Here is a 124,216-nt window from a genome sequence, read left to right as displayed (position 1 = left end):
GACTTCACTTTCACTTTTCACTTTCATGCATTGGAGGAGGAAATGGCAACCCACTCCAGTGTTCTTGCCTGGAGAATCCCAGGGACGGGGGAGCCTGGTGGGCTTCCGTCTATGGGGTCACACAGAGTTGGACACAACTGAAGTGACTTAGCAGCAGCAGCAGTGGCGTTTATTGAGCGCTTGTTGCTTGCCAGGCACCGTGCTAAGCTCTCCACGTGCATGAACTCACTTCATCCTGGAGGCAATGATGTAAGTCCTATTAGCCTACTTGTTCATAGATGTGGGAGTACCAAGACAGAGAGGTTAAGTAACTTATTCTAGATCACACAGTAAGAGGTTCTAACCTAGACGGCCTAGCTCCCTAGCTCAGGCTCTTAGCCATTATGCTAGACTGCTGAGCAGGGTATTTTACCCCATCTGTGCTGCCTCCTCTCCTGTCCTTCCCTCCCAGTCCTCCAGGGACTGGGAGCTTCTCTCTGGGCCTTGCAGGGTCTTGATGCCCAGGGTGCTCCTAGGCTTGGAGGAAAGAAGAGACTAACAGAGCTCTACTGCATGCACCCCCCACCATGCAGGACTCCACAGTTTACAGAGCCCACCCAGCTGCCCCAGGCCAGGAGAGAGGCATCTTAAGCACCTCAGCAGGAAAACAGACCAGAAAGGTGCCAGGCCTTGCCCACAATAGGTGGGGCCCAGAGTAGAACCATGGAGACTCCCTCTTTGGGAGGGCCCCAGACCCAGATGGCCAGTGCCCACTCTGCAGGCTCGGTCCTCCTCCTGCTAATGTCTGTTAGGCACTGCCGCCTGCAGGAACCCAGTTCGATTGCTGGGTCGATGCAAACTTCTGAAAGCCCTGGAGTTTTCTGTCAGAGGCTCTTGATCCATCTGCCTGACCCCAGGCCCTGCCTTCAGCTCTGTGCTCAGGCTGGATGGCAGTGGGGGTGGAGGTGTCTTTGTGTGTCTTTGGGGAGGACTAGGTTGTCTGGCCCTTTTACCAGGGCAAGCGCTCCAGCCCTGGGATGACGCTTTCTTTTCTGGAAGCGCCCCCCACACCTTCCTTCTTCTGGTTTCTTCATATGTTTTCATCTCAAAGCTGAGCCCGCAGTGCCCTGACAGAACAGTGTCCACCTCCTGGAACGAGAGGGCCCTCTCGGGGAGCTATTAGTATCCCCCTTGAATGGGGGAAGGGTCAGAGGGCCCACCCCCAAACCCCTAGGCTATTGTTCCTGGGGGGAAGAGGCTCCTTTGAGAGGCCTGCTTGAGGAGCTCAGACCTGCCAGGGACACAGCCTGGCCCAGGTGTAATAAGACTTCCCTTACACCCCTTCTACCCCCTGCCAGAGATCACATGTGGGGATACTACGGATAGGTTCTGTTTCTTGCTGGGCCTTATTTTCCTCATTTTTCAAATGGGGCTAAGCGTCTCAGCATGACCTTCCACCTAAGGTTACTGTGAAGGTTAGACAAAATGAGTGTGGTAGACTCTTACTCTGCCCCAGGACCTCTTCACAGAGAGGGATGTGCCAGGCCATTTGTGTGTGTGTGTGTGTGTGTGTGTGTGTGTGTGTGCAACAGCTGTAACCCAGGTGCTGACCTCATTCCCAGGGCAGGCAAGAGACTGAGGTCTGTGAGGGAACTGGTGTGTAGCTCTTTGAGGCTGTGTGATGTGGGTACGACAGGGCCCCAGGTGTAAGGTTGCCAGACTTAGCAAATACTTGAAACATGCTAACAGTGATTTTCCTTATCTGAAAATCAAATTTCAAGATGTGTCCTGTGATTTATCTGGCAAGCCTACTTGGGCGACCTGGCGTGCTCAAGCCAGCGTGCCCCTGTTGGACTCCCACGCATGAGACTGAGATGGTATGTGGCTGTGTGGACTGAGGCAGGAGATGGGTGTGATCAACTGGGATCATTTCAGCGGGGCTCCGAAAAGTCTTCGATACCATAGTCCTTCATGTCAATGTGGAGAAGAATCCAGCGAGAGCAAAGTAGTAGATAAGAAATGATTTATGAGAATAAAACTCTTGTGAGGCTTACAAGCAGATGGGTGGGAAGTGCCCCCAGAACTTAGTGGGCTGCAGTTTTATAATCCAAGGAAAAGTGGGGAGGGGGAGAAGACCTTCTTTGTTTCTCTTGAGTAGACGTGACGTTTCCATCAGCAGCTCCTCCCCAGACAGGGCAGGGAGTTTACTTGTCCCTCCCTGTATGGTTAGGCCAGGACTGTCATGGACTTTCGAAAAATATTTTCAGGTCTCAGTACAGTGAGGGTCTTTCATTTTGAAAAGTCACCGTCCCATAAGTGATGGGCTTTTTTTATGTGCGCACAGAGCCTGCTTTGGGGGTCATTAACTTACTGAGCTCACTGGTCTGGATGTGGGTCTCATGTCACCACTGTTTTATTGTTTGGGGGCATGTCCTGTGCTCTGTTGCATGGTTTTATTGCTAAGCAAGCCTGCTTAGTTTTGTGGTTAAGCAAACCTGCTTTTTCGAGTTATCATTAATTTACAGGAGTTTCCCATATTTTTCTACTTATAATCCCCTAGTGGGATTAACTATTTAATCACTTATTTTTGTCCCTCTATTCTGTCACCCAGGAGATCAGCCCTGGGATTTCTTTGGAAGGAATGATGCTGAAGCTGAAACTCCAGTACTTTGGCCACCTCATGCGAAGAGTTGACTCATTGGAAAAGACTCTGATGCTGGGAGGGATCAGGGGCAAGAGGAGAAGGGGACGACAGAGGATGAGATGGCTGGATGGCGTCACTGACTCAATGGACGTGAGTCTGGGTGAACTCCGGGAGTTGGTGATGGACAGGGAGGCCTGGCGTGCTGTAGTTCATGGGGTCGCGAAGAGTCGGACACGACTGAGCGACTGAACTGAACTGACTGATTCTGTCCCTGTCACAGCGCTTGGCTGTGTCAGCGTCACCAGCAGGAGAGGGGCTGTGGGTGACTCTGACTGTGCGTTCTGTGTCTCCCTGAGGCTCTAGCAGTCACTCAGGGCAGCGTTTGAGCTGTTTGCTCAGTGAGGCCCAGCAGGGGTAGGAGACCCACCCTGGGCAAACACTCAGATCCGGCTCCAGGTGGGACTAGGGTGCTGAACCTGCTGCTGCCTGCCATCAAACTGTAAAGGACACATCCCTCAAGGCCATGCCAGCCCTGGGGGCCTCAGAGTGCTCTGTCCTCAGCCGTTCCAGGAGGGGCCTCTGGAATCACCTCTCTGCTGCTTCCTGGTGACATCACACAGGTCATTGCTCAGTCTTCTAGAACGGTGCCCCCAGGATACAGCCACGTTCCCCTAGGCAACCTGGGAATTTTCTTACCCAAACTGGCAAGGCCGGTTACCCCAGAGGAGAGGAGCTGGGGGAAGAAGGGGTCAGGGGGGCCTTCTCCTCATCTCCCAGAGGGGAGATCGAGGCAGCCCTCTGTCTGTCTGACTAGATGGTGAGTAGGAGGGAGCACCAGAAGCAAGTCAGGATGTGGTAGCCCCTCATTGTCTAGGACACTTGGGCAGGGGAGGAATCTTGAAGCAAAGAGGGTGGTGACTGCCCCCAAGGTCACCTCTAGGGTAGTGAAAGGGGTGGCATATAGTGGGGAGCACGGACAGAGCCTTGGGTTAGGAACTGGGAGACCTAAGATCTTATCTGTGCTCTGACCCTGCTGCTTGGGCCTTTGTTTCGCCATCTGTACAGTTAGGGGCTGTGGTCAGGTGATGTTAGTCTGCAGGTCTTTAGTCTTGATGGGAGCTCAGTGAGGGGAGTTGAGAAAGGAGTGTTATGGACCAGGTCATGGATGGCTCCAGGCAGGTGTCCTGACTCTGTTTCAACAGCTGGCAGGGGTCAGTGAGCAAGAACTGGTGTGAATATCTCCAAACAACCCCCCACCCCATTCCGGGAGTCCTACTGGGTACTTGTGGTCCCCAGATAGCTTCTGTCTTACTTTGATTTAGGGGCGTCCCTATGCCTCCCACACCTCAGCTTCTCTCTGTGAGGGGCACTTGTAAAACCCGCACTTGCTCAGCGCCCTGGGCCATGATTCCTCGCATTCTTATGATGCTTCTCAGCTTGCTAAGCACCTTCTCTTTCTCGTACATGCTCCGCCTTCCACCCGACTCTGAGTCCTGCTTGGTGTTGTCCCCATCCTGGGGCTGGGGCCGGGAAGGGCACCTCCACCCAATCCACTTTCTGTTGACCCCTGTGACTGGGACAGGGGCTGCAGGGGCAGACAGGGTCGTGCTTCGCCAACCTTTTCCACTGTTTACTCTTTCATGAGAACCTTAACAACCATTCTATCAAGGTATTTCCTTAACACTTTTTGTAGGAAATATGCTGTTTTTGAACAGTGTATTTATTCCTCCCTACCTTTCCCCTTCCAATTTATATTTTTAGTAATTTGGGCATGCACTTTTCACTTTCATGCATTGGAGAAGGAAATGGCAACCCACTCCAGTGTTCTTGCCTGGAGAATCCCAGGGACGGGGGAGCCTGGTGGGCTGCCGTCTATGGGGTCGCACAGAGTCGGACACGACTGAAGCGACTTAGCAGTAGCAGCCACTTAACACTTCCAGGCTGTGGGAAGCTGCTGCTGCTAAGTTCCAGGCTGTGGGAAGCTGCTGCTGCTCTTAGCGACCCCATGGACTGCAGCCTACCAGGCTCCTCCCGCCATGGGATTTTCCCAGCAAGAGTACTGGAGTGGGGTGCCATTATCACCAAATCCTAGGACTCCTTTCCAGGCTCCTCCCCCAGGTCACACATCCCAGCCCTCCTAGCCTTCTCTCTGCTGCTCAGGGGTGTTTGAGATGGGATATGAATCTGCTTTGATCCAGGCATGTTTGGGCGGTTGTTATGAACCCTTGAGCCAGAGATACCTAAATTCCTGGGGGACTGGGAGGGCCTGCAAGGGCAAATTGTTGATGAAGGAGGATTTATGCTCCAGCCAGCCTGGCCTAAACCACCTGGCAGGGCATGACCACCTGAGCCCAGGGGTACCAGGTCACCCACCTTTTCTGACCCAAGACCCAAAAGATTCATTCTTGGTTAATCTATATTTGGATTTGAGTGCTGATTTGATTTCTGCCATCACTACCTCCCTCAATTTGTGTGTCTCAGACTGGCAGTGCTCTCGGGGGTGGAGAAATCCTGTGAGCCTGTCCTCGCTGCTATCTCCTGCTGTCACTTCAGCCTTATCTCTTCCTCCCAGTACTAGGCGATGGGGATGAGAGGTGTACAGTCCTGGTGCCTGCTGTCATCTGATGTGTGTCACTGGGGCCCTAAAAAGGCAGAAGCCACCAGGCTAGTGCTCCTCTCCCTTTTCCTCATGGCAGATCCCAGAGGCTACAGTTCACAAAGCAGGCTCTGTACACCCCTCTTTTGAGTCTCTCATCAGCCTGGGTATGAGGCTGTCAGATAAAACTACTGAAGCCAGGGGAGGGGCAGTGAACTGCCTACGGCTGGGGTGAAGGCAGAGGATGTGTATAGCAGAGAGCCAGAGCCCTGGCCTCTTGAACCCAGAGCCCACCCCCACCCACCCCACCCCCAGGCCACCCAGTACCACACACTTAAAGAATGTGGGTTAGAAGAGCCAAGGATGATTATCTGACTGTGCTGCTCACACTGGAGATCCAGGGTCACATGGGGACCTGCAACTCATTTTACAAGACTTACTTTGCAGAATGCCCCTTGGGGTGACTTGCCATCACAGTTCCCTCCTCACCCCCTCGACTTTTAAAATTGGGCCTGATTCACAAACGTCTCAGAGCCCTAAGCACTTGAGGAAGAAACACCTCTATTTGTGAATCCACCGTGACAACTCCTCATCTTTCTCTAGCACCTTTAAGAAAAGCTGTTCCATCCTAGAGCTCGAGGATGGTGAGGCTAGGAGGTTATACATCCTGACGCTCACATTCTACAGATGGGAAACTCAGGCCCAGAGAGATAGGGCAGCCAGAGCCAAGGAAGGAACCCTGGGGTGGGAGGAGGCTGAGATCTGGGATCTTGGCAGGATGGCCATGTACTCACTGATGACACTGGGCAAGTGATGGGGCACTTGTGCCCTATTAGCTGCCCATCCAAGAGAGCTCACCACGAGCCCTCCCTAGTCACTAGGGTAGTGAATGCTCAGCCTTGGGCCTGTTGCCACACTCATACTGGCCTGGCCTCAGAAAAATTGAGCTATTGGCCTCAGTTAACACAGAGCAGCTGGAGACAGAGCTAGCACTAGGACCCAGGGGGCAGGTAGCAGTCTCTCTGGCTGGAAGGGGTGGCTGGAGTGCTGGTGGACATATCTCCCCTGTGGCTGTGGAGCTCTGGCCAGCTCTGCCTGGGGAGGGCCAGGGAGCCCCAGAGCTCTGGAGCCAGATGCTCTGGAAAGCCTAGTCTAATCCATGGGAGATGTGTACAGGGGTCCGCAGGAGGACTAGGGGTGGACAAGGACCAGAGTCCAGGACTGGAGGAGGATTAAAGCTCCCAGCTGGGAGTGCGATGGGAGTGGAGATTTTGCCCAAGTCTAGCCACCTTGAGAACCTTGAGGCCAGTGGTTGGTAGGGGAGGCAAGCTGTGGGCTCTTTATTGTGGTGGGAGTGTGCCCATCTTTGGGTCTGAGGGGTGTGGTATGGGGATGTCTCTGGGTGGTTCTAGGGACAGCTGCTTGTGTGTCTTAAGTAGGCTGTAGCAGAGGTGTGTACCTGTGAGTGTGGGAAGGTGTTGGAGATAAAGGGTTCACAATTAACTTCCAGAATCCCTCTTCTAGCACCTCCTCGCTCTTCCTCTCAGAGCCCTATCATCTTGGACCCCTCCTCAACCCCTGCCTGAGGACTGGTCCGGCCAGGTCCTCTTCGGGGGCGATGGGGGCGGGCGCTAGGACCCGGCTGGGCGGGGTGGGGCGGGGCTCCAAGCCCCGTCAGCTGTACCTCCGCAGCCTGGAAAATACCAAGCGCAGGAGAGCGGAGCCCCCCCGAAGCCCCCAGCCTAGCCCCTGGGGAGGGAGGAAGGTGGAGGGGGGGCGGCACGCGGGGCAGGGGGACGCGGGGCGGGGCCGGGCGGCGGGACCCACTGCTCCTCCCCCCAGAACCCCCGCGCGGCCCCGGTCGCCCGGGTAGCGGCGGCGGCGGCGGCAGAGGCGCTCGCACCCCCGGCCCCGGCTGGCCCCGGCGAGTAGCGGGCACAGGTGAGCCTGCCGGCCCCGCGGGCGCTCCACCCCGCCCCCACCACCGGCCCCGCGCGCTTCCCGCGCCGGCGCCGCTGCCGAGTTAGTTGAACCAGTCCGGCCAGCGCTGCGCGGACCCCACCGGACCGTCCGTCACCTCGGGTCCCGGCCTCCCCTGGGTCCCGACGGGCTTCCCCCGCACCCCGATACGCAGCCCCCACTCCGGCTCCCACCACCGGCGGTCTGAGGTCGCGCTTTTGCGGAGAGAGAGAGGGGCGTACTGCCCAGTGGCGGCGGTACGCTCTGGCCAGGGGGCCAGCCCCTGCCTCTCTCGAACTCGCTACCTGCCAGGACCCCGGACAGCCGCACGCGCGCCCGCAGCGTTCTGACTCCGGTTCCCAAACCGGTCTTGCAGGTCCCTGGAAGGTGGCGTCAGCATCTGCAGCCGCGTCGACGTTGGCGGAGCCTCCGCGGAGGACCCAGGACAGCCGGACCAGGACCAGGGCCCTGGGCCTCCCCATGGAGCAGTCAGCTGCCTCCCCAGAGCCCCCGGGGCCTCGGCCAGTCCTGGGCCGCGACAGCGTCCAGGTGCCCGACGACCAGGACTTCCGCAGCTTCCGGTCAGAGTGTGAGGCCGAGGCGGGCTGGAACCTGACCTACAGCAAAGCTGGTGTGTCTGTGTGGGTGCAGGCTGTGGAGATGGATCGTACCCTGCACAAGATCAAGGTAGGGTGGCCCCGCAGCAGGTGCAGCCGGCACTGCGCCCTGACTCCCTCTGACTGGGAGTCTCCCGGTCCTCCAGCAGGGGTACAGACACCTGGCTGTGCACCTCAGAGTCTCCTGTGAGAACCTAGGAGGCACAGTTTGCTGGCCAAGCCCCCAGCTCACAGATGGGCCAGCTGAGGCCTGGAGACAGGGGGTGTGACTCACTCAGCCCCTGCCTGCTCAGGGAGGTGGACCGCTGCTAAGCCCACCTAGGAGAACGGTCTTCCTCAAGGAGCCCTCTGCCCTTGAAGCCTTTATCAGGTCCTGACTTGAGTCATCGCAGGTGGGAGACTGAGCCCTTCAGTCCCGAATTCCTGATTCTCTCAGCCTGAACTGGGTCTCATTCCACACTCTCTGCACTTCTTCCTGCCTGATGCCCTGCTCTTCCCTCTTCCCTCCTGGCTGTCCCCTGAGTCTGTCCTGCAGGGACTCAGGATCCTGGATGGCAGATCCTGAAAGCAGGGCTTAGATGTCCCTGCCTCACACAGGGCCAGGCTGGGCCAGCAGGCTGGGGGAGGAGGGACCAGGGTGTAGGCCAGCAGAGGCAGGGAAGATGCAGGCATAGCTGGCCTCTCTCACAGCCATCCACTCCACTCCTCACAACCCCATGATTTTCTTCTCTTTGTCAAAGGAGGGTCGGCTTGGGGCTTGGGACCCTGTGAGCCCACCTCCCCTGGGGGAATAGATGGGGAATAGGCTAGTGAAGACTCTGATGAGAGGCCTCAGTGACTGCCTCCAACACAACACACCTGGCATTGCTGTGAGTACCACTTTTCAAGGCGGCAGATCTCCCTTCCGCGGCTCCTGGCAGTAGACTGTGCCCTCCCCTCTCTCTTGCCTCAGCCTTCCCGCTCTCCTCAGACACATGGAGAAGTGTATTCCTGTGGTGGGAGCCAGCAGAGGTGGGAGCAGAGCAGTGGACTTGGAGAGCACGCCTGCCCTCCCCCTCTCCAGCCCCTCCTGCCTGGGACCTGCTCTTGGATTCAGATTTAGCTCTGGCATCAGGGCCTCATAACAGGGCCAGAGATGTCTGACCTTCCCTGCCTGACCCTGTGCCTTTCTGTCTCACTTTGTCTTAGTCATTTAGAGCTTTGTCCATCTGTCCCCACGTAGGCACCTGGCTCACCCTTTCTGCCTTCCCTGCTCCCTTCTTGACTCTCTGTCTGCACCCTGGCTATCTGTGTTTTTCTCTCCCAGTTCCCATGTCTGTCTCCTTTTCTCCCTTTCCGGGACTCTCTACCCGGGCCGGAGGACCCTGGGCTGGGGGCTTTCCCAGAGCTGGACCTATGTCTAAGCCTGAGGAGCGGGGAAGGGCAGGGCCACTGGCATGTTCCAGCTTAGTGCTCTCCAGGGACAGGGACACATCCTATCCTTTGAGTCCTCAGCCTCCAACACAGGCCCAGCAGGGATGTTGGTTGAATGAAAGATGGAAGGAAGGAACAAATGAAGGAACAAATTGAATATAAAGTGAGCAAAGTTGTTGTGAGAAAAAGGTTGTTTTCCTGCCTGTAACCTGGGAAAGACTCAGGCTGGCCTGTGCCATGGGGTAGGGAAGCATAATCTCCCCATCAAGCTGGCTCTCCAGAAGGAAGGGTAGGGGAAAGTCTGAACTGAGCCTGGGACTCCCACCCTCTGTGTCAACAGAATGGAGCTGCCTCCTCCATCTGGCTTGGTTAATGAATAAACCCAGCCCAGTCCAGGACTGGAATTGGTGAGTCTGGGAGCCAGACCTCCACAATAGACCCCTTGTGGCCATATCAGATTTGTCAGGTGTTCTTCCTTGAGAGTAGAGGGGATTGGGAAAACTGTGGTATTGTTGGCTTATAGTTAGGGCGTACACCTGACCTTCCCTATCAGACTGAGCAGAGGTTGGAGGTGCCTTTGCAATCCCCCTTTCAAATTCACTCCTTACTGGAGTGCAAGTCCAGAGAGGAGCAGGGGCTAGCCCAGGCTCACACAGCCAAGCCCCAGCCAAGCCAGGCTTGGAACCCAGATCTCTAGCCTCCTTGCCTAGTTCTCTCTTTTGTGCTCCCCACAGTGAAGGGGGCTGGGGCCAGGAGGTGAGCAGAGCTGGGGCCTAAGGAGGGTGCTGGGCCTTGGCTCAGGGAAGGGAGGTGATCTCGAGATCTCGGATCCCCTCAGCACAGCCACATGGAGCTTTGGGGGACAGGCAGAGGTCTCCAAGCTCCCCCATCCCCAAGACTCCAGGAATCTTGTTTCCGATAAGAACCTCTGCTCTGAGTCGAGCATTTGTCTCCATTGCCTGATTGACCTTCAGCCCAGTCCGGGGCAGTAGTAAGCTTATCTCCAAGCTACAAAGAAACTGAGGCTGAGAGAGGTGAGGTCACTTGCCTGAGGTCACACAGTAGCTGAGGCAGGAGTGGAACCCAGGTCAGCCTGGCTCCAGAGCCGCTGCCTCTCTCCACTTGGGCTCACATCTTGTCAACATTTTGGCATTTGACCCCATTGGTAACTCTCTGAAGGACACGGTGTTCTCATCATCCCATTCCTGTTGATAAATGAAAAAGCTGAGTCCCAGAAAGAGGAGTGGCTTGCCAAGGTCACACAGCAGGTCTGAAGCCAGAGTTCCCAGGGTCACTCCAGGAGAATGGGACTCAACCACAGGTATTTGTTGAGCTCCCTGCTCCCCGCAGCCAGTTCTTGGTCTGCCCCCTGAGCTGGGAAAGCCAGCTGCCCGCTGGACATGCCCTGTGCACGTGAATCTAGCATGGGGGAGGAGCCACCTAGCTGCCTACCTGATTGATTTCCTCTACCTCACCCTGCTTCCCCCAGACTTATCTTCTCCCTATCCCTGTGTCCAGAGGTTCCTGGAAGTCACTGTTGCTCTGGCCCAGCATTTGGAGCCAGAAGAAAGGGACAGAGCTGCTGGAGGCCACCTCTGCCCTTTCCCTCCCTCTGGTCTGGCCTGATCCCATGCCTGCATAGTGCTCTGAGCACCAAAGAGGAGGCAGATACCGCCTCCTGTGAGGTCAGGCCGTGTCCCAAAGGCTGATGCTGAACATGGATCCTGGGCCCAGGGCAGAGGGCTGCTGGGCACCTGAATGCAGGTCTCTCAGTGCCCGGGCCAGGCTTCCTCAGAGCTGCTGTAGAGGAGAGAATTGGGAAACCAGAGGGCTGTCATTTATTCAAGCAGGGCCAGCTGGAGAAGGGGCTGAGGTCCAGTCCTGGTTATGGTGTTCTTTTGCTCTGTGTGTGACTGTGGGCACATACCTGCCCTCTCTGGGCTCTTTCTCCATCTGTGCCATGGGGCTCTCCTGGCTCCAAGAGCCTCTAGACTCAGTACCTGTGCTGGGTCCCATGGAGAGGGATGAGGCACAGGGGACAGAAAGCCGGGGATGGCATGGCATGGCTGGCCCGGTCCTGCCCTGATGCTCACGTACTCTCTGATCCTGCTGTGCACCTAGCCACCTGAGAGGCAGAGGGTGGCCAGACCTCCAGAGGGTGGAGAGAGACTGACAATTCCAGATGGCTCCCTGCCCACTGCGTGAGGCAGATATTCACAGGCAAGTGACTGAGGCAGGAGTGGGTCCCAGTGAGTAGGGGCCTTGAGGGCCTTGGCTGGAGCAGGGGTATGAGGTCTCCTGGGGGAACATGGCTGAGAACCTGAGGTTCCTCTTGCCACAGGAAGCTGAGCAGTGGGGACCTATCTCTTCTGACTTCCTGTCCTACGACTGCTCCTCTTCCCCTTTGGAGAAAGCTTGGTGACCCCTCTCTGACCTGTCTCACTGTCCACCTGCTTCCATACCACAGCCTCCTGGGTTCCAAGCTCTTAGGCTAGTGCTCAGCCCTGTCCTCTCTCAGCACCTCATTTTCTTCCCCTGTGAAATTTGGGATCATCTCAGGGATCTCCAAGGACCCTTCTTACTCTTAATGGTCTATGGGACTCAAAAGGGTCATGGGGATGGTGGAGACAGTCACAGGGCCAGGGATTTTCTTCATGTCTTTCCATTGAATCTTCACAAGTGTCTTACGAACTCCATTGAACAGATGTGGAAGCTGAGGTTCAGGGCAGGAATTCACTTGTGCAGTCAAACAGCTTGAAGGCGGCTGAGGCAGGATCAGAACCCAGGTCCTTGAGACTCCAAGGCCAGGATAACTTCAGTGTCTCGCGGCCTGCTTACTAGCACCACTGGGCCCTTCGATCTCCTGGACCCTGTCGCTCAGAACCCACCCCTCTCTCCTGCCTTAGTTCTCCCTGTGCTGTGTCATTGTGGAGGGCACCCTGGAGGGGTCCCAGCCAAGCAAGAGCCCGGTCCTTACTGTGTAACCTCGGGGTTCACTTTACCTTTCTGGGTCAGTCTTCTTATCTGTGGTGGCAGAGGCAGGTTTTAGGGGTTTGGATTGGTGAGCTCAGGTTTAGGCTGGGCTTCTGCCCCCTCGGGAGCTCAGTTTCCCTATTGCTCTAGAAAGGTGCTGGGCAGGTGGTTTGTAGAGCCTGGCCTTAGGCCATGGTAAGGGTGTCTGCAGTACTGGACACAGGGTAAGGATGGAGAGCTACAACCTTGCTCTCAAGATGGGGCTTCTGAGTCCAGGTTGAGGTCCTGATAACCCCTGGCCTGGATTCCTGGATGGTTCTAGCTCTGACTTGGTGTGGGGGGCAGCTGGAGGAAGTTGTCCAGACCTGTCCTTAAGAAACAGGGCTCCCAGAGAGCTGCCCCCCAAAGTCAGGGTCTGGATCTTCAGGTGGAAGAAATCAGAGACAGGAAAGGTCAGAGCTGGCTGGAGGCGTTAGGGAGGTATTCCTGGAGGTCCTTCCTACAGAGGGAGAGAACAGGGTTCAGGGTCCTGGCCATGTGGCCTTGGGCAGATTGCTGCCCCTGCCCCAGCTTTAGCTTCCTCATCTGTCACATGTGAGCAGCTGTGCTGGCCTGCCTATCTTTGGGCCCTTCATTCAGGTTGGAGACAAAGAGGGAAATCAGGATGCTGGAACAGACACTTGTCACAGGAGCTGCAGAGACCTGGAGGGGGCCTCTGAGCCATCCCTGGAGACCAGGGAAGGCTTCTCAAAGGAGGAATGCTCAGGTGATCGGTTTGGAATTGGGTTGAGAATGAGGAGTACAGGTTTGACAGCACTGGGAACATTTCATACAAAGGAAGAGCTATGTAAAGGCCCCCGAGGAAGGAAACAGAGCAATGTTAGAACTGCAGGTGGTATATTGTGGGTTTTGGAACTCAGAGGGGTGGAGGTGATTAGACAACTAGATCAAGGCTCTTGAATTTGGGTCCCGGAGGTTCTAGGCTACTGGGGAGGGTTTTAGACAAGGTGGGTGGTAGGAGGAAGATGCCGCTCTATTTGTCTGCACAGACATGCCAAGGCCTGCACTAAAGTAGGGCCTGTGGGGAGTGGAGCACGGGATTGCCTCCAGAAAGATTTAGGAGGGATAAGGGACAACATGGTGGTTATGGGATGTGAGATAGGATAAGTAGTGCAGCCCCCAGGAGCAAGGAACTGGTGTCGGGGGGTGCCTTCAGTCAGTCCACACTGGGCGCAGAAGAGCCCTCAGGCCCACAGGCTGGCTCTGTGCCTCCACGACCAGCTCCCCAGCCTCTGGCTTTTAAACTTTAACGAACCCCAGCTCAGTTTCCAGCCGAGAGTCTTTAAAGTTTCAGGAGATGAGAGAAAGGAGGCAGTCTTGGAGACAGATGGGTTTTCTTTCTTCCCCTGTGTCTCTGTGCCTGGTAGAGGCACCTGGAGCCAGGGCTGTGGGTGCCATGACCCCGGAGGCCTGGCACTCTTTAGGGATCTTGGACCTCAGCTGGACCTCTCCAGTCTGTTAATGAGGGGCCAGCAACCACCAATGGAGTTAGAAACTCTATTCCCTCCCTGCTCTCTTACCTTTACCCCTTACCTGGGCAGGTGAGCACCACCCCCACCCACCCCCTCAACAGGTGAGAGGAAAGGTGCTCAGACCAGGCACTGGGCTTGAGGTGCCTGGGCCCCCGTGCGTCACTTTGTCTCCTCAAGCATATTTGGTCTGGCCTCAATGCTCCAGGACCCCTGGAGCTGCAGAAACACAGGCCGTGGAGGAAAGTATCAGGCCCAGAACTTAGTGGTGGGTCCCACACCAAATACAGACCCCTCTCACTTGTCATTAAAGAGAGGCTGGGCAGGTGGCACTGGGCAGCTGGAGCTGTTCTCTGGGGCTTTAGTATAACAACTGCCTCCCTATCTCTCAGCCTGGCTCCCCGAAGGCAGCTGCTTGTTGCTTCCGACTTGTGTCTAGAATCCTTCTGTCTTAGGGCAGTTGAACAATGCCTGCAAGTTTTCCTCCTCCATGGGAAGTAGGGGTATATCCCACCTTTGGTGTCCTCTGCATCGCCTGGGCCATTTAATCTCATTCTTTGAGTTTCCTGTCATCTAACCCTGGCTTTCTGAGAATCCCCTTCAGCCTCTCCTTGATGCCCCCTTCCTAGTTTTGGACTCTTCTAGATTGCCTCGGGCCTGGTACTGGACCAGAGAAGTGTTAAGTCTGAAGGCAGAGGCCTGACAACCAGAGTGGATGGAGTTCCCTTGTGTGTCTCCAGTCTTCATTCATTCAACATACTATATGGTGAACATACTAAACACCAAGTATATCCAGGAATTCAGTGGCAAACCAAACAGATCAGACCCTGTTGTCATGAGTTTACATCCTGAGGGGGAGACAAGCATAAGATACCAGATGGTGTTTGTGTGTTATGAAGACAGGATGATGTGATGGGAGTTGTCTGGCCTTCTATATTTGGGCCTTGTGTGTGTGGAGCTGGACTGCGGGTGCCTGTGTGTATGATCTGGTCCTTGGTTGGGTAGACTGTGAGCCCCTCAGGGGCAGGGCTCCTGACAAGGGTCATTAAATCCATATTGAATGTGTGTGTGTGTGTCTGTACGTGCACCTGAGGTTATGTGTGTCTGTGCCTTTGAGTGTGAGACTGTGTGTGTTTCTGTGTCTGGCATTACTCTGTGTGTGTGAGTCACACCCCCTCACTGCAGCAGAGTTGTCTCTGATCCAATTATGTCTCCTCAGCTGTCTCCCAGTGGCTTCCGCCCCCCCAGCTCAGCTCTGGCTCTGCCTCGGTCTTCCCCTGCCTGCTTCCCTGCAGCCTCCTGTCTTTGCCTCTGGGCCTGGCTCTGGGTCTCAGAGTCTCCCCTTAGGGTGACTCTATCCCTGTCTGTGATGGTTACTACCTCTGCCTGTATGTCTCTACTTGCCCTTTTCTAACTCCCACCTTTTTTTTTCCTGTCTCAGTCATTTATTCGTTCAGCAAACCTCTTCTCATGCCTCCACCCACTCTACCAGCCTCTGTGCTGGTGCTTGGGGCCTGGGGATGGGTCACACCTGAGTCCTGCTCTGAAGTCCTAGTAGGGAGACTGATGGAGATGGTGACAGCCTTCCGTGACTCCTCAGGCCAAGGGAGACGTGGGTGACAGCATGGTGGGGGGCAGTAGTATCTGGGTAAGACCTGGGGGGCCCAACAGGAATTAGGTGGCAGGCTGAGCAGGTCTTGGTGGGTGCGGACCCAGGGTGAGGAAGGAGAGGAGGCTGAGCCAGAGTGGGGAGGACGTTTTAGGGTTTGATCTTGAAGTCGGGGAGAAGCAGCAGAGGCTTTCAGGCTGGGCAGTGCCATCATCACTGGGTTTTATTTTTTATTTTATTTGGCTGCGCCACATGGCTTGTGGGATCTTAGTTCCCTGACCAGGGATCGAGCCTAGGGCCTTAGCAGTGAAAGCACAGAGTCCTAACCCAATGGACCACCAGGGAATTCCCATCACTGGGTTTTAGAAGCTCCTGGCCGCAGGTGACAGCTTGACCTGGAAGTCAGGAAACCAGTGTTGAAGGCGCGGCTGCAGTGGTCCAAGGAGGATGGTCAGGCCTCCCTGAGTCTGGCAAAGGGAAGCTGTTGGGAAGGTCATGGCCAAGCAGAATCCCAGGTTCCAGGCACAGGAGGGGAGCAGAGGCGGGTGGGCATTGGGGTTGGGTAATACAGCAATAGTGGACATGGTCAGGGTGAGCTTTGTGGGCTGTGCAGGGGGCGGTGCCCAGGAAGCTGTTGAAGATGCAGTCCAGAGCTTCCTAGAGAGCTCTGGGCGCGTGAGGCCACTGGCGGCCCCTGAAGCCCTGGGAAGTGTTTATCCAGTTTGTCTCTGTCTGCTTGTCTGTGTGTAGGCCCTGGCCCCTGTCTTGTCTCACTGATCTCCCCAACTGTCTTTATTTTCTTGCAGGCCCACCCACTCTGTTCTTTCCCAGGTCTCCCTCCTCTGTCAGGCTCCCCCACCTCCCCCAGGGCTGGAACAAAGTGGCGGGAGCTCCAGACCAGGAGGTCAGCTTCTCAGAGGTCAGAGCAGGGTGTGCCTCAGAGGAGGCCTGGGGGGCGGGGGCGGGGGTCCAGGGAGGCTGCTGGAGACTAGGGGGAGGGCAGGAGGATGGAGGCACAGTAGGGCTGAGTCACTCAGTCCTGGTGGAGAGCAGCAGAGGGGCCTAGCTTGGCCTGCCTGAGCAGCCTCTGGGAGCTGTGTTTCGGGTAGACATGCAGTACCACCTCCCACCAGTCTCAGGAGGGCCACACTTTCGTAGAGAAGATGGGTTGAGGTTGTCTGGTGCCAGATGCTCTTCCCTTCAGAAGAGGCTTGTCTAGTCATTTTGCAGATGAGAACTCTGGGCCAGAAGCTGGGGAAAGGAGACCCTGTGAGGGGCCCACACCAAACCTGCTGCATGCTTCCAGCTCCCCTCACTGTAGGCTGCCTCCATAGCCCAGTCCCTAGCAGGGATCCCCCGGGACAGGCCTTATCTGGCCAAGTGCTGGCCCACCTGGGATTCCTTGAGTCCTTGACAGAGCAGAGCCTAAATCTTAAAGAACAACTTTAGCAGTCGACTTTGGGTCACACTGGGTTCCTGAATGGTTCTTCACTTTTCTCAGCCACCATTTACAAGTGGGCCTAATCTTCCCTCCTCCTGGGTAGTTGAAAGGATGGAATTAGGAGAATTTGCAAGGCCCCAGCACAGCACCGGGCATAGAGCTAGCACGCTGTTAACGTTTGCTGAATGGATGAATGAATGAACAGTCTGAGGTGCCCAAGGGACAGCTCCATTTCCTCCCGCTTCCATCCTTCTTCACTCGGGTTACCTTGTGGAACCACATGAGCTCTGTCCTTCCCCCAGCCAGTCCAGGCCCTTTCCAGTCCAGCACCTCTACCAGGAGCCTCTTCCCTATCCTTACACGAGGGTGCCATCTGCTATACATCCTATAAGATCCTGCTTCAGGGTGCCCCTCCCTGTACCTGCGTCCCCCTACTTTTCTCTGTCCCTGCCCTGAGCCCCCAGGTTTCATGCCTGTGTCCTGGCTGAGAATGGAAGGACTCTGAGTCCCCTCTGGCTCCACTCTCAGCATGGCTGTACTACACAGAGCATTTCCAAGGCAGCTCAGCATCAGCCTGGGCAGCGTCAGGCCCATCTCAGCTGAGTCCAGGCTCCCAGGTCCAGGGAACAAGGCCCTTGGGATTCTGGACCAACGCTGTTAACCTAGAGAAAAAATATATAGTTTCTTTATCTTGTATAAACTCTATTGTACCGACAGTAACAAGAACCCCAAAATGAGGCACAGCCAGCCTCAATTCCTGAGTAAAACTTTTCCGTGTTTCCTTCCAGCTCTCATTCGAGGGTGTAGATAATTTATATACAATCGAGCCTGTGGCACAGATACAAGTTTGTGTCCTCTTTTGTTCATTTAACACTGCATCTGTGGAAATTTCTTGCATTGCTACAGAATTATTAATTCAGGAACATTGCCGGCAGCTGCGGCTTGCCAGGCCTCTTCTGGGTTTGGAGGGGCCCTTGCCCCTGCCCCGGCCCAGAGGGACCCCACTGTCCTTCCTCAGCAGTGGGGCAATAATCTTCAAGGTAATGAATCATTCTTAACTCAACCAGGCCCTGCTGTTGGTGGTGTTCCAGGTTGTCCTCCAATATATTCTGCTAATTACAAATGCAATATTATTGTCATGAATATTGTAACAGAACTTTTTTCTTATTTTGTATTACCCCACCCCCACCCCCAAGTAAAATTTTCAGTTCCTAGAAGTTCAGAAACTGAGTTAAAAGATACATTTTTATGATTTTAAAAATATTTGCCAAATTGATTTTTAGAATAGCGGAACCAGCTTTTGCTGTCACCAACTGGGTAACAGTTTTACCATATCCTCATGGGCAGTGGGTATTTTGTATATTTTTGCTAATTTACTGAGTGTAAATTGATGTTTCAGTACAGAATTAATTTACCCTTTTTTAAAATCAGAGTTATTAAAGGTCTTACAGAAAGTCCCAGAATCTCCCTTAACTAGTCTCTGCCCCCTCTCCCCACTTACACTCCATTTTATAAGAGGATGAGAGTAGAAATAGAAATCAGCCTCACGTGCCACAGAGAGTTTGATGAGCATCCAGGAGGTCTTCACAATGACCCTTCCTTCTTTCTCCACAGAGCACTGAGGGCCACCAGTCATGGCCCAGAGCTCTAAAAGTTGAGAAGCTCACATGGGCTTGGCATCTTTGGTGGCTCACCTGTCCCTCTTTCCATTCAGGCAACGTTTCTTTACTAAACTACACCAGGCACTGGGGACACTGAGATGAACAAGGGGCCAAGATTAATCAATGTATCACAGCATTGCTGATGAAGGGAGCCAGTGGGGCAGAGGAGCAGGCCCCAAGACCAACCTGCAGAGTGTAGGGACAGGGTAGGCTGTGTGGGCAGGGCACAGCCAGGCTCAAGTGTGAGGACAACATAACGAAGAACCAGCAAGTGGCCGTCTTGGGAAAGCAGGCCTCAGCGGACCTCTCTCCTCCTGCACACCTCCACCTCTGCTTCCCTGGTTCCTTGTGTCAGTGCCCTGGAGCTGCTCTTGAGATTTGGGGCGGCCATGAGAAGGCCTCGCGGTCTCCATTCTGGGGCCCCAGAAACCCAGAGGCAAGGGCAGGTGCTCTAGCAGCTGGGCTTCATGTTGGCCCTGTGGGGCCTCTGGGAGGGGCAGTGGAAGGCCCCGAAGCCAGCGAGTAGGCGGTGAGTGGCCCCGGGGAGGAGGACTGGGAGCAGAAACAGTCAAGGCAGAGGGGCTGCTAGCACGGAGCCTCTCGTGTGCCGTGTGCCCTGGGCCAGTCTCTGAGTCCTTCAGCACCTGGACTGACACGGTGAGGGCAGTGCCTGGTGGTGGGCTGTGAGGGTGGAACCTGTGGGCTTGGGCAGGGTCCTCCCACCCCCTCCCTGTCCATCCAGCCTGTGGAGGGATCTGGGGTATTCTTGTTGTTTTCAGCTTTCTTCCTATTCCTTTATCCTGCATTTTGGTGTTAGCAAGCAGGGCCTGTGAAGTCAGGGAAAACTGTGCGGGCCTAAGGCTGGAGGCAGGGCAGCTGCCACCGGGGGCTTGGTGTGTAAGTCTCCTTTAATCCTCACAGCTTTACTCTGAGGGGAGGATTATCCCTGTTTGACAGATGAAGATACTGGGACTCAGAACTGAAGTCCTTTGCCCAGGCCAAGGCCACACAGGCAGGCAATGGCAGGGCAGAGGCCTGTCTGACCAGACAGCCTGGAATTGCTGTGAGTGTGAGCCTGGGAGGAAAATGCAATGCTCCAGTCTTCTCAGAGGAGACTTCCAAGTGCAGAGCTCCAGGGCTGGGCTTCAGAAAAAGCATGGCTCTGCCTTTCAGCCCAGTAAGAGCCGAGGATGGAGTCAGGAATTTGGTTCAGAGGAAGAATCGCTGAGCTTTGCCTCCTTGGTCAGCAAGTCCTTCTGAATACAGTGAGCACTTCATAATAACCACCAATTAACTAAGGCAGTCTCCGGTTGCCAGCATGTTTGCTTTTGCTGGCTCAGTCCTGCCTCTCGAGGAGGGGAGCATAAAGTCCTGATGCTTTCGGGTCGGGCTCCCCAGGCTCTGGTTTGCTCCACCACTGTTAGCTTTGTGGCTGTGGTCGGTCACTGTACCTCTCGGAGCCTCACTTTCTCCATCTGTAAAATGGGGTTTGATGATATCCATCAGAGTGTTGGGAGGGTAAGAGACAGTGTCTGCACAGGATGCACCTTGGCACCCTTGACAGCTGGCAGGGGTGGTCTGACCTAAATTTCAGCCCCTGTGGGGTCCACGGTCTGGTGCTGCCATCTCCTTTGTGGGATAATGAACTGGTGATTTGGAGCACTCGATAGTGGTTGTTGAGCTCTATTACTTGGGGCTGTGATTGATTTGATAGCTAGTGCTCCACCCTGGTCAGGAGTGCTGCTTCTGTGTTTAATATGGTTCTTTTGGGAGAGGCTGATGTGCTTAATAGTTGTTCTTCAACAAAACTGCTCAAATGCAACACGGTGGGAAGTCAGCACAGCCTGAGGGAGGTTTTGGAGCCCAAAGGACTGCTTCCCCTTCTCTGGGCCTCAGCTCCCCTGGTGGTAACCTGAAGAGGAATAGTGGAAGAGGTTATCTCTGGAGTCCCCAGGACTCTGGGATAATCTGTATGCCCCATCTATTCCACAGGCAAGCATATTGGAGACCCACTGTGTGAGGTCTCAGTGTCTGAGCCAGACTGGGATCCATCTGCCCACATCTCAGTTTCCTTGTTACTGCCCTGGCCATTGACCCTCAAGGTCACACCACAGCCCCGTGGACATGACCTGACTTCTTTTCTTCTGTCTTTGGTCAGCCATCTCCCTGGGTCCTGGGAGATACTGCAGTCCCTCCCCCCTACACTTCCCTCCTCTACTGGACCATCTGCCAGAGAAGCACAGGGCAAGGGGTGGGAGAAAGGAGGAGAGGAGAGTGAGACACCGGGATGGCCCTGGATCTTGCTCTGTACTGATTTATTCAAGTCTCCAGTCTCACTGCTGGAAATGCCCTCTCTCCCCTTTCAGCAATTCAGCTCTGTTTAGGTTCAGTTGCCCTCTGATCCCACAGTTCCCATGCCCCCTGCCAAGTTCACTCTCCACTGGGGTTTTATGTCCCCTTCTCTCCCACTTGCCACTTGATGGGCCCTCTTTGGGGCAGGGCCCAGGTGTGGTTTACTTACCCGTCCCTGCTGCCCAGTTGCAGGCCTGGCATGCTGCAGAATACTCCAGAAGGTAGTGAATGGATGGATGGAAGGGCAGGGCCAGGTGAGGCAAGAGAGCACCTGGGGCCCAGAATATAAAGATGCATGCACGTGTCTGTGGTCCTGGCCTTATGGAAGGGTGCCTGGCTGCTTGTGGAAGCCTGCTTAAGTAATAACAGCTACTGGTTTGGGGGATACCTGCCACGTGCCAGGCATATTGCCTACATTGAAGTGAAAGTGTCAGTTGCTCAGTTGTGTCCGACTCTGCAACCCCATGGACTGTAGCCTGCTGGTCTCCTTTGTCCATGGAATTCTGTGGGAAAGAATACTGGAGTGGGTTGCCATTTGCTTCTCCAGGGGATCTTCCCAACCCAGGGCTTGAACCCTGGTCTCCTGCATCGCAGATAGATTCTCTACTGTTTGAGCTACCAGGGAGCTCATTTTTGTCTCATATATTATCTCATTTGACCACAACATCCCCATGAGGTAGGTATTTTTATTATCCCCATTTTTCATACAAGGAGACAAAGACTCAAACTAACTAAATCTCATGCCTAAGGAGAGGAGTAGAAATTGGAACCTGGGATTGCCAGACTCAAAGCGTGCAGGCGTCACCCTGATGGCCTTCCTTGCTTGTCCATTCCCTCTGACCGTGGTTCTGTGGGGGTTCTGGGCAGTCTCAATTTTCTACATCAAGGAGTCTGGTGGAGTGTAGCGGGTACAGAGTCTAAAAATTTCTCTGGTGTCACCTGCTCCATCTGGGCCTCAGTTTTCTCAGCTGTAAAATGACTGCATGTGAGACTTCCTGCAGTAAACCAGGCCGTAAGAGCTTTGCAGCCAAGCATGGCTTGCTCCCTGGCTGAGCAGCTCTGGCACTGCCTCCGGTTCAGTTATGGTTTCCAGGAGAAGCTCCCAGGTGTCCAGCCAAAGTGACTGACTTGCCCAGGGCCCACTGGCTATGGATTCTGGTCACAGCCCTGCCCACCAGGTGCTCTCTGATGACTCACCTCTGCCCCCACCCAGCCCTCCAGAAGCCTCTTAGAATTACTTTGCCCATGTGGCGGCTGCAGCTGCACACAGGAACGACGCTGGATGTAACTGACCTCTCTTGGCTCAGCCTCCCCTGGGGGCTGTGGAAAGAGGCAGGCCCAGAGCCAGGCTGGTCGCCTGGACGCCTCAGTCTCCTTAGCTGCAGTGCCACCACCGCGGCCTGGGTTCTCACCTTCCCAGCAGGCCCCGCAGCCGACCTTCCTCCCGAGGAACATACCATGAGCATGGGAAACTTTTGAAGTTTCCTTCTTTATCTTAAAGATAAAATATCACACAGACTTTATGCTCAGCTTGGTGCCTGTTCTGTCTCGTGCTCCGCGTGCTCCTCCCGCTGCCTGCTGTCTCAGAGCGAGGCCTCAGGTCCTGAACGACAGCAGTCCAGAGGGACAAGAGGGCCTCTCTCAGTGTGCACCCAGCCGTGGGCGCAGCGGGCCCTGGGGGCACTGAGGCTGGCCTGAGGGAGGAGGACTTCCCGGGTGGATGCTAACCTACAAAGCACAATTCTGTTGTCACTCCCTCTTCATACGTATACTCACGGCCTGAGACTACACGTTTGAGGACTTGCAAAGCCAAACCAGCTTCCAAACTTGGTTTAGAGAAGTTCTGGTTTCCTGAGAAGTCACACGTGAGTGCTCCTTGAGGGTTAAGAGTATCGGAAGATCCGGTTTTTAAGTTTTGGTGCTTTCTTGCTCTATGATTTGGGCAGGTTGCTTCCTCTCCTGAGCCTCGGCTTTCTGTTTCGCAGCACAGCAGAGAAGTTGGGGGTGAAGGGTGGGTGTGTGTGTTGACCGTCCAGTGCAGTACCTGGACCTGTGTGTCGCCACACAGCGGACACTTGCCTGGGTGCTCCTGAGGATGCAGATGCAGCCTCTGCCATCTTCTCCATCGCATCCCTCTCATCGCTCTGTTTACTCACTCATTTATTCACTCACTTGTGTTCCATTCGTCTCTCCTAGTCTGATATAGTTCCTGAGTCTTTCCTTGACTTTCGTGACCCTTAGAGACCAGATATTTTGTAAAAGCCCCTCATGTAGGGTTTGTCCCATCCTCCTCATGATGAGATTTAGATCATGCATCTTTCATTGCACTCTGCCAGGAAGCATCTGAGTCGCAACTTGCCCTGTCACTAATGATGTTCCCTTTGATCACTTGATTAAGGTGGTATCTGCCAGGCAAAGTGAAGTTACTGATTTGATGGGAAGGTACTTTGAAACTCTGCAAATACCCTATTCCTCATTAAACATTCAATGTATTTATTTATTCATACCTATATATACTTTGGTTTCCTATTTTAATCAGTGGAATATAATCTGTTACTATCATTATTTACCTTAATACGTGAGTTGGCCCAGCTTTTGCCCATGGTAGGGGACCAACTGTCTTAGTTTGCCTGGGACTGAGCAGTTTCCTGGAATAAGAACTTTCAGTGCTAAACTGGCAAACCCTGATGAGTTGGTTATGGAACCAGTGGGGAGCCCTTCACTCCTGCTCCTGTGTCTGCTAGGCAAGGTCCCTATCATTTTGTGAATACACTGTCTTTACTCTCTGGCACAGTAAGACGTTCCAGGCTCCTCCTATATGTACTCCCACCCAGTCCCAGGATCACACATTTCTCCAACAAGACCTGGAAGCAGGACCTTTTGAGTATTAGGCTGCAGCACACCCTGGGCACTGGAGCAGATGGAGCTCATTCAGTTGGCCTACAGGCCACTCTGTCCTCTCTGCCACGGCCTCTTGCTGGACGCCTACTTTACACACTGAGCTTCTCTGGAAGCCTGATGCCCCGCGTCTCACCCCACACAGCTGACCACCTCCTCTATGTCCCCTTGGACGGTCTGGGCAGCTCCCCATTTCCACACTAGTCTCCTCTCTCAACTGGAAGCCTCTGAAGGATAGGCCTCAGATTCATCTCTGACTCTCCTGTGCTCTGCACAGAGCTGAAGCTGGTGAAGTGACTGAATCTAGTCATACCTTCTTGTGGAGTAGAAAAGCAGACAGAGGGTGGGGAAGGAGTGAGTCTTTTCAGTCTGAAGCTGTTCTTCAATTTCAGTTTTCTTTTTTTTCCCTTATTTATTTATTTGGCTGTGCTGGGTCTTAGTCGTGGCATGCAGGCTCTTCCGTCTTCATTTTGGCATGTGGGATCTAGTTCCTTGACCAGGGATCAAACAGAGGCCCCTCTGCATTGGGAGCACAGATTCTTAACCCCTGGACCACCAGGGAAGTCCAAAACTTCGGTTTTCATGACTAAAATGAGGCTAATACCTCAAAGTGATAGTGTGTAGAAAGCACTTAGGATAGTACCTGGCAGGTGGTGAGCACACCTCTCAGGATCTCTGGGGAACCTTTTTATTTAAATTTTTTTTCATTATTGAAGAGGCAGTGCTATATATTTTAGAAAATTAGAAATATAGACAGCAAAAAGAAAATAAAGCTATCATATGCTCATCATTTAGAGATTGCTGCTGTTAATACCTTAGCTTCCCAGGCCTTTTCTGTGCATAGATTTCCATGCCCGCCCTTGACCCCCAAAGTGAGATTATATCATGCATCCATTCTGTAACTTGCTTTTTCTTCAGGCAGCAGTATCCACAATTTTGTTTCAGTAAATTTTCAGCACATCTAATTAATACTCAGATCATGTTCACATTTCTCCAGTTGTCCCAAATGTGTCCTTTCTGCTGTTGTGTCCAAGCCAGTATGCAATCCAGGACCACACTTTCTATCTGGTTATTTGTCCTATAAATCTCAGTCCCTTCTTTATGACATCGACGTGTAGAAAGACTAGACCAGCAGCCCTGCAGAATGTCTCATCATCTGGCTTTGTCTTGTATTCTTGTGGTGACACTTAACTTGTCCCTCTGTCCATTGTATTTTTGTTAAGTGAGGCATATCCAGGGCTTGATGAGCTTACTGGTGCCTAGAATACTCAATGGGTAGTGTCCTTCCTTGTCCTTTCATCACCATCAGTGGGGCCAAGGCCTAACAAGATTAGGGGGAAGGCGATGTGACCCTTCCCTCATGGTTGCATGTATTTACTTTTTAGTAGAAAGTAGTATGTCTAACGGAGAAGGCAATGGCACCCCACTCCAGTACTCTTGCCTGGAAAATCCCATGGACAGAGGAGCCTGGTAGGCTGCAGTCCATGAGGTCGTTGAGTTGGACACGACTGAGCGACTTCACTTTCACTTTTCACTTTCATGCATTGGAGAAGGAAATGGCAACCCACTCCAGTGTTCTTGTCTGGAGAATCCCAGGGACGGGGGAGCCTGGTAGGAGGCCGTCTATGGGGTTGCACAGAGTCGGACATGACTGAAGCAACTCAGCAGCAGCAGCAGTATGTCTAAACACCCAGTTCTTGGAAACCTTTTTAAGCTACACAATAGAACTTGTCCATTTGCCGAGGGGAACTTGATCCTGGGGTTTGGGCTTTAGGGTGAAAAAAAAATCACAGAACAGGATATAGACTGAGTTTCATCTTGCCGAGTGTAAATCTAATGAAACCTGGTTCTGTTTTTATTTGCTTTCTAGACGTGTGATCTAGGTGAAGTCCCAGCATTTTTTTTTTTACTTTTTGGCCACACCCTGTAGCATGTGGGATCTTAGTTCCCCACCAGGGATAGAACTCGTGCCCCTTGCATTGGAAGGTGGAGTCTTAACCACTGGACCACCAGGGAAGTCCCAACCCCAGCTTTGCTGCTTGTTAACTGGGTGACTGTGAGCAAGTTCCTTAACCTCTCTGAGCCTTAAGTTCCTCTTTGGATTTCTTATCTGGCAGAGTTATTGTGTGGGTTAAATTTTTTTTTTTTAAAGTTTCCTCTGCTCTTTTCTCTAGCTTGAAAGCTCTTTGAGAACAAGGCTAATAAGTAATAAGAATTCAAAGATGTTTGTTGGGGGAATTCCTTGGTGGTCCAGTGGTTAGGACTCTGTGTTCCACTGAAGTGGGGGCATGGATTTGATCTGTGGTGAGGGAACTAAGATCCCACATGCCGCATGATGGGGTCAAAAACAAAACAAAAAGATGGTGTAAAAAAAGAAAGGAGGGCAAATGGTATGGCCAGGTGATAAGTACCATGGGGGAAAGACATCCATTTAGGCATTCGTTCATTCATGCTTTCATTTAACATGTACTCATGCCAGGCCGTGTACTGAATCGACTGAGCCTCTGCCCATGAAATTCAGGGGCCTGGAGAGCACAGATAAAGAGGAGGAGAGCACAGTGTATAGGAGTCCAGAAGGTTGGCTGGGTAATTCAGGAAGACTTCCTGGAGGAGGAGACCAGGACGAATGGGGAGGTTTGGTGGGGGCTGAGATGGGGGAGATAGTGTCTAGATGCAGAGGCTAACTTTGTCTGGCACACGTGGCTTCTGGGAGGGCTGGATGGGGCTCATGGCAAGAGGTGAGTCCATGTTGGCTTCAGAGGTCGCTGTTCCTCCCTGTTCTCCTTCTCCTCCTACCCCCGCCCCCTTTGCCTGCATGCCTTCCTATCCTGATTAGCGCTTTGAGCCCTGTGTGACCCTGACAACCCATGTGTCTATCTGCAGTGTCGGATGGAGTGCCGCGATGTGCCAGCAGAGACACTCTACGATGTCCTACATGACATTGAATACCGAAAAAAGTGGGACAGCAACGTCATTGAAACTTTCGACATTGCTCGCTTGACAGTCAACGCTGATGTGGGCTATTATTCTTGTGAGCAGATACAAGCACGCCAATCCCAGCCCCCTCCACCTCTACCCAGGCCTCCAGCCCAGCCTCTTCCTACCCGCTTCCCTCCTCACCGTCACTCCCGGGGCCAGGCTGCCCAGAGACCTGAGTGTAGAGATGTAGGGCTGCCTTCCCTGAATCCTTGTCCACTCCCATATACTTGAGCATATAGAAACGAGTACTTACAAACACACATGCACTCCCATGTTCATGCATGCACATTCCAGACAGACACACTTGCACGGAGTCATGTATAAAACCCACAGCCACATGCCACCTACTCACCCACCTACCCACACTTGAGGGAGACACAATAATACCACTGTTTTCTCCTACACTCACATTCACATACACAAACTGATCAGGCCAGCAAGGTAAGGGCTCTGTGAGGTGGTGAGGAGCAGGGGAAGCTGGATGCAGGAGGGGAGAGGGGCTGTTCTGTCTCCTTCCTAGCTCCAGAAATTAGGTCTGGTGGGTGGGGTCCCTGTTTAGATCAGGGGGAGTTGGCAGTTAACCAAGCATCCCTGTGTCTCTGGGCTTTGCCACCCCCTTTCAGGCAGGCAGGCCAGTGGTCTGGCTGAACTGTCCCTTGCCCTCCACAGGGAGGTGTCCAAAGCCCCTGAAGAATCGTGATGTCATCACCCTCCGTTCCTGGCTGCCCATGGGCACTGATTACATCATTATGAACTACTCAGTCAAACATCCTGTGAGTCAACCTGCCTTCCCTGCTGGGTGGGCAGGGGAAGGTACCAGGTAGGGCTAGGCCAGTAGGCCTAGCCCAGGGAGAGGCCCCTGGCTGCCACCAAGACTTCCCTGTGACTTCAGTCCAGACACAAAGCCTCCTATCCCTGTTTCCTACCTACACAGTGAGAATAATGGCTCATCTCCCTGCTGGGGCTTTTAAGCAGACGAGTGTGGACCATCACTCTGGACAAGTGGATGGGAGGGGCTGGCTGGGAAAAAGGGAACAGGAGTGAGAGGTAGGGTCCCCTGGCCCTTCCTGAGGCTGTGTTTTGATCTCCATGGCAGGCAGGACAGGCAAGTGCAGGTGGCCTGGGAAAGGATGAGAGAGAGTGTGTGTGTGTGTGTGTGTGTGTGTGTGTGTGTATACACACACCCATGTGTGTACTTATAAACCCTCACCCCAGACTGGGGTCTTTCTGGAGGGGAACGGAGGAAATTTAGAGGGATAATGATGACCTAGTCCGACTCCTCTCTTTCTTCTTACCCTGATATCAGGTCTGGTCTGGAGTGGATGCCAGGGCATGTGAACCAATTCTGTGTGTGTGTTTAGTACTCACAAAGACACCACCTTTTCCCACACCTTGAGTCTCACCTCCCTGTGCCTTCCATCCCCAGAAATACCCGCCTCGGAAAGACTTGGTCCGAGCTGTGTCCATCCAGACGGGCTACCTCATCCAGAGCACGGGGCCCAAGAGCTGCGTCATCACCTACCTGGCCCAGGTGGACCCCAAAGGTGAGGGCTTGGCCCTGGAATCCCATCATGGGATCCTTCCCTATACCACGGCGATGGGACTTGATCTAGTTGATCTACTGGGATCCAGAAGGGCCTCTGTTAAGAGGGGTTTTGTATTTTGGGGCGTCTGTACCCAAAACATTCTTTGAGCCAAAGTTTGAGACTTTATAGTGTTTTGAAAAGCAAGGATCAAGGTGGTAGTCACTGCCCCAAGACGAAGCTTATAGCTCTCTTCCTGGGCTCCTATGCCCCCATGCTCTGACTTGCTCCCCTCTCACTGGCTACTCCCCCTCTGTCTTGTTGGCTTCTATCCTGGAGGTCTGGGTTTCCCAGGCCCCAGTCCTTTTTCCCTTGGGAGGGCTCAGCCATTCCCCAGGCTTCTGTGGCTAGGTGACCACATGTCTTTCTGCTTAGATCCAGGTCCTGGTGGCCATTGGCCTCCTCAATGTGTCCCTCAGGATGTCTCTTAGGACCCGAGGCTCGATGTGTCCAATGCTGAACTGTCTCCCTCCCTAACTTGTCCCTTCTCCTGAGTCTCTTCCCTCTAGTCACTCATGCCCAAAACATGGTGGTTGTGGGGGGTCCCCTCTTGTCAGCTCCCAAATCGTTAATTAGTATTGATTCTACCTCCTAAATAGCTCCTGAATCTGTCATTTCTTTCCACACTCAGCCACCCTGTCTGTCCATACAGATTTTTTCCAAAGGACTTATTTCCTTGTGACTCTCTTCTGCTTAAAATCCTTTTGTGATTTTTCCATTGCCCTCACAGTGAAGTCTAAGCCCCCCTCCCCAGGTTTCCCAGTCCCTTCTCAGAGCTATACCTTCCTACTTGTCTAAGCAACCCTTTCCCTCAGCCTAAAACACCTCTCTGCCCTTACTCATCCCTCCAGGGCTGCTTCACCTCCTCTATCCCTGATACCCAGAGGAGCTGCTGGCTCCCTGCCCTGTGGGCCCATCCCCCTCTAGCAGAGCACTTGGCACACTGTCGGGCTCCCCCAGCAGTGAGTTCCTCTCTGGGTCCCCAGGGCTGGTCCAGGGTGGGTGTCACTGAGTGACTGTGGAATGAGTGAGGGAATGAATGAATGACTAGAGGCGGGGTAGGCTCTTGAGCATCTTTGCCTGGGTATCCCCCCAGCACCACTGAGGGTCCACTGGCCCAGGCCCAGAGCTCCCCAGCACCTCACTGAGTGAGTTTTTTGGGTGTCAGAGGCAGAGCAGACACTTGGGGATGAGGCGGGTGGAGAATTGGGCCACGGATTCCAGGTCAGGCCAGGCTGAAGAGGTCATGCAGCAGCTAGGCTTCCTGCACCAGGGGGCTTAGAAGGACAGGCAGAGCAGGGGATGAGCATCAGGGCCATTCAAGATAGTGGGACTGGGTATGAGAAAAGGGAGGTAAGTGTGAGTTGAGGGGAGGCAGCAGGCAGAAGCTTGATTGGCCAGGATTTTAACTCATGTGTGGCCTGTGATCACCGTGGACCCTGTGGTCTTCTTTCATGCAGCCCTTGGACTCAGCAGAGGGCAGAGGCAGTCGGGTGGTAGAGGTGGAGGGTGTAACAGAGTTGAGCCTGAGGACCTTGGTCTAAGATGGAAAGAGGGAGTGAAGTCGATGACGTCTTACAGGACTTGCCTCACTCTGCCCCCTCCCTATGGAGAAGAGTGTGTTCTCCCTGGAAACCCCAGGTTGGAGTAAGGGAGCTGGTGTGTGTGTTTGTAGGGGGGCTGGATCCTTGGATCCCTAGGGCTGCTGCTTCCTTTTTCTTCTCACTACCCTTTCCTGCCCTCATAGGCTCCTTACCCAAATGGGTGGTGAATAAATCTTCTCAGTTCCTGGCTCCCAAGGTGAGTGACCATGGGACTTGGCGGGTGTGGAGGTTGCGGGGAGAGCGTTCTGGGATGCAGGGATGGAGTCCGGGAATGGGAGTCAGGGGGCGGGGCCAGGGCTGAGGGGCGGGGTTACGAAACCCGAGCAGGAGTCAGGATCCTGGGAACTGCAGTCTGAGCCGCTGGAGGGCGTGGGAGCGGGCGCGGTGAAGGCCTAGTCCCGCTCCCAGCTCACCCCTTATCCGGCGGTACAACCGGTCCGCAGGCCATGAAGAAGATGTACAAGGCGTGCGTCAAATACCCTGAGTGGAAGCAGAAGCATCAACCACACTTCAAACCGTGGCTACACCCGGAGCAGAGCTCGTTGCCCAGCCTGGCGCTGTCGGAGCTGTCGGTGCAACATGCGGACTCGCTGGAGAACATCGACGAGAGCGCGGTGGCAGAGAGCCGGGAGGATCGCACAGGCAGCGCGGGCGGCGAGGGCAGCGATGACGACACTTCGCTCACCTGAGCGCTGCACCATGGCAGGGACGGCGATACGACGGGGTGGAGCCCAGAGGCGGTGGATCCTCCCCCCGCTTTCTCCCCTCCCCCACCTCCTGCGTCTCCTGGGGACGCTGGGCTCGGGCCCAGGCTGGCGCTGCGGCCTGGCTGGACACAGCCCCAATAAATGATCCCACAGCCTCATCTGGCTCATCACTGTGCCTCCTTCCCACTTGCTCGGGGCACGGGCACCGCCCTCGGTCCCTTTGTTCTACAGTTCATTTTGTTAATTTTATTACTGATCATGGGCTTTTGCTCCTTTAGACATCCCCTCGTTTCCCCATGTGAAGCGGGGGTGGTTGTCAACCCTCCTATCCGTGGTGTGTTCATTCATTAGTTTACTCTTCATTCATCCACCTGTCCTTGTTGTGTGTTTATCCTGCCATTCACTCAGGCTCTTAGGCTAACTTTCACTGCTCTAAGAGAAGAAGCAGGTCTGGTCAGGGTCAGAGAATGGGGTTCTATTGTAAGACCTGCAGCCTAAGACTCCCTGGGTCCAGCCTATGGCCTGGGGGTCTGACACGTGCCTGTTGTGACAGAAGGAGGGGCAGAGGTCCTTGGCTCTCAGACCACAGGGCTGTAGGCCCAGAGCTTAGGTTGGGGCAGCATTCTCTGGAGGAAGTTTGGGGGTTGAGGGGAATGTCATCAGACTCCAGTGTAGTGAAGGGACCAGGCCCTGTGAATTGAGTCCTTTCTACTTCAGGCCTGTGCTAACAGAAAAGGTGGGGCCTCCAACCCCTTGCCAAGATGCCAGTCCCCTGGTCCTGTGTTCCCCACAGCAGCTTTGAAGTCTAGAGGGATGCCTGGGCCTCTCCTTTTCTCTGTAGCCCACCGGTGCCCTCTGCTGCTTGAGGGTCACCTCTGCTCTCAGGTCGGGAGGAGGGCCCTGTGCTCCACCCCTCTCCAGTGTTTAAGTTCTCCCCAAGGTCTGGCCCTCCACGCTCCCGGGAAACGACCTACCTTTGCCTTGTCAGGAAGACACTTGGAGTCCACTTTTTCCTGGAAGGGCAGGGTGAATATCCAGTAGGGGTAGGCAGGAGATTCTGTAACTCACTAAGACTTGGCTGGTTTACCCAATACTGGCTTTTTAACTTTGGGCAAGCCCTGGAGCTTCTTTGGAGTCTCGTTTCCTAATCTATAACTTGGGGTAATAGTTTTTACCTTGAGGCAGATTGAGACAGAAGAAATAAGTTGCCCAGCCCTGGGCTTGGCATGTAGTAGGTGCTCAAATTAATGACACCCAATCTCAGCCCTGGACACAGGACCTGGGAATGCCTGTCAAACCCCAGACCCTCATCTGCTGTGTATCCGGGTAGGATGAGTGGAAATCTCCCATTCTCTAGGCCAGGGAAGCTGCATGGCCGCCGGGATCTCAGGCTGCAGCCTTTAAGGGATCCTTGGACACTCTGACTTGCATCTTCCCCACCACCTTGCTCCTGAGAGATGTGGGCCCAGGGACAGAAGTAGGATATTCTCGAAGAATGAAGTGGGTAAGGACTTCTGGAGGAAGGGGTCGGGAACTTGGGTTTTCCAGCTTCCTACTGCCCCTTACCGCTCTGGGGGTGGGGCGGTTTGTGACTTGTCCCTCCCAGGGAGAGGGGTGGCAGGAGGCGGAGAGGCTCAGGAGGAGATGGGAGACTCAGAGGGCGGGGATGGGGGAGGCAGACCTCAGCTTCAGGAGACGTAGACGGATCTGTGAACAGCGAGATGGACAGGGGAGACGCACAGATCAATGTGTCCGCAAGGCCGGCGAACTCCAGGACCGTGACTGGGCGTGGCCGGGAAGGAGGCGGGTCCTTGCCCCGTTCCCCGCCCTCTCCTCCCCGGGGCGTCACGTGGGGCGGGCGGAAGCGCCCGGCGGGGTGGGCGCGCCCGGCCTGCGGCCGCGAGTTGGCTACGACGGTGTCGTTGGTGGCGCCGGGGCTCCGGCAACGCGCGTGGAATCTTGGATCAGAACAGGTCAGTACGGCAGGCGGGGCTTCCCCGTCCGCCGCCCCTTGGCCAGGTGTGGCCCGGAGTTTCCCCATTCCGCGGAAGGGCACGCCGAGGCTGCGCGGCAACTCTGCGCCCGGCACCTACTTCCGCGGGAGTTTCTCTAGGTCACGTCTTCTGACTGGCGGCGGGGATGCAGTCGCCTCCTGAGGATATGCGGTCGGACCAGAGACGGTAGGGAGGAGGGCGAACCGGCGGGAAAGGGGGCTTCCAGCCCTTAGCCCTTTGGCGTGAAGCCTCCCAGGTTCCAGAGCTAACCCGCTTTCGGGTGCCTTGATTTTTTCGTCTGTGAAATGAAGGCTCCCACTTCGTTGACTGCGGAGACCCTTACAGGTCTGCTGGTTCATATGACCTTATGCACTGGACCTGGGGTTCTAGTGATCTTGGGCAGACGACTTCCGGTCTTTGCGCCCCAATTCCCCATCAGTAAATGGGGGCATGGCCTCCCAAGAGCCCCTACTTGGCCCAGTTGCTGGAAAAAGGAGGTGTGTGTGTTCACTGAACGGGGTCAAGCCGGGAGTGGTTATTGGGACTGGAGGAAGCAAACTCAGAATGCGGCCTGAGGGTGTGTGGTGGGTGTCTGGTCCCAGATCTCCAGGGCTGATTTTTAGTGCTGGGGAGCTCTGGTCGGCATCTGGTATATGCACCCCACTGCCCCAAGGCTCCTGTCCCGGGGAGCCTGCTTTGATCCCCAGGCTTGGTGGCGGGAGCGCTATAGGGTTGGACAGATGTATGGAGGTACTCAGGGAAGGATTTGACTGTGCGGCAAGATCCAGACAGAGACACCCAGAATACCTGTGCTCAGAGAGCAGTGTGTCTAGGTTGGGAGAGACCTCCCAGCAAGCTCATTACAGGGTAGAAGGAGCCCAGCAGCGTCCGAATACAGGTGCAGACAGGTACTGGGGTGGAATCAGACACTGAGACTCTTGGAGGCTCAGAGAGGAGATGATTGGAAATGGCCTTGGCAGTTAAGTGGTAATTCACAAGGATAAGGACTCTCAGAGGAAGGCAAAGCTTGTGCAAAGGCAGGAACTTTCATGGTGTGTTTGAGGAATGACAAAGAGATGGAAGTGGCTGGAATGAGTGGCAGAGGTAGGGTGTGGAGAGAACCAGTCCCCCAGACTCATGGTTGGCTGAGGATGGTCCAGACCTTGCCTTGGGGATCCCCTCTCCCCGTTTGCTGCTTGCTCACTGGAGTAGGGCAGGAGGGGATGTTCCCAGGCAAGAGTCCTAACAACTGTGAAGTGGAAGTGGACAGATTTCTCCCAGGCTTTGTTGGGGCATTCAGACCTCCCCAGTCAACCCTAGCCTCACCCCCACCATCTCTCAGACTCCAGTCATGCCTTTCCATGTGTCAAGCCTCAGCTGTTTGTGCAGGTTGCTTGTCTTCCCCACTACCCGTCTGCCCCCGCCCCCTCCCGCCTGGGGAAGTTTTCTCCCCATCAAACCTCCTGGATCTCCTTGGAACTCTGTGATAAAGGGGACTGCAGAGCCCAGGACTGACTGGGACCTGGGACAGTCTCTGTGCAGCCACCAAACTCTGTGTGACTCTGCACATTCCCAAACTTCTCCATTTCCCCGTCTGCAGGGTTGAGTAATAAGACCTGGTTCCAAGCTCCAAAGAGAGAGACTGCTGGAGCAAGAATTGAGCCTGTCTGAGTCTAAATCCAGCCCCCAACCTCCACCAAGGGTGTTTGGGAGAACACTCACTGACCCACAAGGAGAACACTCACCCCCAGGGAGAACCTGGGGGGAAGGAGTCACTTCAGAGGGGTATGGGGCCTCTGAGAGTCCAAGGGGCTAGGTGTGGACTAGCTTAGTACAAAGCCCTAGGAGAGAAGGGAGTCCCCTCCACTCTCCAGGGGCCCTTTCCCTTCCCCACCCCACTCTTCCTTTGGCTGAGCTCAAAGCCAGCCAGCTGATGCTCAAACAAGTGGCCTCTGTTCCTAGGATAGGGGGAGGGGAGGCAGGCCCTGGGCTGCAGGCCCGTCTGTCCAGCACTGACCCTGGCCCCCGCCCTTCACTCTGGATCTTAACCCTTGGGGACCTGGGGTGGGTACTGGGCTGTTTGCAGGCGGGTACCTCTTGCCCACCAGCTGTCCCCTCCACCCCACTTTAGGGTTCCCAGGGTTCTGTTGCTGAAGGAGTGGGTGCAGTAGGACATGAATTGGAAATGGAGAAGCAAGGACGGAATGGAGGTGGGAAGGAGGCCATGGACAGTTAGGAATCACTTGGCCCAGAAGCTTTTTTCATAGATAAGGAGACTGAGGTCAGGGGCCAGAGATCAGACCAGGATCACACAGCAAGCCCTGGGCTGAGGCGGGGCAGGAGGGGGGGTCCAAAGTGACCCAACTTCTTGTCTGGGCCCTCTTGGGGAGAGGAAAGGGAAATGGAGAGAGCTCTACTTGATTTGAATACCTACCGTGTGCCTGACACCGCAAATTTGTTACTTTATTTAACTTGACATCATTCCGTGAGACAAGGGTCATCTTCTAGTAACATAGAGGAAGAAACAGCCTCAGAGAGAGCTGAGTAATAGCTCCAGTGAGAATGACCTCGGCAAAGCACACAGCACCTCTGTGGGCACTATTACATATGTTAACTGGTTTCGTCCTCCCAACAAGCTAAGAAGTCAAGTACCGTTCTACAGATAAAGAAACTGAGGCACAGAGAGGTTAGATAACTTGCCCAAGATCACAGCAAATAAGTGGTAGAGGCAGGGTCAGGACCCAGGCGTTGGTTTGCCTCTTGTGATCTGATTTCCCCTCCCCCAGCCTGACATCACTCCTTGAGCTCACTCCTTGAGCTCCATCCAGGGTTCCTCTCAGTGAGGGGCTTTCTCCTGGGTAGTGGCCAACGCAGCCTCTAGCACAGAGTGTGACCCCAGCCAAGCAGACCTGGCCCTACCTTAGGAGCAGAATCCAGTCCCTTGGGCCACCCCTGTCCCGCGTCTCAGTCAGGCTGGACTCTTTTCCCCCTCCACAGCCCCGTGTGGCGGGGCATTTATTGTTTCCGGAAGAGATTCTGCACCAAGGATTTGAACAGCTGGAGGATATGGGGAGGCCGTCAGAGATTCCCTACAAGTATACTCCCAACAAAGTTCGGGGACTCAACACCAATACCCAGCCCTGATCAGAGAGGACATCTTGTCCATTTAGACTCTCCCCCTCGACCCCACTGTCAGGTCCCCGGACCTGTAGATTCTAACCAGAGTTCTGGAGAGGACAGTCCCAGCCCCTGAAGGCAGATGACCCCAGGTTCAGGGAAGGCCAGAGGTGGAGGGAGGGAGGGCAGTGCATAGCTGGTCTTCCACGTGACCTTTGTGTGGAATTTCTCGCTGTCTCATCCTTTAGAACATAGTTCAGAAGGGGAAGAAAGATTCTGTCCCATAAACAGGACGTCTGTCCCAGACCATTGGGACAGTCAGAGTCGCTGGGAGGAGGTGTGGAGTTAAGTGACCAATTCAGTAACAAAATTATTTTTTGATAGTAATACTAGTAGCAGTAGCTACTGTTTCTTGGAAGCTTATTATGTTTCAATCACCATGCTAAACATTTTATGTAGTGATTTCATTTAATCCTCAGCAACAGTTTTATAGATTAGGCACTGTTCCCATTTTACAGATGAAGAAACTGAGGCCTTGAGAAGTTATGTAATTTTCCTGAGATCATTTATTATATGGAAGAGCTGGGAGTCTGAATTTCTGAAACTTCACAGTGAGAACCCTGAGCACTAGGAGATACTGCAGGCAGACAAGAGCCAAACCCCATCCTTCCCTGGAAACTCCTGGTTGGGGAGGTAGGCAGGGACTAGAGGGCCGCCCGGGCAGGTGACTTTCCTGGCGATGTGCTGTGGGAATGGGATGCCAGCTTGCAGGCTGTACTGGGTGCCGTCAAGTTCTAACCCTCAGACGCCCAGCCCTAGGATGAGGAACTCCTGCTCACTGCCCTTGTCCTGTTCAGTTTGGACAGTGGTTCTCCCGTATAAACTGGACAGGAAAGGGCAGTGGTTGAGTACAGTGGTTCTCCTTTTTACTGATGAGAAAACTGAGGTCAGTAGATGTTAAGTGACGTGCCTAGAATCTTTCAGCTGAGGAAAGGGAGAACTGGGACTCGGAGGCACTCCACCTCCCCGCCTGGTCAGGGCTCTGGGCCTCTGAAGCTCTGAGCTTCCTTCAAGTACTGCTCACCTGCCTTGTCACAGAGTCCAAGTCATCTTCTCTGACCAAACCAGTGTCAACTGAAAAAATAGTCACAACCTAGCAGTTGAGGGTTCTGTTTTATTTCGTGGGAATTTTTAGGACTTCAGGCCTCAGAAATAGCATCTCCAGTGACCCCGAGAGAACTATTCCCAGGAGGCTGGGGGAGGAGTCACAGAAGCTTGCTGCAAGGGGCAGGTAGTTTGAACATCAAAAGATTATTGTTAATTAAGGAAAATCAGATATCTCAAATTAAGGAATTTAGCGCTTTTCTGTGTATGGGAACATGCAAGGAAATACTTCATTTCACACCGGAATGGATTCCTATCAAGGTATCTGGGGCCTGGTACCTGTGGGGTGTCTGAGACTGAATGAACAAACCTGGGGAACGTGGTTCCAGAGCTAAGAGGCCGAGAAGCAGAGACCAGCTGTGGTCAAGAGTGTGATGCCCATGGCCAGTGGGGTCTAGAGGAGGATTCAGGGACCAGAGAGTATACCTACCCCACCCTGGGAGGAGGATGTGGCAAAATCTTCCTCCTCCTCATTGTTGTGAGGGCAAGCAGGACCCTGACCTCTCACAGCCACCCCTCTGTCCCCATTTTCAGGGCAGGGAATCTGAGGTCACACCTGGAATCTCAGCTGCCCAGGGCCTTTGGCAGAGCCTAGTCCTGCCTTCCCAGCCCTGCCCTCCCTCCTTCTGGCCAGGCCAGTGCTGGGGTGGGTCAGACTGAAGGACAGGGGAACAGGAACCGGGCTGACTACGTACAAGTACAGATTGTCCCCTCTCCCAGGTGCCTGGGTCTCCTCTGTGGCCTTCCCTCCCCCCGCTCGGGGCACTACCCTACCTTTGGGCATCCCCTTCTCTCCTTCCCTCCCCTCCTTCTTTTTCCCACCATAATGCTGGGCCAGGGCTCTGCCTATAATCAGGCCTAGAGTCAGGTCCTTGGCCGGTCTATCCCTGGCCTCTGGTTCAGTGAGAGACCTTTGGCTGGTCATGGACTCAACTTTCCTGGAACTTCAGGGAAGGAGCAAGAAGCAACAGCACCGTTTTTAAAATATCTGTATTTATAGAAATACGCTAAGATATGGCAACCCAAATATCTCCTGTTGATTTATGAATATGATCAATAGGAACTGCTATAGAACAGAAGAAAAGGTAAATCCTTAAAATACTCAATTCTAAAAAAAAAAAAAGGCAGTACCTGGGACTTCCCAGGCTCCCAGGTTCAGACAGCTCAGGACAGAAACCAAACAGCACAGGTAGAGGGTGGGGGTGGGCTTCTCCATTCCTGCACTCCCTCTCCCCACATTGGGCAGCTGGGATTTTAGGAGTCTGAGATTGTGGGTACTGGGATTCAAGGGTTTTATGTGTTGGTGATCCCCAGCTTTCAGTTTTCTTAGATTGGAGAGTCCAAGAGTCTGCAGAGCCTCGAGATGGGCTGAGTGGATCCTGAGTTGAGGCTAAGCCCTGTGCCACACTTTGGCCACCTGGTGCCAGATGGACAAGGCCTGGAAAGTTTCTCAGGGCTGCCTGAAGTGGGGGTGGGGCAGGGGGTAGACAGAGGCCCAGCCACCTCCAGGCACTGTGTGCCCTTTGTACCCACTGCTCCCAGCAGACACACCCAGGAGGCACACACCTCTCAAAAAATCTGAAAACCAGGCCCTGGAATGGACTAGGTGGTAGCTGAAGAGATAGCCATCTTAATGGGGGTGGGAGAGAAGACAGACAGCAGCCAGGGCTCCTCTTCACTCCCTGGGGGTGGGTGGGGCTGTGCTCCTGGAGAACCGGGCTAGGATTGAGAGGGGCCCAGCTTGGGTCCCAGAGCAATGCCTGGTCACACTGCTGGCGCACCAGGCCCTCTCAGCACATGTGGAATGTGGCTTAGCAGGCCCAGGTCCAGCTCTGAAGTGTCAGAGCCAGGCTCAAGGGCTCTGATGGGATGGTGGACAGAGGCCCGGGCCCGGGAGGCCCTGAGCCTCCTCAGGAGACAGGGAGACTGGGCCTTGGCTGAGAGCCTTCAGGTAGTTCACAGTGCCTCCCCCATCTCCTCCCAGTGCCCATGTGGGTCTGTGGGCACCGCAGTTGCCCTCAAAGAGACCTGGGCATGGAGGCAGGAGCTGCCCCATTGGGTGGAGAGCTGTTCCCTCCCCATGAGGGAAGCGCAAGACTTCCTGCCTGGGTGAGCCCCTTTCTGCTGTGTTCCTGTGTGCGCATGGGTGTGTTCTCAAACCCAGGTTCTTCCTTGGAGGACCGTGCTTTTGCCTTTGCGTGGGTGCCATCAGCATTCCATGTCCCTGGCTCTGCACCCCTTGATGTGTGAGCTGGGTGAGCCTTTTGCCCATTTGAATGGGGACCTTCACCCAGTCAGGCCCTGTGTGGTTCTGTGTTTCCAGAGGCTCTAGCATGTTAGGGAGACAGGGCCTCCCCAAGGGGCAGGCTGGGGACTGAGCTTTGCCAGAGGACAGTAAGACAGCTTTGGGCTGGAATCTCTTGCTTGGTAAAGGGGTCCTGGAGGCCCAACTCAGGTCCTGCCTTCTCCCTCAGTTCAGTTCAGTTCAGTTGCTCAGTCATGTCCAACTCTTTGTGACCCCATGGACTGCAGCACACCAGGCCTCCTTGTCCATCACCAACTCCCGGAGTTGACTCAAACTCATGTCCATTAAGTCAGTGATGCCTTTTCCTCAGACTGGGGCCGTTCCTCCTGGTGTCTCCTTGCTGTAAAGACGGATAGCTGAGTCTAGGGAGGCCAGAGATGCAGGGAGTGTCTAATGGTTCTAAGGGCTCTGTTCCAGGACGTGAACCCAAACAGTCATCTGCCTCTACTGCCTGTGACTTGAAAATCCACATTTCTTAGTGTGGGACTGGCCCAGCCACTTGGAGATGGGGGGTTAGTCCAGTGTCTTTGAGGTCACCTCCCCCTGATGCTTCTTTTCTTGGGAATAGTTCTTTCCAGTTCAGGCTGGGTGGTCTGGGTCCTGTCCTGACTTGTGTGGCCCTGGTTAGGTTCTTGTTCCTTTCTGGGGCTGACTTTCCCCTTCTGGAGGTGGGGAGGATTGGGTTAGGAGGTTCCTAAATGGCTCAGGAGCAGGTGCTTGGGGATGTGGGGCCAGGAACAGACAGGGCTGGGATCTGACAGGCAGGAGCTGGAGCTGCAGCTGGTGGGTGTGAGCAGAATGGGAGGCACCTAGTCTGGCGGCCTGAGGGCCAGGTTCTAGCCACTGATAGCAGTGTGACCTTGGGCACGTCATCACTTGCCTGGGATCCTAGCTCTCCACTTGTAAAATCAGGAGATTTCATTCAAGCAGTAGATATTCCCTGTCTGCCAACCTTAGGCTGGTAACTGAGGATGCAGGGAAATCAGACCCTGGTCCTGCCTTCAGGGGGCACCCAGCCAAAGCTGGGGCGAGATGTGACACAATGATAGTGACATCTCGGTGTGACCCAGGCTGTGACCATGGGCGTCGGAAACTGCTGCCTGGAGAAGGTGACACTTGAAGGGCGAGGTAGAGGGAACGTGCTGAGCAAAGTCCTGGAGATCTAGTGTCCAGCGGTGAGAGTGGAGGGAATGGACTGGAAGGGAGGAGTGAGGGGTGGGAGCTAGAGGGTGGGGGAAATGGGGAGCCATGGAAGGAGCAGGCAGGCAGGCAGGAGAGGCAGGTGTTGAGCTCAGAGACTTCTGGAAGTTTAGGGCTGTTCAGACCTGCTCCAGGGAACTGTCAGTGGTGTCTGAGAGTCAGGACTTCCCCTGTGTGGGTGAGGGCCCCTCAGCAGTGTTTTTCTAGCCGGCCCAGTAGGAAGTGGCTAGAGCAACCTCAGAGGTGGAGAGAAAGGGCAGGCCCAGCCACGGAGGGTGCCAAGGCATCTCAGAGTTAAATCTTTCACTCCTTGAGCTCTGGACTCGAACCTTGAACCTTGACACCTGCCTCCTCCAGCCATCCCTTACCCTACCCATGTCATGGGCTCCTGCCCCGAGTTTGTGACCAGGGTAAGTCAGGCCTCTGTAGATGTCCGTTCATCCACCACCCCTCTCCACCCCCACCCCAGGCCAGACACTTGTAACCACTGGGGATAGAGCCATGAAGGAGACAGTGCTTCATCCTCCAGCTGAGGAGACTAACAAATGAACAAATAAATATGTAATCCAGTGTCTGCTGGAAGAAGCCTAAGAGTGAGTTGCACTGGTGTCTGGAAGAGTATTTCAGGCAGAGGGAGCTCCAGAGCCCAGCCCTGAGGCGAGAGCACTTGGAGTAGGTTGGGATGATATCGAGGCAGGGACAGACCATGCAGGCCTGGTGGACTTTGGCTTTTACTCTGAGGGAGGTGGGAAGTCACTGGGGAGGGAGAACGGGTAAGCTGGGCTCTGTTTTGAAGGCTTATATTTATTCCTACAAGCCCAGTGTACAGATGGTGAAACCAAGACTCAGAGAAGTTAAGTGAATTCCCAAGTCTCACAGCAGAAGGACCCGCGGCCACCCGCCTGCCCGTGGCCCGTGCACCCTGCAGCCCTTCATGGCTCCCTGTTGTCTGGACAGTCAGGCTGAGTGTCTTAGAGTGGTCTTCAAGGCCCTTCTCAGACTGCACTCATGCTGCCTTCCCTCTCCCACCTGACCTCCTTGCTCCTGATCTCCACACTCTCCCCTCGGAGGACGTGGAGTGGAAGGAGGGGCTCCAGTGTGATGTTGAGCAAGTTGCTTAACCTCTCTGAGACTCAGTTTTCTTCCTCGTCTGTAAAGTTGGGCTAAAACCATCCACTTGTTAGATTGTCATGAAAATTATATGAAGCTATCCACGTAGCAGGGTTGGCCTAGCGCCTGGAGGTGGGAAGCACTCCATAACTGTGGCCTTTTGTCTTTTTAGGCAGGGATGGCTGGGTCAGATAAATGGGTTAGAATGTCCCCTGTGAGTGAGAGAGGAGAGTTTTTCCTGCCTCTTATCTGACTATAGAGCGGGGGGCAGCTGAGGTCCCACAACAGACTGGAGACCAGAGCCCGTGGGGCTGGTCCCCCTGCCCCCGCCCCCCATCTCCCTCTCTCCCTTCCAGCCCCTGCCCTGCCCATCTGGTCACCTCCATGCACCGAAACAGGGGCTTCCTCTTTCAGGTGCCAGCAGCAAGGGCCCTGCTGATCATCTGGCTTGTCACTTCCAGGGACCCACCTAGGGAGAGGACAGGGTCAGGTCCTGTTCTGGGAGGTTGCTTCTGGGTGCAGAGGAGCCCCAGGCTCTCCTCCCAGGTGGCAGGCGTGTTAGGTACCTGGTCGCCTCAGAGGGGGTGGAGTCAAGCTGCCTTCCCCCCTGCCCCTACACCCCCTGTCAAGCCAGGGCTGTCCTCCGTCCCTCTGGCGTGAAGTGAGGGTCTGAAGCACCTGCCTGCTTCTGTCCACTCCTGCTGCTTGGGAGCCCCTCGTCAGCTGTGTGCACTCTCATCCTCCATGTGGTTAGCCCTGTTTCTTCCTGTTTCTGCCTCGTTTGCAGTGTTAAGAGCCCCCCCAACTCCCTCCTGGGGGGCAGTGGTCACAGAAGAGGATCGTCCTGGAGTCATGCTGTGGTATACCTCAACACCTTTGGTGGGGGTGGGCTTCCTGTCCTGCCTAGGGCGTTCCCAGCCTAGGAGGGTGTGTCTGTGACTGAGGCTCCAGGGGGCCAGGCCAGAGCCCGTGCTTTCCTGATGAGCGGGCCCCGGGTCTCTCCGGGTGCAGGGTGGCTGGCTGGGCCACCCTTCAAAGCAAGAAGGGTGGGACCTGAAGAGTGAAGGGTTGGGGGTCTAGGGATGTGGATGGATGTGGCTCAGGGCTGTGGGGTTTGGAGGAGCTCTGTCTTGAAGGAGGGTGGTTAGAGGAGCAGGTGGAGGATGCTCTGATTAAAGGTAGCAGAAGGGCAGGAGGCAGGGAGGAGGGCCCAGGGATCAGGCCGGCTGGGGAGGGGCAGATGGAGAAGAGGGGCGAGTTAGAAACATGGCAGTGGGGAGATGGGGCAACGGGAGGGAGTGGTCCAGGGTGATCCGCTTAGGGGGCGGGTACTGGTAGGGCCAAGAAGGCTAGTATGTCATAGACTTTTTTTTTTAATTGAATCATAGTTGATGTATAATGAATGTTGGATTAATTTCTGCTGTACAGCAAAGTGATTCAGTTATACAGTACATATATGTTCCTTTTTATATTCGTTTTCATTATGGTTTATCACAAGATATTAAATACAGTGCCCTGTGCTGTACAGTAGAATCTTGTTGTTTGTCTGTCATGGGCTTATGACAAGGCCTGAAAACCAAGCCTTTTAACTTTCCACTTCATTTACTGTGAGTGAGGTACTTCAGACATTCACACTTCGTCCTCTCCAGAGTAGAGAGGGGCTTGGGCGTAAGAATGGGAAGGTTTGGGGGAATGGGGGTGAGGGGCAGTGATAGGGTGGCGTCAGATGCTGTCTAGAGGCAAACCACAGGAACCCTGGAGTCTCCTGTTCATAATGGACTCAGTCCACTTCACATTTGAAAGTCCGTGGGCTTTAGTCTGTGATTGGCCTCTGGACCTCTGGTTGGTGGCTGGCAGTGGAGGGGGGAGGTTGTTATTTGGTAAACTATGTCTGAGAACTTTGGGTGGACAAAGACAAAGACAGTGAGGGAGGAGGTAAGCTTTGCAGCTAAGTTTTGCATCTTCCAGTCCAGATGGCCCAGAAAATCGGTTCCGTTTACTATAGTTCTCTTGGAATTCTATGCATATTATATTTAAAATAAAAAAGCTACTTTATAATGATGGTTTTAGGGGAGAAACTGGGACAAACTCAATTCTAATAGACTGAAAATACTTTTATCATTTTTTATTCTAATTATGAAAGTGATAATGCAACTATGAAAACTTTAAACAGTCCAGATGTGGAGGTTGTAGAAAGTGATTAATCTTTCGATTGGGGTAGGAGTTAGGAGTAGGTCTGAAATTTAGGTCGGGAAAGTTCACTGTCCCTTAAATGTCCATCGATCATTAATAAGACTAGTTTTATATTTATTAGGGTGATGCTCAAGGGACTGCTCTAAGGAGGTTGTTAAAATATCCTGCCTCTCACCTGGTCCACTGGGTTCAGATGTGCACTGCCCAAGGGTACCTGGCTGGGGGAGGGTTGGGAGAGGGGGATTGAAACTCAGCCTGTTTTCTTTGCTGAGCTGTATGCCCTGCTATGGGGCTCTTTTAGCAAGAGCTATTTTGTCTAATTTGCTCAACAGCCTTACCTGCTTTCCCCAGGAGAGGGGAGTGGGTGGGTTCACTGTGGGGTGGAGAATGCACTGTATCTGGGGTTCCTCTAGAAGGAGATCCAGGAGACAGTGGGATATCCAGTCTGGAGCCCTATAGGGGGACATGGCTGGAGGCAGGGTGCAGGAGTCATTGGTATCTGGGAAACTGAGAATTCCAGGGTGCTGGTGTCTAGACTAGAGTCTGGCTCCAGGGCCAGCACCAAGGACCCTTCTGGACAGGCCCAGCCAAGGCCTTGGGGCTCAGAACAGGAAGTGTCTATCTCAGCAGCGGAGGAGTAAGCAGATGCCGAGTGAGTGTGGCCTCTAGTACACACATGGTCATGTGTCACGGTCATCTGGGTGACAGCTCCATTCTGTGGAAGGGGAAACTGAGGCTCAGAATGTGACGTGACTTGCCCAGGGTTTCAGGTGAAAAGTGATGGAGCCAGAACTGGAACCTGATCTTGCCTGGCATCCTTGGGGGGATGGGTTCTGGGCTAGAGCTGGTGGCCCCCAGCTCCCCACCAGATAGATGGCCGAGGCAAGCCCTGGGGCCTGGACTCAGTCAGTCCTCACTGCTCTATGGGCTGTACCTTTTCAGCCGCCATCATTCCTGGGACCCGGGAGGACAGGCTACATCAAAGACAGGGTGGGAACAGAAATACAGTGGGCCAGTGAAGGGCCAGAGATCTGGGGCTGGGGTTGGGGCAGGAGACCCCAGTGTGCCTCCTCGGAGCCCGTGTGGCCATCAGTCCCTGAGAAACAGAAAACAGGCTTCTTGGTTCAGGGGTTCGTCAGCTGCCTGCCTGAGCGCTGCACCTGCTGCCTTGCCTGGCAGGGCCTGAGAGAGCTGGCAGAGATCTGCAGAGGGCGGGGGCCACTTCTGCATGCTTTGGGCTGGGAACCCAGCCCCCACCTAGTTCCTCATATCTGAGGGAAGTGTCTCCAAGTCCTCTTGTCTATGTCAACGGAACCCTGAGAACGCCAGGAGGGGGGAGCCGCTGAGGGTGACCCTGCCCACAGGTATGACCAGGTGCTTGGACGGGGGGTGTGGGCAGCGTGGGGGTCTGGCAGTTGGCCACAGTCAGACTGTTGGTAGTGAGTATGGGGACTGAAGGCTGTGTGTGGTGGGGTCAGGTCGGCCGTGTGGGTGCTAGGTGGGGAGGAAGGTGTGTGTCCCTGGAGGCTGTGTGAGGTGTGCAGTTTGTGGTATGGGTGGGCTGTGGTTAGTAGACCGGGGCCTAGCTGGATGTGTACTGCTGTTAGTTCCTGTGTGGAGGGCCTGAGGGCTTTCCTGAGGTCTGGGCGCTGGGGTCCCTGCCCAGCCTGCCTTGGGTGGGGTGCTGTGAAGGGGAGGAGGGGCTGGGGGGTGGAGAGATACAGGCCCCAGGTCTGAAGCTCTAGGCCTGCCTTCGTCCCCTTCCACTCCGTCCACCATTGGGCCTGCTCTTGAATCTGGAGCACAGCTCTGTGTGGGGAGCCGGGGGCGGGCTTTGAAAATACAGTTGGGAAGGGTCCTCGATGAGAGGACTCCAGAACTGAGTGGGGAAGGAGTTAGGATCAGCAAGGCCTCCAGATCCAGGCCTGACTCGTTCATACAAATCAGAATGCAAAGTAGGCTCACACCCACATGGGCCGCCAAGGGCAGATCCCGCGGCCTCCCCGGGTGTCCTTTGCGTCCCCTGTTCCTGCCCCACTGAGCTCTCCCCATCTCTGCACCTGCCACATCCTTTCCCATCCCCGGGCCCTGCACACTGAGTTCCCTTGGCTTAGAAGTGCAGTCTCCTGCTTATCCTTCAAGGCCCAGCTCATGAGTACCCCCTGGAAGCTTCTCTGCCTCCGCCAGACAGACAGTCACATCCTCTGAAGGCCGCCTCTTGGCTCTACAAGTGACCCAGCACCTCACACAGCCTCCATTGAAATGGGATAAAAAACCCAGGCTTGGGCCTTTTTTATGGGGATGATTCAGGTGAAGGTGGAAATTTTATGGGGGCTGGACATGCGGCAGGTATTTAGGAAACCAAGGAAGTGGGAGTGTGCTTGTCCTTAGCTGAGGCTCAGGGCTGCCTTCCTACTGGACTGGCAGTGTTGGGGTCCTCAGTCAGGAGTGAGCAGGGATGCTTGAGAGAGATGCTGGGCTGGGGCAGAGAAGGGGGCGATGAGATTTAAACTCTGCCCTTGGGGTTGGAATGGTAGTTAAAAGACAGAAGTGTAACAGCTTTGGCTCCAGCAAGAGGGACTCAGACTAGACCTAAAGAAGGACTAGTTGCCACGGGTAGAGACTCCAAACGACCCTTACTTACTCTTGGACTAAGTAAGTGTCCTTGTGAGCCCAGTCAGGTCCTGGGCTCTATTGTGGAGGGCAGGGGGAACAAAAAGGTGCAGGCTCTCAGGCCAGGATGGAGGTTGGGTAGAGGTTGGGTAGACCCCCCCTCACAAATGGGACAGCCAGGAACCGAGCAGGAGCAGCACTGAGCTGCATGACTCAGCGTCTGAGGCCTAGGAGCCCAGGGGGCTGTCAGGGAGGACTTTCTGGAGGAGGCAGCCGAGTCAGCACCCGAAGGTGGGAGGATGTGGTTCATTTGCTCATTGTCAGCAGACCATCTGGGGGGCTTCCATGTGTTAAGCTGGTGCCAAAAATGAAACGGAGGGAGTAGTGGGCCAACTGAGCTTGGTTGGGGCTTGGGGCACGTCTCGACAACTTGAGCAAGTCACTTCCTCCCTGTGGGTGTTTGTTTCTTCATCTGTAAACGGCAGGGCTGGAGCCGGTCAAACGATGGTCCAAGAAGGTGTACTTGAGGACACTGAGAATCGTGGGACGGGTTTTGAGCCAGAGTGGGACCCAGGTTGGCCCTGCAGAGTTGCTGGAGGGAGCCAGGGTAACAGCAGGAGCAGGGTGGGCTGGTGAGATGCTGAAGCCTGAGCTGGGCCCTTGGGGTGTTGGGGAGGGGAACCCCCAAACTTGTGGCCAGGCTGTCGCAACGGGATGACACTCTCCTCTGCTGGTCCCTGCTTCCCTGCAGTGGAGATTCAGTGATGTGTCATAGCAGGGGAAGGGCTTAAACCTCCAGACTCCAGACCAGAATTAGTGTGGAGCAAGTGAGGCAGAATAAGTGAGTGCAAAATAAGGGGGAGCGGGAGACCAAAAAGCTCAAGGTAATCCAGGTAAATATTTTTCAGCAATTTTTTTTTTTAATGAAAAAAATCCAGGATAAGCAAAATATCCAAAATTTAAATAAAGAGGTTTAGTATTGCAGATTTTTTTCTTTGTCTTTTTAGGCCCTAGCATGGTTCAGCAGCGCACTGCTCCAAACTTCTTTTTTCAAAGGACTGCTTCCTTCAGGAAGCCTTCCCCGACCCCCAGCCTGGTGAGGGCCCTGTGGGCTGTTTTTCACTGGCTGGGTGGTATCTGATGCCGTCAAGCCTGAGATTCCTGAAGGGTGGGTTGAGGTTGGTCTGGCTCATGCTTTCAATGCCTTGAATGAGGCTGTCCTAGAGGAGTGTCAGTGCGGAGTCCCTGAGTCTGACCTTGGCCTGAAGCCCTTAGTGCAGGAATAGGAACTAGAGAGAGGCCCTGGAGAGGGCTGGGCCCTTCTCAGGGACGGAGAGGTGGTTTCCTGTTTCCCAGCCCTGGTCATTCCAGTAGCCTGGTTGGGTTGTCATGCATCAATCCATGTTGAATCCTGAGAACAGTGCCTGACCTGCAGCAGCTGCTCAGTTAGAGCTTGTCGTTTTTGAAAGGCAGTGTGTAGAGTGGTTAAGAGTCTGGAGCTGCACTGTCCAGTAGCAATGTGATGCAAGCCGCAAATGCAATTTAAAGTTTTCTAGTAGCCACATTAAAAATGGACAGGTGAAATTAATTTTAATACCATAGTTAATCCAAATATCCAAAATGCTATAATTTCATTACGTAATAAAAAGTTATTGAGATATTTCATGTTCTTATTTTTTTTACTAAGTCTTCAGAATCCAGTGTGTGTTGTATAGAGCACACTTCACTATATGGTCGCATCTGGAGTTTCAGTACCTGTATGTGGCTTCTAGAAGTTATTGTATTGCAGGTCTAGACTATATTTAAATTACCCCTTCCCAGCTGTGTGACTTTGGGCAAGTTACTTAACCTCTCTGTGCCTCAGTTGCTTCATCTTAAATTGTGAAGTATGTACCTCATAGGGTTGCTCTGAGAATTAAACAAGTTAATAAAAAGTGCTTTAGGTGTCTGGTGTATATTGATAGTAAACACTATTTGCTGCTGCTATTTAGTTGCTCAGTCGTGTCCAACTCTTTGCAACTCCATGGACTGTAGCCTGCCAGGCTCCTCTTCCATGAGATTATCCAGGCAAGAATACTGGAGCAGGTTGCTGTTTGCTTCTCCAGAGAATCTTTCTGACCCAGGGATCAAACCTGCATTTCCTGCTTGGCAGGTAGATTCTTTACCACCGAGCCACCTGAGAAACCCAAAGACTACATTGTCTTGTTAAATTCTTTTTTTAAAAAAACATCATTTGAGTAGTACTGCCGTTTTGTTTTGTTTTGTTTTCCAACCCTTTATGAAGTACTAATTACTTAAGATTTATTTTAAAATACTCACTTTTAAAACCTGTACCCCCTAAAGCCACCCTGCAGAGACCAGCAGTTTGCGGTTGACCCTGTGCTAGTGGCAGGAAGCGTGGCTCTGCCCAAGACCTGCCCCTTGCACCCACCCTCCTGAGCAGAGCCCCGGCCTCCTGGCCTTGCTGGTGGCCTGCCCTTTGGGATGGCCACTTCTTTCTCCTGCCTGGAAACACCTTCTTTTGGTCCCCATGCACATTTAGGAGCAGGGCCCCTGGGGTCTCGTGGCCCTGCCTCACCCCTCCACCCCGCCGGCTCCCTTGCTTAGAGCCTTGTCTCCTTGGATCTCCCCAGGTTCCCCTTCTCTTTCTGGCAGACTCTGCATTGTGGGGACCCTGCCTCCGTCGTGGAGCTGCATCTACCACTTTCCCGTGTCTTCCTGGGGGGCAGTCCAGCCTCCTGGCCAGACCACTGGTCCTGGGGGAGGGCCAGAGAACAGGGGGTCCTGGCCCCCCTCTTCCATGGTGTGGTCTCCACCTCCAGGCAGGCCTGTTGGGTCTGCTTCTCACCCCCTTGTCAGTCAGCCCCGCGGGAAGGCCCTCCTCCCTTTAACCATCTCCTGCTTTCTTTTGGCTCCCTGAGCCCTCCCTTCTCTTCCTTGGTCCTCTTCCCTTTCTCGCTTTCTTACTTCTCTTTCCTTTTCCCCGTCTTTCCCCCAACCCCTTCCCCTTTCCTCCTCTTCTTCCTGGCATCCAGCCACTCACAGTGACCTTGCCTCTTAGACTTTCTCGTTTACCCTTGTCCTTGCAGCTTCCACCTCAGGCCAAGATGAGGAGCCATTCAGAGTAGCTGCCGCCTCTGGGGGACCCCGGCATCCTGGGCAGCCCCACCGGTGAGTCAGGGGGAAGTGGGGAGCTGGGCTGGGTGTTGTAGGCTAAGCCTCCACCGAGGCCTCATGAAGGTGAGACCCAACGTCCTGTTTTCCATTTATTTATGTATTTTTGGCTGCATGGGGTCTTCGTTGCTGCACATGGGCTTTCTCTACTTTGGAGAGCGGGCACTACTCTCCAGCTGCCTTGTGTGGGCTTCTTGTTGTGGCTTCTCTCTCGTTGCAGAGCACGGGCTCTGTGGTGTGTGGGCTTCGGTAGTTGCGGGCCGTGGGCTCTTGAGCACAGGCTCAGTAGTTGTGCTGCATGGCCTTAGTTGCCCCATGGCACGGAGGATCTTCCTGGACCAGGGATCAAACTGGTGTCCCCTGCGTGGCAAGGTGGAGTCCTAACCATTGGACCACTGGGGAAGCCCCTGTTTTCCATTTTGAAAAACTGAGGTTAAGAGGTAGAGAGAAAGGGTGAAGCCAGAGATCTTGCGAAGAACTTCCCAGGAGGGTTTTGAAGGATGGAGTCAGGCAGGGATCAGTGAGGCAGGTGGGGTGTGTACCTGATTACTTGATTTCCTTCCATGCCTGGTGCATTATGGTCTTATTCTTAATTCCAGATGATCCTGTTATCATCTAAATTGTAATTTGTTGGAAAATGGTATAAAATTAAAAAGATAAAGAGGATACAGTGAAAGGTAACTCTCCCTTTCTTGTCCTCCAGTTGGGAGTCTCCTCCTCAACAGCAGTGTCTTGTATACGTATCCAAGTGTTTTATGTGTATGTGTGCGTGTATGTACACGTATATATTTTCTTTTTCTTTACCCTAGATTTTTATATAATAAAACACTGTTCTGCACCTTGCTTTCCCATCCAACAATAGATCTTTAATATCCATGAATATGAACTTTATTTTTTGGCCATACCTCGTGTTTTGGCCGTGCCTTGTGGCATAGGGGATCCTTAGTTCCCTGACCAGGGATTGAACCTGCATCCCTTGCATTGAAAGCACAGAGTCTTAACCACTGAACTGCCAGGGAATTCCCTGAATATGAACTTCAGAATCTGCCTGTGGGTAATTTTAATTGGGATTGTGTTAGCTTTAGCTTAACCTGGGAAGAACTGCTGTCTTTGTAATGTCGGGAGCCCCTTATCAAAGAACATCACATGTATTTCTGTTTGTTTGTGTCTTCCTTTGGGACCCTCAGGAGCCTTTTAGAAAAATTCACATAGTTCAAAATTTGGGCAATAGAAAAAGATGTAAAGTGAAAAGTTTACCTCCACTTGGAGCTGGGTTTCCAGGGAAGCTGATGGGGCCCAGCGAGAGCCTGGGCAGTGTGTGCATGTTGTCGTTTTTTGGTAAATTTTTAACAAACCCTCCCATCCCCCTCAGCTCTCAGCATTCCTCCTTAGAGGCAACCAGCATCGCCTGTATCCTCTGTATCATTTCAGAGATCTGCATTTAGCCATGGACACACGCTGATCTATCCTTTCCTTTTGTTTATTGTGTTTTTTTCACGCGAAAGGCAGCATGTTCTGTATGGTGTTTTGAACCTTTCTTTAGTCAGTTGATACATATCGGAGGTCATCCTCATGAGCACGTAGAGTTCCTTCCTACTTTATGGAGTTTCTTCATTTTTCTTTAGTCATTTAGCAACTCCTTTAGGAGGTCACCCCACACTACTGTGTAAGGAGTTTCCTCATTTTCTATGGCTCAGTGTTCTCCTGTGTGATTACACTGTAATTCAGCTAACCATTCTCCAGTCTATGTGTATTTTGATTACTTCATACCTTTTGTCATTGTACACAATGCGGTAGCCAGTACCCTCCATCCGTCCTTTTGGACGCGCACCAGGAAGACTGCAAGGGAACTAGCCACGGGCGGCTGGGTCAGAAGGCCCAGAGCACTGAGGTTTTCGCAGCTCTGGTGGTGCTGCCCCATCCTGGGAGGGGAATGCCTCACCTTGTCAGCACTCAGTGTAAGGAGGGTGAGTTCCATGTTCCATGTCCTGTGTTAGAACCATTTATACTTCTCTTTCTGTCAGTTCATCTGCTTTGCCCATTTATCTGTCAGATTATTGGTCTGTTTCTTATTTCTAGGTGTTTTTAACTGCCTAGGAAAATTAGCCTACGCTTGGAGTAGGAGTGATGCCCCCTAGTTTGTCATTTATCCCCCTTGGCCTTGCTTATGGTGTCTTTTTTTTTTTTAATTGTGCAGGAATGTTTTGTCTACAGTTGAATATTTTAGTCTTTTCTTTATCCTTCTGGATTTGTATCATTTCCAAAAGGCCTTTGCCTCTCTGAGACAAAGATTTTTCATATCCTTTCATGATCTATTGTAACTTATCCTGTTGTAAGATATAGGGGTCCAGCTTTGTAGCTCACTACACAGTTGTACTAACAATTTAATAATCCATCTTTTCCCTACTAGTTTGAGATGTTACTTTTGTTGTATTACTGAATTCTTAAATGTATTTGGGTCTTTTTTAAAAAATTTTTATTAGTTATTTATTTGACTGCCTAAGGGATCTTTGGGAGAAGGCAATGGCACCCCACTCCAGTACTGTTGCCCGGAAATTCCCATGGATGGAGGAGCCTGGTAGGCTGCAGTCCATAGGGTCATGAAGAGTTGGACATGACTGAGCGACTTCACTTTCACTTTTCACTTTCATGCATTGGAGAAGGAAATGGCAACCCACTTCATTGTTCTTGCCTGGAGAATCCCATGGACAGAGAAGCCTGGTAGGCTGCAGTCCATGGGGTTGTACAGAGTCGGACACGACTGAAGCGACTTAGCAGCAGCAGCAGCAAGGGATCTTTAATTGTGGTATCTAGGATCTAGTTCCCTGACCAAGCATTGAACCACACCCCCTGCTTTGGAAGGTGAAATCTTAACCCCTGGACCACCAGGGAAGTCCCTAACCTGTGCTGTTTTAATTATTAATTAATTTATATGTTTTAATATGTGGTGAGGCTGATTCTCACTCTACCCTTCCTTTGCCCACTCCTTCACTTCCAGAATTTTCCTGCTTTTCTTGCTTGTTTGTTTTTTCCACATGAACTTTCAAATCAGTTTGTCTAGCCACCACCACCCATCCTTCCAAAAAGTTCTATGTGTATGTTTAGGAGGATAGTACATATTTATAAATTAACTTAGGGTTAATATCTGTATGATGCTCTCTATCCAGGAACATACGATGTCTTTCTGTGTATCCAGAACTTCTTTTTGCCCCTTAATATCAGTCCACATTTTTCTCCCTATAGATTCTATGCATTTCTTTTTAAGTTTATTCTTGGTGGTTTTTATTTTGTGATGCTGTTGTAAATGAGGTCTTTCATCCTGGTTTCTACTTTGTTATTGCTTATAAATATTGATTCTATTAATTTTGAACCTGGCTATCTTACTAAATTCTTTTACTGTTTGTAATACTTTCTCAGCTGAACTTTTCGGGTTTTCCAATTCAGAACTCATATTAAAATAATGGATTAACTCTTCTTTCCCAGTTTTTATACCAATGGTGTATATTTGTTGAACTTTTAGAGTAGTATTAGGAATAGTGATGGAAGTTTTTCTCTTGTTTTTCTGTTAAGCAAAGTGCTGGTTTTAGTTTAAGAAAGTGTCGATCAGTTTCTGTTCTACTAAAATTTTTGTTTAAGTGTACTGGATATTGAGTTTTATCATATGCCTCTTTAGTATCTGTGGAGATGAGCAGATAAGCATTTTCTTTTGATCTGTTAATCACTGCTTGGCATCATCTGTTCCTTGACTCTCGCCAGGTCAGGAGTTCTTGAGTATCAGTAGGGGACCTCAGTACCCATTGCCCAGTACAAGGCTGTTTTGAAAGAACAAATGAATGGCTTATCCTATCCATTCCCACCTTTCCCTCCTCAGTGGTGGGAAGGGGTTACTCACCCACAGGCCCAGGACATCAGACTGTGTGGTGCTGTGTTGACGCACCTCCTGGAGTAATCTGCTCCCTTCAGGAGCATGGAGGTAGGGGTAAGGCTCACTCCACAGATTGGGCCTATAAAGGACCAGCAGTGGTATCCCTCAATCCCACCTATACTTGCTAATATCCCTGGGGCCTGGGCCTCTGCTGAAAACTGGTGCCTGAGAAGGAATTGTGTCCTTGCCTGGGTCTTGCAGAGCGTGGGAGGGGCATGGGTGCAGACACAGCCACAGCAGTGGCCAAGGCCGTGGATGGGGATTAAGACAGCACCAACTCTGAAGGTCCTGGAGGACTTCCTGGAGGAGCTGGATGCTAGGAGGCCACAGAGGTGGGCTGGGGGAGGAGGTGGCAGGTTTCAGGCATTAGGAGAAACCTGTGTGTTCAGAGTCCAGGCAGTACCTCACCTGGCCTGGCACATGGGATGCAGGGGAGAAAGCTCAAACACCGAGCTTAGCCCATGGCATGGAAAAGTCACAGAGAATTGTTGATTGGAGACCTGTACCTGGACAGCTTGCCTCTGACCTGTGCCCGTGTGTCTATTCTAGGTCTGGACAGAGCCCTGCTGGCTGGCCTCTGCTGGCAGGAACCATGGCAGAGGCCGGGGATGGGGCGCTCTCGGTGGCCGAGTGGCTGCGAGCACTGCACCTGGAGCAGTACACGAGGCTCTTCGAGCAGCACGGCCTGGTGTGGGCCACAGACTGCCAAGGCCTCAGCGACACCCGCCTGGTAGACATGGGCATGGTGCTCCCTGGCCACCGCCGCCGCATCCTGGCTGGCCTGCTCCGTGCCCACACACCCCCAGCCCCTGCACCCCGCCTGGCCCCACGGCCCGTGCCCATGAAGCGCCATGTCTTCCGCTCACCACCCACGCCCACCACTCTCCCGGAGCCACTGCCCGCGGCTAGAGAGGACGAGGGGGTGCCCACCGCCCCACCCATCCCGCCCCGGAAGAGCTGCCTTCCACCCACCTGCTTCTCCGCCCCATCCACAGCGGCCCAGGACCCTGTGGTGCCCCCGCTGCCCGCCAAGCGGCATTTGACAGAGCTCAGCCTTCCGCCCGTGCCCCCGCGCACTGGGCCCCCCCGCCCACTGGTGAGGTGAGTGGATGCGTTCAGGGTGGGAGGGACATGGGCAGAGGATCTAGAGGGTCAGTATGGGGAGGGGGCAGGAGGGAGGGTTGTGGCCTTTGACACTGGGGTAAGAAAGGCACCTTGGTGGCGGGAACAACATGTGCAAAGCTCAGAGGTGGGAAGTGCAATCCTCGCGGCTCTGAACAGACAATGCAGTGTGAGTGACGGTGAGACTTGTGGATGGCACTGGTGGAACACGCCGTGAAGGCCAGGTGGGGAGCTGGGAGACTTTTCAGCAGAGCAATCAATTGAAAACTGAGTACGAAAGAATGACCCTGGCTGCTGGTAACGTTGGTGAACGAGGAGGCTGGGAGACCAGTGAGAGGCACAGGGCCACCTGTGAGGCCCCCACTAAGGCTGTGCGCATGAGACTGGAGAGGAGTGGGCAGATTGGAGTGAGAGCTTGGCCCCAGAGTAGACAGGGCTTGGGGCTGGGCCGGGCATGAGCAGAGAGGGCACGAGGAAGCACATGGCATCCAGGTTTCCATCTTGATGGTCAGTCCTTGATCTGTGATCTGAGCACAGAGGGGAGTTTGGGAGGAGGTTGGGTTCATTTTGGGACTTGGCGAGTATCAGATACTGGGAAACTGGCACCTATATCTGCAGTCAGGAGGTAACATGTGGAGGAAATGGGGAGTCTGGAATGAAGAACTTGTCCTGGAGGTCGCAGCAACAGCCCAGGGCTTGGTGCTGGGGCTCCTGTCTTCCCCTTTCACATGGCTCCTGCCAAATGTCAGTTCTCAGGCCACATCCTGCTCACCCACCCTCTCTCTTCCCCAGAACCATTTTCCCCCCTCCTAGCTCCTGGTACTCCTATTTCCTTTCTTTCTTTTTCAGTATGTTTTTATTTTGGGGGGTGGGGGCACCGCTCCATGTGGCATGTGAGATCTTAGTTCCCTGACCAGGGACTGAACCCATGCTTTCTGCATTGGGAGCATGGAGTCTAAATCACTGTGCCACCAGGGAAGTCCCCTTCTTGTTTTCCTGAGTTTCTGCCTACTTCTGTGGACATTGCATTTAACTTCCTTTACAAATGCCCTCCCTTCCTGCAACTTGCTGGGGTGCCCAGCTTAGGGGAGATCCTTAGGTGTGGCTGTGTATGTAATGAAGGGTATAATGGGGCTTTATTGTAGCACTTGGGCCAAGTCAGCCTAATCTGGGAAGGCTTCTTGGAGGAGGAACGGATGTGCAGAGAGCGATCCCCTGGTCTCTGTTATTGTTGGGCACTGTGCTGGGTGCTTAACTTACATAACCTTGTTCAATTCCTGCTCAGGTCCTCTGGGGCATTTGTGTCCTATTTCAAGTAGAGAAACTAAGGGTCAGAGAAGAGAGGGGAGCACTGGCTGGATCCATGCCTAGTACATGCCGAGGGAACCCCTGTGGGGAGGACCTGGGAGGTTTCCCCCTTAGAGAGGGGCATTAAAGGGCCTTCTGAGGCCAAGCCAGGGCTGTGGTGTTTTGAGGTTTGATTGGTAAGAGCACAAAAAGAGTTTATTGTGCCTTTCATAGGTTCACACACTGGGAGCAGTAATGGGATCCCCCTAGGAGTTTGGCTTGGAGAAGACAATGGCACCCCACTCCAGTACTCTTGCCTGGAAAATCCCATGGACGGAGGAGCCTGGTAGGCTGCAGTCCATGGGGTCGCTAAGAGTCGGATACGACTGAGCGACTTCACTTTCACTTTTCATTTTCATGCATTGGAGAAGGAAATGGCAACCCACTCCAGTGTTCTTGCCTGGAGAATCCCAGGGACGGGGGAGCCTGGTGGGCTGCCGTCTATGGGGTCGCACAGAGTCTGACACGACTGAAGTGACTTAGCAGCAGCAGCAGCAGCAGGAGCTTGGCTTAGAGACCAGATTGGAGTTTGCTGGCGCCACTGCACCCTCTAGTGGCCACCCTCCTGCATGCAGAAGTAATTTTTATTTCCTTTAACTCCATCTTTAGAATGGGATGTGTGTGCATGCACACCTGTCTCTGAGGCTTGGGAATAGGTGAACAAGGGCAGGAGGCAGGGCCTTGTCCATAGAACATTCATGAGGGCTGAGGAGGCAAAAACCCTAGCCAAGAAGTGTACGCCTGGGTTCCTGCTTAGAAGGCGAGGTACCTGAGCAGGTCCAGCTGGCTGTGTGATTCTGACTAGGAAAAGCTGCTCCTCTGGGCCTGTTTCCCCATCAGGTATCCTCCTTGGCTCTCCATGGCCCTCCTGAATTCAGAAGACTTTCTGGGTAGAGCAAGGGTCCTGTCTTTGCCCTAGGGTGCCAGACTGTGCTCTCAGATCCTCGTTCTGAACTTAGCCAACTCTGTGGGAAGCCAGATTCCCATGGTCAGGAATCTGGCCCCTTGTAGCTGCTGCTACTGCTGCTAAGTTACTTCAGTCGTGTCCGACTCTGTGCGACCCCATAGACGGCAGCCCACCAGGCTCCCCGTCCCTGGGATTCTCCAGGCAAGAACACTGGAGTGGGTTGCCATTTCCTTCTCCAATGCATGAAAGTGAAAAGTGAAAAGGAAGTCGCTCAGTCATATCCGACTCTTAGCGACCCCATGGACTACAGCCTACCAGGCTCCTCCATCCATGGGATTTTCCAGGCAAGAGTACTGGAGTGGGTTGCCATTGCCTTCTCCGCCCTTGTAGCTAGAGAACCCAAAATTCATTCCAGGCCGAGAGACTTCGTAGGCAATTTTTCCTTGCAATGTGGGGCTATTCCTTGCAGTAGAGTGGCAGGTGAGCTGCCAAGCCTGGCTTCTGTATCCTGGGGTCTTTGACACTTGGAATTGTGGGCATCTGCAGTCCTAGCCTCCTGGGCTTCCAGGGTGTGCAAAGTCTTTACAGTCCAGAGATAGAAAAACTCTAAGGGCAGAGAGAGCCTCACATGTGGGTAACAGACAAAGGCTGGGCTACGTGTGGGTAACAGGTAAAGGCTGGGCAGGTTTTGGACCCTGACTGGCTTCCCTGTCCCCTCACAACCCCTTTCTGTGACCCCAGGCTCTGTGCTACACAGTGGAAGACGGCCCAGCCTGGCCGGCCCCTGCCTCCGTTGCAGGAGTCCCCACTTCCTGATCTGGCCTTCCTGTCCTTGCTTGTACCCGCTAGTGACGTAGGTCTTACTCTCTCAATCTTAGGGCCTCTTACACCAGATCATGTGGTGACTGAGGGAGTGTTTTTCCCAGGCTCCGGTCCATCACTGGGCTCCCCAGTGGAATTTGTGATTGATTACTGTGTGTGCATGTGTGTACTTAGGAGGGAGTAACTCCACGTGAGGGCATGGCGGGCCAGTTTGTGTGCGCCTGTAGGTGTGCATCTAGCAGGGTAGTAGCATGTCTGTGTATTTCTGCATCCGCACATGTTCTAAGGGAGGAAATGTGTAATAATTATACGTATACACAGGTGGGGATTTATACGATTTCAATGGTTACGTGCTATAGTGTGTGTACAAATTTATCAAGGTCTGTGTGCACACATACGTGTGCCCAAGTGTTGTGTACTGTGGGGGCTCCAAGAACATGAGTGCATTTGTGAGTGTGTGTGTTGTGGGTGGTGAGTTGTTTTTTGTGTACTGTCAGGTGTGAGCCAGTGTGTACTTGTGCTGTGTTTGCATGTGCTTCCAAGAGGCCGAGCCCCCTAGAATGTCAGCTCCATTAGGGCTCAGGTCCTTGTCAGTTTCGTTTACTGCCACATCCCCAACATTGAAACAATGCCAGCTGCCTGACAGGCACTCAGAAAGTGTTTGTTGTGTGAGTAAATAGATGAGACCTGCATGAGCTTCTGTACCACCAGGCCCTGAGATTGTGTGCTACCCATGCTGACTCAGCACCCTGTGAGTGCCCTCCGCACACACTGGACCCTGGACAGTAGGGTTAGGGTTAGGGTTAGACAGTAGGGTTACAGAATACCCCAAATCCCTTCCCACTACCTGACCTCTGTCACCCCAGGCATCTTGGAAAGAGAGAGATCTTTAGGGGAGGCAGGCAGAAAATGAGTGAGGATGGGGTCTCTTCCCCTCTGCCCCAGCTGGGTCAGAACTCTTAGAAGCAGGTTCGCTGTTTGCCTGACCTAGGAGGACGCTATTTCACCCCCAAAGGGTCTGCACCCCCACCATCACTTAAGCCTGTAATAGGTAACTGACAAGTCCAGAGACACTGAGAAACTTGTTCAAAGTCACACAGCCCAGCACAGGAGAAGGCAGTGTTCAAACCCTGCCCGTTGGCCTGGGACTGTCTACTCAGCTTCAAGTGTCATAGATGTGAACTCTCTGAGCCCGCTTCCCTGAGCATGGCAGAGAGGTCATTTCTGACCCAGGGTCACTCTGCAGAGCCTCCCCTAGCCTGCTCTGGGCCTCCGTGTCCTACTCCGATACCTGGATGTCTGGAGAAACCAGGAGAAGACTGAGGGAGAAGAGCCAGCTGGAATCACATCGCAAGGCCTCCCACCTGTGCCCTCGACCCTCTGCAGCGCAGCCAATCCCTGGGCTTCCTGAAGACTGATCACTTGTTGCTAGGGCAGAACTTGCTCTCTTCTGAGAGCCTCTTTCCTAGCTTCTCTGGGCTTTCTTGTGTGAGTGGGGATGGGCCAGCCAGAGTATCCACTCTGGAAGGCCCTGCTCCATGTCACTGGGGTAGTTTGTCCACCCACTTCAGCCTAGAGGGGAGAGCCAGCCTGGGGGCGGAAAGGAAGTGTCTGCCCCAGGGGATTCTGGGTGACTTTTCTCTGTCTCAGTCGTGTTTTCAGGAAGTGTGTGCGTTGGCCAGGGCTGCAGGGGGCGGGGGGAGGCGGAGAGCAGGAAGCTAGAGGAGACCAAAGCTGGATTCAGACACAGACACGCACATACACGTACACACACTCACTCTTCCAGACAGACTCACAGTTACACACAGAAACACACACTCAGACAAGTGATCACAAACACTCCGACACAAATCACAGGAGTGCAGAGCCATACCTGGAATCAGACGTGGCCTCAGGCACACCCGGGGAGCGGGGCCAGGCTGTCTGCGAGACCAGCCCGGGTCGGACACAGGCTGAACAGTCAGGTACACGGCGCACACTGGGCCCAGCTGGCCGGAACCACGGGAGCTCTTGGGCCCTGGATCCAGAGGGCGTCTGAGGGTGAGCAAGGGGCCGCCGTGGGCTGGGCTGTCGGCTGAGGGAAGGGGGCAGTCTCCTCCTATGGGCCCGGGAGGGCAGGAATCCCAGGCTGTCTGTCTGTCTGTCACCTCTCCACAGGTTAGGTTTTCTGTGCTGCTCTCCTCCCCCTCACTTTTTTACTCTCAGACTTCCCTCTCTTCTTTCACTTTCTCTATATTTTCTGTTTTTCTCCTGCCCTTTCCTTTTCTCCCCTCTCTCTTCCCCGCTTCTGCCCTGGGCTTTCCACATCTCCATCTCCCCCTAAGTGTCTCTCCTGGGTTTGTTGGGAGCCTCCGGGGCCTGTCTTCTGGGCTGCATGGACTGCTTCTCTGTGGGGTCTCTGCCCTAAAGCGATCCGGTACTGATCTCACTTCTGGCTCCTTGCACCCCGCTGAGGATTCCCTTTGGAGACTTAGGTGACTTATCTCAGGGTTAAGTTCAAGGGTGCTGTAGCTCTGGAAGCTCGCCTATCCAAGCCCTCTTGCCCTCTCCCCTTCTAGGCGATAGGGAGCCCTGCCAAGGGCTGACCCTTATTGATGTCTTCCTACCCCTTCTTCCAGGCCTGCTGGTGTGGTGGTTGTGCCTTTGTTATTGGGGGGATCTACCCAATTGCTGTAACCCCTAATGAACTCAGTAACCCTGTACTTGGGCCACTAGAGGCAAAGAGATTCCTCTAAGCAAATTGTGTCTGTGTGCCTGGCCCACCCCTGCACCCTTGGCTCATCTTTCCACAGGGCCCAGCAAACACCTGCACCTTCTCCTCTGGCCAGGCCAGCCCAGGGATGGGGGAGAGGGGCAAGTACAGTCGTGCACTCTCTGAAGGGTGAACTTCCTCCCCCCACTGCCTTCACAAGCCAGCACTGGGTCAGGCCTGGGAGGTGTGAAGAGCTGCTATGGGAGACCTAGGCCTCAGCCCTTTGCTGCCCACGACAGCAGGGCGCCCAACTGTGAGCTTAGAGGAGGGAGCAGTTGGGTGGACTTCCTGAAGGAGGAGGCGTGTCTTGAGCACAGAGTTGATGATTTGGGTCATCATGAGGATTAAATGAAAAAAAAAAAGACTTCCAGGAGAATGCCTGGCACAAAGGGGATACTTAGCCAGTGGTAGTTATATTGTTCCAAGGGGATGTGCAAAGAGCTGGGTGAAACCTTGGTTTTAAAGGTGGGTGCCAGGTCAGTTGGGCACTGCTCTATGGAGGGATGGAGAGCTGCTGACCTCCAGTATTCAGTCTGTGAGTGGGGTGATGGTCATTCATTCACTCAAAACGCAGTCACCAAAACCTCCTCTGTGTTGGGTGGTGCTGTGGCATGGAGAGGGCTTGGCCTGAGAGGACTCACAGCTTATGCAGAAGCTGAGAGGCGTCCAGCAAACATCATGTCTAAGGAGTGAGACCCTGGGAAGGACTTTCTCTGCTGTGGCTTGGGCAGAAGTAAATAGAACAGAACCCGGAAAGTGCTAGAGGAGCTGAGCTTTGGGCCTCATGATGGAGAAGGAAGGACAAGGGCAGCCTTGGAGGAAGAAAAAAGCATAGGGCTAAGGCCTGGACCCCGAGGAGGACGAGGAAGTGGGCAATTGGGAAAGTCTGCCCTCGTGGGTAGAGGAGGTCAGGAGAGGAGGCTGACGTGTCCAAACCGTGGTCTGACCCCACCTCTTAGCGCTGCTGGTACAAGTCCAGGGGCTGGTTTGGGCTGGGTCCCTCCAAGGCCTGTGTGACCCTTTAGGGAGAAGGTCCTGACTCAGGACTGGGTGTAGACCTGGGTCCTTGGTCCTCCGAGGTCAGCACAGTGAAGCAGACAATGACAGATAAAACTATATGAGTGCTCAGAAGTCTGAAGGCTAGAGAAGCCTCAAGGAGACCCCAACCCAGCCAGGGGTACGAAGGGAGGCACAAAGAGGAGGGGAAGGATGTATGACTTGCACCTTTGGAAGGAAAAGTAGGAGGTGGCCGGGCAGGGAGCTGTGTTCCTGGTGGAAGGAACAGTATGGACAAAAGCCTGCAAGTCCGCATTTATGGAAAGCAGCTCAGCTCAGGATGGCTGGAGTGTGAGTGAGGGATGAGTTCCAGGCCAGCCTGAGATATTCAAACTGCCCCGTCCTGCATGCCGGCCCATCTGCCTGTGGGGTGACTGAGATCCAGGGCCACCCTGGAGGAGGGGCCATGAAGCAGGTTCCTGGTTCAGCCTGTGCACCTGGGGCCTCCTGCAGGGTGGCCCTGTGGCCTCACCCAGCCACAGCCAGGGTGAGAAAATTGTGTTAATGACTTGTGACCATGGCTCTCTACTGGTTGTCAGCAAGCCAGGAAGCAGATCAGAGGGGAACCTGAGGCTTAGAGGTGAAGTCATATGCTTTGTAAGGACACAGACCAATGAGTGGTTTAGCTGGATTGGAGGCCTAGGGCTGCCTGGCTGCCAAGCTCTGTCTCTTACCTACCACATGTGACCACACGTCTTGTTTCGTCCAGGATAGGCCCACTTGCACCTGTGCCCTGACATAGTTATTAATAGTGCCTATTTGGGGACTTCCTGGTGGTCAAGTGGGTGAGATTCTACACTTGTCCACAATGCAGGGGGCACAGGTTTGATCTCTGGTCCGGGAACTAAGATCCCACATGCTGCAAAAAAAAAAAAAAAGTGCCTCTTTTAACTCTTGGAAATGTTATCATTTATATGATTAATTACATGGTCACCCTACTCTGTTCTTACCCATTCTGGCTTGGGAGCCTCACATGTACCCTAACCCATAGATATGTAAGGTTGGCTTTGTGTATTTGCTGTAACCCAGTAAAACAAATCTCCTTAGGCTAAGGGCCCAGGCTGGGGTGGCCCCTGCCCTAGAGTGCCTAGCCTTGCTCTGGGCATAATGTGGAGAGCAGATAGGTCCTTATGCCACTTGGATAGAGAAGAAAGGGGCTGAAGGAACAGAGGGGGCAGGAATGAGGGGCAGGAGGAGAGCAGCTCTGCGTGGGAGTCTCGGAGGCTGCCCAGAGGAGGCCTATTGAGCCATGTTCGGAGGTACAGACAGGTTTTCCACAAGCTGAGATGTAGGGAGAGGGCCGGGAGATGTAGGCAGGAAGAAGTGGTGTGAGCAGAGGCTTGGAGGCAGGGCTGCTGAGTCCATGCCCAGGCCTGGGACTGATCTTCTGGTCTTGTAGGGTCAGAGGTCAGTGGCAGCATCCCAGCTGGGCTTCAGCTACAGATTGGAGCTGGGGCTGCTCTAAGCTGTACAGGCACTGAGTGGTCAGGACTCGCTGGTTTTCGGTCACTCTGTGGGCACTGCCCCGTCCCCCGGAATTTCCCACATCTGTGCCTTCCGGATGCCACTTCTCCTTTCCTGGACTTGGCCCTGACTCAGCATGCCCCTGGTCCCCCGTGGCAGGCAGGGAGGGGGATCAGCTAGGAGGCTTCCTGGAAGAGATGTCTAGAATGAGATTGGGAGGCCCATGGGGTCCCCTTGCTCCGCTTTCTTGGCATACAACCCTATTCCTACAAACACTTTGCTGGGAAAGGAGCCCTTAGCATCTGTTCCTGTCTCCCTTATCACTATGGTAACAGGGCCATCAGAAATGTGATCACATTTCCTTTTGGATGGAACATCAACTCAGAGCTGTCTGGATCCTGAGTTGTAGCCAGTGTGAGGAGGCAGATCTCAGAGAAGCCCTGGGATCCCAGCTATGGCCTCGTTTGCTCCTGGTGGTTGAGTTTGCCGCTGTGGTGCTGTACTTCCTGGGTGAATATCCTAGCTGTGGGACCAAGAACAAATTACTTCCTGTCTCTGTGTCTCAGTTTCCTCACCTGTAAAGTGGGGATAGCAAGAGGCCCTGCCTTAGGGAACCCTTGTGATGAGTAAATGAATCCACTTAAAGCTCCTGGGAAAATATACATACACACACATACTTAATAAGAATTAAGTAATCCAGGTCTTCATTTATTAATCTGCTGAGTGCTGGGCACACAGTAGTGAAGAAGGAGGGTCTGGCACTTCTCTTAAGGAACCCACATGCTGGGGAGCCGGCCTCAGGAAGGGCAGGTCCCTCACAGGGGATCAGGATGGTGGTGGGGAAGGACTGGGGGCCAGAGATGAGAGGGCTGATGCTGCCTAGGTTCTGAGGATGCTCTGTTGCCGTCAGCTTTGCCTCAGTGCTGGCTCTCAGTCCTGGGGGACACAGGGAACCAGGCCGACATAGCCCTGCTTGGCATTGGCAGGGCAGAGGCTGTCCCCCCTGCTCTGAGCACATCTGATTGATCCTGACCCAACATCTAAGAGCTCTGCTCTCAGCTGATCACAGGCCGGGCCTCCAAGGGCCCCTTCCTATTAGAGTCTGGGAGACTGTGTGATCGTCTGCTCATGCCCTCGGGCCTGCCTTTTATTTGCTTCCCTCTTGACCCTATTGGCCAACCTGTCCACCTGCCTATCCACCCACCCACCCATCCAACATGCTCTTGTTGCTATCTCAGCCAGGCTCTGTCCTAGGTGGGCTGTGGGAATAAAGAGTCAAGATCAAGGCTGCCCTTGCCCTAAAGAGATTCACGGTCACATTGGGGAGACAGCCTAGTACAGTGCTCATTGTAGGGGGAGTCTTCACAGGTCCAGCTAAACTCCTAGCCTAGGCCCACTTGGCATCAGATTCTCTGAGAAGCATAGAGAGGGAAGACCTGGCCACCAGGACAGCAGTGGGTCTTCCTCTGCTGGAGGGTCTTCCTGGCAGTCACTGCCGCCGTCCACACAGCTGTCTGGGAGCCATTCTCTGTGGTCCTCCAGGGGGCAGCCTGGGGGTGGGGGATGAGACTCACAGCGGACAAGTGTGGGAACCACCCTGGCTTGGAGACCTCTTGCTCCAAGGAGCCAATATGTCTTATAACGACCTAGCAGGTGTGGCTTCAGGTCCTTTGCACAGGCTGTGTCCAGTAACAAGCCACCACACTCTGGGAAGCCCAGAGCTCCAGCTTCTCCGCCAGGTCAAGAGATCACTTACAGTTTCTCCCAGTCCAGGTGCAGTTTGGCACTCAAGCCACTCTTGCCAAAGGTAGTGTCGCCTGGGAGCGTGGCTGACTTACCACCTTTACCAGGTTTCTAGGGAGAAAGAGTTTTGTCCATTCTTTACCTACGGAGAAGAAGACGATAGGGTTCAGGGTGATGTAGAAGTAGCCACTGTGTGTCCTAAGAAGCACCCAGGCTCTGGCGTCAGAGTTCAGGGCTGGCTTAGATGCTAGCACAGGACCTGGCACAAAGGAAGGCGTTACTAGAAATCGGGTTACGTGGAATAATTCACCTAAAAGCTCATCACAGAGGATAACATGCGCAGGGCCTAGGGGAGCAGGAAGGAGGGGTCAGGAAAGACTTTGAGAGAAGGGGCATTGAGTGAGAAATTAAAGGATGAGTAGATCTCAGTGCAAAGAAATAGAGGAAAACAATACAATGGAAAAGACTAGAGATCTCTTCAAGAAATTAGAGATACCAAGGGAACATTTCATGCAAAGATGGGCACAATAAAGGACAGAAATGATATGGACCTGACAGAAGAAGAAGATATTAAGAAGAGGTGGCAAGAATACACAGAAGAACTATACAAAAAAGGTTTTCACAACCCAGATAATCACGATGGTATGATCACTTACCTTGAGCCATACATCCTGGAATGCAAAGTCAAATTGGCCTTAGGAATCATCACTACGAACAAAGCTAGTGGAGGTTATGGGATTCCAGTTGAGCTACTTCATATCTTAAAAGATGATGCTGTGAAACTGCTGCACTCAATATGCCAGCAAATTTGGAAAAGTTAGCAATGGCCACAGGACTGGAAAAGGTCAGCTTTCATTCCAATCCCAAAGAAAGGCAATGCCAAAGAATGTTCAAACTACCGCACAATTGCACTCATCTCAATTGTTAGTAAAATAATGCTCAAAATTCTCCAGGCCAGGCTTCAACAGTACGTGAACTGTGAACTTCCAGATGTTCAAGCTGGTTTTAGAAAAGGCAGAGGAACCAGAGATCAAATTGCCAACATCTGTTGGATCATCGAAAAAGCAACAGAGGTCCAGAAAAACATCTATTTCTGCTTTGTTGACTATGACAAAGCCTTTGACTGTGTGGATCACAACAAACTGTGGAAGATTCTTCAAGAGATGGGAATACCAGACCACCTGACCTGCCTCCTGAGAAATCTGTATGCAGGTCAGGAAGCAACAGTTAGAACTAGACATGGAAGAACAGCCTGGTTCCAAATTGGGAAAGGAGTACATCAAGCTGTATATTGTCACCCTGCTTATTTAACTTATATGTAGAGTACATCATGAGAAACACTGGGCTGGATAAAGTACAAGCTGGAATCAAGATTGCCAGGAGAAATATCAATAACCTCATGTGCAGATGACACCACCCTTATAGCAGAAAGCAGAGAAGAACTAAAGAGCCTCTTGATGAAAGTGAAAGAGGAGAGTGAAAAAGTTGGCTTAAAACTCAACATTCAGGAAACAAAGATCATGGCATCTGGTCCCATCACTTCATGGCAAATAGATGGGGAAACAGTGATAGCCTTTATTTTGGGGGGCTACAAAATCACTGCAGATGGTGACTGCAGCCATGAAATTAAAAAGACACTCCTTGGAAGAAAAGTTACGACCAACCTAGACAGCATGTTAAAAAGCAGAGACGTTACTTTGCCAACAAAGGTCCATCTAGTCAAAGCTGTGGTTTTTCCAGTAGTCATGTATGGATGTGAGAGTTGAACTATAAAGAAAGCTGAGCGCCGAAGAATTGATGCTTTTGAACTGTGGTGTTGAATAAGACTCTTGAGATCCCCTTGGACTGCCCCTTGGACTGAAAGGAGATCAAACCAGTCCATCCTAAAGGAAATTAGTCCTGAATATTCATTGGAAGAACTGATGCTAAAGCTGAAACTCCAGTACTTTGTCCACCTGATGGGAAGAACTGACTCATTTGAAAAGACCCTGATGCTAGGAAAGATTGAAGGCAGGAGGAGAAGGGGATGACAGAGGATGAGATGGTTGGATGGCATCACTGACTCAATGGACATGAGTTTGAATAAACTCTGGGAGTTGGTGATGGATAGGGAGGCCTGACATGCTGCAGTCCATGGGGTCTCAAAGAGTTGGACATGACTGAGCAACTGAACTGAACTGAGATCTCTGATCAGAGACCAGGGAGCAAGGTATTCCTGGAGGAAGCAAGAGCAGGAGCCAAGGCCTGGCATTGTGTTCATGCCCAGCCCTTCCTTGCTTTCTTGGTGGTCACACACTCTCAGCCACTGCCAGGGACACCGGGCAGTAGAGAGGCTGAGGTCAGCCGTGGGGAAAGTGGCCCACTGCTCGGGTGCTCCTTCTCAGCCCCTGCTGGACGCTGGCAGAGATGGCAATTGGTGCCAGGCTTCCAGGGTGTCTGCCTCCAGTGTGTTGGCCCGTGACACGCCACGTCTTGTTTAATCCTCCAGCCACCCTGCCACAATGGTTTGGTAGTCCTCAGTTCACCAAAGAAGAAACTGAGGCTCAGAAAGGCTAGGTGCTTGCCTCAGGGCACACAGGAACTGAGACTGAGGCAAGGCTCAAACCCATGTCTCTGATGCTAAAGCCCTTTGGAGACACTCAGCCTGCAGGGAGCAGTGTGGTCTGTGCTGACACAGACAGACAGACAGGAGCCTAGTGGCTGTGGGAGCCCAGGCCTTGGAGTCTGGAGGGCTTCCTGGGGCAGGGGTAGCAGAGATGAGAAGCAGGGAGTGTGGTGGGTTCAGATGAGTTTGAGGGATCTGAGGGACCTAGAGGACGGTGAATATCCAAGGCAAGAAAGAAGGTGGTCGTGAGCCAGAGATCCACGACTTGTTGCCTCAGGACTTGGTTTCTGAGGCTCTGGTCTGTGCCCTTGGCCTCGATGCCCATTTCAGTCTTGTCTCGTCCATTCTCAGACAAACTCCTTCTTCTTAAAAGCTCAGGTCCAACCTTCCCTGATTCCCTAGGCTGGGAAGCAAACTGCCTCCCACCCACTTCTGGTCTTCAGCCCTCTTTTAGAGTGGAGACCCAGTGGGTACGTGTGGCTAAAGGTTAGCACTTCGGGGCCAGTTGACCCTGCCCAGCAGTGCAGGGCTAGCTCATGAAGCCAAGGAAGGCACCTGCTTTGGGGAGCCTGGAGGGTTTGGGCAGGGGAGTGAGGCAAGGCGGGCTTATCTCTGAGTGTGTGGAATGAATGAGTTGTGCCGCAGCTCAGGGGAGCTTGGGGCTCGATGAGTTTCAGTCCTGGCCCTGTTGAGGTGCTGACTCAGTGACTCGGCCACCCTGAGGTTGATGCCCAGCTTTTGGTCTGTTCCCAGCCTTCCCTCCAAGGAAGAGGAGTTACTATCACCGCCATCACCGCCCCCTCCCCAACTGGAGCCTGCGGAGCCCCCGGCCACTTTCCCCAGGGGGCCTCCTCAGCCCCCGTCTGCACCTTGCAGCCCCCCAGAGGTCCCTCCGAAGCCCCCCCGCCTGCCCCCGGAGTTTGGTGAGTGCTGTAATGCAGCATGGGACTTGGGGCGGGTAGCCTGGGTTCAGGGCTGAAGAATCTATAAGGATGCAAGGATCACACTCCCCTTTGTCCTGGGCCCTGCCATTGACCCGCTGTGTGGCCCTGGACAGGTAAGCATCCTTCCCTTCAGCCTCTGAATGGAGACAGCACCCAGCTGTCTAACCGACTGGCTGTTAGGTGGGGACAGATGGCAGACTTCTTGAGTTACTCATGGTTTAAAGTCTAGGACTATTTTCTATGGTCATGGGCAGTTTGCTTTTCCTTGGCTTGTCCACTTTTATTGAGTCTCGATTCTTGGTTTTGTGGTTTTTTTTTTTTTTTTTTTTAGCCTTTTTAGGAGAGTCCCTGCCCTGACCCCCGAGCTTACTGCCTAGTTAGACCTCCCTGTGGCGGCCTGGCCTCTCCTTCGGCTACCCCCTAATTCTGTCCTGTGAAGCCTCGAGAGTAGAAATAGCACTTCCTGTCCCTTGTGTCTTGTTTTGAAAGCCAAGCCAGAGTCGGGGCAGGGGTCACTCATGGGCTGGGGGAGGCCTGGTTTCCTTGCCTCTGAGTCTCTCCCACCTGTCTACCTCCCCAGATGACTCTGACTACGATGAGGTCCCAGAGGAGGGGCCGAGGGCCCCAGCTGCCGTGATGACCAAGAAGGTAGGGCAGGCGGTGGTTAGGGTTTAGGCTGTCTGCCTGTCAGCATGGAGGGTGGGCCACCTGCTGCCTTTCAGACCCTGGGGACCACCTGATAGAGAGTGGGCAGACGACTCCCTGGAGAGTTCCCTTCCTCTTCTCTGTCCAGCTGTGCAAGGGTCTGGGGACTCTGGTTTGTGGCTCCTGATCTAGTCTTAAGCTGCATCTTGGATGGCTGTGTGACCCCCTCTTTCCCTCTCTTTTGGGGTATCTGTCTCTGTGTCTGTCTGTTTCACTCTCTGTGTCCCTGTCTCTCTTGAGTGTCTTAACTTTCCATCCATGTCTTTATCTCTTTATCTTTTTGTCTTTGTCTCTGACCTGGGCCCCTGCCTGCACTGGTTTTCTCTGTCTTTGTGACCCCATCTCCTTGGGTCCCTGGGTAGTCTGCCGGGGGTTGGGGAGGAGAGGTGGGTGAGGAAACAGAAGTGCCGAGTTGTGTTGGCACTGGGCCTGGACAGAGGGAGGTGTGGCAGCCCTTGGTGGTGTGATCTCGGGCTTGAAGGAGAGCGTGACACTGAGTGGGTCTGGGGGGCAGGAGGAGCCCCCAGCGAGTCAAGTCCCACGGGCTGTGCGTGTGGCCAGTCTGCTGAGCGAGGGGGAGGACCTGTCTGGAGATGACCAAGGGGATGAAGATGAGGATGACTATGCCTACGAGCATGTCCCCAAGTAAGTGTCCACTCCTCTCGGGTTGTTCTCCCAACTTGCCACTCTCCTTCCCCACGCCCAGCCCGTTCTCTCCATCTCTGCCCCAGCCCTGTGGGAGTCCCCACTCTGGCCCCCTCATCCCTTCTCTTCTCCCCCCAGTGGTGACTGGCACACCAGCAGCCTGAGCTCATCTTTGCCCAGCAGCCTCCTGACCCCTGAGCTTCCCCCGCACCCCATGGACGGGCTGCCCGTGGGCCCCACACCCACCCCACTGGTCATCAAGGCTGGCTGGCTGGACAAGAACCCCCCGCAGGGGTGAGTGAGGCCTGTTGGGTCGTGCTGGTGCTCTGCATGGGATGGGCTCAGTCTAGTATATTTAGTATCATGGATCGGAAAACCAGAAGGGACAAGGTTATTTGAGCAGGTCTCCCTCTAGGTAGACTGTAACTGCCTATCATCCCCACCAGATTTATGTGTTATTACCCTTAAAACTGGGAAGTCCTTTTCCTGGTGGTCCAGTGGGCAAAACTCTGTGCTCCTAAAGCAGTGGGGACAGGTTCAATCCATGGTCAGGGAACTAAAGAATCCCCCAGGCTGCATGGCATGGCCAAAAACAAAACAAGAAAAACCCCGGGAAGTCCTACTTTGAGTCTGATTTCATTCACTCTTGCTATAGGTAAATTCCATTTTCTTCTCCATGATCATTTGGGATCCTTCCTGCCTTCGATCTGACTGTTTCTAACTTTGTATGTGACTGCCACAGGGGGCTAGGGTGATTTTGGAACTGCTCCCTAATTCCGAGTCCTTTGCTCTGTTGTTATTCTGCGTCTCCCTCTCTAGATCTTACATCTATCAGAAGCGATGGGTGAGACTGGATGCCAATCACCTGCGATACTTTGATAGTAACAAGGTGAGGCCTGTTAGTCCCTGACATGACCCTGCTCCAGCCTGAACCATGATACTGGACCCAGGCAGAATCCCTGCCTAGATGAGTCCTCACCAGAGCTCTACTCCTACTCCATGGACTGTGTCCTCCTGGCCCACTGACCAGCCATGGCCTTGGCCTGGGTTGGTATAGCGACTGTCACTGGCCACCTGTGGGAGATGGGGCTGCCACCTTCATTTCAGCAGATGTTGAAGGGGTCACAGAGGGGCTGGGCCTCTGTGGTCCTCACCCCCCCAGTCTGGCTCCTCTCTCTCCCCTAGGATGCCTACTCAAAGCGCTTTGTCCCCGTGGCCTGCATCTCCCGAGTGGCTGCCATTGGGGACCAAAAGTTCGAAGTGATCACGAACAACCGGACCTTTGCCTTCCGGGCAGAGAGTGATGGTAGGGAGTGGGGTGGAGAGAAGACTGGCAGTTTGGCCTGAGAAGTTGGGGAGGAGAACCAGGGAACATCTGCTCCCCCCATATCAGACCCAGAGAGGAGTCAACCCTCGGTGAAGTAGAGGAGGGGAGGGCCCTCTCTGACCAGCTTTGTGCTTGAGACACCACTGAGTCCTCAGCACCACACATCCCCATTTCAGGGGATACAGGCTCGGAGAGGCCAAGGGCCTTGCCCACCCTAAGTGGCACAGCTGGGATCGGAGCCTGAGCTGGTCCACATCAGAGAACTTGGAGATGAACAGAGACAGGAGGGCTGGTCTGGGTGGGCTTTCTGGCAGTTGTGTTGCCTAAGGAGCTTGGAGTGGGGAACCCCAAGGAAACCCCTGCCTGTGTGAGCTCAGGCTTCCTTTTGCCCACAGCGGAGCGGAAGGAGTGGATGCAGGCCCTGCAGCAGGCGGTGGCTGAGCAGCGTGCCCGGGCCCGCGTGTCTAGTGCTTACCCATTGGGTGTTCAAGGCTCAGAGCCCCATGACCATGCTGGCAGCCTGGAGCTACGTGGCTTCAAGAATAAACTCTATGTGGCCGTGGTCGGGGACAAAGTTGAGCTTTACAAGAATCTGGAGGTGTGACTGGTCTGCCAGGCTGCTGAACCTTTCCCTTGTCCCCTGCCCACCAAGTCCCTTAGTCCCGCCTTTCACCCACCTGGTCCTTCAGCTCCAGCCCTCCGCCCTGGTCCCTCAGGCCCACCTACTTGGTCCTCAGCCCTCCCCTTGCCCTTTCCCTCTTCTCCTGACTCAGCCCTTTGCCTGCCGCCTCGTTCTGCCGCTTGTTCTGACCCCTTCTCCCACCTGGTCCCTGAGTGTTACCCTCCCATCACCACCCTGGCTCTTGTACCCCCTGTTTATTGCAACATGGCCTCTGATCAAGGTCTGTTTACCCATGCCCAGATTCCTGAGCCCCCCCTTACCTCCTTCCTGGGCACTTTCTAGTCCCTAAAGTCCCACTTCCCCTTCCTCTCTCCCCTGTCCCTGGGTCTTGCGCCCCACCCCCCAGCCTTGCCCTCACCCCTTCCCACCTACTACCAGGAGTACCGCCTGGGCATTGGCATCACCTTCATTGACATGAGCGTGGGCAACGTGAAGGAAGCGGCCGACCGGCGCAGCTTCGACCTCACCACCCCCTACCGCATCTTCAGGTGAGCCTCCCACCCCTTGCTTACCTGCATCCTCACTCCCTGATCGTATTTTCTTCTTGCATGTGGAGGAAGCTGCCCCTGCTTCTGGGTTCCTTTTCTCCCCTCTCTTCCCAGCCCTGCACACCTTGCTGGGCCTTGCCCTTCACTTGCTGACCTGCTCTGATCCCTTCCAAGAAGTCTCACATCCGCCACCCCGCCCCCCACCCCCAGTCCATCACTGTCTCCCCTTCCCTGCCACACTGCTCACGTATGGACTTTCTGCGCCGCCCACGCGCCCTGCTGTCCCCAGCAGCCTGCCTTGCTCCCCTCACAGGTGCTTGTCTGTCACTGACAGTGGCTTGAGATCCAAGGCTGCTCCTCACTCCCTGTCTCGTGCCCATCCTGTGTGCTGCTCCCTGAGCCTCCAGGACTCTACCAGCTTGGTTTCCTCTGATCTCAGCTGCCCATCAGTGATCTGTCTCTGTTCTCCGTCCTCTCCCTGGAGAAAATTGCCCACTCACAGACCTTCAGTCACCTCCTCTGAGGTTCTGTGCCGTGCCTGGATTCAAATGCTTTGTATCAGTCAGCTCAGCTGCTGTGGCCGAATACCACAAACCCCAGATCTTAAACAACAGGTTCATTTTCTCACAGTTCTGGAGGCTGGAAGTCCAAGGTCAAGATGCTGTCAGGGTTAGTTTCTGGCGAGGCCTCTCTTCCTGGCTTATAGGTGGCTTCCTCCTCCTCCCTGGGTCCTCAAAGGCCTTTCCTCTGTGCACATAGAGAGAGGGATGTCTGGTGTCTCTTCCTCTCTTTATAAAGTAGCCAGTCTTGTCGGCTCAGAGCCCTGTTCTTACAACGTCACTTAACCTTAATTACCTCCCTTAGTGGCCCTATTTCCAGATGCAGTCACACTGGGGTTTGAGGCCTCAACCTCTGAACTTCAGGGGACACAATCAGTATAATATCCTGGGCCCATCACTGGGTCACTGTGTGACCTGGACACATCATGTGACCACTCTGTGCCTCAATTTCCTTCTCTGTGAGCAGGATCACGGCCGTCTCTGTAAAGCCATTATTGACACAGCATCACCATCCCTCCACGTCGTCTTTTTGGTCCTTAGTCAGATCTTCACTGCCTCCGGTGGCTCTTTCTCCTGAACTCTAGATCTGCATGTCTAATAGTTCTGTGGACATTCCCCGCTTAGTCCCTCCTCAGCTCACTGCTCCTCCCTGGCCCCCGTCTCCACCCACGGGGACCCTGCCTCTCCTGCTCACCACTGGGCAGACCTGTCATCACCCCTCCCTTCCTTCCATCACATTTCACCTCCGTGTGGCCCCTCTCCTGCAGGCCCTAGGCCTGTGGGCCTTCTGGCCTGGCTCCTGCTTCCTCACCGTTTGGCTGTCTATCTGTGACCACCAGAGGGTTCTTTTTCTTTTTTGAAAGCCAAGTTTGCATTTGTTCATTTCTTACATTCGTAGTCATCTTTGGTTGACATCTGTGGCCAGAGATTCTTTGCCATCCTCCTTAACCACCACGTGACTAGTGGACACTTCCTCTGGAGTTTTCCTTTCCTGTCAGTTTTACAGAGCCTTGCCCATTTCCCTAGTTCCTTGTTGTCATGAACTTTAATTCAGTTGATTTGGTATTCAGCACCAAGGGCCTCCACCAGCCTGACACACATGGGCTCACAGTCAGATGTAAGTACACAGAGATGGGCTTAGCACTTGGCTAAAGCCTTGGCATTTTGCAGATTCAGTACACTAGGATTTAATGGATGAGGGTGGTCTTCACTCTCGTGTTGACGTGTTGGCATCTATTCCATCTCCAGCAGCAGTACCTGCCTTAGCCATGGCAGTGGGTTACGGGTGAGCTGAATCTTGAGTGCATACGTGAGACTTGGTGGCAATAGGGAAGGAGCAGAGGGAAAAGATCTCTGTACCCCCTGAAACCTGCTGCTGCTTCTGTGTTGTCCTCCAGGTGCACTTTGACCTCCTCTGCAGCCCGCTCTGTCTGTCAGCTTCTTTTCTGCCAGTACGCCCACTGGAATGCCCTGTGTACCCTCATGTCCCTTTGCACGCACTGTTCCCTCTGTCTTGAACACCTTTCCGCCTCTTCACCTCACCACCCCTCTCATCTGTCAGGTCTTAGGCCCCATTTCTTCCCAGCATCACTTTCTACTCCCTGGGTGGGGCCGAGGTTGTGGGGTCCCTGTTGCTGTCCATGCCTATTCTCCCCAGGGGCCCTGGGCGCCTCCCTCTTCTGACTATCAGCTCTCAATGCATGGTTACCCACACTTCATGCTGTGCCCCCTCAGGCTGCCCCCAATCTCGCTGGGCCCTTTCCCAACCAGTCCCCCACCCCACTCCTGTGTCCCCAGCTTCTCAGCCGAATCGGAGCTGGAGAAGGAGCAGTGGCTGGAGGCCATGCAGGGAGCCATCGCCGAGGCCCTGTCCACCTCGGAGGTGGCTGAGCGCATCTGGGCCATGGCCCCCAACAGGTTCTGTGCTGACTGCGGGGCTGCCCAGCCTGACTGGGCCTCCATCAATCTCTGTGTTGTCATCTGTAAGCGCTGTGCAGGTATGAAGCGAGCAGGGTGCCAGGCCAGGGCAAGACTGGGCTGGGGTGTCCAGAAGGCAGGTGGTCTGTTTGGAGGGGTTGGAGCGAAGGCAGTGTCAGAGAGCATCATTGATGAAGTGGTGCTTATGTGTAGAGCCTTTCCCACCATGATTAACCTGCATGGCAGAGATTCAACTTCTCATGTAGCATGGGGACTCTGAGGCACAGAGAAGGAAAAGGGCTTCTTCAGGGTCCCCTGGCAAGTAAGTGAGTCTGGATTTGAGCCCAGGCCTGTTGGAATCCAGCACCCCAGTCACATCAGAGGAGCGGAAGCAGGCTAGGTCAGGCAGGGCTTTGCAGGCCGAGGCAGAAGCTAGTGTTTTCATCCACAGGGGGATGGAACTGTGTGCGAACTGCAGGCCTAGCCCTGGGGTCCTGCCCAAGGCCTCTCCCTGACTGCCCCCATGGGCCCTGGGGTGTGGTGGGGGAAGGGGGCTGCTCCTGTAAAGCAGAGGGCCCCCCAATGACCATGTGTCTGGCCTTCTGTCTGCAGGGGAGCACCGTGGCCTGGGTGCTGGTATCTCCAAGGTGCGGAGCCTGAAGATGGACAGGAAGGTGTGGACGGAAACACTCATCGAGGTGGGGAGCCAGCTGTGTTTGGGGTCTGTCCCCCTTGGCTGTTGCCTGGGTCTCCCACCCATTTTCCCCCACCTGACCAGCCCCAATGCCTTGGAGCTAAAGAGACCTTTGGGATCATCTAGTAGGTGGAGTTTGGAGCAAGTTGATTTTTGGCAAAGTTAGCAAATTGGTTGGTGAGCTAAGAATGTTTTTACAATTTTAAAGGTTGCTAAAAAAGAAGAAGAAGAAAAAGAATATGTCATAGAGACTATCCTGCAACGCCTAAAATATTTACTTCATTTTATCTCTACTCACATGTGCCAGTGGGTCTGAGTCTGTCCTTTTGGGGGATACTCACACGTGTACATTTGTGCCTGTGTGCTTGGGGTTGCCAGGTACTGATATGTATGATAGTCACAGGGGAAAACCTGCAAAAGGAGGCTGGACCAGGGCCCGGCCACACACCACCCTCCTTACTGCCCCAGCCAAGCTGCAGACTCCAGAGCAGTTTGGGTGTCATATACCCTGTGACTTAGGGTAAGAACCCCAGTTTACAGAGGATACTGAGACACAGGGAGAGAAAATGACTTTCCCGGAATCAAAATGTGAGTCAGTGGCTGGGACTGTTTCTGCTTTGTTCTCTGCTCTGACTCCAGCACCCCACGCAGCACCTGGCAAGCAGGCAAACTGGGGGGCCCAGGAAATAGCTGTGGCACAAGTGATGAGCACAGTGAAAGAATGCATACCCTGAGTGTTGGAGCCCTGCAAAAGTCTGCCCTTACCCCTCTTCCTCTGAGCCCAGAGAGGAATGTCAGGGACAGGAGATGTTTCCATAATCCCTGTCCACCCAGTTGGCTGACAGGCTAGGCCCCCACCAGCTGTGATAGTCTTAGGAATGCAGAGTTCCAGATGTGGGACTAGGTGGGGAGATAGCAAGGCACCCAACCTGGGCCTCCACCTGTTAGTCTGTCTGTCTCTGGTCCCATAACTGAGCTGGGGGGCTGGGCTCAGGCCCAGTGTTAGTGAGGGAGCACCCAGGGCCACCAGCAGGCCAGGCTGTCCCCTCAGCTTCCCTGATGGGAGAGTGGGCGGATGGCCTGGCTCTTCCAGCCCCTCACTTAACAACCTCAAAACCAAGGCTTTGCTAGGCATGGGCCCCAGCTGTAGGCTGCCCTTCTGACCTCTTTCCTGCACCCACAGCTCTTCTTACAGCTGGGCAATGCTGCTGGGAACCACTTCTGGGCAGCCAACGTGCCCCCCAGTGAGGCCCTGCAGCCCAACAGCAGCCCCAGTGCCCGGCGGTGCCACCTCGAAGCCAAATACCGCGAGGGCAAGTACCGCCGTTACCACCCACTCTTTGGCAACCAGGAGGAGCTGGACAAGGTCAGGGCACTGGGCCCGTGAGGCCCCCTGAAACCACCCCCGTTACTCATGCCCCCATCATTCCTCACTGTGTCTCAGCCCAGCTTTCCCACTAGCTCAGAATGAGGAGCGGTCCTGTAGGGAAACTGACGCCCCGACGGCAGAAGGACACTGCCTAAGCCACAGGGACAGTTGGGCCAAAGCAAGGAGGAGCCAGGCCTGACCCTTGGGCCAAGGCCACGTCCTCAGCATCTGTCTGCCTCCCTCCCCACCGATTCCTCTGTCTCCGCACCCCATCCTGCTCCTTCTGAATCCTGCCAAAAGGAGTGAACTTGATGGGGATGCTATTTCCTGTCAGGCTCATGAAAAACAGCTGGCTGCTCCGACCCGTCCCCCATCCACACCCCACTCAAGATGAGGCCCCTCATGGGCCCCCAAGCTCCAGCAGACCGGGAGCCAAGCCCTGTCCCTGGTCTGGCTTGGCCTGAGTGGGAGGTAACCGCCTTTGAAGCAGGGGGGGTGCCACTTGTGACCTCTGGTCAACCTTCAGCCCTTCCCCCAAGTAGCCCCACCCAGTCAGGCTGAGTCCGGTTAGAAGCCCAGTGGGAGCCAGGCCTCCACCTCCCAGGAACCCAGGCGTTCAGCCCCCAGCCCAGCCCAGTCTAGCCGCCAGCCAGGAGGGGCGGCAACTCCCATTGGTTGGGAGGGATGGGCAGGCGGTGAGGAATTCAAATGTGGGAGGAATGCGCTACAAAGCACCCCCCCTGCCCTTCCTCAAGGCAGAGGGAGCTTGAGATCCTCTAGAGAACAGGCCTGGTGGCTGACGGTCCCAGGAGGCTGTCGGCAGGGTGAGGCCTGGATGGCTAGAACCCCTAAGGGGATGCCCCTCCCCGCTCACTCCCTTTGCCCTTTCTTTTCTCCTCTTGTCAGTCTTCCTCCCTTGCTTCTCTTTCACTCTGAGGGTGGGCCCTTGACCTGGGTGGCTCCTTCCTCTTCCTCCCTCGCCCCTGCATGACACTGTCCCACTGGCCCCTGGCTCCGGCTCGGCCTGACCCTCCCGCCGCCCTCCTTCCAGGCCCTGTGTGCCGCAGTCACCACCTCAGACCTGGCTGAGACCCAGGCACTCCTGGGCTGTGGGGCCGGGGTCAACTGCTTCTCAGGGGACCCCAAGGCCCCCACGCCCCTGGCTCTTGCCGAGCAGGCGGGACAGACACTGCAGATGGAATTCCTTCGGAACAACCGGACCACAGGTGAGTGGGACTGTTCACCTCAAGGGATGGCGCCTCCCTGCTGCCAGGCTCAGGCCCTTGGGAGGGGTGGATGCTGGTTGTTGGTGCCAGTGGAGGGGTGTCGCCCCGTGAGGCCTGGTTCATATGCCACCTGAGCTGTCACTGCAGCTTTCCCAGGGGTCCTGGTGCAACAGTGTGTGTGTGACGTTTACATGACTTTTGGGTATTTGTGCCTCTGGCTTCCCCTTCATACACGTGTCTCTTTGTGTTTCTGTCTCTGCATCTCTCTTTATGTGTTTGTGGGTCCCTCCCTGGCCCACAGTGTGGGACCTCTGGGCAGCGTCCATGAGCCCGGGTCTTAGTGTCTCTGAGCTGCTGTGGCTTTGCTTCCTGGCACCTGGGGGTGTTGAGGGCCTCAGGGTTTGTGTGTGTGTGTGTGCAGAGCATGTCTGTGTTGCTGTGTATGTGGGGGGTGTACTGCATTTCCTGTGTGCAGAGGGACTCACCCGGGCAGCCCTGTCTGCCGCTCTCTGGGTGGGGCTCTGTTGCAGTTGGGTTTGGTCCCATTTGGCTTCCACTCTCGGGGTAGCTGAGAAGCGGGTGGTGGGGGTGAGCGTCGCTGGTCATGGCCCAGTACTAGCCTCTGGGGCTACATCGTAGGACCAAGGGTGGAGCCCGGCGGCCAGGACTGGGCTCAGGGCCATGGGTGGGTGGGGCGCACTGGGCTGGAGGGAGCCCAGGTGTCCGGGAAGGCACAGGAGACCACCCAGCTGGCTTGGGCTTTGGGGCCGCTGGGAGCAGGGCTGGAGCCAGGCTGCTTCCTTAGGCTTTGCATTGTCTGAGACAAGCTCCCTCTGGGGATTGTTAGAGAGTTTGCTCCATGCCCCCCTCATTCTAGTGTGCTGGCCCTGTGCTTCCAACAGGAAGAGCTGGGCTGGAGGGTCAGGGAAGCTCCCTGGAAGGAGAGGTACTGGACCCAGGCCTTGTGAGTGGGACGGAATTTACACAAAGTGGGAAAGGTGGAGAAAGGTTGAGGCAAGATCCTGAATGCTGCAGTAGGAGCCCAAGGGTGCTAGTCAGGGAGCAGTGCTAGGGAGCAGGGGTGGGTGAGTTGAGTGCCAGCTTAAATACCCAGTCCAGGTGGGGATGAGAGGGGACTCCCTTGGATAGTGACCAGCCACTCTTTCCCTCCCTTCCCCAAAGAGGCACCTCGGCTGGATTCAGTGAGGCCCCTGGAAAAGCACTACTCGGTTATCCTGCCAACTGTGAGCCACAGCAGCTTCGTCTACAAGACTGCTTCTGCAGGGAAGCTGCTGCAGGACCGCCGGGCCCGGGAAGGTGGGTGCCAGGACCCCGCCCTGGCCATGGCATTCTGGCATGGTGGCAGAGCCAGAGAAGCCAGAGCTGGCCAGGCTGGGGGACCCCCTGAGGGTGCCGAGTGCACTCTGGTCTAGTCACCCTGCAGGGTGTCCTGGGTGTGGTCTTGGGTATACAGTGAGTGCTTAATAAATGGGCTGATCCGGTGAGAATGGAGCATGGCACTGCAGAGTGAGTCACTTCCAGAGTTTCCTTGAGCTCAAAGAAGCCCTTTATTGAGCACCTACCAGGTGTGGGCCCTGTGCTGGGGCAGCTGGTATTTGGAGTACTTGGATGTTGGGAAGTTTAAAGACTGAGCTTAAAGGTCTGTCATCTCTCTCCTTAGCCTTCCGTTTGCTCCCATCTCTGAGTACAATCTGAGTACAGTCCTTATTACCAATGCCTGCAAGGATGCGCACATCGGCTGCCCCACCCCATTAACTTGCTGACTCCTCTCCAGCTTTACTGGCCTCCTTGCTGCTTCTTAAACATACACACTCACCAGACCCTTTGTACTTGTGGTTCCCTCTGCCCAAAGTGTTTCCCTAAATATCTGCATGGTTAGTCCCTTACTTAAAAAGAGATCTCTTTCAGTGTCACTCCGTAAAGAGTTTATTCCCAGCCACTTAATCCAAAATAGCAAGCCCTTCTTACCCTACTTTCACACTACTTACCTGACCTTAATTTGTCTATTTCTGAGTCTGTTTATGGTTCTCTGTGGGCCTGTGTGCTGCAGGGCCACAGGATGAGGAATGACTGAGGCAGGGCGGGAAGGACTGGAGGAAGCTCAGCCTGAGAGGCAGCCTCTGGGGCACACCACCCTCAGAGGGCAAATGTCATGTCCTCCTAGACAGGATGAGAGACTCTGCTGTGTGAGCACTGTTGAGGCCGTTGCTCACTGCACCCCTCAGCACCCCCAGAGGAAGCTCTCCAACTCCCAAACAGATTTCTTGGGAACTCTGTGCAGCTCACCACCTCACTGCCTCTGGGGCACTGCCCCTAGTCTTATTTCCCTCTGCTTGGCAATATCATTTATGTAACTGCCTGACTCATCCTTTTTTTTCTTTGCCGTGGATGCCAGGAAGCTCTGAGCCTATGTGATGCTCAGTGCTATGAATTCTACGAGCCTGCGTGACCTTGACAGTCTGTATTTTTTCCTGCTTTCCTAGTCCAGACTCCCATTTCTGTTCCTTTATGGGATCGTGTCAGTCTCCTTAGATCCATTATAGGAGGAAGCAGAGTACAGAGCAGTAGGTCCTGCTGGCAGAGGAGGGTGGGGCACGGGGGTTACATTACAGAAGTCTTCCTGGGCATTTGGGCTGGCCTTGGAGGGTGGGAGGGTGTGGGTAAAGGGAATAGGGAGAGCAAAAGCAGGGAGTGTGGGATGTGTATCCAGAGTGGTCAGAGAGGTGGCTGGAGAGGTGGGTGGGGCTGGCTTGCTGGAGCTACAGGGAGGAAGATAGGTTTGGGGGAAGCTTGTGAATTAGAGTGAAGAGGACATGAGTCAGATGGGAGTGGGGGCCCAGGGAGGATGCAGTGGTAATGTTCAGGTGAGGGTGGAGGGCTCCCTTACGGTTCCCCTGCCTGTCTTCTCCCCAGAGTTCAGCCGACGCTGGTGTGTACTTAGCGACGGGGTCCTGAGCTACTATGAGAATGAGCGTGCAGTGACCCCCAACGGGGAGATTCGGGCCAGTGAGATTGTATGTCTGGCAGTGCCCACTCCTGACACCCATGGGTGAGCACCCCTGGGCAGAATCACAGACTGTTATTGATGTAAGGTCCAGCCCTCCATTGGGGAGATTGGGAAACAGGCCCAGAGATGGGTGGGATCTCCCTGGAGTCACACAGCAAGCTGGTGCTATGCAAGGGCTAAACCAGGTCTCCTAAGGCCCTAACCTCTTACGGGACCAGGGAAGGGTAGTCACAGGGGCAGTGGGTGGAGGTGGGCCAGTGCTTGGCAGCGTGGGCCTGAATCCTGGCTTGTGTATCAACAGTTTTGAGCACACCTTTGAGGTGTACACAGAAGGAGAGCGGCTATACCTGTTTGGGCTGGAGAGCGCAGAGCTGGCTCGTGAGTGGGTCAAGTGCATTGCCAAGGTGGGCCTGGGTTAAGCAGGCTGGTGTGGGGGGAGTCTGTTGGGGTGCTGGGTAGGACCCCTGGCTTTCCCGCATTATGGATCAGGGCTGGATGGAAGGCAGAAGACACAGGACCCAGGGCCAGATGTAATTTGCAGCCCTCCGGGGGTCGGGGGAAGGGGGCAGTCAGGAGACCTAGCTCAGCTCGGTGAAGCAGGGCCGTGGGCCTGAGCTCCCTAGGTGCTCAGTATATGTTTACTAATGAAAGGCAGAGCCATCCTGAGATGGACAGTGCTGCTGCTGGGGGAGCGAGCGCCTTGTCCTGGAGGAAGGAGGCAGGGAGGCTGCAGAGGAGATCTCTGCCCTGGGGACTAGAATCAGGCACCCTCTAGGGTCCCTGTGTTTTGAGGGCCTGTGACTCTTTCTCTGGTTCATTGGTCAGTCATCTGGGGGCCTCCTGAGGGTCAGTCCTCAGAGCCCTGGGGACCTGGATGAACCAGTCATGGTCCCAGCTCCTCAGTGGCTCCCAGGCTGGTAGAGGAGACAGATGGGTCAAACAGCAGAAACTGTAATTGGTACTACAACAGAGGGCAAGAATGCCTTGGTGCCCCAGGGAAGGGACATCCCTAATGGTGTCTGGGAAGGCATACCAGAGGAGGGCATATCTGAATGGTATGAAATGGGGCATGATACCCACGTTGGTTCACTGCACTGCGTGGAAAAGCAGTACATGCCCACAAGCCAAACAGCTGGGATATCCCAGGTGGGCAGTGCTGTTGGCTGATGCAGTCTCCCTGGCCGTCTCCACTGTCCCTGGCCTCCCCACCAGGCGTTCGTGCCTCCCCTGGCTGAGGATCTGCTGGCTCGGGACTTTGAGAGGCTTGGACGCCTTCCCTACAAAGCTGGCCTGAGCCTGCAGCGGGCACAGGAGGGCTGGTTTGCCCTCACCGGCTCCGAGCTCTACGCTGTCTTCCCAGAAGGCCCCTGTGAGGAGCCACTGCAGCTTCGGAAATTACAGGAGCTTTGTGCGTACGCCTGGACCTGGGCCCCAGTCTCCAGGGCACCCTATCCTGGGCTCCCAGGCCCCAGCCCCTCTCCTTAAGTCTGAACTCTACCCTAACCCAGCCAGAAGGATCAGCCTGCCTGCTCATGTCCTCTCCTGTCCTTGGGATGCATCTCAGCCACCCCATGGATTGGTGGGTGGGTCCCAGGGGTGCGTGGAACCCAGAGAGCTTTGGGAGGGAGCAGGTTAGGGACCATGAACGAGGCCTGGACCTCACCTCAACTGGCTTCTCCACAGCCGTCCAGGGGGACAGCGAGAACCAGGTGCTGGTGCTGGTGGAGCGACGGAGGTGAGCCTTGGCTTCCTGAAGGGGCTCTGACACGCCTGGGCAGTCTGACAGGCCTTGGAGGGGTGGGACAGGTGGTGGGTCCCCCAAGTGACTGACTCCCCGGCCCAGGACGCTGTACATCCAGGGGGAGCGGCGGCTGGACTTCATGGGCTGGCTAGGGGCCATCCAGAAAGCAGCGGCCAGCTCCGGGGACACGTTGTCAGAGCAGCAGCTGGGAGATTCAGATATCCCCGTGATTGTGTACCGCTGTGTAGACTACATCACGCAGTGCGGTGAGCTCCGCCTCCATGCACAGGCCCCGCCCCGCCCCTCCTAGAGAGACTTTCACCTCCTGCCGCAGAGGCCGAGCCTGGCCTTCCTGGGATCTCCCTGAAAGCCTCGAGGCCCGCCCCTTGCCCAATGCCCGTAGCCCCTCATGTTTGGCCACGCCCCGGCTCGGCCACGCCCCCAGCTGAGCCCCACCCTTCTCCAGGCCTGACCTCTGAGGGCATCTACCGCAAGTGTGGGCAGACGTCAAAAACACTACGGTTGCTGGAGAGCCTACGGTTGGACGCTCGCTCTGTGCGCCTCAAGGAGGGCGAGCAGCACGTGGACGACGTCTCCTCCGCACTCAAGCGCTTCTTGCGAGATCTGCCCGATGGGCTCTTCACTCGAGTCCAGCGCCTAGCCTGGCTGGAGGCCTCAGGTGGGCCCTGCAGCCCATGCCCAGTCTGAGACCCAGGCCAGTGCTGCTGACCTGTACACTCTGATCTCAGTTTTCCTTGCCCTCCCCATCATGCGCTTGGGGCTAAGCATGCCCCAGCGGTGGACTCTAGTGCCCCTTCTTCCTTGCCTCTCATTCCCATTGTCACTCTATGCAGAGCTGGAGTCTCTTGGAGTTGGAGAATTCTTTCCTTTTGTTACATGGCTGGCCTTATTTGACTTAGAGCGGGGTAGAGAGTGGTATCACCTAGGATGAGAGGCAGAGTAGCCAGAGGGGTGGGACAGGGAAGGTGGTTACTGGGTGGAGGGGGGGGGGATTCCTGACCTGATCCATCTCTCCCTACCCAGAGATTGAGGATGAGGAAGAGAAGGTGTCCAGGTACCGAGAGCTTCTGGCACGTCTGCCCCCAGTCAACCGGGCCACGGTGAAGGCTCTTATCAGCCACTTGTACTGGTGAGGAGCAGCACTCCTGGGGGGCTGGGGTGGAAAAGACTCTTCTACTCCCAACCTGGCTGACTCTTCTCCCCTGGGAACCAGGTGGGTCTGGGAACTGAGTGTTGCTTTATGATGTGCCCTGGTCTTGGACACTTTGGCTCCCAGCTTGCTTCCTTCAGGGTGGGAGAGTAGAGGAGGTTTCAGCTAGCAGCCACATCTCTCAGGTTCCCAGCCTTGCTTCTCCCTGGGACCCAAAACTTGGTCAGAAAGACTGTCCCCTCTTCCTCTTAACTATGGTCCTCTCTGACTGGGACCTACCCTGGCTTCACTCCAGGAGCCATTCATGGACCTGGCAGGAATTAGGAAGGTGAGGTAGGGAAGTCCTGGGTTAGATCCCTCATTCAAGGTTTCCGTCCTTCTGTGTCCAGTGTCCAGTGCTTCTCAGACACGAACCAGATGAACACACACAACCTGGCTATTGTGTTTGGGCCCACGCTCTTCCAGACAGATGGGCAGGACTACAAGGCCGGCCGTGTGGTGGAAGACCTCATCAGCCACTACGTGGTGGTGTTCAGTGTGCGTTCCTCAGCCGGCGGGCAGCGGCAGGCAGCATTCAGCCTCACGGGCGGCAGTGACCGTCTGTCCCTGTCCCTTCCCCCTTTACAGGTGGATGAGGAGGAGCTGAGGAAGCAGCGGGAGGAGGTCACTGCCATCGTGAAGATGCGTGTGGCTGGCACTGCTAGCGGGACCCAGGTGAAGGGCAGGGCCTGGGGTGGGGGGCTCAGGCCAGGCACCTGCACCCACTCCCCAGGCCTCCCGCTGAGCCCTGTTTCCCTACAGCACGCCGGTGACTTCATCTGTACTGTGTACCTAGAGGAGAAGAAGGCGGAGGCAGAGCAACACATCAAGGTGGGGACCAGGGACCGAGAGGCCAAGGGGCTAGGAGAGTCAGGCTGGACCAGGCACAGGCTCTGATAACCAGGGAGCATGGCTTCCACCCCCAGGGGAGCCCTGGTTTGGGACCTGTATCTGGCCAGTGCCAGGGCCTGTCTCTTTCCCCTCTCACCCATCAGGACCACTCAGAGACAGCCTCCTGCATCCCAGTACTCCAGAGGACGCTGAGAGGGGTGGGCTCACAACCACACAGCAAGGTTGTAACAGAGTGGGGGCTGGGGGTTGGGTAGGCTGATCTCCTCCTCCTCCTCTTGGATCTGCGCAGATCCCAGCATCCATGACCGCAGAGGAGCTTACCTTGGAGATCCTGGATCGCAGGAATGTGGGCATCAGGGAGAAGGACTATTGGACCTGCTTCGAGGTCAACGAGAGGGAGGAGGCAGGTGCGTGACCCCCAGGGCTGGTGCAGGAAATGGGGCAGCCCCAGCCTGTCGTCCTCTATCCCAGTTTGGTGATACTGGGGGCAAGGGGGGGTTTTAGGTGATGGATGTTGCTGTCAAGTTGCGACCTCAGTGATGGTGGTGAAAGTGTGCTGGCGGGGGTTCAGGTGGCAGCTGTAACGTGGCTGATGGGAGGCACGGTGAAGGAGTGGATCGTGTCAGCTGTGGCACTTTCTCTAGTGTTAATGAGATTGGTGTTGCTTGCGATGGTGGAGATGCTGAATTTGATAATGGGATTGTGAGTGACAGCATGGGTGGTGATAAGCATGCTGGAGAAATGGGGTGCGGTGCTGGTGATGGTGTTGTTAAGGGGCCACGGTGGTGAAGGGGGGTGATAAGGCATTTTAGGGTGAAGGATGGTCTCAGTGGCAGTGGAGGTTGAGGGCGTATCTGTTCATTTGTTTTACTATTGTTTGTTGAGTGCCAGGCAGTCGGCAGGAGAGTCGGGCACATAGTCCCTTCCCTCACAGGGGTTACTCTAGTATGGAATAGAGATACTGATCCTGTGATCACACCCATAAGCACACAACTACAGCTGTGTTAACTTCTGTGAAAGAAAGGGCCATAATACCACCAAAGCTTATAACAAGGTCTCTCTGGCTTTGGAGTCCCTGGACTAGGAGGTTAAGGAAGAGTAGGGGTTACTTGGCGAAGAAGAGAGGAACGTACTTCCAGGCAGTGGGGACAGCGTGGACAAAGGCCCTGTGGTGGCCAGGGGCACTGTACTTTCAAGGAGCTTGAGATAAGGGCAGTGAGGTGTATGGCACGGGGTGGGGCTGAAGATGGAGGTAGAGGCCGCTCTCATGGCCTGACAACAACACAAGGCCATTGAAAAGTTAGTGGTTGGGAGCTGGAAAAGATTCCTCCTTACTGCTGGGTAGAGGGACACGTAGAGAGGGGATGAGCGCCCATGGCAGGGACTGCTTCAGAGGCCACACCATTGGTCCAGGAAGATGGTATCACGCGCCAGGGTGGCTGCCAGGAGCTGGAAAGAAGCAGAGAGATTCAACACATTGCAGACTGAGAGGGAGGAGAGTTTATTTCCGGCTTGAGTAGCCTGGTGGGCGGTGCTCCTTGCCCTGATGAGGACGCACAGGAAAGATCACCAGCTTGGTTTTGAACGTGGCAGGTTGGAGCAGATTTGGTCCTGCCCAGATGTGTCGGGAGTGGTCAGGGGAGCCGTGTGGCGCTAGGAGGCAGAGGCAGGGGCGGTGCCACTCGCCACGTAGGTGATGTGTGTCTGTGGGCCAGCTCTCAGTGCTGTCCGGCCTTGTGGCCCCAGTGACCAAGTGTCCTCTCCCCAGAGCGCCCCCTGCACTTTGCGGAGAAGGTGCTTCCCATCCTGCACGGGCTGGGCACAGACAGCTACCTGGTGGTGAAGAAGCACCAGTCCATGGAGGCCATGCTGCTGTACCTAGGTAGGTGGTGTCCCTGGGTGGGCGGTGCCTGCGGGGCTGGGAAGCCTGGTTGGGGGGGTCCCTCCATCTAGACCTGGAGCAGGATATGGTGGAGCCAGGTAGGAGAGGCTCAGGCAGCAAGTACCAGGGGGGCAGGCCTCTTCAGAGGCTGGGGCAGGACAGGGCAGTTTCCTTTATTGGGGGACCCCACCCCGGGTGTCTGTGTCCACGGGTGGGCACAGCCTGTGCCCACTCCACTCCTCCCCCAGCCAGCCACGTGGGTGAGACCAAGCACGGCATGATGAAGTTCCGAGAGGACCGCAGCCTCCTGGGCCTGGGCCTGCCCACGGGCGGCTTCCACGATCGCTACTTCATCCTCAACAGCAGCTGCCTGCGGCTCTATAAGGAGGTCCGGGTACGTGATCCTGCCGGGTCCTGGCCTGCAGTGGGCACCCGCACCCACACGTGCTCGGTCACCCAGGCTCCAGTGTCTGCCTGGGCCTGATGGCGGGAGCATCCCCATCGTGGGGTCTTGATACAGCACAGTACTGGTTGTGGGGAGCTATGGACTCTCAGAGACCCTCCCGCTGTGGCTCTGGCTTTGCCCTGGGGCCCTCCCAGGCCCTGGTACCTGAATGCCGTTACATCAGGCATGTGCTGTCCCCCCGTGCCTGGTCATGTCACCCAAAAGAACCTGCTGTGGTGACAGCCCCACGTTGTGGCCCGTGCATGCCTTGTTGCTTCATAGGCCATACCCACTGCCGGCCCACTCTGTGCCCACGCTGTCCACATGTCAGATATCCTCCCTGACCAGACACCATCTCCATCCCAGTGCCTCCCCCTCATCTTTTGCACATACGAGCCACATCTTGCCACACACCACTACACACGCCGTCCTAGCCCTGGGCCTCCTTCGTCCGTAACCCTGATCCTCTATCAAACAGAGCCAGAGGCCATGGAGCGGGGCCCCTGAGACCGTGAGTAGCTCTGGGTCAACTGCCAGCTGCCTTACACCGCCTGGGGGCCAGTTGAGCCTGGTGGGAGCACAGGGTCACAGCCAGAGCTCCTGGCCATCTCCAGGCATGGTTTCTTGGCCTCTACCTGGGGTCTGTGGCCTAGGCTTCTGCCCTTCTCATCACCAGCCCTGTCCCAGAGTCCTTCGCCAGGGTCCCCATCAGTGCTTTCGAATTCTCCAAAGGACTCAGCTGTGGAGCCAGTTAGTGGAGGCCCGTAGGAACTACCCTCTTTCCAACCCTGGAGAGAGTTCCAGTGCTATTAGAACATCATTGTTACTTTCCTTATCCTAAAACAGGAGAGCAGGACTACAGAAGCTTGTGGTATATTCCCCACTGATAGCTGGTTGCCAGCCTGTGTTTACACACCCTGAGAGAGGCAAACTCAACCTCTCCTCTCTGGGGGGCTGCCCTATCCCTAGAATGATACTCCTGTCTGGGAGAAAGACCTTGCTCAGGTTCAGCTGAGACCTGCCTCCCACAATACCCTGTGGACCCCAGCTGTGCCTTGGGTACCACAGTGTGCAGATGCTCTGTGGAGATGGTCAGCAGAAACATGTTTCTATGCCCAGGGGTTCAGCCTAAGCTCCTACCAGTGTCTTCTAAGGACATCTGAAGAGGCCTGGCTGCCATGGAGGGAGCACAGCAGATAGAGCAGGACCCTTGCCTCCCTCTGTTTGCTCACTGTATCTCTGTTAATGCAGCCTGGGCTCCTGCTGACCCTTGTGGGGACGCCTCCTCTTTGCTCCTTTGCCTCCATCATTTTCATCACTTCCTTACTTCTGTGCCTTAGCCCTCTAGTCAGTCCCCCCTTGGTTCTGGGATGCCTTTTTCCTGGCTCCCTCCCTCTAGGGACTGTTTGTGTGTTGACAGAGAGAAGGGAGGATGGCTGGGCCACCTGAAAGAGTGTCAGCGTCTGCTGATCCCTTGACGTGGAGGAGGGAAGGCAGGAGAGCTAGAAGGAGGAAGCAGATCTCATGTCTGTGGAGCCAGGCTTTGTGTCCGGCCTTTCCCATACTGGGACATGCAGTCTCCCTGCTGTCCTGTGGGGAGAAGCATTGTCCCCACTTCACAGGGAGAAAGCAGGCTTCAAGTTCTTTGTCCAAGGCCATCTCTAGGCGGTAGACTGGGTTTTGAATCCAGATTTGTAAGCCTCAGAGCTCCAGCTTTTTACCCCCTGAAGTACAGGGGCAAAGGCCTAGTTCTTTGTCCAAGGCCATCTCTAGGCGGTAGACTGGGTTTCGAATCCAGATTTGTAAGCCTCAGAGCTCCAGCTTTTTACCCCCTGAAGTACAGGGGCAAAGGCCTCGGCAGCGAGGGCTGGTTAGTGTGGGCCCTGGCGGTGCAGTCCCGGGGCAGCCAGCACCAGTCTCATAGGAGCCAGTAAGCTGCCTGTAATCCTGGTATTTGCTAGTATGTGGGGCAACAGGAAGGAAGACTTGAATTTGGAACAACCCCTGGCAGTTCAGGTTAGGTGAAAACCCACGCCTCATCCTGGGGTCTCCCGTTGTTAAAGACCCTGAGGCACCTGGAAAGGCACATTCTAGAAAGATCTGGGTTCTTGCAGAGGTCTTTGAGCTTCGTTCCCTGTCAGTGACCTTATACCTCAGAAATGCTGGAAAGATAAGCTGCTTGATCAGAAGGTTATATTGACTGATGGCGCCCCTTGCCCCCCAGAACCCCCTCAGCCTCCCTGTCTTGGCCATGCTCATGTCACACACCTGCCACGCATACACCACGCTCACCAGCCCCTGAGGCTTGAGGGCGGTGTTTTTCTGATGCTCACAGAGCCACAGCCTGGCGTGAGCGCCTTCGTTCCCACAGTTTTCTCCTCACCCTGCTTCACCCACTCTCGGTTCACCTTGCTCCTTGCTTTTAGTCCTCATCCCTTCACACCCGCAGCCTGACTTCTTGAAGCCCGCTGCCTGCTTTCATTCCCAGCCTGTTTCCGTCTGTACCTGCAGCCCAGCCTCCCCCGCATCCTTTCTCCGGTCATGCCCGGAGCCAGACGTTTTCCATGCCGACAGCCTATGTTCTCTTAGGACCTCTGTCTCCATCTTTCCATTCCCGCTGCCTGGTTTCGTCAGTGCTCCCAGCCTTGTGTCTTCCCTGCTTGCACATAGGCATTTCCCCTGCTGTAGTCTCACACCTTGTTCCTCTCGTATCCACAGCCTGATTTCTCTTCCCTCTGCCCAGTTCAGTTTCCTCCCTGCCCGCAGCCCCGCTTGTTCCTGGCCCTCTTGGGCACCATTGTCCTGCTACATGCAGGAGATACAGGGCTCCCCAACCAGAGGCCTGGTCGTTAGGGGGACTAGGGGTGAAAGCATGATGAAGGTTCCTGATAAGCCCCTCCTAAACCACAAGCCTGTGACAGTGCCAGAGTCTCCACTGATCCCCAGTCAGCCCATCCTATTGCGACCTCACAAGGAAGTCCACCAGTTCCCAAACGCTCCCGCTTCCTGCCCGTACCCTAGGTCCCCTCTTTTAGTTCCTGCTGAGGAGCCATGCCTGGGGGTGGCTGGGAGCAATGGTGGGGAACAGAGCAGAGGTGGCTCAACTTTTGACCCCCAGTTTTGGTTGTAAGTGAGTCCCCCCTCCCCTGCCATCCACCCTGGTGTCCCTGCTGGTACCAGGGTTGCCTGGTGGGGGCAGGGCTTCAAGCAAGTGGCTCCCAGAGCAGGAGGAAGGCTCATCAGCTTGACCTCTAACTGCTTCCCTGGAGGTCATTGCTCCCATTCCCCTGCCTCCGAGCCAGCCTGCTTCTTCCAAGCCCAGACCCATATGCAGAGGCGGGGACCAGAGGTGAGCACATCAGTGATCTGGTGCTCCTCCCCAGTACATTGGTCTGCTGCTTCCTGACCTAGACCATTGGGAAGTTCTTCCTGTGGTCTACCGAACAGCCATTCTGCTTCAGCTTGAGTCATTAGTCTTCACTTTGTGGAATCAAAGAATCAGTAACTGCTCACCCCACAAGCCTTCTGTTCACACAGTCAACCCTGGAGCCTCCGCAGGGCAGGGAGGGGTGAGGAATAAACGACCTGAGACAGACGGACACAAGCAGCCAGCCGAGGTGCTCAGCTTGCACACGCCCATTTAGTTCAGTGCCAGAGGGCGATGTGCGGCATGCAGATGTGTCCCTCCGCAGACGAGCTGGATCAGCTGCTGCTGCGCGTCAGTTCTCATCGGCAGGGCAGCAGGGAGGGACTGGGGGTCACTGCTGTGGACAGCTGCCCCGGGGACTGAGGGTTGACTGTCTGATGCTGCTGCAGGGAGAGAGGCCTGGGGGCTCTGTTGGGCTGGATTATGATCAGGGAGGGCTTTGTCAGGAAGGCTTCCCAGAGGAGGGCCCCTGTGCTGGGATATGGAGGGGCTGGGAGAAGTGGGAGGGAGGCACCCAGTTGGGAGACCTGCCCCAGTGCCCACCCTTACTGGCTGAAGTGCCCACTCCCTCTGCCCTCCCCCACCCAGAGTCACCGGCCTGAGAAGGAGTGGCCTGTCAGGAGTCTCAAAGTCTACCTGGGAGTGAAGAAGAAACTCCGGCCGCCCACCTGGTGAGCTGGGGAAGTGGGTCTGTGGCGCTCAGAACTGACGGGGGAGACGCGACTGAGGGCTGTGAACTTGACAATTTTCAGTAGTTCTAAAGGTGTGGTCTCCCAGACCAGCAGCATCAGCATCACCTGGAAACGTGTTAGAAACCCAGATTCTCGGGCACCATGCCAGCTGTGCTAAATGATGGATTCTGGGGGTGGGGGCAGCAGTCTGGGCTGTTACAAGCCATCTTGGGAACTCCAATGCTTGCTCATGTCTAAGAACCATTGGCCTGGATGGAAATCCAGTTAGTCACTGAGTAACTCTGGGACCTCTGTGTGCCTCCCTTCCCACATCTGTAGGATGGGAAAAATAATGGCACGCCTGTTCCAAAAGGTGGTTGTGTTTCTTCTTCTTTTTTTAAATTGAAATATAGTTGAGATGTTTGTATGTTTCAAACGTTGAAAAGCGATGCACAGCCACTACCATTGTTACTAATTGCGGTCACTCGACTTGGGTTTCTGGCATTCTCCTCTTAGCCCCTGGCTGTGCCTGCTTGTCTCTGGGGGATAGGGCTCGGGGGTAGGCAGCCAAAGCCCTGGGAGGCTGGCGGGGGTGGGGGGTGGGGCGACTGTGAGAGGAGGAGACAGAGGCTGGGATGTGCTGTGCCTGCCGAAGGCCCTGAACTCTGTCCCCAGCCCTGGCCCAGGCTTCTGGGCTGTGAGGCCTGTCCGGGTTGTCAAGTGACCCCACCTGCTCCTTCTCTGCAGCTGGGGCTTCACGGTGATACACGAGACGGAGAAACACGAGAAGCAGCAGTGGTGAGCGAGGGTCCCAGGCTGAGGAGAGGTGGTAGCAACGTCCCCCTGGACTGGGTCCCCTCACTGTCCAGGTCTGGGCCCTGCCCCTGAGACCCTGGGCAGGGGAGCAGGGCAGGGTGTCCCTGCTCAGCTGGGCCGGCCCTGATGGTGTCCAGATCTGTGCCCCACCCTGCAGGTACCTGTGCTGTGAGACACAGATGGAGCTCCGGGAGTGGCTCGCCACCTTCCTCTTCGTGCAGGTACCAGGCGTGGGGTGCAGGGCGGGGGTGGGGTCCCAGAAGGCCTCCATTACAGAGCATGTGTGTGTGTGTGCTTCTTCACTGTTCAGGCCACTGATTGCTTCAGGATTTTGAATTGCTTTTAAGGCATTTGTATGTTCATTCTCTTATAAACCCTTCCTGGCACCTGCTGTGGTCCAGCCTGGAGCCAGGCATGCTAGAGACATAGGGTGCAGGCCCCTGCCCTCGGGCACTCACTCCCCGCGTGGAAAGGAAAACAGATCCAGAAGGGGCCTGTTAGAGCCGAGCGCTTGGGTGACAGGGAAGCCAGGGACACTACCTCGTGGAGGTGGTGGCAGGGTGGGGAAGGCAGCAGGAGAGGGTATCATGGAAGTGGAATCTGTGGGGATCAGGGAGTGGTCCCCAAGCAAAGGTAGGGGCAGGGGTGATTCTAGGCCAAGGAAACAGTTTGCTCACAGGCATGGCAGGACTGTCCAAGAGGGCATAAAGGGAGAAGCCTGGGAGTGCTAGACACTGGTACTGAGAGGTTGCTGGGAGTAAAATCTCAGTCTTGAAGGCCACACCAAGAAAGCTGAACTTGTCAGTCGGCAGTTCTAAGGGAGACTTTTTAAGCAAGAGTGGTGTGCAGGTTTGCGTCTGAGAGGGTGCATTGTGGGTGCGGCTTGTAGGGAAGGAAGCCCTCATTGAGAGCTGAGCCTGGAGGTCAGGGGTCCCGTGAGGTAGCTGCTGCAGGGGGCTATGTGGGAGTGGGTTGGAGAGGACTTGAAGCCAGAACAGGGCTAGAGGGGTGGGCTGGAAAACAGGTGTGTTTTTGTTTTTGTTTTGGCCTCACGGCATGTGGGATCTTCGTTCCCTGCTGCTGCTACTGCTGCTAAGTCACTTCAGTCGTGTCTGACTTTGTGCGACCCCATGGACTGGAAGCCTACCAGGCTCCTCCATCCATGGGATTTTCCAAGCAAGAGTACTGGAGTGGGGTGACATTGCCTTCTCCGCTTGGTTCCCTGATCAGGGATCAAACCCTACATTGGGAGCGCAGAGTCCACTGGACCACCAGGGAAGTCCCCAAACAGGTTTTTTAAATGAGAACTCAGAATCGTTTGGGGGAAAGGGAGACAGGACTGTAGCAGGGCCTCGGGTTGAGCTCTTGTAGCCCTGAGCTTCCTGGTAGTCAGGGTCTAAAGGGAATCAGAGTGGATTCTGTAGCTTTCTGGGTTTCTGGTGAAAGGAAGCAGGCTTGTTCCTGTAGAACTGTTTTCTTGGCGCTGCATTCTTGGAGTGGTTTGCTTGTGGGCCTGGAAATGAGAGTTGTTGAGTAACATAATTGCCTGGGCTTTGCCGGAGACACAGTCATGTTCTCTAGCAGCTGCTTCTCATATCGGCTCAGATCAAAGCAGAGGGTTTCACCTCAGATCATAGCCGAGGCATTTCTGGGAAGGGTGGGTGGATCCAGAGCCGAGCCCGGGCCCAGCGGAAGCCGAGCCCGGGCCCAGCGCCCCTCCTCTCCCCTGCCGCCCAGCACGACGGCCTGGTGTGGCCCTCGGAGCCCTCACGCGTGTCCCGGGCGGCGCCTGAGGTCCGGATGGGCAGCATTTCACTGATCCCCCTGCGAGGCAGTGAGAATGAGATGCGCCGGAGTGTGGCCGCCTTTTCTGCGGACCCCCTTTCTGTGAGTGGCTCTCCATCCCTGTGTGCAGTGTCTGGGGACCCAGCTTCTCCCTGACTTACCTTTGTTCCTCCTCTCTGAGTGCCCTCCGGCCCCGTCCGTCTGTCCGTCCTCAGTGGGAGCCCTGACAGGCCCCTTGGGTTCACCAGGTTCACGGGAGCCCCCTCTATTGCTGGTCCCTGGCCCCCTACTCCCTGTGAGTCTTCACAAATGTGTTCATGGAATCTGGGCTTCTCTGCCTTCCCACAGCTTCTCCGAAACGTCTGAGCCCTGTTGGGACTCTGCCACGCCACTGCCGCCGTGAAGCCTTCCTGGGCAGACGCCCTCATGCCCTGCGTGCCTGGCGTGAGCCAGCAGGGGGCGCCTGAGGAAGCCACATCCCCACGCCCCTCATCCTGACTGCAGCCTGGGGTTCCCTGGCCAGGACATGGCAGGGCAGGCAGCAGGGTCTGCCTGAGGAGGAATCCCTTACCTGCTCTGTCCAGGTGCTCAGCCCTCCTGGCCTACTCTCCCACAGGGTCACCCACCCTGACTTTGGAGGGGTTGGAAAGATGGGCATCTGTCAGGAACCCTGGCAGGCTGCTGTCCTTTCAGAGGCTCGAGGTGCCGAGGCCCCCGCTGGAAGGGAGCCCACCCTTTGGCCACAAATTCCAGAACAGCCGAAAGTGGATGCTCTGAAGGAACACTCAGCTGGGGTGGGGAGGGAGCTCTGGGTAAATGTGTACAGGGCTGAGAACTGGACTTGGGGGACTTCTGCCCCTCTTCTGGTCTGGGCTTACTGGGAGGGTCCAGGCTGCCCGGTGCCCCTTCCCCATTTTGGGGACCTTTTGATAATATAAATATATCTGTATATTTTATCCCCTGGTGCTGAGGTCTGTAATTGGTTGGGGGTTTCCAGTATCCCAGGGTAAGAGGGGCCAGGAGGTCCAGAGGTGAATGCCTTGTGCCCTGAAGCTGGGGACCTGGCCCTGCTCCCTCCAGGCCCTCCCCTGTTCAGACACTCTCCGCCTGCCCCAGGCAGAGCCCCAGCCGGGCTCCGGGCCACCCTCATCGTACTCCCGTGCAGCCAGGGTGGGAATTGCGGGTCCTGACTCTGGCCAGGACAGACCCCAGCTGGACTCGCCCTGCTGTGCAGTCTGATTCCGAGCCAGGGGCTGGGTGTGTGGCATATGAGTGATTCAGGGTAGCTTGTCAGCCCCTCTAGAGACACAAGGTCACAGAGGCACCAGAGCTATATTAGGAAGAAGGGCCTCAGGTTACCCTGGGCTTCTGTGCATACCCCTCCAGAGGTGCCCTGCCTTGGGCCAGGAAGCTGCCCTCACTGGGCACTGCCTGACCGTCTCCTCCAAGAAGACAAGGCCCTGGCAAGTGGGGTGCAGAGACGAATTTGGGACTCCCTGGGAAGGTGCCAGACACCACATTCCTGCCTCTGCCTAAAGCCTCATTACCAGCCTTTCTCCGGGGACCAGCGGGCAGACAGGCTGACCTCCCAGCCTAAGCCACTGGGGCTGGGCAAAGTGGATGGGGGTGGGTCAATCACATGACTTCTGACTGATCCGGTTCAGTGGGGAGGCCTGGGTGTGGAGGAGGGTCTTGGGGACCTGGACTCCAGGCTTCTTGTTCCTCTCTCTTGGGAAGGGAAAGTGGATGCCAGACTGAAATAGGTTCTCTGGCAACTTTTGTCTTAGGTGGGCTGCTCCAGACCAAGCTGGCCATCCTACCTCCAGCTAAGATAAGACTCTTGTCCAAGTGGTTTGGGGCTGGAATTCTTCCCTGGATCTGACCTTGGACTGACCAGCTAGCCCTGTGCCCCAGAGAAAGGGTGGGTGAGACTGGAGGTACTCCCCTGCTAGCCTGCCAAGTGTCCTTTACCCCAACTCAGGAACGGACAGGCTGCAGTGACTGCACTGGGCCACCAGAGGGCAGCCACGGACAACTCAACACTGCTGGTCCCAGCACACTCGGGAAGGCCCTCTTGTGGCTGTCGTCTGTTGGAGTGTCCGGTGGGACCTGGCCCTGCCTTTGACCATAGTGCTGGTGATACTCTGGAAGGCAGCACAATGGAGGAAGTGCTTTGGACTCCCAGGCTTTTGGAGTCCGAAGGAGGGAGGAAAGGCCTTTGTGGGTCAATGCCTGTGTAGGCGCTATCCTGGCAGAGGAAGAAAGGCCCAGAGAAGGGAAGCAACTTGTGCGAGGTCACACAGCTCTCCTGAATCAGGGTTGTGATTCATTTCTACCGCCCCACTTTGGGAGATTCTCCTTCCTCCACTCCTGATTCTGACTCTGCTGTCCCTTCTCATAAGTGGCCCCATTTGTCTCCTGGAGAAGGGGATCTGAACTGTGTAGAGTTAATGATAGCTTAAAGTACTTTTCCTAGGGATCAGGGATGACATCCCAATAGGAGCCTCCGGGGCCTCAACTTGATGAAACATGGCAAAGACAGCAGTATTGGGTGGATTAGGGCAGGAGGCTCTGCTGGTCTTTGTCACAAAGGTTTCTAGAAATGGGACCCCTTGGGACTTTGGATGGTTTGTTCACATATTATTTGAAGTTGGATTGAGGGAGATGAATATAAGGAACCTGGAGCCAGACCTGCCAAGGTGTGGGCAGCAGCTCTTGGAGAGGGAGGAGGCTTCCTGGAGGAGGAGGTGCCCCTAAGTTGGCACTGAAGACCGGAAGCCTTGCTGGGTACACATAGTAAGGAGGGGGTGCAAGTTGGGATGGGGGAGGGGGGACAGGCCTTTGGGGTCAACCCAAGTCTGGGCCTAATGGCGGGAAACCATGCGGAGCCCTGGGAGAGAAGGCTGTGGCATGTCAGGTTTCCGGGGTGAAGGCATTGGGGATGGAGAGGAGGCTGAGCTGGGGGAGGGCTGGGAGGTGGGGTAGGGTGTCGGACTCTCTTTTGCCTCCTTCCTGCTCAACCTGTCCACCCTGCAAAGTGTTCAGCAGCCATCCAGCTGTCAGGGGCCTCCAGGCCTCAGGAGACCCCTGGGCTCCACAAGAAATCAGTGGGGTGGGGGAGGGGAAGGTGGACTCTGCCTCCTCCTCGCTTCCCCCTGAGCCCAGGGATTAGAAGGGGGGTCTGGAGCTGAGGCCTTCTTTCCTGGCCCCATGCTCTTGCTCCCAAGACCCCTGCCCACAACTGGTGGTTTTGAAAAGCATGGGTGTAGGACTTCCCTGGTAGTCCAGTGGCTAAGACCTCACACTCTCAATGCAGGGGGCCTGGGTTCGATACCTGATCAGGGAACTAGATCCCACATGCCACAACCTGGCACAGCCAGATAAATAATAATAAAAGCATGGGTGTGGATGCCAACTGGGAAGATGCCAACACTCCCGTCTACACACTAATTTTGGCCGAGTTCCCAAGATCTTGGGTCCTCAGTGTTCTCTTCTGTACTTTGGAGATATTAATAGCACCCACTAAGGGGAAGACTAAATGAGCTAATAAGTGTGAAATCCCTAGCACTGTCCCTCAATAATCCCCTCCCAGATACATCTGGAGATACATGATGGCACCCAGAGTCCTTGCCAGGACCAGCATGTTTTCATTCCACAAGCTTTTCTTGAACACTTACTGTGCATGCAGAGCTTCACAGAACACCAAAAAGCTGGAGCAGGTGAACAGGTGGGGTGGGGGAAGGAAGAGCTCTTCTGGTTGGGGGAAACTGATCAGGAAGACTCCGAGGAGCTCGGAAGGACAGGTGCTGTGTCTGCAGGTGGAGTTGAGAGGGAGATATTCCTGGGAGAGGGATTGGCATGAGCCACAGGCAGTGATGTGGCCCCACAGTGAGCATCTGTTTTGAGTGGAGCCTAGTGCACCATGGGCTCTCCGGGACCTGTCCCCCCAGCCTCTGGTGTTGGGATCTTCCCCAACCAGCTTCCCTTCACTCTGTGACCTAAGTGACCCAGTCTGATCTGAGGAGAGTCTGTATCTCATACTCCTAAGTGTAGCTGGCATGAACCTCCAACCTCTCCTCCAGTATGACACCTCCTTCAGGAAGCTCTCCTGGATTGCGCCTCCATCATATTGCACTGTGCACACTTAGGGGGTGTGTGTGCACCCAGACTGCTGGAATCCAGCTAGAGATTGGCCGGGGAAGAGCTGTCAGGGACAGGGTTTCCTGGTCAGCCCAAGTTGGTTCAGCCCTAGGATGTTCCCCTCTCCCACGCCTCTTTCAGCCTGTGGAAATTTCCTCATTTTCTCTGCCCTGGTTATAGCTCCTACTGCTGTATTTATCACCCTGGAGACACAGTGGCACGGGCGCACACAGCACACACACACACACACACACTGCCTGCACACCTCCTCCTGAACTTCCAGACACACACGCACACACACAGACTGCACGTGTGTGAACACCCCCACACACAAAGCTCTCTAGGAAAATTGCCCCCCTCCCTCCTGCCCTTCCTCCTCCTCCACTCTGTCCTCCCACCACCACCCACCTCAAAACGCTGAGACCAAAGAGATGGGCTGGATGGCGCCTCCCACCGCTTGCCAGCTTGGGAGGCACTTCCCCCTTCATGACTGCAGTGAGTTCTTCCCCACCACCCCACCCTTCCCCTAGTCTCCGGCTCTCCCTACCTTCCCCCATCTCTGCCATTTCTTTGTGTGTCTTCCTCCACTCGGTCGGTCCGAGTCCCTCTCTGTCACTCCTCTAACCCTCTGAGCTCGAAGGTGTTCTTCCTCCCTGCCCTCCGTCCTGAGTGGCTTGTGGCATTGATGGAGAGAGAGCCAGGCTCTCAGGCCCCAGGGCCTAAGCTGCCTCAGCTCCTGTCACTTCCAGTTCCTCCTCCTGGGTGAAGGGAGGATTGTGTGCCTAGTACCATGGAGACCAGCGTCATGGCAACACAGCCCAGGTGGGCGCAGCCTTCCTCCTCCAGGGTCCTGCGGAGACCCCAGGAGGAGCTGCCAAGAGGCCCCAAGGAGGTGGGCCTTGTACTGGTGCCCAGTGCTGGCTGCCAAGCCCGCCTCCAGCTCACACCACCCCCAGATCACCGGCATCCTGACCAATTCTGCTTCCAGTGCCACAAGCCACTAATCCCAGTGGAGTAAAGTCTTTTTGCAAATATGAATTCCAGAGCTGGGGATCTTGTGGGCCCATTTATAGACTAAGGGCCAGAGAGGGCAGGGGCTTGCCCAGGGGCACACAGCTCGTCAGCCAAGCTCCTGTCTCAAATCTCAGTTCTCTCTGACCTCCCACCTTCCACTCAGGTCAGCTGTTACTGGGGCAAAAGGATCATTTCAGCCACCGGGGAGGTCTCCAGCCAGTCCTTAGCATTGGCAGTAATAATGATGTAAATAATGGTGCTGATAAGCCTTTATGAAGCACCCACCACTCCTGGGCTAAGGGTTTGCATGTGTCATTTTATGTAATCCTTGTAACGAACCATATGGAAAAGATACCTCTTGTTCTCATTTTATCGGTGAAGAAACAGACATAGACTCAGCAGTGTCAGGTGACTGGTGAGCGGTAGGGCTGGGACGGGAACACAGGTCCTCTCCAGCTGGGCGGGTGAGCCAAGGCTTCATGCCTTGTGCCCTCCCCAGCAGGCAGTCTTTTCCAAATCAGTGACAAGCTGTGTTTTCAGTTCTGTCTTTCCTTCTGTAAAGAGTTCCTGGGGGAAGATCTAGGGTTTAGTCTAGGTCTGGCCTTAGGGTCTTCACACATCAGGAGGCTTCTTAGGTGATGGAGAGGGAACAGAGCCTTCCTCGCATGCCCTAGAGAAAACCTCTCTTGCAGCACAGCAATGCATAAACTAGCTTGCAGTCTCCAGGTCCTTTTAGCTGCTGCTGCTAAGTCGCTTCAGTTGTATCCGACTCTGTGCGACCCCATAGATGGTAGCCCACCAGGCTCCCCGTCCCTGGGATTCTCCAGGCAAGAACACTGGAGTGGGTTGCCATTTCCTTCTCCAATGCATGAAAGTGAAAAGTGAAAGTGAAGTCGCTCGGTCGTGTCCGACTCGTAGCAACCCCATGGACTGCAGCCTACCAGGCCCCTCCGTCCATGGGATTTTCCAGGCAAGAGTACTGGAGTGGGGTGCCATTGCCTTCTCCAGTCCTTTTAGAGTCCTGTCTAAACCCAGCTTGGAACCTCAGAATGCAGGAAGGAGACCCTGCCTCCTGGGTCCAGACTCAACTTCTGTCCCGACCTTGATGGAGTCACGTTGCAGCTGCTTCCCTCTTAGCTTATGTAATCATTCAAATATAGCAGCTGCCTTTATCCCACTGAGTCACACCCCCTCCTCCCCCCCCAACTCAGGTGCAGGGAGTTAGGGGGAAAGAGGTAGATCAGGGCTGAGTGGGTGGCTCAGGGCCTCCTGGCAAGGACAATCCTAGTGTGCTGGGTTGGAGGGTGGTGGAAGTGAGGGAGCTGGGCCAGGGCCCCAGCAGTTTCAGAGTTTGAAGCCACAGTCATTTCTGCTCTGACCTGTGTCTGCTGAAATGACGTGTTCCTGGGGATCCCTTTCCTGAGTTATAAGCTGTATCTGCAGACTTCCCTACCAGCCCTCAGTCTGGCTGAAAGCGGGAGAAGGAAGATTACAAGAGGAGGAGCTAGTCTGGTGGGGCAGTGACCAGGAGTCCTTGATCCTAGGCCCAGCCCTGTCCTTTACTCCCTGTGACCTGGACCTGTTTCTGCCCTCCCTCACCTGTTTCCCCATCTGTACAATGAGGGATTGGCCTCTGCTGCCTCTAGCATCTTGAGCTGCCTGATCCACATCCCAGGAGGTGACCTCAATCTTAGGCAGAAGGCACTGCCAAGTGTCTGGTTCAGCCCCATGCCAGGCTGACTTCCTGCTCTGCCTTTTCTCTGCCCACCCTAAATCTGCCCATCTTCCCTGGACCAGTTCAGTTCTCCCGCCCCATCCATGGGCAGTCTAGGTAGGAAGGGAGGCTTCTGAGAGGGGCTGCCTCTCCCTTCTCTAAACTTTCTGTCTGTTCCATCACTTTATCCCCCTGCCCAGCAGACATGGAGAGCTTACTGCCCGCCTCCTGAGGTCACTCCTTCCCCCATAGGGCACCTCTGGCTGCTCCTGGAACCTGAAGTAGGCCCACAGTGCCTCAGCCCTCATTCCTGTGCCCAAAGCCACCTTCCTGAGATGTGGAAGAAGCCATTCCAGAGGCAGTGGTGGCCTTTTGTTCGTTTATGCAAAGGCCTTGTCACCACTGTGTGGTGGGGTCTGTGCTTACCGTGACAATGCAGGGAACTATGTCAGGCTGTTGCCAAGGACATGGTGCTCCTCTCACCATTGTCCTTGGAGCCACAGGTGGCAGCTTCCGACCGAGGAGGAGAAGCACCGCGAGATGTTTCTCTGTGAGGGCTCCCCCACTCCCCTGATGGGCTCCTGTTGCCAAGACCCAGATGTGGACATCCTGGCTCCCAGGCAGAGGGAGTCACCCAGGGGTTTTCAGGCCAACCCTCCATGAAATCCGTGTTCCACCAATTACCAGCCTTACCCTGGAGTGAAGTGATCTGTTTCACACTCCACAGCCTCAGTCTTCCCCGGCAGGGAAGGTGAATTCCAACAGAGCAGGTCAGTAAGCATCCCCTCCAAACACACATCACCTGTGTCCCCACATCCACCTGCAGCCTCTTTTTGAGGCTCCAGTGTGTCCTGGACCGAGCTCTGAAGTGCCCCATCTCATTTCCACACTCTCTTTGTGTCGCCTTCCTACTTTCCTCGATTAACATTTTTCAATAGTACCTGGTGAGGCCATTCGAAGGCAGGGGCCCGGTGCCAGGGTGAAAAGGACTGCTTCCTGTCCTTGAGGAAGATGAGATCCAGTGGGAGAAAGGAGGTGAACCTGAGCAGGGGAATGAGATTTTGGGACAGGTGGCAAGTCAGGGGGGTGAGTCAGCCAGGCCTGCCCTGCCCAGAATCCAGGGATCCCTCCTGCCTATCATCCACTGTGAGTGGGGGTAGGTGTGTGTTGAACTTGCCCAGAAAGGCTGGGCCAGGATTTTGGACAGAGAAAAGGAAGGTGAGAGAAAGGGAAGTCAACCTAGGAAGGGAGACAGACTGTACCAAATCAAGGAGGAAGAAAGGACCAGCGTGTCCTTAGGGACCAGACCCTTCTCCACTTGGAGCAGATGATGGAGGGGTCAGCCAGGGTCGACCATAAGAGCCCTCAAATGTCAGGCTGAGGAGCTTGACATTTATCCTGAAAGCACTAGGAACCAAGCAAGCGTTTTGAGGAAGAGTCATATGACCAGCTGGATGTCTTAGAAAGTCAGTGCTTTTGACGCTGGGTGAAGGTGGAATAAAGGGGTTGAGTTGGAATAAGGGGCTGGAGAAGGACAGGGACGGGGTGAAGTAAGCTGGGGCTCGGGGCAAGGAGGGGTAGATGGAAGAGAGGGAGATTTGACAGAGGAAGTGAAGGAGAGAGAGGGAAGAGGCAAAGCGACTTTGAAGTTTCCAGACCGGGGATTAGAGGTTTACTGATGCCTTTGATAGAGACAAAAGATGTCAATATTGGATATAGAGTATTATGAGTGTTAGGGCCCTAATGAGATGTTCCCAGATGCGTTCAGTGGGTAGCCACGCTGGTGGTATAATGGTGAGCATAGCTGCTTTCCAGGAGGTAGCCTGTACTGGACATCTGGAGCCCCAGTGAGAAGGCTGGCACTCAGGGGTTGGTGTATTGGGGTGGACTTCATGCTCCGTGGGGCTGGGGTGGAGAATGAGGGGAAACAGGGTCCAGTGCTCCAGTGAGGGGGTGAAAAATAGGAAAAATCAGTTAGTGAGACAAAGGAGAGGCCGGCTGGAAGGTGGGAGGGGAACAGCCACAGGGGAGGGGCCGGGGAGGACATAGAAGAAACGGCCTTCTTAGGCAATGAGGAGGTAGCTGGAGCCTTTGGAGCCTGCAGTCCTTCCGAGGCGGTGGGCGCGGGGCGGAGGCCGAATCCCAGAGGCTGTATCCTCCCATCGCTTTGGGCGGCCCCCCGCCTCTCAGGAGCGTCCTGCTTCCCCTCACCTTTCTCCAGCCCCGCAACAAGCCCCCCAAAATGGTGTATGCTGGCACACTACGGGCCAGAGCCTGTGAACGCGGCACGCGCCGATCAGCACCATGGAGAAAGGCGGGGGCGGGGCCTGCTGTGGGGCGGGGCTTCGCCGTAATTGCGCTGGGTCATTGGTTCCTGCCCTGGCTGGTCTAGAAGGCCGGTTCTAGGTGGAGGAGAGAAGTGCAGGCCCGGACAGTCTCAGGGCTTCTCCCTTTTCCTCACTTCCCCCCTCCCAACACTGCCTTGCAGCAACCCCTACCCCAGCTTTTGCTGCTGTTACTCCCTTGGCCCCCAATTCAACCTCTTTAGGAGAGGGAAGCGGGGGCAACTATGTACCGGGAACTCGATGGACACTCCTCAAACCTCGTAACTCTGAGTCACTCATCATTCAGATGAGAAAACTAAAGTGAAATTCAGAGAGGTGAACTTGCCCAGGGCACATGGCAGTGCTGGGGTTTGAATTCCCGCCTGCCTGGCTCTAAGCCTTGGAGGGCCCATGGTCCTGGATCTTGCACCTCATTACTACAGACTCCTTACTTCTGGGACAGCTGTGGAGGCTGGTGTGGCAGTGGGATGGGGAGGAGACCCTCCCTGCTACCTGACCTGCGTGAGCATAATCCCAGGAGATTTTTGAGGATGAGGACTCCACCATTGTTTCCAGAGCAAGAGAACAGAAAGAAGGCTGAGGGCCAAATGAGGCCTCAGTGCACCTGCGCCCCTCCGGGAGGCACCCTCCTTTGAACTCCTCTGACTCAGCTTCTTCCCGCCAGGATCCTCAGGGCGTGAAGGAGAGCTGTGAGAGGCCAGGACTGGACATAGTCCAGGGCCTTGGCTTTCTGAGCCCATAGAATGCCTTCCTGGCTGGCAGGTGTGGAGGAGCAAGGCCCTAGGGATGGGCCTGGCTGAGGACGCAGTTTGCCCACAGCTTTCAGAGATCTAAAATTCTACCTTCTGAGGCCACAATGTGAAGCAAAAACTCCCTCACATTTTCTTTCCTAACACTTCCTAAGCCACAGACAACTGCCCTCTGTAGCACTCAGCCTGGGCAGGCCTCCTGCACAAGCTCAGTCATTCCTATCCACCCCCCACTACTGTGCACCCCCATGCCCCTCAGCAGGGTCAGGTTTCCACTCAGCCTCATGGATTTTTCTGCCTGGAGCTTGGTATGTGCAGCAGGAGTTACTCCCCCCACAGCTCAGAGAGGAAGGGTTACTGGTGAGGGTTATGTATAGCTCCTCTATCTTGGAATACACCCCCTTTTCCTGGGGCCCTCTCCTTGCCTTAAAAAAACTCAGCTGAGAGACTTCCCTGGTGGCCCAGTGGCTAAGACTCTGCTCCCAATGCAGGGGGCCTGGGTTCGATCCGCGGTCAGGGAACTAGATCCCACATGCCACAACTAAGATCAAAGATTGAAACTAAGACCTGGTGCAGCCAAATAAATATTTTTTTTAAAATCCAGCTGATGTCCCCTCTTTTGGAAATGCTTGCCAACTGCTGGGCTCCCCCTAGGCACCACAGACCCTCCCCTCTGTCATACAGCCAAGTACCCCCTTCCCCTTGCCTGGGTGCTTCTCCAAGGCAAAGCACAATCTGAATCATATCTGATGAGATTGGCCAGTGGTAGGGGTTTGTGAATGAATGAGGAAATTAGTGGTGGAAACAGGACTTGAACCCCTATCTCCTGCCTCCAGTTGTAGAGATTTCTTTCCAGTTATTCACCTGACCCTCATCCCCAGATCCCATCCTGGCCCACAAGAACTGCACATGCCTCAAAATCCCTCTTCCTCACACCTGTCTCTCTGGGCTCCTCTGTCAGCTTCTCTCTCTGTGTCTCCATTTCCATCTCTGCTTTTTTCCCTGGTCTATGTTCCTCTGTGTGTGTTTTTCCCTATGCCTCTCTGATCTCTTTGTATTTCCATCTTGATCTCTATGAGGCTCTGATCGCTGTCTCCTCTCCTTCGTGTGTTTCTCTGCGCCTCCCTGTCTCTCTCTCAGTCTCTCCTTCTGTGTGTGTCTTTCTTTTCCTCCCTCCAGCCAGTCTCTCTACCCCTCCCTCCTCTCCCTCTCCGTCTGGGTCTCTCGGTTCCTCCTCCCTCCTCCCTCCCCCTTCTGCATTATCAGACCTGCTCCAACCTCCTGCCAGAGCCAGCCTAGCGGCAGAGGCGGTGACAGCGGGAGAAGCGGGAACTGCCAGGGCAGCAGGGCTGGATTGGGGTGTTGAGTCCAGGCTGAGTCGGGGACAGGCCACTGTTCTTGGTCCCCGTGTCTGCTGGGCCAGGCGCCCTGCCTGGAGCCCCGGGCAGGGTGGACAGGGTGAGGTGCCACTTTAGTCTGGTTGGGGAGGCAGACGATGAGGAGCGATGGGGCAGGCATGCGGCCACTCCATCCTCTGCAGGAGCCAGCAGTACCCGGCTGCGCGACCGGCTGAGCCGTGAGTACTGTTGAGGGGCTGGGGTCTGGGTGAGTGGCTCAGGAGGTGCTGTGGACTGGGTCCTGGGAGTCCCTCCAAGGAGCTGGGGTTGGTGTAGAGCTGAGCCACGTGGGAACATCGATCCTGCTCCGGGGTGCCCGGTTGCTGGACCGTAGCATGGCGGGGGCGGCGGGGGGGGGGAGGGGGTGGGATCTCTGTGTAGGGCGGGGGTGCCTGACATAAGTCTAGGGTGTGTTGCGGCTGGGGTCCCATAGAAGGGGCTGGTGGCTAGGAGAGGGGTTGGTGATGAACGTGAACCATCCCTTCAGGGGCTGGGGGGTGGGGGAGGTCTGTGGGGATTGTGTGTGTCGGGGTGGGGTGGGGGGGTGTTGAGGGTATTTCCAAGGAGCTCCAGAGTCTGATAGACTGATTCAGGACCCTGGAGAGGGATGATGTCCCAGACCAGGGTGTGTGTGTGTGTAGAGAGAGAGAGAGAACATGAATTATGAATAAAAGTGGCCCTGGAGCAGGAGAAGGTCTGGGGGAACTGCCCTCCATGGAATGGGGATTGGGATTCCGAGTCACCAATCTAGGCAAGTTTGTCCCCAAAGCCCCTATCCCAGAGAGAACCATGGGTCTGGTTGGAATGAGACTCCTGTGCACCAGCCTCGTGAGCACCCACGTGCAGGGAGACACATATGCAGGTGAGCAGAAGGGGCTCCGTGGAGGTGCCCCTCCATCATCTGAGGGCTGCCAAGGTAGCAGGCAAGTGACATGTGTCTCCAAGTCAGTGATAGTGCAGGTCCGAGCCAGGCTATGTGAGGGGGTGTGTGTGTGTGTGTGTGTGTATATAAATGTTGGGGTGTAAGGGAACATGTAGGGTATCAAAGGGCATGTAGGGATCCTTGGTGGTTGGGTATGCAGCAGGGTGTGTGAGCATCCCAGTGTGACTCTTGAGAGTTTAGGTAAGAGTGTGTGTGTGTGTGTGCACTTGAATTTGTCTATTGGCATGCATGTTAATATGTGTGCTGTGTCTGCAAAATAAAATGACTCAATATTGAGCATGTCATTTGATTCTATGTGTATTCATGTTTGTGTGTATACTTATTGGTGTCTGAATATTAGTGCTACTGTGTGTGTGTGTGTTATGTAGGTGTCTATGTTAGCATAAGTGTTCTTGTGTGGGTGTGTGATCGTGGGTCCTAGTGTGCATGAGTGTGTATGTTGGTGCTTGTGTGGCTGGTATGTGTGTGTGTCTATATGTGTGTGTTCATCTGAGTGTGTGTGGGTGGTGGTTTCCTTCCCTGGTGGTTGGGGACACAGCTGGGACACTGTGGCCCACCAAGGCTGGGCGAGGGTGGCTGAATGTGTGACCACCTCCATGAGCTCAGGACAATTCATTCTACACCCTGCAGGGAGATGGAGAAAACAAATAGGCAATAATGGCTCTGCTCTCTGGGGCCTCTTAAGCTTCCTAACATAAAATAGCTTGAACATAATTAGGCAGTAAAGACCAAGAACAAGCTAACAGGTGGGGGTGGTGGGCATAGTATAAGCAAAGGCCCTGGGTTAGGATTGGGCATGTGCCTGAGCCATGAGGAGGCTGGAGGGGTGGGCAGGGACCATATCCTACAGGACTTTGACCTCCAGGCCTCTTGGGCTTTATCCTAAGGCCCCTGGGGAGTCCAGGAAGGTTTTGTACAACACGGGGTATAATCAGTTTTGGGATTTAGAAAGTTGCCTCAATGGAACTGTCAAGGTTGAACTGGAAGGGAGGGGTGGCGGCCAGGAGACCAGTGTGGAGGCTAAACCACTGTGGGTATCAGGGACGTCTGGGGCCTATTGGACCAAGAGGCAGATGAGACCAGGGGCTTTCTGAAGGGAGAGTTCTGGGGGCTTGGAAGACAGGATAGGGGCAAGGGAGCATGGAGGTGGCTCAGGCTTGGGCTAAGTTGGGGCTGCAGTGGCAGGACCTCAGAGGGTATACATGTGGGAAAGGAAGAGCTCTTGGAATGCTGACAAGGAAGGTAGTGGAGGGACCTGGTAGGGTTTATAGCCGGGCAGACGGTTGGAGATCCTGGAGCCATCTCTTCCCAGACAGAGAAAGCGAGGCTGTTGCTTTGACTCTCTCCTCTGGCTGCCAGGCTGGGGCTTTGCCTCGGGCCCCTTCCTCTTCAGGCCTGCTCAGCACCTCTTGGTTGCCTGAGCTGGATGGCTCTGTGAGGGTTAACTGCCTTTACACTCCTGCACCTCCCAGTTCCCTCTGCCCACCAAGCACTCCTCCTGCTACTCTTCCTGCCTCCCACTCCAGCCTCTTGTCCCTGGGGATTACTGATGGCTTGGCTGGGATCTAGCCAAATGGGGGAGGCAGGACTCCCAGCAATACCCTCCTTCAGCCTTAATGGACTGGGAGTCTCACCCTCAGCCGTGCTGCTGTTGGGTCCAGCCTGCACTTCTCAGGCTTCTGCTGCTCCAGCCTTTCCACCCACTGGGCCTGTGTCCATTCCTGCATTCAATCATTCATGTCTTCATTCTTTTATTCAACAGAGATCCCCCAGTGCCTGCTTGATGCCCAGTGGGCTGGCCTCTGAAGACACAGAGAGCACACTGACCCAGACCTTGCTCTCAGGGAGTGCCCAGTCTGATGAGGGAGGCAGAAGTGGAAACTTACAACCCTCCAGGGAATAGTGCTGGGCAGAGAGAAGTCTTGGAAATGGGGGACCCACACCAAGTCAGGGTGGCCGAGGAAGAGACATTTGAGCTGGATCTTGAGGGATGGATAAGAATTGCCCGGGCAGGGAAGGGCAGAGAAAAAAGCCTATAAAAGTGGGTGGATGTGAGAAAGTGCAGTGTGTTCAATGGACAGAGTTTGGATTGGCAGAAGTGAGAAGGGAGATGAAAAGAGGAAGAGAGAGACAGAGGGGTCAGATTGCATTGGGTCTCAAGTGCCAGGCTAAGGGGCTTATAGAGGCTTAGCCTTTTCCTCTTAAAATTAGGGAGCTAGGGAAAGGTTTCTGAATAGGAGACCTCCCCTAGGAAGCCCTCCTTGGTTCCCTCTTCCCTCTGACCCCATGACCCATCCTGAAGTCTTTCTCCCTGATGGTGCAGGATCAAGCACCATGGGACTTCCCTGGTGGTCCAGTGGCTGGGACTCCACTCTGCTGGTGCAGGGAGCCTGGGTTCCATCCCTGGTTGGGGAACTAGATCCTGTATGCTGCAACTAAGACCTGGCACAGCAAAATAAGTACTAAATAAATATATATTTTTTAATGCAGCCCCAACTTAGCCTTCCCCTGTGATGTCCCCTGTGTGAGCTCCTTATCCAGCTAGCCAAGGAATTCCTCAAAGGCAGGATCACCTCCTTGTGCTTCTCCACCTCACTCACAGCAGGGGGTTTGGCACCCAGCACAGTGCAGCTTCCCAGGTTGGGGGAGGACATAAAGAGCATCTGGGCCACTGTCCAGCATTTACTTCACTCCTCTCTACAGCTTGCCCTCAGATCTGTCCAGCTCTGCTTACATACCCCCAGGGTCAGGATGCTCATTCCTTCCCTCTTGGGCAGCCCTTCCCTTGTGGGCTCAGCTACTCCAGGCTGCCTGGCCTTGCATCATTTCTTGATCCAGGGTCACTCTCCTTTCTAAGCAGGGCCAGGCTGGGGCATGGTGGTTCAGTAGTGCTAGGAACACTCCTTGGGCAGAGAGAGGGGAGAGATTAGCAGCCTTTATTCCAACTATAGATGGTAAAACTGAGATGGAGCAGTCCCCGAGCCCTCTCCAAGAATAAAGAAGCAGGCATGGCCAGAGTAGGGAGTGAGGGTAGATAATGAGGAGAACTTCCTACCAGCACAGAGGGGCTATAGAATCACCTGGCTTCACAAGAGCAGACTGTGGGCGTGAAGAAGGGCTTTTCCAGGACCGGAGGGAGAGTTGGAGGCAGAGGCACAACTTAGCCGTGTTTTTCCTGCAGTTGAGTGGTGCCCTCAGGGAGAGGGGACTGGAGGGGCTCAGACATACAGAGGAGAGGGGTCAGGATTCATTCATTCCTTCCTTCGTTCAGCAGCCATTCAATGGATTGCTGCCCAACCAAACATGGCAGCCCTGCGGGGAGAGGGACAGAGCCAGTGACCACTTGGAGGGAAGCCTGTGGTCTTTCCTACCTCTGCCAGTGTCAGACGAAGACATTTAGGAGGAGGGGCCTTGGGCTGGCCTTAAAAGGAAGAGTCACTTCTCCAGACAGAACTGAGAGAGAGCTCCAGGAAGAGGGAATGCCACATGCAAAGACCTTGAGGTGAGCGCAAACACGGTTTTGTTTATGTGAGGACTGTGAACGTTTGAAGTGGCCTAAGTGTGAAGTTCAAGGGCAGGGGGCAGAGGACTGGGCAGAGATGGAGCAGGAGAGAAGTGAGGGAATGGAAGTTAGAAGACAGGCAGCACTTTCTGCCACCAAAGGGTCCTCCAGCAGCTTTGACATGTAGGCTCTATGCAACTTCTCGGTCTCTCCCAGTGCCCTCAGCAGGGCCTGCAGAGGGTCTCCTCCTTCTTTGAGAATGGAAACTCTGGAAGTGAGGGAGGAGCAGCGGCTGAAGAATGTGAGCCCCTTCCAGAAAGTGGCATGCAAATGAATGCAAAGTAATATGCAAATAAACCAGCCCAGGCTTGGCAGTTTTGGCTGGGAGGATGAGACGTCACCCCCTTCCATGCTAGCCTCCCACCCCTTCTGCCCCAGCCCCCGGGACAGCCAGAGTAGCCTGGTCTGCTGCTCTGAACACTCCAGCATGCCTGAACCACAGGACTGTGGCTTCTAGGGTGGGGGCCGTGGGGTCCCTGTCAGCACCCCCATCCTCTCAGGGAAGTAGATATATTTAGTAACAGGGATGTTTTCAACACATTTATCTCCCATTGTTCAGCTGCCCGTTCCCTGGGAAAGGCCAGGTCCCAGGGGATGTGACCCACTTCTTTAAGTCCCTGAAGTCACCCTTCTCACTGCCTACCCTGAAAAACAGGGAGCAGTGGGAGCTTGGTGCAGCAGGAGGGATTTAAGTTAGACAACCGGGAGGACTTCCCAACAGTGTGGTTGCTGAGATATGAGAACCCTGGGGCTTCCAGGCTCCCACTCTTTGTATGGCTATCTTGGGTTCAGAGGGGGCTTTGAAAACAGGATTGAGAAGGTGGCAGACAGATATAGTTTCCAGTTTCGGTAACTTTATTCTGTGTCATCCTGGGTGACTTCTTTCTCTGAACCCCATGTGAATAATGGAGTGGGAATAACAGTACTTTCCTGGCAGGGTGACTGAAGAATCTGGAAGTGGAGCGCTTAGCACCAGGCATGCAGCAGGTGCTTATAAAGGTTAGCTGCTGCCATTATGAAACACCCACCCTCACCTACACTTTTAGAAAGATTCAGTGAGGGGCTGGAGCGGGAGAGACCAGAGCTAGAGAGCCCAGAAGCTGTCATCCTGTGGGTGAGACAAGAAGTCTGAAATGGAGCCGTCGTGGTGGGAATGGTGAGAAGTGTGGATGCTCTGTGGGAGGAGCTGAGGGGCCTTAGAGACATGTAACCACCTCCCCAGGCTGCTTGGTCTGGGCTGAGATTAATCCCCAGGGAACACAATGGCGGAAAGGGCTTGATGAGGGCTCAAGTCTGTGGCCACGCCCATGACAGTCTGTGAGTCATTCTGGGAGTTGTAGTCTCGAGTGAACTTGCAGTGAGTACATTTTGTACTGCCACCTTGGATCCAAATCCATGCCCTGCTGCTGAGGCTGGCTGGGGCAGGCCCTGGTGAATGCTGGAACATTCGAGGCCCCAAAGGTGAAGCAGCCTGCATCCCTTCCCTCAGGGATCACTCAGCCTGCTGAGTGTTGGCAGGTGCAGGGGGCAGGGATAAAAGGATTAAGCCATAATTATGACTCTTCACACGTTCACAGAGAAATTTACAGCTTCCAGAGCACTGTTTGCACATCTATGATCTCATTTAATCCTCACCACAAACCCAAGAGACTGCTGTCTTCTAGATGAAGAGACAGAGGATCTGAGAGGGGAAATAACTGGCCCAGAGGTATTCAGCTAATCCCTAGAGCACAGATCTGTCAGTGTTGTTCAGTTGCTAAGTCATGTACAACTGTTTGTTTGTGACCCTGTGGACTGCAGCACATCAGGCTTCCCTGTCCTCCACTATGTCCTGGAGTTTGCTCAAGTTCATGTCCATTGTGTTGGTGATGCACAGCTCTGTCTGCCCCTAAAGCTCCTGCCCTTTCCATGAATTATTGTCCCAGATGGCAGAGGCCAGGCTTCAAAGGACAGACAAGATATGGACAATTAGACATCTCAGCAGAGGAACAGCTGAGCAAAGACCTGGCTCAAAGGTGAGAAGGCCAGAGTTGGGTTCCTTGGGATATGAGACTAAGAGATGGACTGGTCAACCCCAGAGGCCTAGCTCTAGACTGAGTTTGGACTTCTTGCTGTGGCTCACCAGGATTTACCCAAGGGTTCTGAGCAGAAGCAGGACTGATTAGAACTGGTCTTGGGGAGGCTTGGACTCATTGGATAGAAGTGGAGAAGCCCAAGATGGCCTGAGGCTTCTGAACTCCACTCCTGGTGCTCCCAGAATTTTGCTCCTCATTCTCTGGTACACTTCTTCGCAACCTCTCCTTCCTCCCCACCACCACCACCCCTCCCCCGACAGCCCCCCACGTCCTCTTCTTCCTCTCCCTTCTAACAGTTGCCCTCCACTACAGCCTGGGGAGTGATGACCAGGTTATCTTAGAGCTGTGCTGTAATGCCACAGATCTCCAGCAGGGGTGCTATCACATAAGTCCATTCTAGCCTGGGTCTTCAAGTTTCAAGGATAAGGAGAAGAGATGAAGGGTACGGAGAGCAGAACCCATTGTTCTCCACTTGCCTTGTGCTGGAAGGTAAGAGGGTCCTGCTGAAATAACCTAGGGAGATAGGGATGCTGAAGAGAGGCTGGACCCCACGCAACAAGGACAGACACACTGGAGGGGCTGAGCCTGGAGGCAAGAAATTTGTTCCTCACAGTTCTGGGGCAGGTTTAGATTTGGAAATGGATTTAGATTGAAATTATAGATAGTGTCTGGATTTCTACTGGATGGCGATTTCCCTGATACTGAGGTGAGGGTGAGGTTGGTTGGTTTCTTTGTGTTTCTGTGTGTGTTAATGTGACCTTCCAGTTGTATGTGAGAAGGTGAGAGCATTTGGATCAGTGTTTGTATAGACGTGTGGGCATATTTGTATGCATGAACATGTGACTGTCCATTCTTATGCCCGATGTATTGTTAGATGGTTATATGCGTGCTGGTGTGGCTTGTGTGTATGTGTACCTGTGTATAGAGTGTTATGTACATTGTTCTGTAAAACTGTGTGTAGATGTCTATGTCTGTGTATGTGGGTGTCCATGCCCAAGCAGGAGAGCACAGATGAGTGGGTATGTGTGAAGGCTCAAATACCTGCTCTGCTGACAGCAAGGCCACACCCAAAGTATAGCTGCTGCTGCTGCTAAGTCGCTTCAGTTGTGTCCAACTCTGTGCGACACTTTGTCTCCTGGGTACCACCTGTCTAAAGAAAGAGAAAAGATGTGTGTAGACTTAGGCTGAATGGGCTGTCATGTGTGGGACTGGGCTTCCCTTTGGGGACTCTGGCCTGCTCCTAGTCAGTGAAGGCCCTGAAAGGAGCAGATTGTCTCTATATTCAGACTCAGGTAGGGCCAGCCAGGATATTGAGCCATCATATTGAAATGCTGGACATAGCTGAGAGGTGTCTAGCTTCCATTCTCCTGGGAACTCTTAATGGCCACACCTGTGCCCTATTAGAAAGTTTCAGGGACTCTCAGCCCAATCTTCTCATTATATAAATGCAAAAATATAAGCCCAGAGAGAGGCTAGTGATTAACCCAAGATTACACTGCAGGATCCAGGAAATGGCAAGCCACTCCAATATTCTTGTCTGGAGAATCCCATGGACAGAGGAACCTGGCGGGCTATAGTCCACGGGGTTGCAAAGAGTCGGACACGACTGAGCGACTTCACTTTCACTTTACACTGCAGGATCCAGGGAAGGGTGGCAGGGCTTGGAGCAGAAAGAGGGGTTATGTCTGGCTGGGAGACCTCCCTCCCTCTAGCCTGCAGCAGGAGGAGAGCTCGGGGTAGAGAGTCAAGTCTGTGGCAGGAGGCCACCCCTGTGCCTGGGCATTTCCACCCCTCCCAGGCCTCAGATGCTGCCTCTGAAATTTCTACCAGAGCTTCTGCCTGCTGTGAGAGTCCTCCCGGGAACCTATGAATTCTGTCTCTCCGCAGAGCATAGAGGCTCAATGGAGGAGAGTCCAGCAGTGGGGCAGGACCAGGGAGGGGCCTCCTCTAAGAAGCCTCGGTGTCCTCATCTTTTCATCAGACACCTTTTTAGGTTTTGAGTGGTCTAACATTCTAGGCTTTCCCTAATCTCTCTCCATGGGCTCTTAGTACTGAGACAGTGCTGGGCCCCGGGGGAGTCCTGGAGGCCCAGCTTGGCTCAATGTCGGGGGTGGGCAGGGCAGCCCCATAGCAGGAGGGTCTGCCCTGGGGAAGGAAGGGTGAGCTTCCTGTTCATGGGGCGGGCAGGTATGAGCAGGGGCTGGGCAGCCTGGTTAGGGAGGCAGCCAGTGAGACTCCTGTCCTAGCAGGGAAGTTGGTGGCAAAGTCTCTGAAGTTCGTTCAGTCTGTAGCTGCCATGGAGAGGCCAGAGAAGGACATGCCTTTGCCCCTGCCATCTAGCAAGGGGAGGTTTTTGAACTCCAGGGTGCTCCCCCTGGCGGCCTGGGCAGCGGGAAGGTGTGAGATGAGACCATCCAGCTGGAGGCAGAGAGCTCCCCTTCCTTAGGGGAATGCGAGAGAAATCTGTCTTCCTGGAGATTTGGGGTTGGAGGCAGGGGAACTGGCCGTGAGGATGCTCTGGTGGAGATGGGAGTGCAATGGTTAGGGCTGGGCCACTCTGCCAAGGTTTTGCTGGTTCAGCACTGGTGGGGAGGGAGCAGATAGCAGGCGAGCAGACAGGAGGCAGCTTCCTTTGTGCTGAGTCGTGGGGAGTCTAGGGTGGGATGCTGCTGGCTGGGGGCTCAGACTTTGACTCTGAGTGAGGCAGTATGGAGGCTTCCTAGGGCTAGGGGCTGGGCAGGAATTAGGGTAGCAGAGGAGAGGAGCAGGCAGTCCAGTATTGCATCCTTCCAAAGCCAGAGAGAATGTAGAGCTATCTTAAAACTTCAAGTGGTATGGGGCTTGGGGGCTAGAAGGAGAGAACTAATGTTTACAGAGTGCCCTTTGTATTCTGGTGGGGGGATGGTTGTAGGATCCTCTGTGGACACCAAACTCCAAGAAAGCTCAAGTCCCTTATCATTTCAGTTGCTCAGTTGTGTCCGACTCTTTGCAACCCCATGGACTGCAGCATGCCAGGTTTCCCTGTCCATCACCAGCTCCCGGAGCTTGCTCAAGCTCATGTCCGTCAAGTCAATGATACAAGTCCCTTATAGAAAATGTCATAGTATTTGCATATAACCTCCCATGTATTTACTTTAAATCATCTGTTAGTAATCACTTACAGTACCTAATATAATGTAAATGCTCTGTAAGTAGTTGTAAATACAATGTAAATACTATGTAAATGGTTGCAGCAAGTGGGAAATTCAAGTTTTGCCTTGTGGAACTTTCTGGATTTTTTTTTTTTTTCAAATATTTCCGATCCATGGTTGGTTGAATGCATGGATGCAGAACCTGCAGATACAGAGAGCCAACTGTAGATTTAAATCACCTTTAATCACCTCAACTACCCTTCAAGGAGCTAGCACTGTTTTGTGTAGGGGAAACAGATGACATACTCAGGTGGTTTAATTGAAGGCAGTTTGATGAAGCAATGATTACAGAGGTGGGGTAGGATTAAGGGAACCAACAGGGCATGTGGAGGCACTTAAGACTTGCATCTGAGAGACCCAAGGAGTAAGGAGAGTGCTCCAGACCCTAGCTGGGGTTCTGGATCAGGGCTGCCCTACAGAGGCCATCAGAGGAGGTGGGGTGGGTGAGGGTGTCAATACCCTGGGTCCTCTTCCTTCTCACCACCCCCTCCCACCCTCACTGGCAGAACCAGATTGGAAGCCAGAGAATAAGGGAGCCTGTTGAAGCAGCACTGGACATCAGCCTTGGGGCACAGAAAAGGGCAGGAAATGATGGAGAGTTGGAGGGACAAATGGATGATGGGAAACTGAAACCCAGAGAGGGTGCCCACTTGCCCAAGGTCACACAGCCAGTAGATCTCAGAGCTGGAGCCAGAAGCCAGGCCCTGCCTCTGAACACCCACTTTGTCATGTCCAGTGGGGCATGGTGAGTGACCTAGTTATCTGCTCTTGGGCTCAAGACGCTTCCCTGTCTGAGCAGCACTGGGGCTACTGAAGAGTGTCATCCAGGCTATGGTGAACTTTGGGTTTAGGAAGTCCTACGTGAAGGGAGAACTAAAGAGCCTCTTGATGAAAGTGAAAGAGGAGAGTGAAAAAGTTGGCTTAAAGGTCAACATTCAGAAAACGAAGATCACGGCATCTGGTCCCATCACTTCATGGCAAATAGATGGGGAAACAGTGGAAACAATGGCTGACTTTATTTTTTGGGGCTCCAAAATCACTGCAGATGGTGATTGCAGCCATGAAATGAAAAGACGCTTACTCCTTGGAAGGAAAGTTATGACCAACCTAGACAGCATATTAAAAAACAGAGACATTACTTTGCCTACAAAGGTCCATCTAGTCAAGGCTATGGTTTTTCCAGTAGTCATGTATGGATGTGAGAGTTGGACTGTGAAGAAAGCTGAGTGCCAAAGAATTGATGCTTTTGAACTGTGGTGTTGGAGAAGACTCTTAAGAGTCCCTTGGTCTTCAAGGAGATCCAACCAGTCCATCCTAAAGGAGATCAGTCCTGGGTGTTCATCGGAGGGACTGATGTTGAAGCTGAAACTCCAATACTTTGTCCACCTGATGTGAAGAGCTGACTCATTGGAAAAGACCCTGATGCTGGGAAAGATTGAGGGCAGGAGGAGAAGGGGATGACAGAGGATGAGATGGTTGGATGGCATCACCGACTCAATGGGCATGAGTTTGGGTAAACTCTGGGAGTTGGTGATGGACAGGGAGGCCTGGCATGCTGCAGTTCACGGGGTCACCAAGAGTTGGACACGACTGAGCAACTGAACTGAACTGAACTGAAAGGAGAGTTGGAGGAGCCAGTGAGGAGGCTGGTGTGGAGACCCAAGCGAGGGGCAAGAAGGCTGCATCAGGGGTGGCTGGACACATGAGTGGCATTGACAGGTCAGGGGAGGAGTGACAGCGCCCACCCCCACCTCATCTGCCTGAGCTAGGGCCCTAGTTCCGTTGTCTGCCCACCTACGCAGGGATGTGTGACAACTCAAGATCCCCCTCCAGGAGCACTCCTTCCTGATTCATCCCGCCTGGGGCTTCCACACTCCACAGCACCCATCCATGGCACTCATAAGCCACCCCCTCAGACTTTGGTCCCCCAGGAACAAAGTTATGTCACTGCTGCCTCATCTCTTAATAACATTATGATCTGTCCACTGCCAAATCGGATTAAAGTCCTCCCATTTGAGACCTTACTGCTGGAGTTTGATCTCAATCCTTCTTGCTGCTCAGAGTCCAGTCCTTGGGCCTCCCTGGGAGATGAGTCAGTGAGAAGCCCCCTCCTGGTGCTGGGGTGGTGAGGGGCCTTGGCCTAGCCAGCTCATCTGAGTGCCCTGTGCCAATGGGGACCTACTCTCAGCCTCTGCTGGGCCTCAGGCCACTGACTCAGTATCAGTGATAATTAGCATCTCCAGGGCAGCCTTCCACCCCACTAAGTGCTTGACAGTCATTAGGTGCTATTGTGAGAGGCTGCATTGCCACCCCGAGCCCCAGCCCGCTCCTCCAGTACCAAGTGCCCTGGCCGCAGACACACCGCTCCAGCCCTGGGGGAAACAAATGCAAGCAAAGAGAAAAGCAACACAAGAAGAAGCAGACCACGACCCACAGGCATGGAGAGCCCCACACAGAAACATCAAAATACACCAGGAAACAGACACAGGGTCAATCTGCAGTTTGACCTGAACGCAGAAGGAACAGAGTGAACTGCAGTGCCCTTGCATACAACCCAGGTATACAGAGGCAGACACGCGACACAGATGTGGATTCAGCACATGCACACAAAAACACTTGCACTCTGCATAAACACAGAATACCCATCAGGTGGCCAGGTTGAGCTCCCTTGGGTTCCCCACCTGCCCAGCATCTCTCACTCTGGGCTGTTGCATATCCTGTTCCTTTTGCCTGGAACACCTTTCCTCAACAGCCCCTCCCTTCATGGCTAACTCCTATCATTCTCCGGGTGTTAGTGGCCCTTCCATACTCCCCAGCCTTGGAGCTCCCCTCTGCCACGTAGCATCACTGATGGTTTTCCAACCAGTCTTTACAAGTTTGGGGATGAAGGCTTTTTGCCTGTGCCGAGTGAGGTGATGACTAAATTCTGAGTGGGTGATTAGGGCCGAGAAACTTTGGGAAGAGTGAGTCAGGAATAGCTGTGAGGAGCCCTGGCTACTCAGGGCCTGAACAGGCACTTCACATACCAGCCAGCATAGCCAGATGCCCTCTGCCTCATTTTTCAGATTCTGATTCCTTTTGCCTTTCTTCCAGGCTTGTTGCCTGACCCAGTTCCCTCCTTCCCAAGGCCGGCTCAGCCTCTTGCCACCTCTCTGAGCTCACTCACAGGCTCATTTGCCATCTTCACTTGGGTGTGCTCCACCTCCACTTCTAAGCCTCGTGAAAACCTCATTAATGAAGGCCTTGGGTCAGAGGCACATCCTCCGTGTACGGCTTCCTCACCCTGCCACTTAGTGCGGGAAAGGGAGGTGGTGGAGACAAGGGATTATGAGCCCGAGCCTTGGGCACTGCCTCCTGGTTCAGCTCTCAACTCCTCCACTTCTTAGCTGCAGGACCTGCGCTGAGTTCTGCCACCTTTGTTCCCTCTTCTGTAAAAAGGGGACGATAACAGAGCCCACCTCATTAGGGCTGCTATGAGGATGAACTGAGACAAATTGTGTGATGCACCTGTGCTCAGTTCAGCTCCCTCCCCGGGGCCCGTGTGAGAGCAGGGGAGCCAATGAGATCAAGCCAAGTGCACCCAGGAGGTGCCTAGTGAGTCCTTGCTGATAGGGACTGAGTGAAACCGGCATCTGTGGTGTGAGCACCTACTGTGCACCTCCCGTGGCTGGTTTTCTGCACCTCTCTGCCTCAGTTTCTGCATGGCTTTTATACTATAGCCCAGAAGGTGGAGGTGTGACCTCTTTAAAAAATTCTTCACATCCATTTTATTGAGGCATAATTTACATACAGTAAAATCACCAATTTAAACTGTATGATTCAATGAGTTTTCGTGAATCTATACAGTCATATAACCATCATTATTTCAATCACAAAAAGATTATTTTTATCATCTCCTGAGACTTTCCCTGTGCCCTTTGCAGTCAGTGCCCCTTGAGGGTGATGTCTTCCGGGGCTGTGAGAGGTGCTGGGTTTTCCTTGAGCTGATAACCTGGGCACAGAGCTTTTGCATGCTGGGAGACACCGAGGAACAGCTTGTGCTCTCAGCCTTGGTTCTTGTGGACTGGTGAGGAGCCAGAGGCCAGGGGAGGGAAGGGATGCTCAGGCCACAGCATCCTGAGGGTCGGCCCTGGGTCTAAGGGCTGGGTCAGCTGGAAGTGGTGGCCTCAAAAATCCACAATGTGGATGACAGAGATTAGGGAGTTGGTGTTCCCCAAAACCCGCCTTTCCTGGAATCAGATGTGCCCTGTGGCCCAGGTGGAAATGGCCACATATTGTTCAAGCAGGGGCTTGTGCAACATGATTCCACTTCTTATCTCCCCCACCAGGGGCCATAAACCCCTCTGGGGACCAGAGATTCCCCTAAAAGAAGGGGGCTCTTTTGTTCCCCACTCTCAGAACCAAATATTAAAGCAATTATGTAACTAGCAATAAATTACTTAAAGTAGTGACTCACTCAGCTTAATTAGAGCACAAGCAGGGAGAGATTAAGGTATTTTTAGCGCACACACCTCACTCCCTTCTGTGGAAGGAGGCCTCTGAGCAAGGTGGGGGTGGAGAAAAGACTGGGAGCTCATAAGAGGACCCCAGGTGTCTGCAAGGAGATGAAAGCTGATCCTCTGCCCACTAAGGTCCCAACAAAGAGAGGGCAAGTCAGAGCTGCAGCAGAAGGGATTCAGATGAGACTCAAGGAACACTTCCCAGTGGTGCTCCTTAAAGAGCTGGGACAGATAAACTAGATTATGAGCTCTCTGATGGCAGATACTATGTCTGTGAGCCCCTCTCCACCCAGGAACAGAATAAGAATGAGACTTGGGGTCAGACAGGGATTCCCAGGTGGTGCAGTGGTAAAGAATCCACCTGCCAATGCAGGAGACGCAAGAGATGCAGGTTCAATCCTTGTGTCAGGAAGATCCCCTGGAATAAGAAATGGCAACCTACTCCAGTATTCTTGCCTGGAAAATCCCATGGACAGAGGAACCTGGTGGGCTACAGTCCATGGGGTCACTCAGTTGGACATGACTGAGTGACTTAACACACTTGGGGCCAGACAAGTCTTGGTTTGAATCCCACCTTACTGGGTACTAGCTGTGTGGCCTTGGGCAGTTCCTTTATCACCCCCAAGCTTCTATTTTCTTCACTGTAAAAATGGGCATAATAATATCCCCCTTTGTATATATTGTAAGGATCAAATGGATTACTGTGACATGTGAAGCAAACCCCAGTACTGACTTTACAGGACCCAAACCTCCAAAAAGGCAGGAATTAAGTCTGTTTTGTGTAATGTATCCCAAGCTCCATTCACAGGGCTGCACATAGTAGGCGTTCAATAAATGCTTATTGAGTGAATAGATGTTAGTTTCATTTCCATTCTCCAGATCCATATGGGCTCCTTGTTTTGAGGTTTTGTGAATAAAGGAACTTGGTGAGTAGAGGGCAGGGGTACCTCACATTTGGCCTTTCTCTCTCAGGCAGAGAAGAACAGGTGACTTCCAACAGAAAAAAGGCAGACTTCTGGGGAGAGGCCTGGGAGGGTTCAGGACCACGGACAGCCCCAACCTGTGTCTCCCATGTGACCAGACTTGCTGGGATGAAAGGGTCCACCGTATATGCCCTCCACAACCACAGTGGGAGGAGGAGCCAGCAGTCCAGTCTGACTGGGGAGACCAGGACCTTCATCACCATCACTGGGAGTTCAGGGGAGGGGGCAGTGTGGGGCATCCTGAACAGCCAGGTGTCTGCAAAATGTGGTAGCAATTCTGACTCTGTAGGTGTCCTGGGGGGATTAAATGAGTTACTTCTTAGGAATGCCTGGCACATGACTGCCTGGAGAGGGCACAACATGGGCTCACTTCCCTCCACCCCTTCTCAGCCCCTGTGGCATGAGGAGGAACATCCCCCTGCTCTGTTGAGGGCCTGGACATCTGCTCACAGGCCCCGGGGTGGGAACTTCCTCTTCTGGCCTCCACTGACCCCCACCTCTGAGGCTGGGCTGGGATAGGCACACAGTAGGTGCAAAGGACAGCCCGGGGAAAGGTCTGCCCTCCTTTTTCCTACCGGAGCACTGGGAAGCTGAGAGAAGGTCACCGATGACCCTCCTCCAGGCCCAGAGCCCCAGGGCTCCTGCCCCCAGTGACCACTCTGATCAGTTCTGACCAGCTCTCCTCACACCTCGCTGGCCTTCCAGGGCTCAGGCGATGAATTAGTGATGACAGCATCTCAGCATCACTATGACGACCAGGCATGTCCTTAGCCTCCAGTCAGAGTGCAGTGGCAGAGGCCAGAGACCCCTTTGACTCTGGGCCTTGGGACTGGTATGTATGTGTGACAGGGGCCAAAGGGGAGAGAGGGTGGGGCAGGACCAGACACAGGGGCTCCATCTGGAGAGGACTAGAGTTCATTCAGATTGTTAGCTCCACAGGGACCTTGGAGACAGCTGTTTCTCTCTCCTTCCTTTCTCATCTCTTTCTTTTCATTCCTCCCTCCCTTATTGCTTCCTTCCATATCCCTAAGCCTCTTCTCTGTCCAAGGTCTTGAGCTGCCCACCACCTTCACACACACCCCTCAGTTGGGGAATGAGGCCCAGCCTGACCCTCACCCGTGGGAGCTCAGAGTGAGATGGGGACATAGACACTTCCTGGTCTAGGCTCCAGAGAAGGTGTGTTGGCCGCTGGTGGCTCTGTGGAGGGGGTGGTCCTGGCTTAGCCCTGCCAGGGTCTGTGCAAATGGCTTTGCAGAGGGGGTGATACCTCTTCCAGCCCTGTTGATTGAGGAGGGGATTTTTCCAATGGAGAGACAGAGGTCCAGGGAATTCCCTGGCAGTCCCTGGCAATGGTTAGGACTCAGTGCTTTCACTCACGACCCTTAGTTCCCATTCTGCAAGTCACACCACTCAGGAAAAAAGAGGAGAGAGAGACAGGTCCAGAGGTGAACTGGTTAAACCATGAGGTGTAAGTCCATAGGTGAAACATAAAGAGGGATGACGGATTGATGAAAGTCCAGAACAGCCTAAGTGTGGGGTCTGCCGCAGGGAGCACAGGAGGAATGGAGCCTGGGGAAGGATTGGGAAGGAGTGGATGCAGTGAGGAGTTTGCAGTTTGTCTCACAGGGGAAGAGGAGCCCCCGAAGAATGTTGTTGTTGTTGCTTGTTCCCATCCCATTTTAGGGATGGGAAAACTGAGGCCCAGAGAGGGAAAGTGACTGGATTCAGTTCAATGAGGTCCTCAGGGACAGCCTGAGACTATGGGTTCTGCTAGGGTCCACTAGACCCCAGCTAGGGCTTCTTGCCCCAGACTTGCTGACGTGAATTTTCCCAGGTAACCACTACCTCCACCGGGTGGGGAGGCCCGTGGGTGACTTTGCCCTCAGATATAAGGAAATTTGCATAGGCATGGGTTGTGCTTATGGCCCTTCCTGCCTTGGAAGGATTGGGTGTGAGTGGGAGGGTAGTGGGGGAGGGCATCCAGGTAAGGCCCTGGAGGAATTCAGGGGCTTGGCTAAGGTCAGAAAGAAATTAGAGTTAGAAATTGAATCAAGCTTGGGTCTCTGGGCTCCCAGCCCCACACAGTGCCACGTCCCCTTACTTTACACCTTCAGGGATCTTCGATTGAGTTGGGCACTGATATAAGAGGTAAAGGCCTCTCTGAGCCCCTCATTCTCCCCTAAGGGTTCTTCCTGGTCCTGGCGTCTGCTGAGGGTGGAACTCATCTGGGCTGAGAGGAGACATTTAGCTCCATTGTTCTGATGAAGACACTGAGGTCCCAAGGTAACAGTGACTCACTCAGTAATAGGTCAGAACCAGACTGGGCCTGACTGCCTGGCCCTTAGCTTGTCCACACTTCCCCCACCCAAAGCTGTCCCTTGCTTCTCTTCATCCTGCTGTGCAGCCTTGCTGGGCCTGCCAGCTTTGATGGATGGCCCCACGTCTCAGCCTCCCTTCCATTCCTTTCTGGGTGCTGGGCTGTTAGCCTCCTAATCACCAGTTCTGCCTGTGGTTCGCCAAGCCATCCATCTCTCCAAAAAATCTCACCCAGCGCAGGTGGGTTTTTTTGGGGTGCAGCAGGTCCCCCTTCTCTAAGGCCAAGCTGAAAGTGTGGCTGCAGGCCCTACTTCAGGGGAGTCAGGGGTCAGGAAGCTGTTTACACCCCGTTGCTAGAGGGCCAGAAATCCCCACCAGAACTTCCAAGGGAACTTATACATGCATACATGTGCATACACACATGTGAGCACAAACACTTGCTCACAATAACAGTATTAAAAGCTTTCATGTATCAAAAAATACTGTATGCCAAGCATTGTGCCAGAGCTCTGCAAGTATGATCTCATTCAGTTAGTTGATTACTGTTGATAACCCCAATGTACAGATAAGGAAACTGAGGCTCAGAGAGGTTAAGTAACTTGCACAGAGTCACATATCCAGAAGATGGAGGAAATGGGATTTGAACCCAGGTCATATTGGCTCACTTTTGTATTTGCCACTTCTCTGTTCTACTGACTTACGCATGCACACAAGTGCACACACGCACATGAGCACATGCACACATGCATGCACGAACACCAGCCTCCGTGTGGACCCCTGCCCCGCCTGTCTCCCTGGACCTGGTTCCTAAGGAGTAGAGAGAGTGCTGGGCTGAGGAAGAGATGAGGGGTCACTACTTATTGTCCCCCAGGCTGCCCCCAGACTTTCACCCTGAGAGTGACACTGATCAGCCATGGAGGCTGCATGGAGGAGGCAGCCTCCAGGCAGTAGGAAGAGGAGGCTGAGAGGCAGTCGATCGATTGATTACCCCTGCAGCACCGCCTTCCAGGAACCTGGGCCCAGGGGAGTGTGGCGCCGTGGGTCGATCATCTGGGATGCAGCCCAGGTTCCACATGCTGGGGGTGTGTATGTGGAGTGAGGCTGGCATAGGTCCCCTGCCTACCCGCTTACCCCTACCTTGCTGACCCTACACCTTCCCCCTGCTCTCCCCGCTGCCCCCCACCATAGGCACTGCAGCTGGGAATCAAGCCACCTGTTCCCAGACACCTAAATGCACCCACTCCTGTGGGATTACTGTGCTCCAGAGGCTGATCCTAGGGTTGCTGCTTCGAGGTGAGGAGAGGTCAGGCAGGGAGGTCAGGGGCCAGGAGTTGCAGGGGGTGGGAGTGAGCCTTCATAGACCTTTGTGGCCAGTTTAATAAGATAATGAATGTAAAGTGCTTCGTACCACCAGGGCATGCAATAGGAGCTTAGTCTTTGCTGGTTCCTCCCTCAGGAGTCTGCACAGAGTGAGGCTGATGGGGGTGGATGGGGTGCCTCTGAGGGCACCTGAGCTCCCAGAGGGACTGTCGGGTGCCACTGACAGTGTTAACAATGGCAGGAACGATTTAGCTCTGAAAGAGGAAGAGGGAGAGAGATTAGTACCTGACAAGTGTCAGAGTCTAGCCAAGAATTATCATCTTTCTGACACGGGGAGGGGAACAGCTGGTGCTGGGAGGAGTGGCTGGGAACCCTCCCCACCTTCCTACTGGGAAGG

General features: G+C 54.4%; 2 protein-coding genes and 1 pseudogene across 8 annotated transcripts; 2 read left to right on the top strand and 1 right to left on the bottom strand.

The window, feature by feature from the left end:
- The first annotated feature begins 2,653 nt into the window (after positions 1–2,653).
- STARD10 (StAR related lipid transfer domain containing 10) lies at positions 2,654–30,699 on the top strand. Of its 3 annotated transcripts, none has more exons than XM_055549005.1 (7): positions 2,654–2,773; positions 7,555–7,865; positions 26,555–26,702; positions 27,320–27,423; positions 28,077–28,194; positions 29,981–30,033; positions 30,281–30,699. In XM_055549005.1, the coding sequence occupies exons 2-7, from the start codon at positions 7,659–7,661 to the stop codon at positions 30,524–30,526; spliced, it is 876 nt and encodes a 291-aa protein (XP_055404980.1). In that variant the 5' UTR covers positions 2,654–2,773; positions 7,555–7,658; the 3' UTR covers positions 30,527–30,699. The 3 variants fall into 3 exon arrangements, with proteins under 3 accessions (XP_055404980.1, XP_055404981.1, XP_055404982.1); XM_055549006.1 differs by lacking the exon at positions 2,654–2,773 and adding an exon at positions 7,252–7,435; XM_055549007.1 differs by lacking the exons at positions 2,654–2,773; positions 7,555–7,865 and adding an exon at positions 19,539–19,686.
- Positions 30,700–32,670: 1,971 nt separating this feature from the next.
- ARAP1 (ArfGAP with RhoGAP domain, ankyrin repeat and PH domain 1) lies at positions 32,671–94,521 on the top strand. 5 transcript variants are annotated; one of them, XM_055549004.1, is made up of 35 exons: positions 32,671–32,883; positions 49,330–49,411; positions 53,889–54,440; positions 67,911–68,080; positions 68,682–68,749; positions 69,321–69,451; positions 69,590–69,745; positions 70,271–70,340; positions 70,637–70,757; positions 71,174–71,376; positions 71,839–71,948; positions 74,306–74,505; positions 75,038–75,123; positions 76,303–76,485; positions 77,540–77,714; positions 78,897–79,031; positions 80,649–80,784; positions 81,044–81,146; positions 81,955–82,150; positions 82,426–82,477; positions 82,586–82,749; positions 82,950–83,162; positions 83,528–83,633; positions 84,044–84,191; positions 84,282–84,368; positions 84,456–84,524; positions 84,835–84,952; positions 86,314–86,427; positions 86,676–86,821; positions 87,351–87,383; positions 90,888–90,970; positions 91,718–91,768; positions 91,944–92,007; positions 93,524–93,673; positions 93,920–94,521. In XM_055549004.1, the coding sequence occupies exons 1-35, from the start codon at positions 32,844–32,846 to the stop codon at positions 93,935–93,937; spliced, it is 4,533 nt and encodes a 1,510-aa protein (XP_055404979.1). In that variant the 5' UTR covers positions 32,671–32,843; the 3' UTR covers positions 93,938–94,521. The 5 variants fall into 5 exon arrangements, with proteins under 5 accessions (XP_055404979.1, XP_055404977.1, XP_055404975.1 ...); XM_055549002.1 differs by lacking the exons at positions 32,671–32,883; positions 49,330–49,411; positions 53,889–54,440 and adding an exon at positions 59,267–59,577 and having other exon boundaries at positions 69,635–69,745; XM_055549000.1 differs by lacking the exons at positions 32,671–32,883; positions 49,330–49,411; positions 53,889–54,440 and adding an exon at positions 59,267–59,577.
- LOC129628671 (40S ribosomal protein S12-like) lies at positions 73,407–73,778 on the bottom strand (annotated as a pseudogene).
- Positions 94,522–124,216: the final 29,695 nt, after the last annotated feature.

The sequence above is a fragment of the Bubalus kerabau genome, chromosome 15, assembly GCF_029407905.1.
Source record: "Bubalus kerabau isolate K-KA32 ecotype Philippines breed swamp buffalo chromosome 15, PCC_UOA_SB_1v2, whole genome shotgun sequence".
Taxonomy (NCBI): Eukaryota; Metazoa; Chordata; class Mammalia; order Artiodactyla; family Bovidae; genus Bubalus; species Bubalus kerabau.
This window is presented reverse-complemented; position numbering and strand designations above follow the sequence as displayed.

What these genes read in the sequence shown, in the direction of transcription:
- STARD10 (XM_055549005.1), top strand. Translation starts at nt 7,659, where the DNA reads ATGGAGCAGTCAGCTGCCTCCCCAGAGCCCCCGGGGCCTCGGCCAGTC. An exon ending in TGATGTGGGCTATTATTCTT is followed by an intron (nt 26,703 to 27,319) that starts GTGAGCAGATAC and finishes TGCCCTCCACAG; the next exon opens with GGAGGTGTCCAAAGCCCCTG. An exon ending in CTCAGTTCCTGGCTCCCAAG is followed by an intron (nt 30,034 to 30,280) that starts GTGAGTGACCAT and finishes ACCGGTCCGCAG; the next exon opens with GCCATGAAGAAGATGTACAA.
- ARAP1 (XM_055549004.1), top strand. Translation starts at nt 32,844, where the DNA reads ATGAAGGCTCCCACTTCGTTGACTGCGGAGACCCTTACAG. An exon ending in CCGCCTGCCCCCGGAGTTTG is followed by an intron (nt 68,081 to 68,681) that starts GTGAGTGCTGTA and finishes CTACCTCCCCAG; the next exon opens with ATGACTCTGACTACGATGAG. An exon ending in GGAGCGGGGCCCCTGAGACC is followed by an intron (nt 87,384 to 90,887) that starts GTGAGTAGCTCT and finishes TCCCCCACCCAG; the next exon opens with AGTCACCGGCCTGAGAAGGA.